This window comes from Sciurus vulgaris (assembly GCF_902686455.1).
Source record: "Sciurus vulgaris genome assembly, chromosome: 1".
NCBI classification, from domain to species: Eukaryota; Metazoa; Chordata; class Mammalia; order Rodentia; family Sciuridae; genus Sciurus; species Sciurus vulgaris.
The window spans coordinates 193,897,503-194,041,681 of NC_136461.1; the positions used below are offsets into that span (position 1 = coordinate 193,897,503).

At 38.1% G+C, this 144,179-nt stretch overlaps 1 protein-coding gene and 1 long non-coding RNA gene across 2 annotated transcripts; one reads left to right on the forward strand and one right to left on the reverse strand.

Annotated features, from left to right (window-relative positions):
- Positions 1 to 25,188: 25,188 nt before the first annotated feature.
- Positions 25,189 to 52,214, reverse strand: HAS2 (hyaluronan synthase 2). The gene is made up of 4 exons (XM_079141431.1): positions 52,076 to 52,214; positions 39,811 to 40,437; positions 28,142 to 28,243; positions 25,189 to 26,720 (listed from the first exon to the last, which is right to left on the reverse strand). The coding sequence occupies exons 2-4, from the start codon at positions 40,435 to 40,437 to the stop codon at positions 25,791 to 25,793; spliced, it is 1,659 nt and encodes a 552-aa protein (XP_078997557.1). The 5' UTR covers positions 52,076 to 52,214; the 3' UTR covers positions 25,189 to 25,790.
- Positions 49,227 to 109,862, forward strand: LOC306663573. The gene is made up of 3 exons (XR_013764470.1): positions 49,227 to 51,604; positions 51,757 to 52,642; positions 109,727 to 109,862. It is a non-coding gene; the product is annotated as an uncharacterized lncRNA (long non-coding RNA).
- Positions 109,863 to 144,179: the final 34,317 nt, after the last annotated feature.

The following is a 144,179-nucleotide window of genomic DNA, read 5'->3' on the forward strand; positions in this document are numbered from 1 at the left end:
GAGTCAAATGAGATAATGAATATAAAATTGCTCTGAAAAACCAAGTATTTTCTAATTGTTTTCTTAAAATTGGGTTGACTTCTTGGATACTAGGAAATTTCCACACTGTAAGTATATAAAGAGGTTGAAGGATACAGAAAAATCTGGACTCAATGACACGTGCCTGTAATTCACAAGTTTGAGGCCAGCCTATAACTTGGTGAGACACTGTCTCAAAATTTAAAAAAATAAAAATAAAAGAACTGGGGATGTAACTCAGTGAGAGGATACACCGGGGTTCAATCCCCAGTACTGCAATAATAATAAAAATAGTAGTACAGAAAACACTCAAGAATCATTTTTGTCAAGGAGTTTAGATCGGGGACAAACAGGAAATTATCCTTTTAAGACTACTTCCCATTGATCCAAAATTTTACCAGCTATGCATTAGTAACTAGCTGAGTCTTTGTTGAATAAATTAATATTGTCTTAGGATAGATAGATAGATAGATAGATAGATAGATAGATAGATAGATCATATATACAAAAGGAAATTCTGAGAGAGAATATATAGTACAGAAAGAGGCAGTGAATGAAGGAGGAAGAAGTAATGCAGAAAGATCAGAGAAGGCTACTTTATCTTCCCAGTAACTTTTGAATATTATAGTATAGATCTACAGTAACAAAACAGTAAGTTATTGTGTGCATTTTAGAATGGAAGAAGCAAAAGTTCTACAAAGTATGTCATTTGGACAAGACTACCAGGCCAATAATTAGTAGAATGGAAGCCTGAATCTAAATCAGAATCCAAATCCATTTTCCCTCTGTTCCTCACTGTTGCTATTAATTAGCAAGGTAAGGGAAAATTTGAGGAATTAACCTTTTTAAAAGTCTCTTTGGAAAATCAGAGTTAAAATCCTAGACTTTGCAGGGTCATTAAAAGATAGCAAGTTAAACATTTCATTCTAACATAGAAAATTGAAGACCAAAAAGAGAGGTACTTTCCCTGGGGTCAGAAAGCCCTCATGGCAGAGCCAGACCCAGGAAGACTCCTGATTTATGGTCCATTACAAAGGTTTTGACTGGAGAATTGTTTCTTAAGACAGCATGAGGTGCTAGAGTCACACACTGTACACAGCAATGCATATATCATGCTTCTCCTGTGGGTTTTTGAGACAGGATCACACCTTAAAGTGGAGTTGTGTTGCTGGGTAAGTTCTGAACAAAGGAGTGGGTTGGTCTGGGAGAGGTTGTTTTCTGAGGTTGCAAGCAGTCTCAGATTTATAAACTTGTCAGGATTCTTAGGTGAGTTGCAGAATTGATGACCTGGCTAGTTGAAAGGGACTGTGAACTGGGAGTCAGGAGACCTGACTCAGACTCCACATCCCTGGCTCTCGCTGTGACCTGAGCCCTCACTTCACATCTGTGCTACCATTCCCTCACTCATCTTCACTTCATAGAATAATATCAGGGAGTAACTGACCAATGTGCTGTCTTTGGGGCTGCATGTTAACTGGAGAATTAATCAATACGTAGCAACAACCTCCCGCTTAATACCAGCACTGCTTTTCAAAGTGTACACACACAAAATTGGAAGGGTATTTACCTAGTTTAGACAGAGACACCATGTCAATGTGAATTTGGGATGAGTTAATATTTTTATTAAGAGAGGCACACTGATGGATCTTACATGTGCTAACATGACATTCCAAACAAGCTAATAATGATGACAATGAGAATAACTACAATTCATCGAGTGTTACCAGTGCATATCTTAATAACTGCATTATCTCCTTGCTTTAACGATAATTCTATGAGCTGCCTTGTATTTTAAGAAATCACAGGCTCAAGTGGATTTGTGTCTGGAGCAACATCACACAGAGTGGACAGTAAGTTCCATCTGGACCACCAACCTCATGTTCAAAACACAACCCCATCATGATTCTCCAAACACATCTAGATTTAACAACTGATGACATTGTACCACATTTTCTTCATCTATCATTTGTTAAAAGAGAAATATCAATATCATGATATTTTAGTGCTAAATACATGGTTATATTAGTAAATATCTCTAAAAACTAAGTAAGTTTTCTTCCTAGATGACAAGATCATTATAACACTCAGTGAAATTTATTTTAATTTTACCAATATAATCTAATTTTATCTTAGTTCATATTCAGTCTTCTCTGGTTGTTTCAAAAATATGTTTCCGATCCATTTTCTTCAAATCTGGTAAATCAGGGTCAGTTGCACATATTTGCTCACTGAAATATATCTTAATCAAGACAATTGCCCCCACTGCTCCTCCTTTCTCATGACATTGCATTGTTCTACTGGAGAGCCTTGGGCAGTTGTCCTGAAGATCCTGACCTTCCAAGTGTGGTGGAAAGGTACACTGATCAGGTGGCTGTGAGGCAGAGCTTGGGACAGACTTAACTGAAAAAGGGAACGGGAAGGTAGCAGTGACCATCTGATGAGTTCAATTCCATGTAATGGGTATCTATCATGTGATTGGGCACGCTTCATACAAAACCCATGTTGGAGAACCAAAAGTTTAGTAGGACAGTCCCTACCCTCAAGGAGACAAAATAATGCTCACAAAAGTTGCACAGCATGAGAAGAAGAGTCAGGAGAGGTCTCCTGAGGGAAGTGTGCAGGGGTCTGAGCTGTGCCTTGAAGGGCAGATCGATTTTGATGATTTGAACAATGGAGACATCACCTTAACTTAGTGTGTTCATTCATTCACCAATCTCTTAAGCACTGAGAAGACAAGATAAACAAGGTGAATTAATCAGATTCATAACATGGTATCTAATCTCTAGCCCATTAGAGATTTCATTTCCCTATCTTAAACTGAGTCAGGTTCAGTGTCAGAATGGCCTATAATAATTTTCTGAGCTACTGTAACAAAGTGTGAGAACCTGAGTGACTGAAAACAGCATAAAAATTTTCCCTTAAATTCTGGAGGGTACAAACGTGAAATAAAAATGTTGGAAGGACTGTGTGCTCTCTGACAGATCGAGGGGGCCTTCCTTCCCTGTCTCTTCCTAGCTCTTCATGGTTGCTGGCTAACATTTTCTAGGTTTATAGACTACAGACAGACCTCTGACATCACAGGGCCTTCTTCTCCCTTGCTCTGAGGACATCAGTTACATTAGGTAGACTAAGGACCAATCAAGGTTGGAATGTCCACACCTGAAGGAGCATCTACAGTGGCCCTGTTTCCCAATAAGGTGCAAATTCTGAGGCATAGGTTTATGACTTCGACACTCTGATATATCTTTTGAGTAACACAAGTTACCTACCTAAAAACTGCAGTTGTAAAATTATCTATTTTAGTCTATTTTCAGAGACTAAAAATAGTCTATGAAATGTGTGCCTTGAGTTTAGCTTACTTAGACATATTGACAATCTTTCTTCAAACACAGTTTTCTCAGGCTCTGTGAACTGCATACTCTCTGGGGGGACACAGGCTGCTGTAACTTTAAGTGAGATTGATACGGACAGTATTGAGGCCCTAAATTTTTCTGATGTGCTCTTCTTTTGATTCTGACGATTTAAATGTAAAAACATGTTTTTATGATATCATGATGGACCTATCTTATATTGTACAAACATAAGTTGATGCTTTAAAAACAATCTCTTATTGTGATTTAATAACCAATGTGTGCATTGGTTCATTGAGAAAGAACTTCTGGCTGCTTATAGGTTTCTTGGCAACCTTGTAAGCTATTTTTACCTACTGAGAACTAAAGAGGAACTGAAGGATATTTAAAACAACAGAGTCCCAACTGTTGGCAATTATGAGTCTATGTCCCTGTGTTATATCTTCCTGGACAGCTGCCTCTGCTGTATCAGCTTGGAGCCTTGCCTTTACCAAGCAGATTTTTTTCAGATGCCCACTCTGCAGGGCTCATGGACACTATCAGGCAGCCCATGATCCATATTTATGAGACCATCAAGTATGTTTGTCAAAGGAGAAACTGCTACAGAGTGGGGAGCGGGGTGATTCCTATGTTGAGGAATCTATGCAATTTATTTCAATTATTTTCCATAAACAGTTACTGAGCTCCATCACAGTTGTGTGGCACCATGAGTCTGGATTCAACTCTGGCTCAGTAATCCTTTGGTTGTGTCACATCAACTGCTCCCTTAGCCTCTTGTATGCTCAGGTTCATGGTTGGTAAAAATTTAAACTAATGCACACCCACCAAATTTATTGTGGAAATCAGCTGGTATAGGGTCCAATGTTGAGGTCAAAGTTGGGAATGATGGTAGAGAAATTGTTGCTTTGACTCTTTTTCCAGGTGTGTGTGTATGTGCCTGTGTATATTGTGTTCTTTACACTGTCCCCAAGACCAGGGATCCTAGGGTCTAGATATGACTTCATTTGCAAATAGGCAGGAGTTTCACTTCATTACCATCAGCTCAATGTGACAAGATTCCCCACTGTCTTGGATTTCTGCCCTCAAGAAGGTGACACCTTTTGAGAAGGACAGAAGAATTTTTCTCGAACTTCATTATTACCATTAACATGTTTCCACAACTCTATATTTTTGACACTCTCATCAATAATAATCACAGCTAGAAATTATTAAGTGCTTACTGTAACAAAGGTACTATGCTAAAAGCATTCTAGAACTTATTTAAGCCTCACTGTGATCCTTTGAGGTAGATTCTAGACATTTCTATCCAACTAGAAGAATACATGGAAGAAGCATCATCTCATTGAGTTAAACCCCACGCTGGAGAGCCCAGTCACCAGAGCGAAGCTCGCTGGGTTAAATCCCTTCTCCACTGCACTGTACACTAGCTGTGTCCCCTGGGTCATGTTATTTAATTACTCTCTGTTCCTTTATTCTTGATAAAATAGTAGTGATGATTATGATAAGATTACCTGTTTTGTAGGAATCTTGTGACAATAAATTAATTGAAACCATATAGTGCTTTGAATGCATCTCATACAATAAGAATTCAACAAGTCTTTGCTCTTTATCTCCATCTACTACATGAGGAGGGGTTCAGGGGAGTTAACTGACTAGATTGAGGTTATTCAAGTTTTGAATAGAGCTGAGGTTTAACCATAGGCAATTCAATTCTTGCAGCTTGCATTCAAAACCTCTATGCTGAATATCTAATTAGACTGTAATCACAAAACCCATCAAGTGTTGAAGAGCTGGCACAATGCCATCTAAATCTGTGGGTCAGGGGAGTGGCACAGATGACAGGGCTCACAGAACGTCACTATGGGCTGGAGTGAAAGTGAAATACAACTGTGTTTGGAGATTTCCATGACACTCTCCAAACAGGGTGGAGACACTCTGATTTAAAACCCTCTAAATCCTGGAGATTGAATTGCAAGAAAGGTCAAGAGCAGGAATATGAGAATCTCTTCCTTGCCTTTTGAAGCCTGGGTTCAGTTGGAGTTTTAAAGGGAAGAAGAGAATTCCCCTTTGCCTTCCCTTCTCTCTTGGGTTTGGTAGACTGGACCTGAGGACCGCCTGTTCTGAGTGTGGGTTGAGGGCAGAATTTGGACACCCAGGGTGGTTTAAGTTTCTGAATTGAATGTGGAATCCAATCTCTCTGTCAGAGACGGTCAGTGGCTGGGGTGCCCTGCCTGGTTATTAACCCGGCTGTTGGATTGAAAAGAGACGACACATCCCATAACCCTACCTGGGTACTCACCTCATGACTATCCCTTGAATGCATTTATCGCAGCAGTGGCTCAGTTTTGACACTTGAGTTTTGATGATAAATAAAAGCAGTGACTCCTTATTTTATAAGAGCAAACACACACTATTTTCCTCTTTGTTATTTTTTATTACGTGCACAGGCTTGAGCCAAGCTTTACTGGGCTCCAGAAGTGTTTCTTGTTTTGCTTTTTTTCCCCTCAAACCTGGCACCCTGAGTATTGCATGACAGAGTTGATTCAGAAGCAATCTGCAAACCTTCTACTTGGGGGGCCCTGCCAGGCCTAAATGAAAACCATCATGGTGAGCCGTGGGGGAGCCTAAGGTTTGAGAACACACTTTGCAATGGGGGCAGGCTGCCAGGGACCCTCCTCTTTGTTATAAGGAGCTCAGGGTACTTAATTAGGTGTCCCAGAATGTTGTGTTCTCTGTGAAGCTTCCAGAAAGCTGGGTATATTGCATGAGGCTCCTTGACTTTTTAAATTGTGGCTTTATTTCTATTCCAAAAATTAAGTCAGTTAGTGAGGTACATTTAAGAAAACCCCTTCTCTTTAGCAGTGAACTCTGAACAAATAAAAGTTCGGTCAGCAGGGGTTGTCAGATAGGGTTATTCCCTGCCTTGGATCATGTCTCCTTCACTTTCACTGGCTCTCTTTCCACAGCTGCTAGCCTGGGGCTAGCTCATTTGTCTCTTTATTCAGACACCCAATTTAGTGTTAATTTTTGTACACTGTTTCTGGAGTTCTGGTCCCCAAAGTGTGATTCATCTTTGGGGTGTACAAACCTGCCTCAGGCCCACAAAACAGCCTGGAATCAACGAAAGTTGGATTAAGAAGACTCATATATTAATAAAGGATTTTATAAATTACCTCATTCATCTGACCTGTTAGTCCCTAGATTCTCTGTACGAGTGGAAAACAATCACAATATAATTATAATTTGCAAAATATCCTTTCCAAGCCTCTTTTCTGGCAAAAGGGTTTAGGTTTTTTCCTTAAATGTCAGTGTTAGATACAGTATGTCCAATATTTCTTTTGAAGCTGAAATTATGTTTTGATTATTGGTATTTTAGTGCTCTGTCCTCAAAAGGAGCTTTCTTAACCTTGTGGAAGAAGTTTTACAAATAAGAAAACATACAGATGAGGCAAAGGATCCTATATTTCTCTTGGTTCCCAGCTAATGATCAGTTGCATAGAAATTTTTAACTTCTAAAATATAAGGACAATTACTTGGAAAAAGTAATTTTTTCTCTTACTCTTGGAAAAAGTAATTCTCTCATGTAAGAGAGCAACACTATTAATGTGGAATATCAGGAAAGAATACTGGACTCAAACCATGAAATCTTGGTGATTAAGAATGGTAAGTAATGTGTGGTTTGAAGATCAAGGAGCACCGCTTCCTTCTTAACCTCTCTTTCAGTGCCCTTCCTTCAATCATCTCCTTCCTGTCCTCTTTCTTCCCTTGCCCTTCTATTCCTTCCTTTTCCTATTCTTCGATGTCAAGTTTAAACAGTATTAACACCTAGATATCAGTGCACTTAGCACCGTGCTTACACAGTACCCAAACACCATATTGGCAACTGATTCGTTGTCTATCATCTCCAAGTTCGCCCATTTTTTTCCATTCTCTGAAAATGGATCTGGTCCCTTTAAACATGTTTATTTTGTCAGCTGGTATGAACAGATTTTGTTGGTAGTGGGTGCTGTGGCTCAGAAGGGCAATTTTAGGAGGAAGAAGATGTGCTTTCTGGTTATGATGCACTCCTCTTGGAAAGTTCCTACACAGACTTTTCCATGTGTAGATATCTCCAGTGACTGTCTTCTGCAGTGCCCGACCCCTGCTGTACAGGCAACTTCTCAAGCATTTGACTGCTGCAGGGCACGTGGCTCTCCAGCACCAAGGTCCAGCATCATGGACTCAGAAAGTTCCTCCAGTGCCCTGCTCCCACAGTGCCTGGCAGTCAGCAGTGGCCACCACAAGCAGCTTCCCCTAGCATGACCTTTGGGTGGTCTCATAAAGAGTGAGTTTGGGGTGATTCTTCCCTATAAATAACTTTCTGGAGCACCCTAGAGAACAGATTTCTGGCAAGAACTAGAATGGTAATTGTATTAGTTTTCCAACACTGTGACAAAATACCTGAGATAATCAGCATAATAAGGTTTTTATTCAGTTTCAGAGTTTTCTTTCAGTCTATGGTTGGTTGGACCACTGTTTTTGGGCCTGTGGCATGACAGTACATCATGATAGGAGAATATGACAGTGAGCTGTTTACCTCAGGGTGACTGAGAAGCAGAGAGAGAGACAGAGAGAGAGAAAGAGGGACTGGATTACCAATATCCCCCTCAACAACATTCCCCCAATGACCTAATTATTTCCACTAGGTCTGCCTCCTAAAAATTCCTTCACTTCCCAATAGCACCCGGGGCTAGGTACCAAACTTATAACCCATGAGCCTTTGGAGGCATTCAGGAACTAACCCCATCAGTGATTTCCAACAGTTTTGCAGGATGACAACACAGTGACTTTCAGCTGTTTTGTGAGAGACGGTCTTGTTCCCATCAGGAGCAGATCTCAGCCTGTTAGGTGAAAGGGTAATGCGCTTCTGTGGGCTCTCTGTCTCAGCTTTAGGAGAGGCGACTTGGACATTTCTTCAGTTTTAATAGTCTTATTTAATCTTTAATAATTTATCCCTCATTATTCCAGTCTCTGGTGATAGTTAATATTTCTTTAAACTTTTCCTGTTCAAATTACTGAGTGTTTTCCCTCTCCTGCCTGGACCCAGGCTAATACACATATCTGTAAGGAAAAAGAGAGAGAGAGAGACAGACAGACAGACAGAACATATCACTTTTCTTCAAATTAAATTCAAGTCTTCTTCAGTGAGCAAGAAAAAAATATGTAAGAAACTACAGAGTATGCAAATAAGATGATTAATTAGAAAACCAAATATAAAGTTAAGCCAGGATGGAGAATAAGACCTTAGAATGCTTAGCTGGAGGCTCTTCTCTCCTATGACCTGTTAACACTGGAGCATTCTGGGACTCTGTCCTTAATCCTCTCTTCTGTCTGCATTCACTGCTGTGTTGGTTTCATACAGCCCCCATATATCCTTCATTCAGTCCATATGGTGATAATTCCCAAATATGTATTTTTACCTTCAACCTACATCCTAAATTCCAACTTCCCACTAACCACCTCTACCTTGATGTCTGATGGAAATATCAAAACCATCCTCTCTAATCTTCTTTCCCACGTAGAATCCACCTGTAGTTCATCTGGCAGGAAACTCCATCCTTCTAGTTACTCACAACAAAATCTGGGGATCATCATTGATTCTCTTTCTCTCCAAAGCCTCATTCAGTATGCCTGAACATACTGATTATTCTGCCTTCCAAGCTTATTCAGAATCTATCCTCCTGCCCATGGATGCAAAAGCAAGGCCACCATCACTTGTCAGCTGTCACAGCCCCTTCACTTTCATCCTGCTTCTGCACCTGCCCTTTGGCAGTGGATCTCTCCAAGTAGTAGGGTTGTTGCCAGGGTTAGGGAATCCATAGGGGGCAGGTAGGTGTGGTCACAGTGTCACCACAAAGGATTCTTATAACATAACTGTTTTGCGTCTTGACTAGAGTGGAAAACAAACAGATTATACATGGTACAAAATCCTAGAGAACTAAATATAAACCAGGTGGCACACGTCTGTAATCCTAGGGGCTCTGAGTGCTGAGGCAGAGGGATCTTGAGTTCAAAGCCAGTCTCAGCCTTAGCAAGGCGTTAAGCAGCTCAGTGAGACCCTGTCTCTAAATAAAATACAAAATAGAGCTAGGGATGTGGCTTAGTGGTTGAGTGCCCCTGAGTTCAATCCCCAGTATCAAACCAAACCAAACAAAATATAAACCAAAACATGCACACACACAAACAAAACACAAAACAAAAAAATAATTGGAGAGATTTGAATAAGGCTGTATTGAGGTCAATTTTATTTGTTATATTATACTACAGAATGCAAATTTTTACCATGAGGAGAATGGAGTATATGGATAAAGGATAAGGGATCTCTCTGTATTATGTCTTACAACTCCATGTAAATCTGCAATTATCGTGAAATGTTTAATTTAAAAATATTGAGTCCAAAAAAAGTGCTTTGTGGGTGATAGGTGGAAGTCATTCTCATCACCTTTCTCTTGACTCGGAGTCCACTCCTTTTTAGAAAAAGGATTTATTTTGCCCAGGGAAAGGAATTGCTTGATTTATCTTCTGAAGCTAGACAGATAGGAACTAATTACCACCTTTTATGTGAAATATTTCCTGGCCTATAATGAAGGATGATGCCCAGGTTTTATTTGTTGCACTTCTGAGTTATGCTTGATTACTCCTGCCTAGCTTGGAATCTTGAATTTGCATTCAGGAAATCTGAATTTAAGTCCAGGCCAGGACACCAACTTGGTTTTGTTCAAATCAAGGGTCCTCAAGATCTTTGGTACACTCTTCTTCTGAAATTCAAGGGGATACAGGAATAAAGAAAATGGCTCTGGGTGCAGTGGGACAAGCCTTAATTCCAGAGACTCAGGAGGCTGACACAAGAAGAGCACAAGTTAGAGGCCAGCCTGAGAAACTCACTGAGGTCATCTCAAAATAAAAAGGGGCTAGGGATGAATCTTTGTAGTAGAGCACTTGGCTAGCATGTGCAAGGCCCTGGGGTTCAATCCCCAGTTATGCAAAAAAAAAAAAAAAAAAAAAAAAAGAAGAAGAAGAAAAACAAGGTTAAGGAAATACCTTGGCCCTTCCTGTATCTTCAAGGTTATGACTCTGGATTCTCTTGCCTGGGTCAAATGTTCCTTATGAACACAAATAACTATGCATTTTGGCTTTGAAGAAAACAACAGGTAGCACTTTTGAATTATAAAGCAAATATTTTCAGAGAAGACTTGGGCATATCCTCTCTCCCAGAATTTCCATCAAAACATAACTAAGAACTAAGAGTTTTAGTGAACTACCTCTAGGAGGCTTTGAGATTTACTTCCAAGTTTTGACCATAAAATGCCATATTTTATTGGAAGTGAGGAAATGCTAGGCTTGTTTCTTTTAGAGACATTAAAAAATCGGGATTGTATTAGAACCTCTTGAGAAAAAGGAAGAGGGAACATGATGGGTGAGAAGCAAGTTTGGAACCTGAAGTGAACCTTGTAGTCATGAACTTTGAGGCATTAGAGGAAGTCCACAGTTCCCAAAGACAGCTTGGAAGATCCTGAAGAGAGTAGATCTACTGATGGGCAAAAGAAAATTCTGGCTGAGGAATGACAATTAAGAGAAGTTTCTTTCAGATGAGAAGTTGACTTCATTATTTATTGGAGCAATTCTTACCAAAATGTAGACATTATACAAACTATAATGCAGATTCCTGAGGCCCACACAGGTTCTATTGATTAAGAAACTTCAAACCCAATGAACATGCACTTTAATGAGTACAGTGTGGTAGATGCAATACCCACTTTCTACTTCAGGACAGAAGTGCCCATTCCTCCAGCTGCCAAGGGTTGATCGCTGTTGAATGGCAGTTGTGCTTCCCTTCAGGAATGGCCCTGAAATGAAGAGAACTGCCTTTCCCAAGGATGAGTCTTTTTCCTGTACCCAAATCAACCCCAGAACAGCCTTTATCCAATTACTGGTTGACATGGTGTGGGAAGTGGTGGATTATGAAGACATCGCCCCCTTTGTCTAAATTTAGGCCAGCTCTGGAGGGCTGTTTCATCTCTAGATCCTCTAAGCAATAGGTTGGGGCCTCAACTGCAACCGCATCTACTCTCAACTTTTTCCTCTGCCTATTAGTGGTTACCTCTTCAATTTATAAGTATTTTTCCTAAAAGCACTTCACTTGAAACCATCTGCAAGAAAAAAAAGAAAATGTCTTTCCATCTCAATGTCTGTTTTCTGGTGAATAGAACATGAGCTATGCCATAAATATTCAGAAGCATGTGAGTGAGTGCCTGTCTCTGGACTTTATGAAAAATTAACAACAACAAAAGTCCTTAGTCCTGGACTGGTTATAAAAGGCATTGGCAACCTTCCTGAATTGCCACTTATACTCTTGGGTTCTTAAAAGGGAGTAACAGAAGACCAAGTGGCAAGAACCACTACAAGGAGTGGGGTCCCTCAGCATGTGATAGTGGCATGGTAGCTGCAAGAAGCAAAGCAATCAGGGGGGATGTTAAGATGGCAACCTCAGTGGAGCAAGAACACAGCATTGGAGGTTCTCCAAGTGCGTGCCCTGCAAGGGGAGGTGCTCCAAGGTCCTCCAAGGGAGTGCCCTGCAAAGGGAGCAGCATCCACCCTTTCGTGGAAGGAAAGGATCTGGCAGAAACTGTAATTGCTGTGAGGAGTAGAGTTAGTGGAGACAGAGAGAGCCAACTGTCCAGCAGTCACACTCACACAGCATACCCAGGAGATGTGTTCCATTTATCTGTGAGTTTACATGGAGAGTCAGATCACTATGTGTGACTGACACACACACACAATTGTCTGCTCATGTTCCTCATTTTCTAGATTCCATTCTCCATGGTCACCATAGGGGCAAAAGTGACCCTGTTTCATAGGCTGCACCTACTTGGATAGGAAGGAATATTAAGCTGAGGTGAGTGCTCCTTAAAAGAAATTTTCCTCTGTATTTAAATTTCTTCTGCTTTGTTTCCTCTAACTCATAACCAAGGAAATCTGATAATATGTTGGGTTTGTGATACAGAAGGAACATAATATTCATGAAGCACTACTGTGTGCCAGACAATCAAAAGAGACTAAATTTGCTAGCTAATTGTTGCTCAAAATAATCACAAGACATCTGACACTGAAAACTGTCACATTTAGAAACCATGATAAATGGATAATGCTAAAATATCCCAGCCCAGATCAACTTTGACAGGGAGTAAATGGTCTAGATTTGTCATCCTCACTCATTAGGATGCGTTTCAAACCTTCGGTGAGGCTTCTCCCTGAGGTTTTTCAGTTATCCAACTAAGTGATTGTAAACAATTGCCCTTAAGGCTTTTGGGACCCCAAATATCTTTGTAGCTCTTTGCAAAGCAAAACCTTGACTGTCAGTCTTATCATCATTCATGTGTTGGAACAGACCTAAAGCAGATTACAATGAAGAAAATGTTTTGGTTCTACAGTTCGGCTCTGGCAGCTTGTCTTCTTATGGAAATGAAGTTGATGGAGCAAAAAGTCTATTATAAAATGTCTGTCTTGCTGTCTTAATGTCTCCTGTCTAAAACATACAACTTCCTTCTTCACCAACAAGGAAGAATATTGTGACTTCAGCACTCAAGATGAGAACACAACCAATAGAGCACTATGATCAAGAGTTGACATAATGTCTGAAAATGATAATGAGTCTTTATATGTATGTGATATATATCTCTTATAATACAAAGGGCTTGGAGCACTGGGTAATATTTTCTGAGCTCTATTTAAAATAATCTACATGTTTATCTATGAATTCATGGTAGCAGACTGTGGGGACTGTGCACAGCCCCATCCACTATGCACCTGACCATGCACATACTGTATGTAGCCCTTCCACCTTGATTTTGAACTTATTCATGTGAATTGGTGTGTCCAATTGGATGTTTGAAATATGTCAGAAGTAGGGTCGTGTGCTGTAGGATATTTTCCATTAAATTTTTGTTCCTTTCTGAATCCCCACCAAAGATACCATGTAAAGAGGTTTGGATAGCCTGCTGGGACAGAGAGAAATCATGGCAATGCTGCCTGACCAAGATATCACTACAGCTAATTAGAAAAAGTTAAAAAAAAAAAAAATACAAATAAACCACTATGGTTAGACTGAACTAGATTTGTCCCAGAAACTGTAGCTGAGAAAACAGACTCCTAGGTGAAGAAGCCATCATGAAAACTTCAGTCAATGCTGAGAGATACTGTGTGAGGCAGATATACCAGCCAACCAGCCAAGCCCAGTCCAGAATTTCAGGTTGTGAGAAATAATAAGTTGTTATAGTTTTAAACCACTAGGTTTGGGGGTAATTTGTTCCACATGAAAGACCATTAAATGAATTCTACAACCCTTGAGATAAGTAATTTAATGATAACACTTTTATGAATGTAGAGAATGAAGCAGAGAGGTTACTAAAACTTCCCAATGACAACACAGGGCATAAGCGGAACAACAAACTTTCTGATCTAGGCATTTTGCTCCAACCAGTAAGCTAAATCACTTCTCTAAGACAAAGAAGCCTCTGTTGGTAATACTAAAAAGAATAAGATATTTGTGAATGTTTACTACAAGCCCAGCAGTAGCATACTTTTGAAATACATTTAATCATTTTTTAACCTTTAACAAAAGTGTTTGTTGTTTCGAGGACCCTCCTTTTTGAGAGGGTTTTCTTGGTAAGAGGATCCATATTTCCTTCTGGAGAATTGCCTCCTCTTTGCTGTGAACAGAACTGAGGGCAAAGGCTGTTGAAGAACTCCCACAGCCCTTAGCCAAAGGTTAGGCACGTGACCTACGCTAGCCAATAGGAATCTCCCTTGTGAAAATGTGACTCAAGCCCAAATCAGTACAAAGCCAGAAACAAGACTGAACCACTTTCACGATGGGATGCGGGCCTGGGAAAGACCAAACATCAGGGTTCTTTAGTCATAGCTGCCATGTCTCTATCTTTCCCGTTGCTTGGTTGTCTGCTCTTTGCTCAAGGATATTTTCAGGCCATTCCTTGCTTTAATAAGCTAGTCTTGTTCTGTTGGTTAGGAGAAAAGGATTATCGAAAGATGAGGAAACTTCGTCTTACTGTGTCTAGGTAAATTACTTAGGGTTTTATATGTCAGAAATGGCAGATTTGGAATTGTAATTTGTGTCTTTAACCCAAATATTATGCTTTTTAACCATTCTAATCTCAGAAGCATCTGTCTTTTAGATTCTCTAAGCAGAATATTGTCAGATATCCATGTTGTTTGATGATCAAAAAGTAACATAATGGGTTCCATTATTTTAAAAACCTACAAAAGTATGTTTATTGAGACATGATTTGATTTATGTCAGTATCTTTGGAGGAAAAAAATTATTTGCCAAGATGGTTATGGGAGATTAGAAGGAGCATCAGAGTTAAGAGAATAAATCTCTTTCCAATGCTGCCTTACTGTTTTAATGGACTTTGGGGAAATCTTATTTTTCTGAGTAATTATTCTTTCCTCTATCTTCCTTTTAAAATTAGAGTTCTATAGTTATATATAGAGTTGGGCTCATCCTGACAAACTCATACATCCGTAGAAATTGATTTCAGTTCATGATTCCACATTTCCCCTCCCTCTTTTCTCTCCCATATTCCCTCCCCTCTCCCGTTCTCTTTCCTCCACTTAACTTCCTTTCACTGATCTATTAATTTATATTTGATTGGTTTTATATATTATCCTGCCCCCTGTCCTTTATTTTACTCTAGCTTCCATGTATGAGAGAAAACATTTGACTTTCATTTCCTGAGGTTGGCTTATTTCACTTATATGATTGTCTCCATTTCCATCCATTTACCAGCAAATGTCATAATTTCATTCTTTTTTTATGGCCAGGTATAACTCCATTATATATATATATAAAACTCACAATGTCTTAATCCATTCCTCTATTGATGGGGCATCTTGGTTGATTCCATAATTCAGCTACTGTGAATTGTGCTGCTATAAACTCTGAAGTGGCTGTATGTCTAAAGTATGCTGATATTATATCTTTTGGGGGAAAATATCCATGAGTGGGATACCTGGGTCATGTGGTAGTTTCATATGAGGAATCTTCAAACTGCTTTCCAGAGTGGTTGTACTAGTCCCAAAGGCAATTATTTATACTTAACTTATAGGTTTGTTTAGGTTAAATGGAAATCATACATTCAAAACTTGCCATTTGGTTGGTAATCAATGAGTATTTATTAGTTATTAACTTGAACAAGTTTTTTGTATGTTTTGCTAAATCATAAAGATCATTTCTTCACTTCACTTCTCAACAAATGTAGTCTTCCCTCAATCAATAAGCATTTTTGTATTGGTAAAATATGTTTGCAAGGACGAATTAGACATAGTCCTTACAACAGATCACAATCTGTTAGGGAGGAGAAGAGGGAAACTTGTAAATGATTAGATATATTAAATGCATGATTAGTAGAAAATAAAAATGCTATTTGGAAATAAAGGATAGAGTCACAGATTACCAGAAAGGTTTTACAGAGGCAGCTGATATCTCACTTAAGTCTCATAGGATAATGGTACAAGTTGAGTCGAGCTTTGAAAAATTAATTAACCAAAATCCCATAAGCAGAAAGTAGGTGAATTAGGAAGTAGGTGGATTAGAGTGAACTAATTATTATTTACTCCAAATCTCAACCTCCCTTCGCTACCAGTCACATGTGTCAATTCACTTTAAACAGAAGAAAATATTAATTTATTGGTGGGTTTAGAGTGCAAGTGTGTATCTGTTTCTCATTGACCATGGGAGAAGGGAAGAAAAAAGGAGGCTCTGGCCCTGAGAGTCCATATTTGTCTGACTCCAGAGGTTCGGCTGGGTTAGATCACCTCTGGAGAGAGAGGTCAACCTTTGTATAAGAACTCTGACCCAGTCATAGTCCTGTATGCAGACAGCTCCTTATCTTGTCTATGAAGGAAATGACTCAATCACGGAGAGGGAAGATGGAAATACCTATGTCATCATTGGATTTGTCCCTCACAGATAGTATCATTCCCATGGAGATGCTTTCCTCATCAGACCTCGTCCAGGCTGGGCTTCTATCCATACAGTGAGATATCAGCGCTATACGCCCAGAAATAATGTTTTAAACAATTTGGAAGGTGGCCATCTAATGGGGTCACAGAAACACGAGGAACCTCAGTCATAATCCTGGAAGGTCATCGAAGGTTCTCGGCTCTCTTCACAGTCTCTAAGCTCTACGTTTCTCCTGCCAAAAATCAGGCAGTTATTGCTGGTCACAAATCACCACCCAGTGCCTTGATTCTTGGCTATCTGGGGTGGGACTTCTCCTGGGTGGGGTCAAAAATTGGGCAAGCAATAACTGCAATAGTTAGAATCATTGTGTTTCCCTTCCTCACATTATCCTCTCCATAGGCTCAGAGAAGAAGAAAATGTTACCAGATATGGAAAAAAGTTTTTAAAAATTTAAAATTTTAGCTTTTGGACTTAAAAACACATTCATTCCATCTTGATTCCAACAGTTTCAGTAAAGGAAAGCTCTAGTTCCAACTCTATACGTAATAAGCTTTATTAAAGTATGGGAAAGTAGGTCCAATATTTACAAAATGTTGGGGGTACTTGGCACTGATATTTTATATGTGCATGTATTCAAACTTATTTACAGAGCACTTTCTAAAATCTCCAGCATTGTTCTGGGCTCTCATACACTATGGTCCCGTTCTCTGAATTTTATTCTCTGGGTACTGAGAGAGACAATAGTCAAGTAAACAGATAAATAAATATATAAATTTAATGCTAAATGTTTTGAGAGAAGAAACAAAACTATATGGTAAAAAGTGATGGAGGGCTAGAATTTCACTTTAGATAGGATGTTAGGAGGTACTCTGAGAAGGTGATATAAATGAAAAGAAGACATCAATTATGCTAGGTTCTAGGAGGAAAATGCTTTAATTACAAAAAATAAGAGCTGCTGAGGAACATAAAGAACATCAGTGTGTATTATAATATGGAAGAAAGAAATTCACAGGAAGTCATGGAAAGGGATGGAAGTGAGTACTATTGGGCCTTAGGGAACATGATATCCTGAGATAGGAAGACATTTAAAAACTTCTAAACAGTTGGGTGTTGGGTTTTCCCACTGGTTGTTCCATGAAGAAATATAGGATATCAAGAATGGAAGAAAGGTAGGATAGAAATGTCAGCCAATAGGTATGAGATGTCGGCAACTGACCTGGGAGGTAGCGAGGATGAAAAGAAGTGTGTCATAGGACTCAGGGACCTAATGTGACCTCTGCCATGGTAAAAGTCTGAATGAGTCCTTCTAATGCTCAGAACTAACAACAGCAACTCAAATATGCAGAGTTTTTTTTTTTTCTGAATTTCCAGTGGCCTTTTCCTTCTATTATTTTTTTTTTAATTTTAATAATATCCCTTTATGATGTTTATATATCAAGGGAGTTCTTATACTTTTACAAATGAAGAAACTGAGGTATCTACTAAAAACCAGAACCTAGTGAAGTCAGGACTCAAATTCATTTAATGCCAATGTCAAGCTCTTCCTAATATATTGACCCAATGTTTTAGATATTCACAATATTTTTTCAGATGCAAACTGTATTTGTTGAGTGTTCTTCCAGATATCAGAATATACCAGAAATTTAAATAGTTCAGAACAGAACAAGTTATTCTACACTCTATGAAGATCTAGAAGAGAGGATCTCAAAGACTCCAAACATAAAAAAATAAAGAAATGGAAACATTAATTACCCTGATTCGATTGGTGCACACTCTATGTATGTGTTGAAATATCACACTGTACCCTACCCCAATCAGATGCATTATTATTACATGTGAATAAAAATTGTTTTTTTAAAGAATTTGCCAACTCAGTGTCTGAATGAGAGGTTGGCTACCTATATATGGAGAAAATCTTAAAGCTAGATGCAAAACTAATGGGTGAATTAAAATAAATTTTGGAGAGGTAACGTTTCTTGGTAGTTGAGTTACTACCTAGCCCTCAGTACAGCGTTTTGCCAAGGAGAGAAATTATATGAAGAAGACCACACTAGTGAATCTGGTTGTTTACAAGAGAGGGAAGAAGAAAGAAAAGATTTATTAAATTCCTATTATTTGGCAAGATTTTGTTCCTCGGCACTTTTCTTATGTCTTAATTACACAATAACTCTGAGATCTGAATATCATCCCCTTTATTATTATTCACATGAGGAAAACATGGCTCAAAAAAGTGGTGTAATTTTCTCAAGTTTATACAGCTGATAAGTAGCAAAGCAGTACTCTGAATGCTAGTCAGTCTGCCACCAAAGCCCAAGTACACAATGAGTCAGAGCTTCAAACTTGTGTGGCCTTATCTACTTCCAAACTGGGAAACATGGCAACGATTTGGTGTGGGGCAAGAGCATTAGAATCCATTTTTGATGTGTTAAGATGTGTTTTAGCTAACAGTTTCAAGTACTGTGCTAGACTAACCCAGGTAGCTTTATATTTAAAACCTAAATATCAAAGCCCCATAATCCTAAAAGCTTATAATTTACAACTCCTTTCAAGGGGAACAAATTTAAGCAAAGCCTCAATGTGTCAGGTTTAAGAGTGGAGAGGCTGTCTAGAACTTGCACATTTGGGGTTTCCTGCATATAAAGCAAGACACTAACTCTTATCTGCGTAGAAGAAACCCAGATACTCACCCCAGAATGTGTAACTAACTTTTAAACCTTGGGCTAAAAGCTAGAGTTAACGGGGTCTCAGTTTCCTTATTTGAAGTAGGGAGCCTGGACTTCCTCTGCTCTCCTCTTAATACCTTGGCCTCAGTTCAGTGAAGAATTAAGATAGCCTACTCGGACTAATGTCCTTAAAGTTTCCTTTCTGCTGTGCTACTACCAATGGCTTCATGAAATAGATGCTCAACTGTGATTCCAAAAACTTCTTCCTCCAGGGTTTTTATTTCCTTCAAACTTTCTTTCTTTCTTTCTTTATTTTTTAATTGATGAGAGACACATGATGAGGTATCTGGAAAGGTGAAATGTTTACTTAAATGACACGCAGCGCCTCTGTTCATTCTGAGAATGAGCACATGGACTGTGATTCTGTCCTGACCTAATGGAAACATGATTCTGTTGTTTTGTAACTCAACAAGCCCCATCCAAGACAGAGAAGAAGATGCAACCTTTCCCTCAATTCCTGAAGCAACTGTGCTGCTTTTTCTACAGTGTTCTCATACATGTCAAAGCAACGTCAAAAATTCTCTAACCCACTAATTATACATCTTCCCAAAAGATGACAGGATGACACCCCTTCTTGCCCTGAACAGCAGAGCTAAAACATGTCACTGAGGTTTGTCTAAGCGACAGTGTGGGGAACTTTGATCACAGATGGGCAAACTGTGCTTTTTGGAGATGAGCCTGTTTCTGTAGTCAGAGGCTCAACCAAGTGAATGAACCTGAAATCTTCTCCCCATTACCCCATGGTCTCCACACCTGGAGCTGATTACTCTAGCAACCTGGAGGTTAAGCTCTGAGTGATGTTCCCAGATCTGAAATGAATACAAATCCAACCTATGATGTCAGGAATTATATACCTGCATGGCCTGGACTATGTTCTGCAGAATAATAATGCTAGTCGAGGTGATGAAAAAACATCGCTGCAGAAAGTGGACACTTGTCACTTCAGTGTGAAGCTTTCTGTATGAGATGGGCCTTTCTTGCAGGTTCATAAAGTTCAGCAATACATTAAATATTTCTGAGAAATTTTGCAGTGTAGAAATCAGACACATTCAGTGTTTGCTAATCATCTTTTTATTTCATGGATGATCTTTCAGCATCTTGGAGCACTGGATACAGCAAGCACTCACTGTATCCACATTTCTTCTTTTTCCAATCACAAAGAAGAAAAGAGGGTGGAAAAGAGCTTCTGTAGATCCACCAAGCAGGGTGGGAGCACAGCTTAGTGGAGAAACTCAAACAATTCATTAACAAAATGTCCAAAATGCCAAGAAAGTCTGGCAGATTGTCACTACTTAAAATCCTCTTATCAAATGCATTTATTAATTTGGTAGGCAGTGCCAAGAAACTCTTTTTATGGGAACAAAAGCATCAGCCCAAGATTCATTACTTGGGTCCATTCTTCCTTCCTTGTTCGTGATCCACTCCTTTGTTTATTCACCAAATGTTATGAACCACCCGCGTGTGCTAGTTACCATGGAGACATTAAAAAAAAAATGATGAGGACCTAGCCTTCATCCCCAATAAACCTTTAGTCCCCCCCAGTTGTTATTACACAGATCCAACCTGTTAAAGAAGGTGGAAGAAAGTGGGTGTCTCGTAGCATAGATGACGTGAAATATGGTGAGAGAGAAAGGAGAGAAATCCCTTCTATGAGGAATCTGGGAAAGGAGATGCTAGTGAATTGAAGGAAGTAGAATTCTGACCAGTAGGTACAGGGATGGAGGAATCACTGAAAATCCATTTCCAACTGAGAGAAAAATGCAAGCAAAGATGAAGGTGAAGGCACAGCGTACTCAGAAAGGAGCATGGCATCTAACTTAGTAGGACCAGGAACACAGTAGGAGGGAAGGTCTTCCAGGGAAGGTAGTGAGAACTAACCACCAGCCCTGAGGGCTTTCTTAAATGTTCAATGCGACATGTTAATTGCTGACAATGAGGTGATATGAAGCCTTGGTATACCAGGTTAGGCCTTTGACAGAAATACAGAGCATCCACTGGATAAAACAGAAATGGGGTGAAAAGAGGCAATCAGGAGGTACCTTCAATGATTTAGGCAAGAGATACAGAACTTCTTAGCAAGGATGAAAGGTGAATTTGAGGGACATGGCAAATGCAGTCAAATGGCTGTCATGACCAGCTGGCTGTGACTTCTCATGGGAAGGAAACTGAAGATAGTGCTGGATAACCAGCAGGAGCTGGGGCCATTAGTGAACGGAGAGCAAGATGCAGGAGGCACCGTGGGAAGATGTGTGACAAGCTCAGTCACGTGACGGAAGGACAAAATCAGTTTATTCTAAGCATGCTTAGATTAAATCATGATCATAAATACAATGGTTCACATGGGATATTCAAACCTGAATCAGAGAAAGTACCCAACTTTGCAATACTGTAAGCACCCCATCAAAAAATTCCGGAATGTACCAGGATCTGTCAGAATGAACATAAATACCCCTTTCTAGTTTTTCTCCCAGTTGAGTATGGTCCACTGTGGTCCACCTTCAAACTTACTTTCTATAGTTATTCTTGGTTAAATGTAACCCACACTTTAATTAAATGTTACAGTTATTTAAAGACCCCCTCTTAAAATCATGTGTCGATTACTTTATTTATGTTATTTATTCCATAGAAAAATCCTTAGTTCCCATTCATGTTGGTGCATTCTTAAGAATCAGCCCAGAAACCATGCTATCATGAAACCTGCCTTCACAGAACTAACTCTACCTGTTCATTCCTTCTTTTTATATCCTCCTACCACTACTTATACCTGTATTTTGTTTTACATCAAATCTTTGTGTAGATAACATAGTCCTTTTACTCAATGATAAACTCTATGAGTATAGAGACAAGTACACTTCATTTTTTGACCATTACTGGTACTTAATAAACTTAATTAAAGCTAACCTTCAGCCAATATCCATAAATGATACTAAAAGTAGTGAAGCTTAATAATAGGAGAATACAAATGAATGGACAGCAATCTCAAAAGTGATCCTCGCTCTGGAGCAGAAGAATATGAGCCTGGATGAGGGCTATGCTGCTCCCACTTACATGTATACAAAAGTCACCTAGGGGTCTAATTAAACACCTGTCCCAGGTGCTATTAAATCCTATGGATTTTGATTAGTAAGTACAGAGTTGGGTCATGAATTTGCACTTCTAACAAATTCCCAGACATTGCTGATGCTGCTGGGCTGTGGACAGCACAGTGAGTAGCCACTAATATGAAGGATAACCTTGATGTGAGGATGCCTGGACACAAAATTCTAGCCTTGCAATTTGCTGGTATTAGGATCAGCTTCCTTGCCTGTAAAATGGCAATAATAATGGAATCTCTTGGGACCAATATGGTGACTAAAATAGTTAACCTATAAAATCTGCCTCTGATAACACCTAACATATAGTAAAGGTCATGCTCAAAAATTAGGTGCCAGTTATTTCATGGTACAATAAGTCAATAGGTTCCTAAAGAGCAGAAGTCATTAATTTATGGTCTGCAGGATAAATCTGATTCATTGGATGTTTTGGTAATGCTGGTGAGCTAAGAATGGCTTTTTATTTTTTAAATGTTTGAAAATATCAAAAGAAGGACATTTTTCACCATATGAAAAATATATAAAATTCAAATTTTAGTGTCCTTAAGTGATGTGTCAGTGGATCAGAGTCACACTTTCTTTTACATATTGCCTATGAATGCTTTTGTGCTAAAATAGCAGAGTTGAGGAGGATTCAGATGACTGACCATAGGGCCAGCATAACCTCAAAGGTACCACCTGGCTCTTCACCTTGAAAGATCTCTAGTCCTCTCATAGCACCAAATGACCATCAGTGAATTATTGGAACTGGAACTATACATATTTATACATATACATATTGTCTATTGTGGCAATTATGCTCAGTGACTCTAGTTCATAATGTAACAGTACCAACATAATAAAAGATTCTCAGAAACTAAGTTATGAAATTTGGGAAATGAGATGAATTTGAGGGATAAGTGGCAAGATGGGTAACCATCCAAGTTCCTCAAACCAGGAAATGCTATTAGATGTCCCAACCCACTTTAAAAAAAACATTTATTATCCTTTTTCTGATTATAAAAGCAATACATGTTTATGGCATTTGGAGAACACAAAAATGTTTACAAAATAAAAATTGGTCATATTCCCAGTATTAGAGATAACCATTTTTAGACATTTTTTTACAAAATTGGCATGTTATGATACAAATAGTTACTTGTTATTAAGTATGACAATTCTCTAATTTCCTCATATATTCTGAGAACACTGTGTTCAGTGGCTAACAATGTTCCATTATTTGGATATGCCATATTTGAGTTAATTCTTGCCCTCATTATAGAATTTTAGTTTAAGGTTTTGCCATTATTTATAAATACTATAATAAACTTGCTTATTTTTCTTCATATCTGTGATTTTTCTACTATAAGTTACTATAATAAAACTTTTGTCTAAATTTGGGTTACTTTCAAGGGAGGCATAAGAGAAGATCAGAGCCAAAGGCTAACATTGATTAAAACTCTCTCTTTGTCTCTAAGTTTTCCAGATTTCTAAACTACATTAATTTTAAAGATTTCTACCAAATATGCCATTCTGTGACGCTCTCTTTGACCAACATGATCTTTTTTCTATATACCCATTCTTAAATCCACACCATTACAATCAAGAAAACAAAGTTCCCCTTCCTTCAGAAAAAAAGGCAATGATTTTATCAAAAATATTTTATTTACAAAAAATCAATTATACTATACATCCTATACTGGAAATACATTGAATAATTGCTAAAATAAATACAGGCAATTAATTCAACTTTTTTAGAATGAAAGAATTTGACATTTGAATGTTATCAAAGCTTAACTTAGAACATAAATAGTTAAAAAGGCAAACTCAAGTTTTAGTTTTATTTATTGGCAGGGTGCGTTTGTTTTCCACAAGCTCTCCGATCCGTGAGAGTCTGAGATTCAGAAGGTGAATGTACCTTTTTGTACTCGGAAGGTAGAACATGCAGTTTTTTCTTAGGATAGTTGTTCTAGGTATCTGCATAAAAGGGAAGCAGAAAGACAGGAGCACATTGCCTGACCTTCTTCACATGTCTCTGCTTCACCCCAGTGCTTTTTATTCAACGATTCACTTGTTCTGATTGTGCATCTAACACAGGTCTACCCAGCACCAGCTACACATCAAGATCAATCATGTAAAAGCCAAACTGAATAAACGAGGCCCCCACAGTAACTAAATCGGTCAAGTTCAGAGTACCAGGTTCATCAGTTTTTATATGTGCCAATTCTTGACAGACTTATTAGATCTTGCCATCATTTCTACTGTGCAGACATTTTTATGGTGACCAAGAACAGGAGAGATGAGGCCATTATGTGAATAATTCAGAAAAAAGTCTTCCTTGGAAAGTAGGATGCTTGGAGCATTAATCTGCCAATTTTGAATCTATACATTTTGTATTTCTTATAACGTATCCAATTCACCTAGGTAAACATCTACTAACATATAATGCAAAATGGCAAGTTCAAAAATAGGTGACAATGTCCAATGTACAGGTAGGATCTGGTGAATTCAGGTTACAGAAGAGGACCTTGAAGAACTGCATTGCATTTGCCCAAATTACACAGATAATTTTTCCACTTTCCATTTTACTTGGCTTAGGAAAACATGGCCAGAGTTTCCTCTTTGATATTCATGGTTTGTCCAGTGCTGAATAGTATTTTCTTTCAAGGACTAGTATTCCCTTTTTATTACCTTAAGAAAAACTTGCACTTTTCTACCCTTGGGCCTTGCTATTCAGTGAATTCTTCTGATACACACATAAGTATGTATGTTTACTACCATAGTGGGATAGGTATATTGACCTTTTCTAACATAGATGAAAACAAAAAGTTAAAATATTGAAGGTTTTAAATTCTTTCCATAGAAATAAACTATTCAATTTTAAAAGGTACAGAAAGAGAGAAATATTTTATTCTTTCTATCATGATCATCAGTTAACCAAGCTTCACATTTTGGGCAAGTCTTTTTTTTTTAAGTATGAATTTTTTCAGAACTTATTTTATTAAAAAAAAAGAAAGAACAACAGGTGTATTTTGGCAGAGAAGTAAAATATAGAATATGCAAAATTTGTTTTTAAAATCAGCATACAAAATTTTAAAACACAGTACAGTTATATCAAAATACAGCACAGCCAACGGCCTTCAACATTTCCTTTGGCATTTCATTTGGTAGAGTTAAAAGAGAAATCCTTCCTAAAAAAAATTAGCTATCAAAACAGTCCATAAGTTAGGTCGTATAAGTTGAAAGAACTTTTCCTTGAGTTTCCAAAATCCTTTTCTTCCTTGATAACCCACATAAAGCATGGCTAGTGAGGTATATAGGGCAAACACTGTCAGGCGGATGCACGGTACAGAGAAAGTGCATAAACAAAGAATCCATCCCATTTTCATAGAAATAACAGGTTAATCTCAGTTTCTTCTTATTGATGTATCGTTTTACTTTGGCAGAATCAAAATAAACCCATAAAAACGTCTTTGTTCAAGTCGCAGCAGCAGTGATATGTCTCCTTTGGTGGCATCATCTGATGCCACAATACTGTAGAGCCCCTGGAGGAACTAAGGTGTTGTGTGTGTCTGCGTGTGTGACTGCAAACATCAACAATGTGAGCTCATACATCGAGCACCATGTCATACTGTTGTCCCTTCTTCCGCCTGCCACACTTATTGATGAGAACCACATACAGCGTCAAAAGCATGACCCAATAGCATGCATACAGCAATGTTCCAACAATCAGAACTGTCTGTTTGGATTCTGAAAATGGCTTTTTAGATTCCTTATAAATGGTGAAAATCACACCACCCAGGAGGATTGTAAACCAAACCGATACTGGAATGAGTCCTATGAAATTAACAACAATGGTTTTCCTTCCAGATGTGCCCCACCCAGCTTTGTTTATTGTTGCAATTGCAAACATCTTAGCAGGAAGTAAACTGGACATGTATAACACTGAGTAGAGGGACATAAAGACCATGACGATATTTCCTCTAAGGCAGCTGGCAAAAGATGATTTTATAAGACCCACTAGCTGGACAGTTAACAAGAAGAGGAGGATGTTCCAAATTTTACCCCTGTAGAAGAGCTGGATTACTGTGGCAATAAGAAAGAAAGGAAAGAATCCAGTGATAACAGCTTCGTAGGTCATCCACAAGTGATGTTTGTGGAACCACATGGCATTGTACAGCCACTCCCGGAAGTATGACTTGCTCCAACGGGTCTGCTGGTTCAGCCATCTGAGATACTCTATAGGTGTTTCAGTAAGGCACTTGGATCGAGCTGTGTATTTTGTTGCATAACCCAGACTCAGCACCCGGTTCGTTAGATGCCTGTCATCACCGAAACTACACTGGTTGCCCATAAATTCCTGATTGTACCAGTCTTCCACAAACTCATGCAGCAAGGAGTTTCTGTACATTCCCAGAGGTCCACTAATGCACTGGACACACCCAAAATAAGACTGACAGGCCCTCTCTATGTTAAAGGCCATCCAGTATCTCACACTGCTGAGGAAGGAGATCCAGGAATCATACTTGTTTAAAATCTGCAAGAAGGAAAAAATAAATAAAATAAATAAATAAAGGTATGCTTTAGCTAAAAATGCCAAGAAAAACCTGAACCATACTGAGATTACTACAAAGCATGAGATTTGTTATTTTATCCCCCTATTTAGGTTTCCTTCCTCTTTTGGAAATGGTTAATTTTGTCTTCTGTATTGCTGGATTACTTTGACGTGTGTGTGCGCACGACTGTGCACGCGCACATATTCTTCTATGGTGACTATTTTCTTCAACTTCACTCTTCCTGTCTTCTTTTTGCTGTTTTTTATTCTTGTTCCAGCTGTTCTGATATAATGCTGAGATTTTTGAGGCCTTAGTTCTCAGTTCATAAATGCTTCCACCATGCATTCTTTCCTACCATCTAAGATGTGAAGGTTTTAAAGTCCTGCTCCTTCCTGTTCTGGTTAATTTCCAATTGATCTAGTACTGACTGTTAATTTTTATTCTCCATTCTCTACTTTGTCTTATAATTCCAGTGATATAAGAATTCTCTCTGGCCTCCTCACAAAATTTGAATCCTAAAATAATGCTTTACATAAAGTCTATTGAAATTTCTGCCTTCTTGTGGTAATATTTCTAAATTCTCTTTACCATTTCACATTTATTCATTTTTAATCTGGATTTTGCTTGCTTCTTATTTATCACCAGTCTATTTCTTTGTTCTTCCTAAAACAAATTTTTTGCCATTGCTATTAACATGCATGTACAAAATGTGTTATACAGCAACACACATTCTAAATTTCAAGGATAATTATCCATATGCTTCTCATCTTTTGCTAAAGTCTAATCTTATGTTTTCATAGGACCCTTATTTTAATCTTCACCTACTCATTTTTCAATTCCACAAGCTTCAAAATTACCTTCATTAATACTTGTTTCACTAATTGTTTCTCCATTGGTAAGAAATGGTAGTTTATGTTGGAAAACCCACCTGCTGTTTCTTTGCCTTTCTGATTAAGATACATTTTTTCTGCCTTTGTTTCGCAATTTGCATTTTAACCAACCACACATTGGCCAGCTTTTAAATAGAGAAGTATATCCCCTTCCCATACTTTCATTTCTTTAATTATGTAACTACATGAATCCCAACATCAGATTTTAGTAGAACACTGACGATTAACTTGCGAGCCCAGAAGACATGGTGGAAATCATTGCACATTTATGCTATGTTGTATATAATTCACCAGTCATTACAAACACAGGTGATACCCATTGACTAAGCAAAGAAATGATAAATTATTTCAATTTAGATAGGAAATGAGGCAGTGAAATGGGTCCGAGGCACATTCTAATGGGTCCAGTACCAAAGACAATACCTGGCATAGAATAATAAGTATGTATTCAATGGACTGATTAATGAAAGTGTTTTTTAAAGTGTCTTCTTTAAAAATGGAGCTATACTCACCTGTACATCTCCCCCGACACCTCCAACCATGGGGTCTTCTTCTAAAACTTTCACCATCTCCACAGATGAAGCAGGGTCAAGCATAGTATCTGAATCACATACCTGCAAAGGAGAAAAAGAAAATGAGTTAAAGAAAAGAACTATGAATGCACTTTAGTCAAAATGAGGCATATGCTATGGCTATGTATGCTATACCCACAGCCTTATTGTCACAAGCCTCAGGAAACCGGAGTCATGGGGATAACAAGGCTTGTTATATCACGGACAATGCAGTTTACTTTTCAGCAAGTTCAATATTTAAGTTACTGATACTGCTAGAGAGAAGAGCTAAAATGTTGTGCTGGGTAACCAGCTTGTTCTCAGCTTGCTGGGGATGTTCCTAATTGTAGCAATGAAAGCCTCTTGCCCCAGGGAAGAGACTTGCTTTCCTGGGAAACTCAAGTGGTTTGTCATCCTAGATGTCTTTCTTCAGTCGCCTCAAATAAGGTTTGTGAAACTTGTCCCTCAATTTGGAATAAAAAAAAATTGTATGTGTGTGTATGTATATATATATCTCCAACTGTACTGAAAGGAGGACATATTTAGTGGAACTCATGTCCCATCTCATTTTAATATGCTGAGTGAGAGACAGGAAACAGGTCTCTTCCAGGCGATTGTATAGTTCTGAAGCAAGACATCCACACAACATGGGCTAGCAAATACCATTGCAAAGGGAAGACACTAGTGTGACCCTACTTGTTCTTCTATTACTTAGGGTTTAAAAGCAGGTGTAAATCACCTTAGGCTCCTCTAGAATTGCCAATTGTTATTCTTAAAAACAATCTTTAAAAGGTCATGACAGGCAATGATGAAACCAAACCAACTACAAAATTAAAATTAAAATTATTGGAATTCCTCTAAATGTGTGCACCCCTACTAGTCATTTTTATCAGAGGCCAAAGTGAGGAAGGTTATACATAGCAATTTTCTTTCTGGTCTGACTTCTAAATCAACTGAGAAATCTAAAAGAATAATGAAGCAGCTGAGAGAATCCATAGCACCTCCTGTACAGCTATGAAGCTGACATGAAGAATAGGATTGCTCTGTGTGAAGAAGGGGGTGTCTCAATCCTACTCCCTAGCACTGGACTCAGTCTCTGACAGTGTCCAAGTGGGACTCACCTCCTCTGTGGACACAGTGTGTGCCCCTTCAAAGGGGTCTGACTGATACCACATCTTGTGGGCAGCCCCATCCCAGAACATAGGGTAAGAAGAGATTCTGGGCCACACATTGCTCCTTCCACACTCACCAATCAGATTAAGGCACAACTCTTCTCCGAGGAAAGGAGTAAGCCAGGTGGCAGAGTCCTGGTGGACTAACCGTGTGAACAGAGCTACCTTCACATTCTCTGAGAATCTGCCTATCTGCTATGATTTGAAACTGGTTTGTCCCCTTGAACACTCATGTCGAAATGGATTCCCAAAAGAGGTGACGGGGCCTCTAAGAGGTAGAGCCCTCCTGAACAGATGGCTTTCTCAAGACTCTGCCGATCCTCACTCAATGAGTTCTTGCTCTTTCAGGCCTGGATTAGTTATTGTGAGAGCAGGCTGGCACAAAAAAGAAAAAGAAATAATAACAATAAAGAAAGTGTCCCTTGTGTTTTGCTGTGTTCTGTCTCTCTTGCACACTCTCATGCTTGGTTTTCTGCTTCCTTATCATGTTGCGATGTGGTAGACAAGCCCTCACCAGAAGCTGCTGCAATGGCCTTGAACTTCCCAGTTTCCAAAACCATGAGTCAAATTATTTTTTAAAAATTGCCTCGTCTCAGATAATCTGTGATAACAACAGTAAATGAACTAAGATATTATCCCTGCAATATTTACTAATAGTATTTTTTTTTCTGCTGAATGCCCCAAGGCCCTAACAAATAAAAATTGATTAGAATGGACATGATAAGCCAGTCAAACAATGAATGAATTGATTGGCACAGACTATTATCTAATTTTTTATTATCCTGCATCAGATCTGGCTATACTAGTTGAACTGAATCAAGATTCATTCTATTTATAATCAACGGCTGCATGGCAATACTTTGTTCAAAGACTGACCACATGTTTAACAGTGTGTCTATAAAATTTTCGAATGATCTTGTAGTCACCTTGGTTTATGCCAGTGCATTCTATGATGTTTGTAAGATGAAATCACCTAGTGATGCATTCCTGTCATTAAGTGACATTGACTATAATTATAATCAAAAGTAATTATCTTAACAGTTCTCCAAACTCTGCCATAAAAAGTCAATATTTGAAAAAAAAAATCAAATTGTAGCAGCATAAGGTCTCCAGATTTAAGAAGATACTAGATAAATGCAGAATACATTCTTCATATTATTTTCTAAGGAATCACAAAATTTTTAAGAAGTACCACTCTTAACTTGACTAATGGCTTTTTTGTGTGTGAAAAGGATTTTTGTGTTGATGAAAAACACTGGTGAAAAGAGTTATTTAAATGCATTACTGGAATTTAAGAACATAAATTCCAGTAATAAAGTGAACATTCAGTAATAAAGTGAACTCATCACCCCTCTAGATGTAACTAATTATGGCAATTTGGGGGTTAACTCCTGGCTTTTTAAATTTTTACTTTGGTTATTTAGAAGCACTCACTTTTAAAATAAGAACCTATTTATCGTTTTTTGGCGTTTTATTTAGGTTCAGCATAGTCTCATTTATTTTGAGGGGAAAACTTAGGAATAAGACAGGCATTACTTTTTTTTAATTTTAAAAAACAGGATTTTACTAGCACTGAGTTTTAAATCCAAATATCCCAAGCCTCAGGAACTACACAAAGTGATCTGAGAGGGATGTTTTCCTCTCCTGTGTTTTGTCTATCACCAGTTAGTACATGGCTACCAGCCAGGGAGGAGGCCTCCAATGAGGGTAGAGAAAGGTGAAGGCAGAAGTCCAGCCCACCTTAGAACCCAGCCTCCCGTCCATAGCCACACCCTCCTCTATTGACTTAAGCTGGGAAAGGTAAAACCAGAAAGCTAAAATAAGTCTAAAAACAACAGGAAGGGAGCAATCCGGAATTAGTGCTCAAATAACTCCGCCTGCTTGGGAGCCCAAAAACGTCAGGGGAAGGTTCTCTTTGAAATGACCAAACTTGAACCAAACCTCTGAGGCTCTGCATATTTAAATTGGCCCCTGCCCCTCCCCATTTCCAAAAGGGAAGTGCCAGAAGTCCTCTGAGAGAGGTTGTTCCCTGGGTGAGCTTACTGCATTTGAAGGGAAAGCTCTCGAAAGTCTCCTGGGAAGGGGTTTCTTACATGAGGAGTTATGAGCTCTAAAGAATTTCCATTCCTGGATGTTGTCTGATGACTGAATGCCAACTGGAAAGTCAGTCTTTGCCAGTCTGGAAAAGCATGTATATTCAGGGACACAGTGACGTCTGCTTGGTAGGATATGAAGAACACAGTCTGGGCCCTTAATATCCGCAAGGACAGAATATCTAGTTACCTCCTCACCAATAACAAGTGTGCACTTTCATGAATGTTGGCTGTTCAGTTCTGGGCTAGAATCTGTGGGAGACACACCAGTTCATGCAGAACTAAACCTCACATAAGGAAAAACGACAGACATGATTTGCATACAGGAAACCAAGAACAAATCAAAAGTCTTTCTGGCCACACTGAGAGTATCACTGCAATTTGTTGAAAGATTTTTCACTAAGAAATTTGGAAATGAAGCAAAGTCACAATTTTGAGTAAAGGGAATAGAAAATGACAAGATGAAGTGAAATGACTGGGTTGAACCAGGCATCTCAGTTTTATCCACAGAATCAAGAGGAAAAGCACGTGACTGGTTCCTCTCAGCTATCCTGCTCTGGCCAAGAGTTAACACCTCCCTTTAGTTCCCTGTCAAAACAGGGGCTGGTCACTGGGTGAAGTCCAGGCTACCACCTATTTTGATATGGCCTAATAGTTAAGAATGACTTTATATTTTAAGCAGTCAGGAAAAAAAAAAATCAAAAGAATATTTTATGACACATGCAAATTATATGAAAATCAAATTTCACTGTCCCTAAAAGTTGTATTGGAGACCAGCCATTCTCACTCATTTACATGTTCTCTATGGCTGCCTTCACTGGACAACAGCAAAGAGGAACAGTTACAAAGCTGGTTAAAAATGAAGTGGCTTGTTTGTCCCAATTATATTTTAGCCTTATTTGTTTTACAGCAAAGTTTGCCAACTTTAGGTTCAAAATAATAATCTGTTTTCATTACCGTAAGAGCAACCATCCAGACTGGGAATATAGCTCAGGTGTAGAGTGCCTACAAATTCAGTCTCCAGCACCATGAAAATAAATAAACTAATAAACAGCAATGTTCAGATTAAATATGTTTTAAACCCCAATTTTAATTCTAGGGTATTTTTTAAATTGCCTCCATTTTCTTGAGCTATAAATTGCAGTAACTGCATAAACAATAGGATATTAATCAACTTTTTTTTGGTACTGGGGACTCTACCACTGAGCTATAACCCCAGTCCTTTTTATTTTTTATTTTGAGACAGGGTCTCACTAAGTTGCCCAGGCTGTCCTCAAACTTGAGATTCTTCTGCCTCAGACTCCCAAGTAGCTGGGATTACAGATGAGCACCAATGAGCCTCGATAATAGACATTCGTGTAGGCTTTCTTTAGTCAAGACTTTGCCTATTTTAAGAACAAATGCCCACAGAATCAAGAAGCCTAAATTCATATATTAAGTCCTGTAACTTACAATGTCTGTAAACTTGGACAAGCACTGTACCACCATCATGGTGCATTAGTGAAACCCTTCATATGAAAATACTTTGTGAATTAGAAAGGACTGTAGAGTAAGATCCCATTAGTATCAAATAATGACCCTTCAGTTTCTATATTTCTTAAGTAAACCTAAGTCTAAACAATCATGGTAATCATCACCACAACTAGATGGCTCAATGGAGAGAATCAGTAAAATGAACATGAAATTGTCCATTGCAAATTTTCTCACTAATCTTAAAAGTTCATCTGTCTCACAACAATCCAAATAAAATTCTCCTCTACAATGTTACTATTTGCTCCATCCAATGCTTTTCAAATTCTAAGACCCTGGTCTAAAATGCCAAGTGTCCATGTTTCATTTTTTTAATAGACATCTTTCCTTTCAGTTTGACTGATGGATCTCCTTCTCTACCTCTCATTCTACTTCAAAGGACATTGAAACTCAATGCAGCAAGAGGAAATCTTTATTGCTCTGACTGCCTTCAATGAGGAAACAAGTAGAAAACAAATCAACATCCCTTCTGTTGCTACTGGTTTCATCCTTTTCCTGTTTATAAGGTTTAAAACCTTCTTAAACCTGATGCTTCTTCATTTTGATCCATCATCTTATCTTGACCCTTCCTCTTAACCTTGATCCAGTGAGTCTATTTTTAGAGTGTGTACAATTTACTCTTAGTTCCTGCCACAACTTAACCAAAGTAAAAGAAAAGTCTGCTCATCCATCCCAAGCAATTTCAAGGGTAAGGACCAGAACAAATAAAAAACCTTAAAAATAGTCAATTACGAGGAAACCCAGATGATGCTACTCTCCTTGGATTCCTAATAGTAAACCAGAGCAATTATACCATAGATAGGAAAAAGAAAGCTCTAAACAAGACCTTGGAATCAAATAGATCTGGTTCCCAACCTACTTCCCATTATGTAAACTTAGACCAGCTTCTTATACTCATCCCCTCACCTTCTTAGGCCTCCATCTATCCGGTGAAAAATATGAATACCCATTTCCATCTCCTTCATTGGTCAAGATGGCCGATTAATGAGCTAATGTATGTGAACCACTTAATAATCCTAGCTCATAGTAAATCCTCAATAAATGGAAGTCACATGTACTAAAGAAGTGAAAATCTAAAATCAAGGGCACAAATTCAAGACAATTGTCCAGAGAGAAGGGATTCTTGTTATAATTATGGTAAATAAGCTATAATTTACTCAGAGGGAAACCAATGTCTCATCCAATGCCCAACCAACTTAAATCAAAAGTTGAATTCTAGAACAGACAGTGCAAACATCTTTAGATTGGGCTGTTAATTAGGGAAAAGAAAGAAAATAATTAGAGAGTGGTTTGAGCTGATTTATGATTCATTCCTGACCTGGAATGTACCATTGCGGGTATAATTACAAAAGCTCATTTTGTGGTTAAGGGCAGACCTTAGACCCACTTAACTTTATATTAAAGTCTGTGTTGAATCTTGACTTGGCATCTCTTCATTAGCAGTGAACTTGAAGAGTGTGACATTGCTTAAAACAGGAACATGATCTTTGGTTTTGGAAGAATATAAATGTAGACAGCAAACTTATTTTTGAAATCTAGACCCTGAAAATTTCACTGTCTGGTGAAAAGAAGGTAATTTTGGGGGGAACTACACATGCAGGATATAGGGGAAACCAAAACAGAAGGACAAAAAATAACCTTTACAGAAAGAAAACATTGCTCACAGTTTAAAATTTCAGATATAACAAGAAATGTCAATGAAAGGCTCATCTCTTAAAGTAACTGGCTTATGGTCTGGGATCTCAAATCCGACAACAGAAAGCTTCAACTTCATAGACATCTAAGCAGTTTGGCACTTCTTTTATGTTTTTCTTGAAAGGAAATAGAAAGATATAAGCATTCCTTTAGAGAATCAATTATTCAAGCCATTATAAAATAATTCCTACCTTTAGTCAACCTATAATCTCCTCCAATCATTAAAGTAATAAAAAGAAGATTTATTGGTTAGTTGCTCTTCATTTTTAGGAAAACATGAACATAAGTGAAAGTTATAGAAGGTGCAAAGCAAGGTAACAAGCCACCTGGAATAGTGGGGGACCAAAAGTCGTCAACTCTAAGGCTTGAGCCACGAAACACCCTTTTTCCAAATGTTTGGAATTCTCATTCAAAAGAAGCAAATCAGGAAAGTCATAATGGTAGCCTTTAAATCAGAGTTTATAGTCAAGTACCCAATTTTGGGAAAAGGACAGCTTCAAATTGATAAGAGAAAAATGATGGTAACTGATAAGTGAAAAGAAAATTTTAATAATTCTCTTTGTTTTGATTGCATTCTAGCAGAGATTCAATATGTTGCTAGAAAAAAAAATCAAGAGGTCAATGGAGATAAAATGGTACTGAGTTGAATCCCAAGCTGGGAGGGATCTTAGCGATCATGTGTTCTTGATGATTCAATTAGAGCCAGGTCCATAGTAAACAAGGAACAGATCTGGGTCTGGAATTCAGATTTCCTCATTCCTACGTCAGTATGCTGTTAATCTTTTCCTCTGACATGAAGGACAGAAAGAAAAAAATATTCTCAATTCTGGATTCTAGCTCTCAGCACATTTCACTTGTTTAGGCTTTCTGCAGAGAACAGGAACCAGGCAAATATTATACACAGTTAATTATCATTATTTATGGTAGTTATGTTCTTTAAAGTTGCCATGAAGATTGAATTATCTATTACCGAAAAATCGCTTCTAGCAGAAACAATGGGTTAGTTTCCTCTAAGCCTCTGCCTACAAAATCTTTCTCAACTGATCAATACATAAAACCCTGTTTATTTTTGCTTCTTCTTGAATATACCTGAATTAAGTAATTAATATACATTGTTGGCATTAGCAAAGAGCTTCATGCCCAATAACAATAATTCATGCCTAAAGGACACTTTTCCCATAAGCATGTCACAGCCTTCCTGTCCTTAGAAATACAAGAGAACTTCAGCACCACATATGGGGCTACTTTCAACAGCTTCCCCACCTACCACTGCACTGAAATGTAAAGACATGGCACCAAATACACAAAGAAGAGGATAATTACACTGAAAGGAGAAGGCAAAGCATCACCTGTGTGCAGCTGAAACATGCAGCATTAGGTTACACAATCTTTTTGCTACTGTGCATATGTATACAAAAAACCACTAGCATATTGCAAGTATTGATTTGGGGGTTAGAGGTAAATTTTAGTAAGCAGGTAAATTTGCAAATACAGAATCCATGATTAACGAGGGTCAACTGTACTATTATGAATGACATAGCCTTAATTCTTTCCCACTCAAAGAATTTGAGATACTTAAAATGCTACCAGGTTCATGATAAAATTCACTCTTATAATCTTCTTTTCAGAAAATGTCCACAGTTATTGTATGCCTTCCACCTGGGAAATCCCTAATGCACACCTTAGGCAATACTGACCGTTTTTTCTTTTCCTCCCTTGTCTCACAGACTGGTGGTCACTTGTAATACACGTGTCCAAAAATAAGAGATATGAATAAAGCTAGTATATAATATAGATATCAAAGTATATTTTGTCTTATGATATTTGTGAAAATGATATGAAAAGTGAATATAATCCCAAACTGTTTTAAAAATAAGGGAAAAATAGAAGGGTCTGTGCTGGAAAGCATTAAACCCCCCCCCACTTTTGTATTGGTTGCAGGTCAAGTCAACTTATTCATTTTGCTTCTTTTATATTTTTAAAACATACTACTCTAAACATGTGCTACTTTAGTAAACAAAGAGCCAAGAGAAACTCTAGTTTGAAGAGGTAAACAAGACTTTTCCCCTACCTTAAGCCATGTCCAGTTAGGTCAGAATCTGTCCTTTACTATAAAACAAAGTTTACCTAGGAAGCACATTGATTCTGAATTTTAAAGATATTCCTCCTTCTCCTTTTGGGTTTTATATTCCCTTCCTTCACATTTCTCACTTTGTTACTTTTCTTCTTCTGTTTCTATCTTCTCTCTCTCTCTCTCTCTCTCTCTCTCTCTCTCTATCTCTATCTCTGTTTCTCTCTCTCTCTCTATCTCTCTCTCTATCTCTAACTCTATCTCTATCTCTATCTCTATCTCTAACTATCTCTATCTCAGGGCCTACCAGTCACCTGGAAAGCTTGCTGTCACACAGTCCTCCTCCTGGACTAGGGCTTCCTGAAGTGTTCTGTGTGAGCATTTGTGATTGGAATGACTACCGAGCTGGGACATGAGTCAGTGGCGTGGACTACAGAAGAAAGCTGAGATGATAGAGGGTCAGTGGTCATTGATAAAGGCTTGTCCTAGGAGGGAAGGTAGAAAGAATAACCTGGAGTCAGGAGGTGGGATGGGCTATGCTTGAAGCAGTACAGGCAGAACAGAGTAAGGGTGGTCTTGAAAGCATTCAGAACTGCTGCTTTTGTTTGGTCCTCAGTAGGAGGCAAGATCATCTGTTAGTAGTTAGACAGGGAGGAGTTTGGATAGGGAGCTGGGAGCATGGGGAAGGTATGAAATAATAGGTCACAAAAGCAATAAGCAAGACACTCAAACTCAAGTGGAAAGAGTGCTGAGGAGGGCTGAGGACCCAGCTGCAACTGGAACCCAGTCTTTTTGGCCATCTCTCTGCATAGCCCAGCAGTATTGTCCAGCAAGCATGTGAGCAGGTCATCAATCTCTTCCCCAGCCCCCCATCTGCTCTTGTAAATAACTGCCCAACTTCACTCCCTTCTTTCTCTAACCAGCCTACATGCCAAGTTTGATCACCAGGAACACCTGGTAGCCAACATCCTCAACCCCTCTCCCATTTGTATTTTGGTGGCTTCTACTTTGCAGTTCCTAAAGCCTGGACGGTCAGAAAAGATCAGTGTTCAGTGCAAAGTTTAAACCTTCAGAAATTGCCATGTTTATAGGTCAAGCATGGTCTAAAAGCAGAAGATTTGATGAAGAATAGCAGGATGGAATTATTAGTTTCAGAATACTAAAAGATTTTAGGTCGTGTTGGAGTGCTTGGAACTAGCTGAGATCCCAGGAGGCATTAGGGCCTAGTTCAGAGCAGCTGCTGGCGTCAGTCTATCTGTAGGGCTTCAGCCTGGAGCAAGGACAGTTCTCAAAAGTGATCAGGAAGCCTCGAACAGGAAGCCTAGTCTAACCTTTCATATTTTGAATTATTTTTTTTTTCCTGGACAAGCACAGTGTAAAGTTGTCAAGGATACAAACAAAATTCAAAACAACAGTGATGGAAGAAGGGGATTTGGGAAGGGAAGGTAAAAGAAAGAGAAAAAAGCACACACAAAGATTTCTTGATTAGAACTACCAAATGTACCAGTTGTTTTAACTATAATCAAAGGCAAAATATGAAAACAGATGTTCTCTCATTTTAGGCACAGGCATCCCCTGGCATGCCTGCCTTTAAGAATATCCTACCGTCCTCTCTTCTAGGTCCAGACTGCATATATAGATCCTGAAGGTCCTGCAATAAATGAAGCCCCCTTAAATGTAAAAGTTCTACCATTGAGAAAATAGGAGAAACTTGAGAAAGAAACTCAGCCAACTCCCCTGAAGAGAGCTTACTAGGTAGATAGGTATTAACAAAGAAACGCCTCAAAATTCTTCAGATATAAACTAAAATTAATCCTAAGGTGACAAATGACAGACATCATAATTTATTTTAGTATGGCAATATAATAAATAACTATATTAATAGTAAAAGCTTTAGTCGTATTAACAATAATATCATTAACAACTCTTGCTAAGATTTGGAACACATTTTTTATCTCAAACTGCTTCTAAGATGGCTTTATTCTTTCCAATAAATTGACACTCAGGAAGGTGGTCTTGCTCAGGGTCCATCAGTTCATAATATCTGTGATTACAGTCTCAGCGAATTGATTCAAAAGCCAGTGCTTATTCCCATCTCGTTACTCTGAGATCCAATGGGCATGACTTCCGGCAATAAAGACCCTTTAACAAATAGAATGGGTGTTTGGAATACTAGGACTTTCCTTTTAAAAGAAAAGTGCTCCAGCAGTTTTCTTACACCAGTGGTATTGCTTCCCTCTTGATAGCTCATGTCCAAAATTCAATTAAAGAATTTACAAAAAATTAAAATCAGAAAATTCACAGGGCTTCTCCTAATGTTCTAAAGAAGAAAGCCTCAATGAGAACTGGGACAAGAGAAGCCCCACAGTGAGCTGTCAGCCAATTACTGAGAGACACAGGCTGCCTAATTTTCATGCAAGCAAACATCATCACAGATGCTTTCAAAGGTCAAGCTGGAGTGAGTGAGGTAATGCTGTTTGGGGAGTGAAATAAACATTACTTCGAATTTGCTCTAAGATTTTTTTTTTTTTTTTTTGCTTGTTTTCATTTTCCTTTTCTTTCAAGCTCAATTTTGAATTCCTTGCTCTTTTTAATTAAAATCATCCTCTCCACCCCCATTTTGCCCAGTCTGTATCCAAAACGTTTTAGAGCCTTCCTTCAGCCTGCAGATTTTCTCAAGACCCTTCACTTAGGCCAACACTGTTTTCTAACAGAGTTGGAGATTTTTAAGAGTGTGGAAAATGATGCTGGATTTGACTTGGCAGAACCTAGGAGGCAGAGAAGGAAAGGTGGGGGAAGGGGAGGAAGGGACTTCTGTCCAAATAATCCTGATGTCTAACCAATAACATGACACCAAGTCAAGCATTTTCATGGATAGTCTTAACAGTTTTACACGATTTTTTTTTTTTTCTCTGTCTTTCAAAATGTGCTTTCAACAGTCATGCTGTTTTCAAATGAACTGAAAGAAGCACTGTGTTCAGGACAAGGATGGGCTATAGCATGACTGGAGAGACACAAAAGCTGCTTTATTTCAATGTATGTTTGCCCTGGCAGGAATCTGGGACCTACCTGTACATAATCCACACTTCGTCCTAGCGCTCTGAAGGCTGTGTACATGACTTCTCTTTTTCCACCCCATTTTTGCATGATGCAAACACTTTTGTTGGACAGGACCAACTGGGTTACATGCTGAGAGCTTTCTTTATGTGACTCATCTGTCTCACCAGGTCCCTTTTCGTGGTAGTTGTTCTTCCAGATGTAGGTAGCTGATTTGTCCCTGCCCATGACTTCACTGAAGATGTCCATCATGTAAAGGTCATCGTCCGAGTTCCCATCGATGACCATGACAACTTTAATCCCAGGGTAGGTAAGCCTCTTCACAGATTGCAAACATTTCCTTAAGTAATCTGGATCTTCTTGATATGCAGCGATGCAAAGAGCAACAGTTTTGTTCAATTTGATGGGGGTTTCTAGGGATTTTTTCATTTTTCGGTGCTCCAAAAAGGCAAATAGACTTTGGATGATGAGGTGTGATGCTAAAAAGGCACCGTACAGTCCAAAAGAGAAATAGTAATTATCCGTTTGGATAAATTGATAGCCAACGATATAAGCAGCTGTGATTCCAAGAAGGAGAGAGACTCCAAAAAGTGTGGTTCCAATTATTCTCAGGATGCATAGAAACCTCTCACAATGCATCTGCAATATAATCAAATGACACTCTCAGTTAACCACTCCTGTCCCGTGCTTGTTGTACACATTGTGTCACGGGAGGACACACACACAGCATGCAGGAGTTCTCCCATGGTTTCTGCCTTCACTTGCTAAGTGACTTTCAGCACCCACTCTGCTCATCTGCAAGATGAAGCTAAGGACTTCCTACTGGCACAACTCGGAGGGTCATTTCAAGAATCCCTTTGGTAATGGTGCTATTGAAATGTTGCAATGTATTAAACAAATACCTGGATGCATTGTTTTTAATGTGTTAGCCTCTCTCAGGCTTTACTCTATGTGGCCATAGCAAAGTATGGGACCAAACCTTTCTAAAGCCCAGAGTAATCTTTCTTCCTGCGCCAGGTCATCCCTTTCCTCCTTAACACTGATGAGATCAACACCCATGAAAGAATTTGCTCAATTTCTTATGTCTAATTTCATCTCATTTTCAATGCAAATCCTTCAATGTATGTCCTTTCCAAATATCTAGCTGAGATTAAAGATAGAGAGACCTAGAATACAGTACTAGCTTATCAACTATCTGTGAGACCTTGGGTAAGTCACCTTACCTCTCTGGACTTCAATGTATTTGTTTTCAATCTGTTAATGAGGGAATTTATACTTGATTATTTACAAAACTCCCTTTGAGACAAAAACTTTATTGCCCCTAGGTATTCGGCACAAATATTTTTCAAAGCCCTTGTAATTTTAAATCATACACCATAGTTTGGTTATCTATCTCTTTCATCCACCATCACTGATATTAAATGTTAGATTCTGGGGATCAGGAAACTTACTGGACTCAGCAAGCACATAATAAGTGTTTGCAGAGACAATGAATACATTAAAGAAGAAATAACATCATGCTTAATTCCAACAGGTGAGTGTCCGTACTATTAAAAGCTGAAGCGTGTTAGACCTGAAACATATTTTAGTTCTTAATGATAGCTAGTTTTGTACTTACCCCTACAGTTTATTGTCTGTTAAATAAGGTTTTGAACAACTCAAAGACAGGAGAGTCATTTTTCCGTTTGTTTCACAAAGAACTTCTGATGCTGGGCATTGGAAAGATACTTGGTAAAGCTTATTATGTCTTTTCCCCCTTGAAGTTTTATTTTTCTCCTCTTCTAAGAATGGACTATCATAAGGGGCATTATTGGTATAAATGCAATGTTCCCATCTTTGGACCTTTACATCAGCTTTGAGGATTTGTCTTTTTTATATATAACTAGTACTTAATCTTTTTTCTTTAATTTAACTAATTTTTTAAAAGCTAAAACTTATTTTAAATGAAAACTTAGGCTAAGATTTATCTCTATAAAACCTCTTGCTTAATGGATGAAATTAGAGAATATCATGCTAAGTGAGATAAGCCAATCTCAAAAAACCAAAGGACGAATGATTTCTCTGATAAGCGGATGATGACACATAATGGGGGGTGGGAGGGGCTAGTGTTAGGGTTAGGGTTAGGGTTAGGGTTAGGAAGGGGGGCAAGAATGGAGGAAGGAAGGACTGTATAGAGGGAAAAGAGGGGTGGGAGGGGTGGGGGGAAGGGAAAAAATAACAATGAATCAAACAACATTACCCTATGTAAATTTATGATTACATAAATGGTATGCCTTTACTCCACGTACAGAGAAACAACATGTATCCCATTTGTTTACAATAAAAATAAATAAATAAATATAAATAAAAGACCAAATAAAATTTAAAAAAAAAAAACCTCTTGCTTGATATGCATATTTATAGTTTCCTACTCCAAACTGAAACTTAAAATGGAGCATCCACATAGAATGTAATATGGTCCTGGTTTTTGACAGTGGATGGCCTCCATAGTTCTCAGCTCTAGAAGGGCACCATTCACACCTTCCCATTCTGTCCATGCATTAAGGTGGTCCTGAGGAGGCATGGATTCTACTGCTGCTAGACATAAGCATAGCTGCTTTTGTGTTACCTCTCCTCCCTGAGCACAGGGTGTATGGTACACCTATGACATTCCAACCTCCTGAAATCTGACACATGCATCATTTAAGAGAGAGGGTGACCTCCTCCAATCTCCCCTTTCTGCATGCTTGATACCCACATCAACATCTCGAGCAGTATAGAGTCCCAAGATGGAGCTTGGTCCTTGAATGGACATATAGAAGGAAGTCTCCCAAGAATCAGGATATCAGATTTGACCTGGAGCCCTGTGCAGTGCAGCACTCCTGTAAACCCAGTTACTTGAGAGGCTAGGGCTGGAGCACCTCAAGTGTGAGACCCGTCTCATCCATTTAGACCTTGTCTGAATTATTGTCTCAAAATAAAATAAAAATGGGCTGAAACTGTAGCTTAGAGGTATGTGTGGGGTCCTGGATTCAATCCCCAGTACCATCAAGAGGGTCAGGGGTTGGGGAGATGGGAGGAAGAGAGAGGGAAAAGAGAGAGAGAGAGAGGGAGAGAGAGAGAGAGAGAGAGAGAGAGAGAGAGAGAGAGAGAGAGAGAGAGAGAGAGAGAGAGGAGAGAGAGGAGAGAGGAGAGAGGAGAGAGGGAGGAGAGAGGGAGACTTTCCTTGTACTCATATTAACAAGAATGATTTCTGGATTTTTATTTATTTCTCTATTTGCTATTGTGTATTTGGTGGTTCAGTTCACCTTAACTAGTATAATCTAGGTAATACAAAAAGCAGCCTAGAAACCAGGTTTCTAGCACATGGACATCTGTTTGCTGTTGTTGTTAAATCTAGATGATAACATTTGTCAAAGATTCAGTTGTGCTGAGAAGCAAAATAAAATCGTTTGTGAACGTGTTTTTAAAAGCAGAAACACAATAGTTTAAAGTTATAGGCTAAAAAACATACAAAATAAGCACAAATGCATGCTCCACTTTTAGCAGCTGTGTGGGACACCATACCGTGTAACATGGGAGACTGACAGAAGCAACCTCAACACAAATGGAAAGTTGCGACTGCTGCAGAAGCATAAGATGCTGAGTTTCTGGTGAAAGGCAAGCAAGTACAGCATCCCGTTAATTAAAACAGCTGACAGGGTGCTGAGCAATCCCAAAGGGCACGTTAACCAATGCCTGAAGGTGCTGGGAGCACCAGACTTGGAACTTGTCATTTCCAAGACATGAGTCATTCTCACAAGAGTGAAAAATTTCAAGGGGACTAAAGCTCTTTGCCAGGGAGAAGCTTAAGTGTGTATTTAGCTTGTGTTTAAAATCACCATCACCAGTAAAAGAGCTGCCTGCCATTCTTTTCCATTATTCACATTTTCCTTGCTTTTATCAGCACACGTGGATACAGAGACTGGTCACATAGCATCTGTGGACCGCAGCTAAAATGGGAACACCCTCTTACATCATGGGAGCCCCAGGATGTCCTTTTGAAGCCTGGGAAAAGTTACTAATGAACTGCAACGATGTCGCTTATATTCCTGCTCCATATCTCAGCATGGCCTAGTATGACACACGGCATTTCAATGTACACTAAAGGGCAAAAGGCCCATCTTAGAGTCAGCTTCACTGAGTGAATGCATTGATCTCAGAGAGTGACACACAGGATGTGTTTTTTTTTCTTTTATTATTCCCCTGGGCAACTTCATAGCTAGGGGCACCATATGTGTAAGACTTTGTGAGACAATTCCTGATTCATGTGCTGTGGTTCATAAGCATACTTTCCTATTAAAACAGGAGCATGGCTATATGGCTTTTTTGTCAGATTGGAAAAACAAAGTTCCCTGCTACATCATAAGAGCTTGATTACTGTGAGACAGAAAGATTATTTAGAAATCTACATGCCACAAATACTTAAAATTAAAAAAAGTAATTTTTGCCCATCATCAGATTTTAGCCAATCAAAAAATGTTTTTGACCTTTAAATTGCTTTGAATTTGATACCAGTTATTTAATAACCTCCATTGTTCACAGCACAGAAATCAAGGTAAGGAATGGCTTAATACAATGTAATGTATGCTCCACAAAGTAAATGGAGACACACACACACACACACACACACCACACACGTCTGTTTTCACTAATGTGGCCCAAGGACATAAAACACTGCTTGGTTTATACTATTTACTACTAGCAGTCAATAAATATCTGAATAAATATCTGAATATCTAAATGAATGAATGAAGTTCCATCATTTTCTTGTTATAATGGCTAATAACAATTATTCATCTTTAATTAGATTTCAGTCAGTGAAGCATTTTTTTTGTGCTTTGTTTTGTTTAATAGCATGATCTTATTTAATCTCAGTGACTTTAGGCGACAAATATGTTCTTAATTTCATGTTACAATATATTCATATGCCAAGGAAACCAAGATGCTGAGTATTTATATTAGCTCTCCTAAGTGAAAAAACAGCCTTAGAGGCACATAGAGGTCTAATGCCTGGTTATTCTCAACAAATATTTGCTGAATAGATTTGAATTCTCATGACAGGCAGCATCTTTTTGTTCTGACTAGTAAAATGATGTTATATAAGGGAGATCGGGGAAGAACTTTGAAAATTGTGTCCCTGCTGTTATGAGAGTAGGGGATGGGCACTCAGATACAGATCCAAGGCCAGCCAATGCTCAGAGAGGATTTCTGGCCTCAGATACTTTCCCATGTGAGTGCAGCCTAAAGGGACTTGCAGATTGTTTCAAAAGAAGCTGCCAATTCCATCTATGCAGCAGAAATTCTGCTTCTAATACCAGCAGCCAAAATTCTGTTTCACCATAAGAAAGGTATTACTGCTCCCATTGCATCCACCTGTGGAGAAGATATAAAGCCTTACTGTTAGCTCATATACCCCAAATGGGACTCTCTGGGTCATTGGGCCTCAGAGCCTTTTCCTCCACCCTGAACTTTTTACATTACCCAGAGAGCAAACTGTTGGCTGAAGGGAGAACAACAGCTGCTCTCGCTGCCTAGTGCAGTGGTGAAAACCAAGTTCCATAGTTTTCATAAAGTGGTTCTTCCATTTTTTTAATCTGGTTGAAATGCATTCAAATTTGTTGAGTCAGCATCTGGGAAAGGCTGCAGAGATTAAGTCAGCTGACACCTCTGGTGAGAGGTGGTAGCTTACCACTCCTTTCTAAAGGAATTCCCTCAGCCTGCAAACTCCCCAGCACACCTTCACCCCTTGCCCTGCTGGGTTCTCTAACTTGTCTCCATGCCCTCTCCAGAACACAGGGACTTAAGGTCTCTCTGATGATTAGGTCCCTATACTGAAAGCAGGGTTTGGCATATAGGAGGTACTCAATAAATACATTTCAAATGAATGAATAAATTCTTCTGGACTTAGGCAGTCAATATAGAGAGAGAGGCACAGGTCACATCCCTGTCTTCAGTGCATGAGCAGTGAATACATGCTGAGAGTCAAACAGGCCCTTAAGGTACCCCCCTCCAATGGTATTTCTTACTTTTTCTCCTCCCACCCCCCTTTTTTTTAAACAGTTCAATACTTTCTTGCCTAATGTATATGGTAATGGCTGTAGGCAATACTAAACCAGCTCTAAGAGACCTTTGGATAATAAAGGCAGAAAATACACAAGAGCATTTACAGCAATTTTGAGTTGCAATTTGAGTATCCTTATGAATTCAAAGTTTGTTTTTGGGACACAAGGAATAACGAGAACTTCTTTTAACAACCTGAAATCTATTAAGCTAGTAGTATGTATTGTTCACTAACCTATACAACGTTTTGCATTTTGGTCTAATGACTGAAACACAAGTGTGCATGTGTGTTTTCTCTTCAATTGGAAAATTTTAGTGACTTCAACCAGACTAACAAAAGTTTTGAAATCATATATACTAGTGTTCAAATCCCACCTCTGATGTTCCAGAGAATTTGGCCTCCAGAACCAAACTGAGTTGGGACAGATTCCTAGCTCTTCCTTTGAATGGTTGGCTGACCCTGAACAAGTTCCATAGTAGTTGACATCTTCAGTTTCCTCGTCTATAAAATGGAGCTAATCATATTGACTTAAAAAACTTAATGAGATCGGAAGATGGAACTCATCCTAAATACCTAAAAAGAAATCTCAGTTATGTTAGTGTCCTACCAGTGACAATTACCTAATCACTCTGTCCCTCCCTCCCTTTAACCTGTTGTTTTTTAGATAATGAGTAATAACTGTGGCATGGCGAAAAAAATATAGAAGAATTAGGAATTAGAAGAGATAGATTCAGCCCAAGCCCTGCCTTATATTGGCAATCTGACTTCAAGCCAAACCTCAAGGGTTCTGTGAAGAAGTCATAAGTTCTTCGACAATTTAATTATCATTGAACTTCAAATTTTTAGAGATAGGAATGAGACCCATTAATTTTAACATTGTTACTACCCATCACTGAGTGTCTATAAGCAGGATGAAGGGAGTTTGTCTTTGGTGCTTCATTTCCATGCTCTTCTTTATTGTTAGCTGATGAGAACAGGCAGCAAATTCTTCCTCCTATCCACTCTTTAAGCTTTATTTCCTTGTCTGTAACATGAGAATAATTCCTTCTTGCAGGATTAATATAACTAGGAAGGACAGCATAAACAAGGCCCAGCACTTAAAATATGGTATGAATTCAATCATTGGTTATCGTGAGCATTATTGATGCTGCAAACCAACATTTCAATCCAAAGGAAGAGTTGCTGAAGTTAAAGGGCATTTGTACTTCCTTTCTTCCCCATTTTATTTTCAAATCCACTGATGACTAAGTCAGTGTCATTGTAACGTATAGCCAATATATAAGCACACAAAGACACAATGATGAACGTCATTAAAGAATGTGTCTGTCTTGTCCATAATGAAAGCATTGCTCAAGACTATCTCTCATCCACAGAACTGGTTCCAGAGCAAAGGCTTTCTCTACATATAAACTCATGTTGTGTGCAAAGAGCAGGAAAAAGGCCTTATGGTATATGTAGAACAACTAGAATTGGGAATATTCATCTACACAGGTGACACCAGCAAAGACAATGGAAACCTCCTTCTTTGAAATAAGTCTTCATCTCATGGTGGCTATCTGCCTGTGAATGATGGATTAGGAAGGTAAAGGGAGTCAAAGGTTTAAAGTGTTTCTCAAATAATGCTACACATCCCAATTACCTTATGACTTGCAAAAGTCCCAGACATGTGGCTCCAACAACATTCTGAGTTAATTGAAAGGAATTGTGACCAGGGCATCACAAGTTTTGTAAATCTTGGGAGATTTTAATGTGAAAAAAAGTTTGGTTTGGCAATCAGTGGGTTAAAGTCAAAGACATCACGCCTCATTTGCACTGATGCACATCCCTTATGTGGATTCCCTCTAGAAATCTGAAGTCCCTCCTCAAAATCTTCACATTAGAACACATTACCCTTTGGGATAAAGTGCACCAAGACCCCTTCTTTTCTCCCCTTCCGACTTCCTCTCCCTGTCTTTGAGGTCTGCCTCCAGTTTCACAGCAGCTATACTAACAAAGACCCTGGCATCAAGGTGGCAGGATTAGGATACAAGTCTTTTAAACACCCTATCACCCTAGTGGTGGGTGCATCCAGTACCTTAGGTTTCAAATTTCTCTTTCTTTGCACCATCAATTTTAATCAGTTATTCCTAGGATACCAATTCTCCGAACTGCTCAATTAGTTCCTGAACTTTACCATCCTAAACTTAGTCACAGTGAAGGGGAAATTTCCCAAAGACTTGATATGGAATCTTTAATACTATATTGCACATGTAAGTAAGCACTCTACCACTGAATATCTTCATTGCCTATACTGGGTCTTGAACACTATGTTTATAGGTCAAAATCAAAGACAGTTAAAGGCAACACAAATGCCAAGTCTCTGTATGAAATTTTTCCTGGTCCTTTCAAACAGATGTGGTTTCTCCTCAGGTTGAGATCCCATAAAATTTGGCTAATCCAGCTGCAGCATAGTCCAGTTCAAGGGCATTATAGTGAACTCTTGGATTAAATTCCATTTACACCCCTTACTAACACTGTGACTTCGAGTGAGTCACATAACGGTTCTGAGGCAAGGTTTCTTTATGAACTTTTCTTTCCAAGTTAGGATAAGATATAATATGCAGAAAGTGTCTACTTTGGGGCCTGGAGCATAGATATGTAATAAACAATGGCTATTGTTTCTTATGAGCCAGATCATATTTTGCTTTACATAATGGTTATTTGACTCTTTTTATGTTTATTTTTAATTTTTAATTACCTGAAATACAGATGTATTCAATTCAGAGATATCCATTCAAAAATACTTATTTATTTTAAATAATGAAACTTAACAATGTGACCTGATATGACTCATATCAGTAACATTTTCCTAGATTGTAAGCAAGGCAGTATATACCTAAGAATTCCACATAGATAACATTCAAATTATTATTCAGTGGGAACTGGGGATGTAGGTCAGTGGTAGGGTACTTACATTGCATGTGCAAGACCCTGGGTTAAATCCCTAGCACCATAATCTGTGTGTGTTCTTAATAATTTAAGGCTATATGCAGTAGGATGATACTTATTCTATGCAGATTGCTGCTGGATGGGAAAGGACAAAATGAAATTGCAGTAGTAGAGAGAAGTGTGGAGCTGTCCCCAGGCTGCCACACCAGCTCATCTTGCCAGCCTTGTAGAATACGGCCTGGGCAGCATGGATAAAAAGAAGAACCCAGGAAAAGACATTGGGGTGTATGGGCTTCATGAAAGAGCCAGGAAGCTAATAATGCAATGACTTTTTATTTGATCTTAAGTTAAATGCAAAACTGTGGGACATAAATTTGTCAAAGCAGATCTCCACCTTGATCCTTACTTAGACAGAGCTTTCCCTGCATTGCCAATGATAGGAAAAGAAATGAATCAGTAAAATCTATGTTTTAAAATTTAAGAAAAAAAAATTAAAAGAAATCTTAGTTGGCAAAGACACCATGCAGAGAAAGGTACTTAAGAAATCCCATGTTCTCAGGCTATATCCTAAAGACCTAACAAAAATGATCAGTTCCAAGCTAATTTACTTTCTATTAATAGCTTTTTATTGGTTTGTTGCACAATTCCTATTTTCCAGGAAGGTAAAATATCTTCTTTGCTTTGAAGAGAGTCATATTTTATTTGATGCAAGTCACCAATTGGTTAAATCATTGAATTTTTATAATACTTCAAAACTGTCTTTGTAAAGTAAGTTTCAATTCTAGGTACAATACAAGCAATCCAGGCAGTGTACATCTGCCAGTACACCTACAATAAATTTCCATATTCATTTGGCTCAGGTAATATATAAGAAAAAGAAAATGGAAAGGATTATATTGTAGTTTTAATCCAGAAACAGTTATGTAGAATTTGGAATTTCTTTTTCAAAATGCAAAGGCATATACAATATAGTATACATACCAAAATAGGTATTTTAAAGCATTAAACTTTCACTGAAAGTTAAAAAAGAATACCCAAGCTACTAGGGAAAGCTTTGGTGAAAGATGATGGGTATTCAAAAAACAGTATCTCAGCTGTATGTGTTATTTTATTAAGTCTTTAAAAAGAATGTAGGAAAACTAATTTTATGAGTGAATCGACTTGCATATATTGAAGAAAAAGGAGAACAAGTTTAAAATTCAAGAGTTCTTTTCAACCCCATTCTGTAAAATCTAAAATATCTACAAATATGTCGATGGGCATAAATAGCTGTTCTTGCTCATCTTAAAGAAATACATATTTTAATTAAAAACGTCCATCATACATATGAAGATGCATTGGCCATCAAAAACTTTATTCTTAAAATGATCTTTATAAAAAAAAATTCACAATCCAGTTTAACACTTCCGAAGGCATATTATCATAGGCTTTCACTCACAGCAGTGAGAGATCTGAGGATGTCTTGAAATCTACAATGGAGAGTAAAATCATTCTCCCTCTTACCAGCCTCCTCACATCTTCAGCAAAATCCATCTACCAGCTTGCTTCGCTTTACTCTAGGCTGATCTGAAAGTCCATATATACTCAGGCTGTGAGTTGGGGAAGCCCTTCGTGACCAATCAGGGCTTCCCCATCTATTGCGTCACACCTCCCCCTGGGTATGACGTCAAAGGCAATCCCGGCCCAGCCTCTTGGGTGGAAGGGGTGTAGCACTTTTATGCAGATGATGGAGAGACCATTTTGGCAGCAACTGTTCTAATGGGTGGGGAACCTGGCAGGGAGGTGCCGAAGGGCTTTCACTGATCCCCTCTGGGAGCGCGGCGGGCTGTACCAGCTCGCTCCCCCAGAAGCGCGCGGTGCCTCCGAGTCCGAGAACACCGCGCTGGCGTTTGGGGATGGAGGGAGAGGCTCTGGATGAAACTGGCACCTCAGGCCTTGTAATGAGAACCGGTTCTTGTAAGCCCTCCTCCCCAGGCACCGCCTCTCTGCTCCCAGCCTCTCTTGCCAGCTTTAATGATCCTTTCAGCGCCGTTTCCCCTCGACTGCGTTTCCTCGGGCAGAGGAAACAGCCTCTCTCGCCTCTCGATTCTCACCCTTACACAGAACCTCCTTTCAGACCCGCCCTCCTGTTCACTGGGACCCATTTCGGAGCTCTGGCTCACTCTGGGCGGGAACTAGCGTGACGAATTCCGCCTAAGGTGTTGATTATCCATCCCAACTCAGCCTCTGGCTTCACTCCCACATTCACCCAGGATCCCGCGGCCCCCCAGCCCCCACCCTGCTCTGGGTGCTCGGGACGGCGCCCCCAAGTCCTCCACCCTGCGGTGCCCCCAGCTGCAGCTGGGGAAAGAAGAGCCAGCGTGCTCGGTGCCACGTCGGAATTGGCTCCAGGGACGCTGCAGCTGCCTGAGCGCAGCGCGCGGTCCCCACGCACGCCCTGCCCTGGGCGGCGAGCGGGCTGGCGCTGCGCAAGGAGGAGGGATGCGCGCCCTCCTTCAGCTCCCAGCTGCGAGTGCCACAGCCTGCGTCAGGGACCCCTGGCCCGAGTGAGGCTTCCGGAGCTGAGCTGAGCAGGGACAGATCCAGCCTGACACTTTAATGGGGTTTAGGAAGTGCAAAGGAGGGGAGGCTCGGGAAAGGGGGAGTGGCCGAGCGAGGCCGGTAGCTGCAAGGAGGTGGCGAAGGACCCTCCTTCTCTGGGGTCTCAGCTAGTTGGAGCTGGAAACCCGGATCGCTTAACCCTTTCATTCCAAGCAAAAAGCGAGCGTCTTACTTAACAGTAAAACCCGCAGGGCAGTAACAGGGTTTCCTTCCAACGTAGTGTGCGGGGCGGAGAGCGGGTGGCAGAGAAGAAGAGGGAAGGGGTGGGGAGAGAGGGGGAAAGGGGACGACTGTGCGGGATGCATTTTCCTTACCTAGTGGAAATTCTTTTTTTCCTAATACAGGAGCCCCTCTGCCGCTCCAGAAGATGCAGAATGGAAAAGTACATCTTAGGACAAACAGCCTTGCCCAGGAGAAGTTACCTGTGTACCCCCAAAAGCAGCGGATTTACGGCGAGCCGCAGGGATGGGAAAAGACGGATATGCTAAGCTTGATAGTGATCGGAAATATTCTCTGATTTTTAGTCCGTTGGAAATTTTAGACCTCAAACTTTTCTATAGAAACTGATTTTTTTTTTTTTTTAACATTCATGTGGATAATTTCTTCCCTTTCCCTGGCCTATCTGAGGACCTTCCTAGTTCACCCAAACGCCTCTGTGTAACGTACCTTGTTCAGCTCTCAGTCATAAAGTCGTCCTCAGCCAGTCTGTGTGGTCCCGGAGGGTCGCTGGAAGGCAGTTTCCAAAATTGAGGTAATAAGAGATCAGATGAATTTGAGTCGACCGGCCAAAAAAAATAAGAAATTTAAAAACAACATTTAAAAATGATGGGGGAGTCTTAAATATTTGGTACTCCCCCACTTTGAAGGGAAATTCACTAATATTCTTTTTTATTATTTCCGTTGTACTTCAGTCTTCTAACTCTTTTAAAAAATTATCTGTGCTTTAAAAATAAATTAACTTTTTTTGTGTGTTCCAGTCCCCCTCCCGCCGATAACGGAAAGTCTCTTTTTTGTATTTAAAAAATAATAATAATAATTGCCGGTGAAGACTCAGCAGAACCCAGGAAGCGCAGAATCAATCGGGAGAAAAGTCTTTGGCTAGGGCTGGTTCAAGTCCCTGGTTCAATGGACTGCTCGAAGCCAGGACTGGGTAATTCTTTCCAGACGCTTTGACTTCTCCTTCCTCGCTGTTGTTGCCTTTCTGCCTCCTCCAACGTAAGGGGGTCTTAACAAGTGAGCTGGTGGGTGTTTTAATAGGGCGGAGGAGGGAGTGGGGGGTTAGGGGAGTGGAGGAGGAAGGTGTGGACTGGGGAACCCGGAGGGGAGGGAACTGGGAGCGCGGGCGGGCGGGAGGGAGGCGGGGAGGAGGAGAGGGAGAGAGAGAAATTGGCCATTCAAAGCCCTCTCTGAGCTAGAGGCCGGTTCTAAACTCCAATGAATTCAATTAAGTTGATTGTTAACGTGTGCAGAGAAATGCAGTGCACACATGCTGGCCACCACCTGATGCCCTCCTCTCCTCCAGCGGCGGAGCTGGTAGACCCTCTTTGTAGATCCTCCCGGGGACTTGTCTGAGTTACAAGCCTTCCCTCTCCGCGATAAACTCCCTGTTGCGTTTAGGTAATTTGTTTTAAAGCCAAATGGTGCCCCTCAGCTAAGTAGCTGCCTTGGGCAGAGACAGTTGGGGATATGTGTGTGTGTACGCGCGCGCGCGCGCGCACCTGGAGCCTCCCGGAGCCTCCGGGACCCCAGAAAGAAGGCAAGTGGTCTAGAACTTGTTAACCCTTTCTTCCTGCCAACTCAAAAGTTTTTGAACTGACATCAAATGTCAAAGCCTCCCCTGTGCCGAAGTTTTCGCCATGGGTGGGCGAAAAAGAAGTAGAAAAGTATTGTATTTTCCCCCTCAATGCGGTCCCTTAACGTAAAAATAAGCAAACGTAAAAATAAGCAAACTGAGAGCATTAAAAATAAAAAATTTAATGAAATTCCGAGTCTGGAGAAATCGATATAGCGCTCTTAAAATATTTATATATGTATACATATAGCCATCTATAAGGAAAGGCTTACATGGCCTTTCCTGCGAGTTTTCTGTGAAAACGATTAGTCAAAATACTTATTCTTTTGCTACTAAGTGGACTTTTTTTTTTTTTTTCAATGTCCCCAAAGTTAAGTAGAGTTTGTTTTCTCTGATACTTTTCCTCCTTTCTCCTTGGTTCTTTGCTAAAAAGTCTTATCATGACTTAAAATGGACAGTAGGTGGCACTGTTTAGGAAAAAATGAGAGATTACAAATTAACTGACTTGGTCTTCGGAGAGTCTGATGAAATTGTTACAGGGTAAAACTTTTTTTTCTTCGCTTTTTTTTTTTTTTTTTTTTTTTTAACTAGGGCACTCTGAGGTGTGAATTTCATTCGAACTCGTCAAAGTCTTGATAATTTATTGGCCCATGATAGGGATCAAATCTGATAAACGTGGGCAATAATGAACAAATCAGACAGAAACAGAAGTCCGATAAATTGGGGGTGATGCTTTCAACACTTCGCGCAGGGTGTGGTGATGGGGGATGTGAAAAAGCGTTAAAAATTTCGTTTTCACTGCAATACCAGGTAGCCAACCAGCCAAGCCCCCAGGCCGACCTGCAAAGTCCTTCGCATTTCCAACCCCGCCCCCTCCCCCACAGGCACCTCTGCGAAGCTTTACCTTTGCGCGCTGACTTCACACCGCTCTGGGGAGACCCACTTACTCAATTACCCCAACAAACCTTCTTGGTTTCAGCCTTAGTCTGAACTCTGCCTGGGGTGGTTCAACTGTAGAGAGACTGGCTTAGATTTCAGAGCAATTTCATCTCACTTAATCAGACTTGAGCTTCCTGATTTTTTGGCCTCTTTGGTCGCTTTCAAATGCTAAATAATCATAGAAAATGTATTCTCTAACTTCTCTACTTCGACATGTAATGAGGATTAAACTGATGTAGGGGTGGGGTGGAGATTGTGGTGTGCCCACCGCCTGCCTGTGAGACCCCCAGGGGACATTTAACCTCCCAGCTCTCAATTTGGGCGGATGTTATATGCAATGCAGGACTGCCAACTATTGCTTAGTAGCATTTAACTGTTCCTATGCTCATAATTCAAGCAGTGAGAACATTTAGTAAAACTGAATTTCTTAATAAAGAAAAATACATTTATTGTTTCTCCTCTTGAAGTTATAATTTGTGAGCCATAATGGAAAAGGAACGTGTCCTCTGTGGATGGATATGAAAGTTGATTATCCATCCACACATTACTCTCATCCCTCCCCACCAAGGGAATGGGGAAAAGGCCAGCACAATTTAAAGCCAGAGGTTTAAGTTTCTTGTAGGCAAAAGGGATCCAAAATAAGAGAGATCTTACATGCAAATCCCATCTTTAATGTTTGTGGGATCCTGGAAGCATATTTCATCTCCTTGGACCTTCATTTTCTAGTTGATAAGTAGAGAAAGATACCTGCTTTGCATAGTTGTTATAATGATAGAATGTGTTCAATTATGTTAAGAGATTAGTGAAGTATTTTCAGCACTGTAGAAGTATTCAAAATGCAATAGTGTTCATCTTCTGGCATTGTATTCCTTAAATTATTGTCGTTAAGTGTGCTAGCTTTTTGTCACTGTGACAAAATGCTTGAGATAAACATCTTATGAGGATGGAAGATTTGGCTCACAGGTCCAGAAGTTGGACCTCATTAGTTTTGAGCCTGGCAAGGGACCCATGGTGAGAGCTGGTGGAGGAGGCAACTGTGAAGCAAAAAGAGAGACAGAAGAAGAGTCCAGGGTCCCAATATCCCTTTCAAGGGCACAAACCCCCTTGACCTAACTTCCTTCCACAAGACCTCACCTTCTAAAAGTTCCACCACCCCAAAAAAGCATCCCAGGCTGGAGAAGTCTTTAACACAGGGTCTTTGGGGGATGCTCATTCTAAGCAGAGCAGAAAGCAGAGCAGGAAGCATCGCTGACTGCTGTGTTCTGTGCTCTCATATGACCTTCAACTTTCTACTGTCCTCTCACTGACTCTCAGATCGAGTTATTCTATGTGCCCGTGGATACACATCCCAAATCTTCCCGTTTAATCCAATTTCTTTTCTGAGTTCCCAGTCAGAATTTCACCTACCAGTCAGCAGGACCTGGTTCTTAGGCACAAAATTAAGAGATCTGCGCTCCGACTGCACACACTATGGCACCCAGGAATTGAATAACATGGGACAATTTGCATTTCAACTTTCCTTCTTAAATAGGAGCTGCTTGGATCAGAAAACAACATTCTTTCTTCCACCCATTTCAGGTTTTGACATCCTAAGATCTAATTTTTCCAACCCAGGCCTTTTATGTGTTTAGCTTTGCAAGACAACAGAACAAATGACTTCAGACAAAGGACTTTTACCTAAGTTGATGGGAGTTAGCGTTATGTTGTTTCTGATCTCCCTTTCAAAATACAAATCAATGTTCATATGTCTGATATAAGTGAAGTACCCACATCCAGGGGCTTAGTTCTTCATAATTCTCCATGTAAATGATTCTTACACTTTTAGTAAAGAACTGCTTTATACTCTTAAAAGTTATTGAGAATCTCAAAACTGTGCTTTTACATGTTATGTTTATCAGTATTTACCATATTAGAAATTAAGCTGACTGAAAAGTTTTAAGATGCATATTAATTAAAGTAATAATAAACCCAAAGGCGTGTCAACTTTAATAATATCTTTTTTTGTGAAAATAACCCTTTCAAAATAAAAAAAAAATTAGAAAGGTAGCATTGTTTTCTAATTTTGCAAAACTCTTTACTGTTTTGGCTTTATAGGAGATAGCTGTTTTCTTATATTTTCTTCTCATCAAATTACTGTTTTGATTCAAGTATATGAAAAATTCTGACCTCATACAGATATGTAATTCAAAATGGGGGAATATTTTAATAGCCTGTTTAGATGTTCTTCTTTGATACTGCATCAAAACTTGGTACATTGTCATGTTGAATCTAAAACAATGTAAATATGTTGTTCTATCTTACACTTCAAATGCATGATTTGCTCATCCCTGTGCCAAGTGCCTATAATCTTAGTATTATCACTAGCAACAGATACTATCTGTTACCTTTCATTGTACTGACTGTTTCACTTCATTCAATAAAAAACAAAAAAGTCTTCAGAATACCTCAGTCTGGATAATAATAATTTGTCTGCTAGTTATTCTTTCAAGTGGTGTTCCATGATAAAAGTGGCCAGCTTAGCTCACAACTCAATCACGGGAGAGTTCTTCCTGCAGACAACTGTGGTAACTTAACACACCAAAGTATTCTCTGTACACTTTACACTTTTTCACAAAGAATATTGAAAATCCATAAACTCCAGAGTTCAAATTTAATGAAATTAAAAACTTGTACAACTTCTTCTAGGACCTTACACGGAACTTGCTTTTGATTTCCCTGGGAGTACCTGTGTTGGCCACTAAGCCAGGCAGGCACTTTTAGGGGCAAAATCCTTTAAAAGATTTAACACGACTTCAAAGTTGTTTTCTTTTCTTTATGTTAAAACTTTTTGAAGAAACTTATAAAGAACCAGCCCAGGTCTCTACATCATTCTGATTCATTCTTTTAGGCCACCCAGAGTAAACGTCTCTGTACTAAACGGAGCATGCCCAGAGCATTGGTATGGTCTGGTCTCTCTTTCCTTTTGGAATGTGTGTTCTGTGCCCTAGAACTAAGCATGCCCAGAACAGCGGTCACCTTCTTTCCTTTTCAAACCGTGAACTTAAACTGAAATGCTTAGAAATGCACCCTTAAATGAGCATGCACAGAAACATGCCCACGCTTGCCTGTGCTTTCCTATATGGACATGTATGTTCACTGAATGAAATCCCTATCCCCATGTTTGCTTTGTCTCCGGTGAGCATTACTTTGCAGATAACTTCTCTGCACTCCTTACTTCCTGTGGGCAATAAATATTCCTCCATTCTGGTAGTGCTTCTTGGCTCTGTGATCATCAAGAGAATCCACTGTGTTCTGTTACCCTTGGGGCACAGTTTGATGCCACTGATTCCTTTCACACTAAGGAATAGCAGCTTTATCCATCATTGTCTTCGTGCCATGTCAACAAAGGAAATGATAAAAATATATTATTATAAAAATAGTTTATCCCTTGAAAGGGTCTTCAGTTTCCCCAAGAATCTTCAAACTACACTTTGGAAAATACAGGCTGATATAAGGTACGCTCAATGCAGTGATGCATAATTCTGACTTTTAAAAATTTTAAGATTATAGACACATTGCTGAACATAGAGAAGAGTTCCAGCACTAAGAACAGGAATTCATTAACAGCTTTGATACATGAAGCATGACTATAAGAAACATAGTAATGCTTGGTATGACGTGGAAGATTCCGAGAACATAACATATATAGGACAACTTTTATAGGTCTTGGATATACATGTGAGATTTAACACATTCTCTGTGATTAATACTGTGCAACAGTGGAATTAAAACACATCATATTCAAAATCCATTATATTCCAAATGGTAGAATTATTTATCATTAACTCTTTTTAATCATACTTTCTGAATATTTCACTGTATCAGAGTAGTAATTTTATCAATCTGTGATCATTTTAAATTAGACTTTGAATATTGTTTGAGCTACTTTTTAAGGCTTACCAAAATGAAAGGGAAGAGTACAAAAACCCCCAAATCATCAGAAATCTTTTGTAATCATCTCTCAATAGCCCTTTCTACATATAAAGAAACCAGCTTCAAAATATCATACAGCTTATTCAAAACCCTAAATGGTAGGTATCCAAAGGTATATGAGATCAATGATTGGGATTTAATCAACGACAAAATCCCTACATGGCTATCTGAATCATTTACTTTAAAAGAGAAAGAAAATCTTGTATTTTAGTACTTTGACCTCTGAAAAACTGAATAATTATGTAGGAACTATACTTTTCCATTTTTAAACTATTTAAATTTTAAGTACTATCTCCAGATTCATATGTGTCTCAGATTTGAGGGTGTGGAAGGTCCATAGCCTAAAAGATATCTTTACTTTCACTTTTCAGACACAAATTTTATAAAAGAAAAAAAAATGCCAGTTATTTCTGTCACAGAGGGTTTCTACTTTCTAAGACAAAGTAACAAAAACAGGGAGTGTGACTCCAGCAGGCCTGTGTAATACAATTGGCCTTTGATTTTTTTTAATGGTCTTAATGGCAATGATTAAGGAAAAGATTCTGAAATGTCTGTTTGTCCACAAGCAATTACTGGCAGTCTTGATTTTGGAAACAGGTTAAGAATCTACAGTGTAGAAATAATTGTCCTTGCTATAGCTAATGGTTGAGCACTGTGCAAATTCACTGAGAGGGTGGATCTTGAATGTTCTCATCGCAGATGTGAAATATTTAATGTGAGGGAGGGTTTGGTTGGCTTGATTTATTCATTCCACACTGTATTAAAAATCATAAGACCTCTTTGTACCCTATGAATATTTACAGCTATGATTTGTCAATATATGATGGAAACAATCAATTAAAAAATACTTTTCTACCTTCTGTAGAAATTATGTGGCATTTCATCTTAATATGAGAGCTTAAGTTTTCAGCTTTATAAAACCTTAAAAAGACATTTAATGTCTGGAAAACTGATTTCTTATGAGAGGGTGTAAGTGTGAAACTTTTCTAGGTAAAATGACTTTTTTTTGATAATTTGGAGTGGAGAGTGACTATGTTCCCAGAATAATTAATATGCATTCAAATATTACCATGCAATTTTTGGGGAGGGATAGGATAGCGGGTACCAGAGATTGAATCCAGGGGTGCTTAACTACTGAGCCATATCCCCAGCCCTTTTTATTTCTTATTTTGAGACAGTGTCTCACTAAGTTGCTAAGGGCCTCGAAAAACTGGAGAGGCTGGCTTTGAACTAGTGGTTCTCCTGCCTCAGCTTCCAGAGCCACTGGGATTACAGGCATGTGCCACTGTGGCAGGTTTACCGTGTAATTCCAAGGCGTCACAGACTTCTTCTCTGCAAAGCTGTTCATGGACAGAGTAAAACTTCCCTATCCAAGAAAAATAGCACACAGTCTTTGAAAAGACTATGAAATCCTAAATCTTCCTAATTATTTAAAAACCACAGCATATACTTAAAAGTTTAAAGAGAAGATAGAAAGGGGGTTAAAAAAAAAAAAAAAAAAAACCTTTATTTTCTTTTAATTATTTTGTTTGAATTTTCTTTTAATTCTTTATTTTCTTATGATGCATCAATGTACGAAAAAAGGAATCGCAAGGGAATTTTTGTCACTTTGGAGAAGCTGGGAATATATATGACTATATATATATACATATATATGCATATATATATTTTTTATTGTCTTTTTTATTTTTTCTGAATCCATTACATTTCCTTTGCCCCAGGTATTGACACATGATTTTATATTTTTAGAACAACAACAACAACAAAAATCCAAATTCTACTCCATGTTTTCAGGTTAAGAAAGGTGACTTAAAACTTTCCTAGTGAAAATCCGGAGGGTGGAAAGCCTGGATCAATTCAATAAAGTGAGACTTCCTACCTTTATTTAAGAGTGGTGTTTGCCCAAGATCCAATTAGTAGAATTACCATTCCAGGGGCACCTGAGACTAGTATGGGGCTATCAGTCCTACAAATACCATTAAGAAGTGTGACTCAAAGCATTTCCTGACTACCCTGAAAGACATGACCAGATAGCTTGAGGATGAAAGCAAGCAATTGTGAAGCTTATCAAAGAAACTACATTTTCTTGGATTATACAGATGTCCTCTCCCAAACAATTTTCTTTCTAGTATTTTAAAATTTCAAAGTTGAACTCAGATCCGTGTGGGTCTGGGAACTTAGCAACTACATACTATGCTGAAGCAAAACAAAACAAAACAAAAACAAAAACAAACAAACAAAAATACAGGAGGTATTTGATTTAGTTCCAGACTCATCTTGCAAACAGCACCTGTTGTTTGTTCTCACCGAATTTGTCAGACTTCTAATTAAGCAATTTAGGAAGTAGCTTCATTGTTTGTTTTGAAAAACCAGGTGGCTTCAAGAATCAGAGGTGAAAAGAAATGTAAAACTGTGTTTTTCTAAGTGGTGGGAGGGTGACCTCCATTGCCATCATCGGACTGCTTTAAAAAATACAGATTCCAAGTTCAGTCTCAGATCCATTTCTTCAGAATTTAGAGTAGTGGGCCCTGGTAATATGGTGTTTGAAAGCCTCCCAGATGATTTTTATGCACTCCAAAGCCTGGGAAATTAGGTTTTTGCAATGTTATCGATGAAAAAATAGATTTCCTCACATTTTATACATAATTCTTAAAATTATAGTTTTTCTCCTTAATACTACTTAAATAACAAAAAGAATAACCATGCTGATTTTTTTTGCAAAATGTGATTGTGAAATCCAAAGAACCTCTGTTACCTTGTGTCTGTCTTGACATCACGAAGTTTATGTAATCAATAGATTTCCTGTTGGCACATTAATTCAGTGATTTCTATCACAGATAAACAAACATCAAGTAGAAAAGTGGGGATTCTAGACTTCTTTTGGGCACCCACAGATTTATTATCTGTATAGACTTGGAATAATTGCTTCATCTAAGCCTTATTTTCTCTCTATGTAAAATGGGTATGATAGTAAAAGCTTACCTTAAAAATTCATTGTGGGGGACAAAATCATCCTTGTAAAGCTCTGATAAGCACAGAGTAAATGTTAGCCATAATTATTGATATTGGTGATAACACTGATGTATGAAGTGCCAAGTGCACTCATCCCTAAGAACTTGCTCCTCAGTTGCAAAGATGTTGCATTTCCCCTGTTTGGGAGACTTCCTCCTACTGCATATTTTTAGATGATGCTTAGAATTCAAAAACGAAAATGCTATTTAAGATATTTTTTGTGCACAGTGCTAGGGATCAAACTCAGGGTCTTGCTAGGCGAGCACTCTACCAACTGAGCTACACCCAGAGCCTATGGTTAGGTCTTCCCAAAGATTTAAAAGCTGTAGATTTGATTTTCAATTCCTAAAGAAAAACTCCTCTAAAATATTGAGTGTCAGCAGTAAGTATGTAGCGTAGAAGGAATTCTCTGTATTCACCACATCTACCTAAATTTGAGAAAGTGCCATTGTGTTAGCTTGTTCATCACTGTGACCAAATACCTGACAAGAACAACCTAGAGGAGGAAAGGTTCATTTTGGCTCACCGTTTCAGAGGATTCAGTCCATGGTTGTCTGGCTCCAAGGCAGGAACATCAAGAAGGAAGGGCCTGGTGACGAAAAGAAGCTCAGTTCATGACAGGGGAGAAAGAAAGAAAGAGGAAGAGACCAGGCCCAGATATAGTCCCCAAGGCCACAACCCCAGTGACCTACTTCTTCCAGCCATGCCTCACCTGCCTATAGCTCTCACCACCTACTCTTAAATCCATTCAAATTATTAATCCACCGTGAGCTCAGACCCGCATGATCCAATCTTTTCACCTCTGAACATTGTTGCATGGCCTACCACAGGAGTTTTGGGGGCAATATCTCATAGCCAAACCATAACGCTCCATGTTTTAATAAAGTTTAAAAGCAAAATCTGAAATTTTTCCTTGAAAGAGTTGCTATTGTTTGAAAATCCCCTCCAAAAGTCATGCTGAAATTTAATTGTCATTATAACAATATTAAGAGATGGGACAACCTTCGAGAGATAATCAGGTCATGAGGGCTCTGCCTTTACGAATGGATCAAAGGCATCATTTCATGTAGGTTATTAGGGGAGGGCGTTCCTGATACAAAGGTTGAGGCTTCCTATTCTGTTTCTGTATATTTACTTACCTTTTCACCATGAAATCAGAACAGAACAGTTCTATGCCATGCTCACAGACTTTCCAAACTCCAGAACCATAAGCCTTCTGTTTCTTACCTGTTCCTACTGCAAAGCCAAGGCAAGTAATTTGTTCTGCATTCAAGATTCTTCATGTGCAGAATGGGAGCTATGATATCCTCTTTATCTTCTCATAGCATTGTTAAGGAAATCAAATAACACCAGCAATATTCACTGCAAATGTCTCTTACTCTGCTATTTCAAGGTCAGTTGTCTCCATTTATATTAATCTTACATTGTTTTAAGTCAACCATCTTAATTGTCATTTTCTGCTTGTTCTCTTTGATTTTATTTCTATGTTTTCTTTTTCTTAGTTCATTTTCTACTGTTTTAACAGAATACCGCAGGCCGAGTAATTTGCAATGAAAAGAGATTTATTTTTACAATTCTAGAGGCTCATAAATGCAAGCTTGAAGGCCCCTAGTGATGAGGGCCCTCTTGCTGCATGATAACATTGCAAGAGAGTGTGCATAGACTGCTAAAGGAAGCCAAACTCCCACTATTAAAAGTAGTGCACTGGAGACATCTGGACCTTCCTGTGATGACAGCATTCTTCTACTCATGGGACTGGAGCTGTCGTGACATCAACATTTCCTAGGAGGTCCCAACTCTTAATACTATGGCAATAAAATTTTGCATGAAATTTGGAGGGGTACTCTAACCGTAGCATCAGCTTTCCTGTGGGCTGCTTAAACATTTCATTCCATTTTGTTTCATTTATGCTTTTTTCAGTCTATCGTATATACATATATATATATATAAAATCCTGTATAATGTATACCGAAATTTTAGATACATATTCCCATATATAACATGTAATCATGTGTATATAAATGTGTATACATAAATCTATCTTATATAATGAATACACTACATATTATATATTAATTTTTTTTTTTTTTTTTTTTTTTTTTTTTGTACCAGGGATTGACCCCAGGGGTGCCAAACCACTGAAACACATCCCCAACCTTTTTAAATATTTTATTAGAGACAGGGTATCACTGATTTCCTCATGACCTCAATAAGTTGCTGAGGCTGGGTTTGAGCTCACCATCTTCCTGCCTCAGCCTCCCAGGTCACTGGGATTACAGGCCTGCATTACTGTGCCTGGCTTATATACTGAATTTTTAACACAGACCACTGGTGTTGAGACTCTGACAGCTTGAGGAAAATGGGATGCCTCCAGCATGGCCTTTGTGCTCAGGATTGCTTTGGCTCTTCCGGGTCTTTTAGTCTTCCATATGAATTTTAAAACTGTTTTTTTGCTAGTCCTGTGAAGATTGTCATGGATATTTTGATGGGAATTATATTGAATCTGAAGATCATTTTGGTAATATGGCCATTTGAATGATATTAATTCTGCCTATCCATGAATGTGGGAGAGCTTCCCAACTCCTGGTGTCTTCTTCGATTTCTTTTTTCAGTTTTCTATAATTTTTATTGTAGAGGTTTTTCATCTCCTTGGTGAGATTTATTCCTAGGTTTGTTTGTTTGTTTGTTTGTTTGTTTATATATTTTGAGGCTATTGTGAATGGAATTGTTTTTCCTGATTTCATTTCAACAGATTCATCAGTGGAAATAAACATAGGAATGCTATTGATTTTCGTATATTGATTTTGTAAGCTGCTACTTGGTGAACTTGTTTATTAGTTCATCAGGGATTTAGGTCTGTAATTTTCTTTCCTTGATGTGTGCATCTTCATCTGCTTTTTGCATCAGGGTAATATAGGCTTTATAGAATGAATTTGGAAATGTTCCATGACTATTTCATGTAATAATTTGAGAAGCATTGGAATTAGTTCTTCATTAAATGTCTGATAAAATTCAACTGAGAATGCTTCTTGTTCTGGGCTTTTCTTTGTTGAAAGGCTCTTCATTACTACTTCAACTTCATTACTTATTTTTTAGTTCAATTAGTTTTTCTGTATCCTCTTGTTTCACTTTTGGAAAGTCATATATTTTGGAAATATCTATTTAGATTTCATATATCCTCTTGGTTCAATGATGGTAGGTATAGAAATTTATCTACATTTTTCTAGATTTTTCAATTTATAGGAATATAAGTTTTCAAGAGTCCTTTACGATCTGCCACATCTCTGTCACATCTGTGGAGATCTTTCCTTTTTCATCTCTAATTTTATTTATTTATTTATTTATTTATTTATTTATTTATTTATTTATAGCATCTATAATTTTATTTAATAAATTATTAATTTGGGACTTCCTGTTCTTGTTTTTGGTTAGTTTGACTAAAGGTTTGTCAGTCTGCTATCTTTTCAAAAAAACCAACTTTTTATTACATCGATCCTTTGTAATTTTTTATTCTCTATTTTGTTAATTTGGGCACTGATCTTAATTATTTCCTTCCTTTTACTGATTTTGAAATTGGCTTAATCATGTTTCTGTAGGATCTTGAAATGCACTATTAGGGTATTTATTTGGTATTTGTATTTTTGTGTGTGTGTGTGTGGTGCTGGGAATTGAACCCAGGGCCTTATACTTGCAAGTCAAGCACTCTACCAACTGAGCTGTATCCCCAGCCCTATAATATTTTTATGTAGGCACTCATAGGTATAAATTTTCTTCTTACGACCAACTTCATTGTGTGCCAGAGGTTCTGATATATAGTGTCTTCTATTCTAGTTTAATCGTAAGAATTTTTAAATTTCTCCCCTGAATTATTTAATCACCCTACCCATCATTTAAAATTATATGGTCCAATTTCCATGTGTTTTTATGGTTTCTATAATATTCCTTGCTGTTTGTGGGAAGCCATCCTTATTTAGCAGAATCAGACGAGGTTGAGCCACATGACACAGAGGCCTGGCTTCTAGGAACTGCCGGGAAGTCTGTGGCGCTGCATGGGAGTGGGTCCCTGTCTCCTTCTGGAATTTTCCCCCTAAGAGGATGGCTCCCCTAACTCCACCCTATCCTGCTCATCACAGAAGAAGCTCCTCCTGGTCCTTGCCCCCTTTACCTGTTATTATAAATAAAGGAGAGTTGGGCAACTTGGTTGTTATAAAGAGGCCAGAGTAGGTATGGCCGGACTGTCACACAGCGTCTCATAAACAGAGTATTGGCTCTCATGTGTTTATTGGGTAGATAAGTTTTTTGGTAATAGATAGAGAAAAACAGTCAGCATCTTCCTCTGGCAGTCAACCCTTTCCCCCTGCACGCAGGATGTGGCAGAGAGGACCCTGAAAGCTGTTGACTTCTAATTTCATTCCATTGCATCTGACAAGATGCAAAGGAGTATATTGATATGTTTTATATTTGCTAAGACTTGTTTTGTGACCTAAAATATGGTATATTTTGGAAAAAGTTCCATGAGCCCCTGAGAAAAGTGAATTCAGCTGCTATTACATGAGACATTTTGTATTTTTTTAGAACAATTTGATTTGTAATTTATTTTTTAGATCTGAAAAATCTGTATTTATGTCTGGTTGACCTGTCAGTGAGAGAGTTGTGTTTAAATCAATCAATATTATATTTAGGTCTATCTGAATTTTTAAGTTGAGTAGTGTTAAGTAATTACACTGCATTACATGTATTTATGAGGCATACACATTTATTATCATTATATCTTCGTGTTGGATTTTTCCCTTTACTAGTATGAAATGACCATCTGTGTCTCTCATGATTAATTTTGGCTTAAAGTCTGCTTTGTCAGGTACTATTTGTTTGGGGGCTCCATTTGCATGTAATATCATTCATTCTTTCACTTTCTGTCTGCTACTGTCTTTGCCTGGAAAATGAATCATTTGCAAAGAACATGTAGGTGAGTCTTTTAAATCTATTCTGCCAGTCTACATGTCTTAATTGAAGAGTTGAAACAATTTATATTCAGTGTTATTGTAGAAAGATTTTTATCATTTCCTGTCATTTTGATTTATTTGTAATGTTTATTTTGGTTCTAATATTCATTTCCTTAGTTACTCATCTAATAAGATTTGTCCATTTGTGAGCTTTGGAATTTATTTTTAATTTCTTCCTAGTGTAGTATTTCCTTATGTATTTTCTTATGTAATGCCAGCTTACTAATCAGGAAATTTTTTAGTTTTTGTGAATCTTGGTAGGTTTTCATTTCCTCTTCAATTATGAAGGATAGCTTTGCTGGATATAGCAATTTTGTTTGACAGTTTTGTCTTTCAGGGAATTTAGTTTTTGTTGAGAAATCACAAATAATTATGATTGACTAACCTCTAAGGGTGACCTGGCGTTTTACTCTTGAGTCTTTTAAAATTCTTACCTTGTTCTGTATTATTTAGTAACATCATGGAGAGTTTTTTTTTTTTTTTTTTTTTCATTTTGTCTATTGGGAATTTTTTGAATGCCTTTTTTATCTGAACATCCATGACACATTATAACTAAAATACCAAACATACAGAATAAGATTTAAATTTTTTTCTCTTATTATTTCCCTGAAAAGATTATCTATGCCATTAGTTTATGTCACAAATAACTCTTCAATTTCAATAATTCTTCAGTTTGGTCCCTTAATGTCCCAGAGTTCTTGCTCATTCTGGTCATGATTATTTATTTTCCTTTCTTCAGTTAAACCTGAAAATTCAAGGTCAGCCACTTTGTCTTCCAGCTGCAATACTTTGTCTTCTACATGGCATACTGTATTGGAGAGATGTTCGACAAAATTTTTTTGTTTTATTTATTGTGCCTTTCATTTCCAAGATTTTTGTTTTGCTAATTTTCAATATCTCTACTGTTGGGGGCTGTGCCATGTTGGCGGCCCCGGGATGGCACCTGATCACATCGGCAGCGAGGAGGTTAATTGACATAAGCACACTCAGGTGATTTTCTCGTCCACGAACACAATGTATGCACATGTGTTCTCGAGCACTAATTGCCTGCTCGGAGCATCTCGCCTAATCTTTGCATAAGAGGCGTGGCCCTGCACTCCGCGTCCTGGAGGTGATATAAGAGTAGGTGGAGCGAGACAGAGACACAGCAGCCATTAGAAGCAGCCAGAGGGAAAAACACGCCACAGCAGCCATTAGCAGAAAAGCAGTAGCAGAAGACACGCAGTGCGGCAGTAGCCAGAGAAGAAGACACGCCACAGCAGCCATTAGCAGCCAGAGGGAAAAACACACGGCAGTAGCTAGTAGGGACATACACAACAGCAGCCATTAGCAGAAAAGCCAGAAGAAAGAACACAGCAGCAAGTAGGGGCAGTGGCGGAAGGCAGATCGCGGAATGGAGAACTGAGACACATCACTAGGGCACAGGGTGGCCTCTAAGCTCTAAGCAAAGCCTGTCTTTCTCTCAAAGTTTCTCTCTTAAGCAAAGTCTCCTTCTCTCTGATAAGCGGGGTCTCTCTCTCTCTCCTCTCAAAGCAATGAACAAGCAAGAAACAAAGTCTCTCTCTCTCTCCTCTCAAAGCAAGTAAACCTCATTTCCTCTATCCTCTATAAACAAGCAAGAAAGCAGCACACTAAAGAGAAAGATAGAAGTGCCTCAGTTTCCACTCCACCACTCATAAGACCCGTGCAAGTTGTTGCTGCAGGCGGTGACAAATATCCATGGATTTTGGAACCGCAAAGAGCCAGCAACGTCTCCCACTTATATTTTATTATTCATATCCTAAACTGACTTCCTTAATTCTTTCAATTCTTTTCCTATGTTCTCTTAGAATTCATTGTTTTGTTTAATAGTCATTCTTTTGAATTATCTATCCATTATTTCATCTACTTCAATATCTTTGGAATCTGTGAATTATTAATCTTAAAGAAGGTATTGTATTTCCCTTTTTCATATTACTTGTATTCCTATGTTGAGATTTGTGCATCTGTTGAAATGTATTTCTCTTTACTTTTTATGTGAAAACATTTTAGGGCACAGCCTTCTCTTTGTAAAGTGTTCTGGGATACCAGGTTGTAGTGGATTGCTGAATACATTTCTAAGTGGGTTTTTGTGGTATAATTTCCCTGCTTGTTATTTTATGATGTTTAGTATAGTTTGATATGATGTGCATTATATTCAAACTTGAAGATTCCATTTTCTCTGTAGATCTTACAAGACTGTAACCTTTCTAGTAGATCAGACAGTATGTTGTGCACAGCAGGATATATGGGTACACACTCTGTGATTACTTGTCTAAACTTGACAACTCTGTATGTTCTAAAATGGTATGGGAGCAATCTAGAATGAAGCCCTTATTGGTGCAGTGTCTGCAATGTTTGTATTATTTCTTTCTTTTTTTTTTTGTCAGAGCAAATGTTGATGAATGGTATCTGAAGTCCTCCTACAGCCATTTCTACTTAGGATTAGTTATCAGTTTGCATTTTTTTTCTCCTATTCATTGTGTTAAAGTATTGCTAAGGTTTTAATGGGTTTAGGTTGTGGGTGGAACAAGGATATCTGTCTCTCAGAGGGGTTTGGGGTGGAGCAGCAGAATATCTACCCTGTGAACTCATACTGTCACACTAAATTCACAACACCTCACAGAAAAGAGGGAAATAGAGAACAGCAACAGCAGTGAAAACAATATACAGCATTAAAAAATAATAGTACCAAAACAACAAGAATGATGGCATCCTCAGTTAACAATATCAGTAACAATAAACTACTCTGAAACAGATATATCATTAAAGGAAGTACCAGGTGTCAACTATGACATTCACTGTACTAAAAACTGCAACAGCGTAAATGGTGAGGACAGAAATTGTACAAATGAAATACTTATGGAAGATGGTAAAAATATATATTTAAGGAAAAGAAAATGAGATAAGAAGGCAAAAAATGTTTAGAATATTCAAAAGGTGACGGGGAGAAAGCAGAAGAAAAATATCAAGTGAAGTTCTTAAAGAAGGAGGAGAAAAAATAAAAAAAAAAAAGAGCAAGAACAAAAGGATTTGGTTATTAGTGGGAGAAGAAAAGAGAAAAAGTAACAAGAGAAACCAAATACAAACAATAAACAGACAAAAATTGCATTTGTCCTCCATAAAAGGAAAAAATTAAAATTAAAGAACAAAATTAAAAAAGCAAAATAATGAAAGGATATTAAGCAGAAAAAAATGATAATAAACTAATACATGTATTCATATATTAACACAAAAAAATCTTAATGAAATATGAAAAAATTGTACCTGCTGAGTTAGTCAATATTATGGACAAGGATGGACGTTTACTGCCTTGCCAGACCACATTTCTTTCCATTTCTTCTTGTACTGTGCACCCCTTGGACAGAGCAGCTGGAATGTACAGCCACTTTCTCCTTCACCATCTTTGTTCTCCACTTTGTGTTCCTGATAGACTTGTGAATAATCAGTCAACTATGTATGTATGGATTCATTTGTGGGCTATGGGCTGTGTATTCTGTTCTGTTGATCTGTATGTCTGCCTTTATGTCAGCATCATAGTGTAACCTTGTAATGTATTTTGAAATCAGAAAATGTGATAACTTCAATGTTGTACTTCTCTCTTTTGAGGTTGATGTGGCCATTTGTGATCCTTTGCGGTTTCTTATGAATTTTAAGATTGCTTTGCCAGATTGTGAATATTACTCAGTGCCACAGCATATTCTTAGCATTTATTGGATACCAAATATAATAAATAAATAAATAACTTTCTTCTTTTTCTGAAAATAGTGTCATTAATTTTTTGAGAATGATTCTTGAGGATTGAACTGGGTATAGTAATGCAGGCCTGGAATCCAGCTACTCAGGAGCTGGTATAGGAGGATCACAAGTTCAAGGCCAGCCTCAGCAACTTACTAAGAACATATTTCAAAATATAATGAGAGGACTAGAGATGTAGACCAGGGATAGTGTGTTCATGTGTGAGCCTTGTGTTAAATTCCTAGCATTAAAAAAAAAAAAAAAAAAAAAAGCAATTCAGTGTTGATGATCAAGCCCAGGGTCTCACATGCTAGGTAAGTGCTCTACCACTGAGATACATTTGCAGTCTGTCTTTAGGGTTTTATATATACATAAAATCATGTTGTTTGAAAACAGGCAACTATACTTCTTTCTTTCTGATCCTGATCTGAATGTGTTCCTCCTGCTTTCTATTTATAGTTAGATATCCAGTACTTTGCTGAATAGAAGTGATAAGCATAGTCACCTTGGTTTGTTCCTAAACTAGAGGAAAAACTTTCAGTTTTCACCCTTGAGTGAGATATCAACTGGGCTATCCACATGTGTCTTTTATTATGTTGAGATGACTCTTTCTGTTCCTATTTGTTGAGACATTTTGCTGCGAATGAATGTTAACATTTTCTCAAATATATTTTTGGACCAATTGGGATGATCATGTGACATTTTACCCTTTATTCTGCTAACATGATATATCACATGAATTGGTCTTTGTATGTTGAACCACCCGTAAATTCCGGGGATAAATCTTGGTCATGGTGTATGATCCTTTTAATTTGTTGTTGTCATTGGTTTTCTCTATTTGGCTGAGGATTTTTGCATCTATGTTGATGAGGGATATTGGCTGGTCGTTTCCTTTTCTTGTGATATCTTTCAGTGGTTTTGATATCAGAGATAATGCCTGATATAATGAGATTGGAAATGTTCCCTTTTCTTCAATTTATTGGAAGACTTTGAGATGGGTTGGCCTTAATTCTTTAAGTTTTTCTACAATTTATCAGTGGAACCATCTGGTTCTAAGTTTTTCCTTCTTGGGAGGTTTTGATTACCAATTCAAACTACAAACTACTTATAGTTCTGTTGGTATTTTCTATTTCCTCATGGTTTAGCCTTGTAGCTTTATGGTTCTAGGAATTCATCCTTTTTTATTTAAGGTTATTCAGTTTATTGTCATATAGTTATTCATCAGAGCCTCCTAGAGTCATTTTTGTTTCTGTGGCAGCAGTTACAATATCTCCTCTTTTATTTTTAATTTTATTTATTTGAATAATCCTTTTTCTTAGTTTAGCTGAGGTTTGTAGTCTTGTTTGTCTTTTCAAGCATCCAACTCTAAGTGTTATTGATTTTTATTTATTTTTTCCTATTTTGTTTATTCCTGCTCTAATTCTTGCTAATTATTTTCTTCTCCTAATTTTGGCATTAGTTTCTTCTTCTTTTCTAATTACTTGAGGCATAAATTAGGCTATGTATTTGAGATCTTTCCTTTTGTTTTTTAATGTATGTATTTATTTCTATAAACTTTCCTTTAAGTACTGCTATTGCCACCTCCCTAAGGTTTGGTCTGTTGCATTTCCTTTGCACTGGTCTTGAGTTATTTTCTGATTTCTTTTTCTTGAGTTATTTTTGATTTCTGTTTTGATCCAGTGGTGGTTCAAAAGTATGTTACTTACTTGACACCCATTTGTGAAATTTCTGCTTTTATTTTTGCTATTGATTTCTGGTTTCATTTGATTGTGATCATAAAAAATACTCGGTGTGATTTCAGTCTTCTTAAATTTGTTACAACTTAGTTTGTGACCTAACATTTTATGTATGTTGGAGAAAAATTCATGGGAACTTGAGAAGAATGTGCCTACTGCTGAAGTTGGGGGAAATTTTGTGTATATGTGTATTAGGTCCATTTTTTCCTTTGGTATTATTTAAGTACTCTATTTCTTTATTGATAATCTTTTCTAGAAGTTCTGTTCATTATTGAAAGTAGGTCATTTGAAACTCTTATTGCTGATGCATAAATCTTCTATTTCTTTGCTTAGACTTCCTATTTTTTCAGTTTGTGAGTGTTTATAATTGGTCATTTTTAAGCTCTTTGAGACCTTCGTGGTTCATGGTATGATGAATAATTCTAAATTGAAATTTTGGAGCTTGATGTAAAATATTATGAGAATCTGAATAAAATTTAACTTGTTACAGTCACTTTTATCTGACATTAACTCTGGGAAGGGAAAATGGTGTATCACTCTTTCTTTGCCAGGTTACAGTAGAAATCCTGGTTTTCTTCTTTATCACCATTAATACCTGGAGGGGGAAGGCCCCTTTATTATTATTTTGTTGAGGTGGGATTTGGGCTTCCCACAAGGCCTCCACTGATGTGTCTCTGGCTGTGAGTGCCAGTAAGTGTGCCCCTATTTTTAGGGTGTTCACTGGACAGCGGTAAAGGCCTTGTTTTTTCACTGGGCTCATTGGCCTCATCCAAGAAATGGGTAGGAAAAGTGCTGGATGTGAAGCTCCAGGATCCCCAAATCCTCTCCATGGGTACTTTAGGGGAGTGAGTTTTCCTTACAGTAGACAGGCAGTACTGGTTTCCTGATGAGGCTTTGACAGCACCCCGGCAGGGGGCTGTGGGACTTGGGGCACCTTGCTACAACCCGATGTGGTGGGAAATCCGGCTCCCCACTGGACCTTTGCTGGCATGGATGGGGTGCTGCCATAGTTTGTTCTGCAGTGTTTGGCTGGAGTAGAGTAGTTCTCGTCCGAAAGTTTTCAGTCTGACGAGGCTGTCCCTTTCCTGATCCTCTAGCTGAAGAGAGGCGTTTCCAGGGCTTTCTTGTTGTCTGAGCTGGTTGGCATTTCAGTTTCCTCACCTCCATATCTGAGACTTCTGAGGCAAAAGGAAATTCTAGGAAACTCACTGTGTCAGTCCTTTGATCCCAAGGTCACTATTCAATCTGCCTTCTCTACATTTCAAAGCCTACTTAGGTATAATTTCCAAAGCTTTTGCTTAGTGGAAGAAATAGGAAAAATTATATGTAGTCTATCTTCCCAGAAGTAGAAGTTGACTCTATGTTTGAGAGTTATTGTGATTCCTTGCTTTCATAAATTCCTCATGAATCTGCAAAATTTAATGTGTGGGGGGAATTAGCAAATCTATAAAATCTAATTTTGTTTGAAATACTAACAATGAGAAACTTTTTAAAAATTGAAATCTTCTGCACTGGGATTGCATTTCAAGTATCTCTTGGTTCTCACTGCACTCCAAAGAAGCAAATCTGGAAATGATAGAACTTGTACTATTGAAAAGGCTTATAAAAGACTAATGGCAATAATGGTTAGTTCTATGTCTCATGTCTGTCCCTATCAGTGCCACAGATGTACATTGATAGACTGACAAATTAAAGCATATGTCAATATAAAATGTGATATTGGTTATTATTTTTATACTACTCTGATTTAACATTTTAAATCTTGATTGAGAAGAAGAGAGAGAAGTACCCTTTGTATATGCTGCTAGAATTAGATTTCCCACTTTGAAAGATATTTCTTTCAGTTAGCTAAACCAGAAAAGTTCAGTAGTCACTGAGAAAATTTTAATGTATTCACAACTGGACCTAGATCATTTTTGACTAAACTCTGAAGGGCTTTGACAGGTCACAGAAAAATCAACCTGAAGAGCAATTTTAGCTTAATATCAATGTGTTTTCAACTTACATTTAAAGCATGCAATTTTAAGATCTAGTCCTTATTTTACATCCACACATACACAAACTACTCACATATGAATATGTTTTATAAAACAAAGCTAACTATATCCTTGCACCTGCACCTTCTGGGTGGCAATAACTTGACATTGAAAACCCGTGTGATGGAGATGTTAATTTTCCATTCTCTTTGGACAGCAGAACAGATGCTGTCTTAAACTTCAAAGGGATCTGACTACTTTCTGAGTTTCAATAACGAACAACAACTTTTCTTAGCCTACTTAAAAAAAAAAAAAAAAAAAAAAAAAACCTAGCAAAACATACAAAGGAAAAAGGACCAATAAGGAATCCATCAGTCTTTTCCTTCTGAAATGTTTTTAGGAATAGAGAGGAAGTTAAACTCAAAACATTTGATCTTTCCCAGGAAACTGAACTGGACTGTATTTATTGATTTTCAAACCGATTGTTCATCCTGTGGCCTTACATCATGGCACAGGACCCACCTGCATCATGAGAAGATAAGCTCAGGAAGATAGTTTGTTTAAGTGCTGCACAGAGGACTGGGATGTGGCTCAATGGTAGAGTGCTTGCCTAGAATGCATGAGGCCTTGGATTTAATCCCTAGCACAGCAAAACAAAACAAGACAAGACAAAACATCTGTATTAAAAATGCAAGCCCAACTAGTGATAAGCTTATCCACTTTTTGTGCATGTCTTTATTAGCTTATCTATTCTGTTGAAGTTAACTTACAACATCCAGTTATAAAAGGGTAGTTCAAAAGGTGGGGGGAGGATGAAGACACAATAGTTTTGAGTATTCTAAAGAGTAGGTTAATTCTAGAGAGAAGAAAGTTGATCGCTTAATGTTCTAGTCCCCAAATTAAAAGCATTTCAACTCTGTTAGAAAATAGTTTCCCTTTCTGCAACATTGACTGATATGTTGCAAGGAATTTTTTTTTTTTTTTTTAATACTGAGATGACTTATTTGTTTTTACTATACCCACAATTGAAAATATCTTCAGGCAAAGCAGATACAGTATGAGTTCTAAGTCTGCCTAACATAATTTGGAGTATCAACTTCATCATTTATATAGGTCATTATTATAACATCATTTATATAAACCAAACGGTTTCTACTTCTGTTACATGGGGTTACAATAATGACCTATATAAATCCTTAATCAAAACTAGCAGAATCAGATGTTTTATGTAATAGAGAAGAATAACATTTTTATGTACAAAGTTTTATTGAGGAAACTGTTTCATATACTTTATTTATTAAACTTTTATTTAGTCACTGTTTATGCAACATGGGTAATGCAGAAAGAATACAAGCTGTCTCTGCTCCCTAGAGGCTTACTATTCTGTATAATAGTTGCAGATGAATAGGAAGAATTGTTTCATTCCAGAGACATAAAATTATTTGGGAGCTCATAGGGAGAAAAGTAATTCTGTTGGAGTTGGTTAAATTAGGAAAAAATTAAAAATTATAAAGGACTTATTTTTCAATTTTACTAATTTTTCACAAATTTCTTTTACTACTTTTTAGTCTATTTGTGTCATTTCCTCTCTTTGCTGAAAATTATAGCAGTACTCCCTTATAGATATCATAAACTCAAACCCAATAAGAGTGGCACTCAAAAATCTTTATCACCTAAGCCTTGCTTCAAGCTAAACACCAAACATCATTCAGTGGAGTTATTAAATTGGAGATGTTACAGGCCTATGTTTTCGAAATTTTATTTTGAGACAGGGTCTCACTAAATTGCTTAGTCTCACTAAATTTCTGAGACTGACTTTGAACTTGCAATCCTCCTGTCTCAGCTACCCAAGTCTCTGGGATTATAGGTGTGTGTCCCCAGGCCTGGCAAAGTTTATTATTCTTAAGAGTTATGTATGTCTTCTTTTCTCTAAGATTTTTGAAAATAAATTTATTAAGGTATAATTTGATTATCATAACATTCACCTGTTTTCAGAACACAGTTCACTGATTTTTAGTAAATTTAGAGTTGTATAGTATCATCACAATTCAGTTGTGAAACATTTCCAATATCCTAAGAGATTTTTTTTTAAAGTTTTGAATGATAGGAAGGCTGTACACTGCATTATCTAGCAATTTATTAATGTATTTTAACATTCTCAGGGGATTTGGGATAGTACTCCATTATAAAACCTATTAATAATCCTATATTAAATCAGATAAATGTTCATACTCAGTGGAATAAAAAGTATAAATAACCTCATGTCATGTCAAGTCTAGTTTTGCCTCTAAAAAAGCTCAAGATATCCAATAAACTATGAGACACTTTCAGTATTTGATTCTGAAATTGCAGATAGGTATTGACCTGTAATAATAACTTATAGAGAGAACTCGAGAAGAAGGTGCTTAGCACAGTACTGAACACATTAGCAGACTCAGTCTCTCTGAGTATGTATATGTGGAAAATTAAGTAAAGCACGATATTAGAGAGTTTATAGTACAGTTTTAAAAACACTGGTTTTGTGATCAGGAGACTTGATTTCAGGACCCTCTGTCCTGTTAACTGGCATGAGATACTGCAGTAAGATGAGAGCCGACATTTAATACTTCTTATGAGATGAGAACTTCTAATAACACTTTGCACATTGTTAATTTAATCTTTATTTCAACCACATGACATAAACAGGCTATATCATTCCTATTGTATAGATCGTGACACAGATGCATAAAAAGTTTAAACAACTTGCCCAAAATCCCAGGCAAACAAGCATTGGAGAGAAGATTCAAAGCCAGGGGTTCTGATTGAAAAGCACACTCTGAAACAACAGGATCTATTTTCTAATTGCATTAACATTGCTTAAACTCGCAGCACTAGATTCTTAATTTATTAAATAAAGGAAGAAAAACATACTGGGTATTTAATTTAGTTGATATTATAAACTCATAGCATTTTGGAACTGAAAAGGATCTTAATGTTTATACAGCCCAATTAACATTTCAGAAAAAGGAAAGAAGTTAAAGAAAGCAAAGTCTAGACCATAAGCAACTTACTCAGGATTGCACAAACAATGAAAGACTCAAAGTCCAGGTCTGATGACTCCTCAGGAGTCCATCCTGGCTGAATCCCATCCTAGCTGAAGGTTCACATTGCCTAGTAAAGATTGGTCACACACAATTACCCAAATTTCACATTTAGAGAATAAATATTAAATACATTAATATATAATTGTTTAATTGTTTTTTATAGTAGATAGAAGTGCCAAATAGATGTACCCTAGAAGGAGGCATACAGTAGAGGAGATATGGAGTGGATAATGAAAGAGTATATAGCAAAGGAGAGCACAATGGGAACCTCAAGAACAGAGAAATTAGTTGTTCTAGGAGTATGTGGAGCAAGAAGCAAAAAAGGAAACAGAGGAGGTAACTTTTGAACTGGTTCTTTTTTTAATTGTTTGTTCTGTTTATTTATACAGGAAAGCAGAATGCCTTTCAATTTATTGTATACAAATGGAGTATGACTTTTCATTTCTTTGGTTGTATACAATGTAGAGTCACACCATTTGTGCAATCATACATGTACAAAGGGTAATGATGTCTGTCTCATTCCACCATCTCCCATGTGTTCTTGGATAGGCAGAATTAATATTGTCAAAATGGCCATACTACCAAAAGTGCTATATAGATTTGATGCAATTCCAATTCAAGTCCCAACCTCATAGAAATAGAGAAAGCAATAATGAAATTCATTTGGAAGAATAAGAGACCCAGAATAGCCAAAGCAATCCTTAGCAGGAAGAATGAGTGATGCAGGAGGTATCACAATACCATATATTAAACTATACTACAGAGCAATAGTAACAAAAATAGTATGGTACTGGCACCAAAATAGGCAGGTACATCCATGGTACAGAATAGAAGACACAGAGACAAACACACATAAATGCAGTTATCTTATACTAGACAAAGGTGCCTAAAACATAAAATGGAGAAAAGATAGACTCTTCAACAAAAGGTGCTTGCCAAACTGTAAATCCATATGTAGCAAAATAAAATTAAACTCCTTTCTCATCCTGCACAAAACTTGACCTAAAATGGATCAAGGACCTAGGAATTAGACCTGAGACCCTTCAGCAAATAGAAGAAAAAGTAGGCCTGAATCTTCATCATGTCACCTTAGGACCAGACTTTCTTAAGACTCCCAAAGTACAAGAAATAAAAACAAGAATCATTAAATGGAATGGATTCCTAAAAAACTTTTTCTCAGCAAAGGAAACAATCAATAACATGATGAGAGAGCCTACAGAGTGGGATAAAATCTTTATCACACACACTTCAGATAGAACACTAATCTCCAGAGTTTATAAAGAACTCAAAAAATTTAACACCAAAAAACAAATAACCCAATCAATAAATGGGTTAAGGAACTGAACAGACACTTCACAGAAGAAGATATACAAGCAATCAACAAATATATGAAAAAATGCTGAACATCTCTAGTAATTAGAGAAATTCAAATCAAAACTACCCTGAGATCCAAGATGGTGGAATACATGGTGACTGCATCTCCAGTCACTCCAGAACCCAGGATTCAAGAAGGGGAGGCATTGAGAGACTTGGACTAAAATAGAACCACAGGGTGAGTCTCCCCTACCTGGTGAAGCTCAGCAGGGTGGCAGGCTCTGATTCAGGAGGCTTATTAGAGTAGGGCAGGGCAGATAGTATCCTCCAGGCAGCCCTGAGCACTCTGGCGGTGGGCTCCTCCCACAGGGCCAGATTCTCCAGCTTTGCAGAGCAGGAACCACAGTGAGAGCCTTTCTGCACTGAACCAGCATGTGGCCAGCTCTGGCCTGCCCGCAGGTTGCTTCAGAGACCAGGACAGAACAGCCAGGGACTTCCCCAAGCAGCCCGGCTCCCTCCAGCGGGAAGCGCCTTTCTAGGCTAGCTTCTCAGAGCAGACCGCCCAGTGAGAGCCTTTCTACACAGAGCCAGCCACAAGTCCCCAAGCCAGCGGAGAACTCCGACCCACAAGTAACCTCTGGGACCAGGGCAGGGCAGCCAGAGACCTCTCCAGGTCTCACTCCCTGGAACCAGTAGTGGGCTAGGGGCAGCGTTCTTTGGCAGAACTGCAATATCAAGTTACTCCAAGACTTCAGGCTACTGAAGGCTGGGAGGTGATACACTGGAAATCCACAGGGACACTATAAGCCAATAGAGGAAATCTGAAATATCACAGAGTCCCACTGACATCTGACCAATATGAGAAAACAAGGGAAGAAAATGTCCCAAACAAACCTAGATACTATATCAATAAAACCCAATGACAGCACAGCAAAAGAAATGTCAGAAAGGGAGTTCAGAATGTACATAATTAAAACAATCAGGGAAGCAAACGAGGAGATGAAAGAGCAAATGCAGGCATTGAAAGAGGAGATGAAAGAGCAAATGCAGGCATTAAATGATCACACCAATCAACAGTTAAAAGAGCAAATACGGGAAGCAAAAGATTATTTCAATAAAGAGTTAGAGATACTGAAAAAAAAAAAAAAACAGAAATCCTTGAAATGAAGGGAACAATAAACCAAGTTAAAAACTCCATAGAAAGCATAATGAATAGGATAGAACACCTGGAAGACAGAACCTCAGATATTGAAGACAAAATATTTAATCTTGAAAACAAAGTTGACCAAACAGAAAAGACGGTAAGAAATCATGAACAGAATCTACAAGAATTATGGGATATCATGAAAAGGCCAAATTTAAGAATTATTGGGATTGAGGAAGGCTTAGAGAAACAAACCAACGGAATGAACAATCTATTCAATGAAATAATATCAGAAAATTTCCCAAATCTGAAGAATGAAATGGAAAACCAACTACAAGAGGCCTGTAGGACTCCAAATATACAAAATTAAAACAGATCGACACCAAGGCACATTATTATGAAAATACCTAACATACAAAACAAAGACAGAATTCTAAAGGCCGTGAAAGAAAAGAATCAAATTACATTCAGGGGGACACCAATAAGAATATCAGCAGATTTTTCAATTCAGACCCTAAAAGCTAGAAGGGATTGGAACAACATTTACCAAGCCTTGAAAGAAAACGGATGCCAACCAAGAATCTTATACCCAGCAAAACTTACTTTCAGATTTGACGATGAAATAAGATCCTTCCATGATAAACAAAAGCTAAAGGAATTTACAAAAAGAAAGTCGGCATTACAGAACATTCTCAGCAAAATATTTCATGAGGAAGAGATGAAAAACAACAATGCAAAAAAGCAACAGGAGGAACTAGCCTAAAGGAAAGCCAAATAAAGAAGAAACCAAATCAAGTCAAAAAACAAAAATGAGTCAAATGACCGGGAATACAAATCATATCACAATAATAACCCTGAATGTTAATGGCCTGAACTCATCAATCAAAAGACATAGACTGGCAGATTGGATTAAAAAGAAAAATCTAACAATATACTGCCTGCAAGAGACTCATCTCATAGAAAGAGATACCCATAGACTAAAGGTGAAAGGATGGGAAAAGACATACCATGCACATGGACACAGCAAAAAAGCTGTAGTATCCATCCTCATTTCAGATAATGTGGACTTCAAGCCAAATCTAGTCAGAAGGGTTAAAGAAGGACATTACATACTGCTTAAGGGAAGCATAAATCAGCAAGACATAACAATCATAAATATCTATGTCCCGAACATTGGCTCATCCATGTACGTCAAACAAATCCTTCTCAATTCCAGAAATCAAATAGACCACAACACAATAATACTAGGTGATTTTAACACACCTCTCTCAACGCTGGATAGATCTTCCAAACAAAAATTGAATAAAGAAACCATAGATCTCAATAACACAATCAACAATTTAGACTTAACCGACTTATATAGAATATACCATCCAACAAAGAACGAATAAACTTTCTTCTCAGCAGCACATGGATCCTTCTCTAAAGTAGACCATGTTTTATGCCACAAAGCTACTGTTAGCAAATACAAGAAGATAGTGATACTACCTTGTACTCTATCAGATCATAATGGATTGAAATTAGAAATAAATGACAGAATAAAAAACAGAAACTTCTCCAATACTTGGAGATTAAATAATGCACTATTATATGATGAATGGATAACAGAAGACATCAGGAGGGAAATTAAAAAATTCTTAGAAGTAAATGAGAACAAAGACACATCATATCAAAATCTCTGGGACACTATGAAAGCAGTACTTAGAGGAAGATTTATTTCATGGGGCGCATTCAACAAAAGAAGTAGAAATCAACAAATAAGCGACTTAACACTATAGCTCAAAGCCCTAGAAAAAGAACAGCAGACCAACACAAAAAGTAGTAGAAGACAGGAAATAGTTAAAATCAGAGCCGAAATCAATGAAATTGAAACAAAAGAAACAATCGGAAAAATTAACAAAATAAATAGTTGGTTCTTGGAAAAAATAAACAAAATTGATAAACCCTTAGCCACACTAACAAAGAGAAAGAGGGAGAAAACTCAAATTACTAAAATTCAGAATGAACAAGGAAATATCACAACAGACACGAGTGAAATACAAAACATAATTAGAAGCTATTTTGAAAATCTATACTCCAACAAAACAGAAAACCTCGAAGACATCAACAAGTTTCTAGAGACATATGAATTACCTAAACTGAACGAGGAGGACATACACAACTTAAGTAAATCAATTTCAAGCAATGAAATAGAAGAGGTCATCAAAAGCCTACCAACAAAGAAAAGTCCGGGACCAGATGGGTTCTCAGCCGAGTTCTACAAAACCTTTAAAGAAGAGCTCATTCCAATATTCCACAAAGTATTTCATGAAATAGAAGAGGAGGGCACCCTCCCAAACTCATTCTATGAAGCCAATATCACCCTGAAACCTAAAACAGACAGAGACACATGGAGGAAAGAAAATTTCAGACCAATATCCTTAATGAACATTGACACAAAAATTCTCAACAAAATTTTAGCAAATTGCATACAAAAATATATTAAAAAGATAGTGCACCACGATCAGGTGGGTTTTATCCCAGGGATGCAAGGATGATTCAACATCCGGAAATCAATAAATGTCACTCACCATATCAACAGACTAAAAGGTAAGAATCACATGATTATTTCAATAGATGCGGAAAAAGCATCCAATAAAATGCAGCATCCCTTCATGCTCAAAACACTAGAAAAAATTGGGGTAGTGGGAACATTCCTTAACATTGTGAAGGCCATCTATGCGAAGCCCATGGCCAATATCATTCTAAATGGTGAAAAACTAAAAGCATTCCCCCTAAAAACTAGAACAAGGCAGGGATGCCCTCATTCACCACTTCTATTCAACATTGTTCTTGAGACTCTAGCTAGAGCAATTAGAGAAACCAAAGAAATTAAAGGGATATGAATTGGAAAAGAAGAACTCAAACTATCCCTGTTTGCTGATGACATGATTATATATTTAGAAGAACCTGGAAATTCCACCAGAAAACTCTTAGAACTCATAAGTGAATTCAGTAAAGTAGCAGGTTACAAGATCAATGCTCATAAATCCAATGCATTTTTATACGTAAGTGATGAATCTTCAGAAAGAGAAATTAGGAAAACTACCCCATTCACAATAGCATCGAAAAAAATAAAATACTTGGGAATCAATCTCACAAAAGAGGTGAAAGACCTCTACAATGAGAACTACAGAACACTAAAGAAAGAAATTAAAGAAAACCTTAGAAGATGGAAAGATCTCCCATGTTCATGGATGGGAAGAATTAATATTGTCAAAATGGGCATACTACCAAAAGTGCTATACAGATTCAATGCAATTCCAATTAAAATCCCAATGATGTACCTTACAGAAATAGAGCAAGCAATTATGAAATTCATCTGGAAGAATGAGAAACCCAGAATAGCTAAAGCAATCCTTAGCATGAAGAATGAAACAGGGGGTATCACAATACCAGATCTTCAACTCTCTTACAAAGCAATAGTAACAAAAACAGCATGGTATTGGTACCAAAATAGACAGGTAGATCAATGGTACAGAATAGAGGACACGGACACAAACCCAAATAAATACAATTTTCTCATACTAGACAAAGGTGCCAAAAATATGCAATGGAGAAAAGATATCCTCTTTAACAAATGGTGCTGGGAAAACTGGAAAACCATATGCAACAGAATGAAATTAAACCCCTATCTCTCACCCTGCACAAAACTCAACTCAAAATGGATCAAGGACTGTGGAATCAGACCAGAGACCCTGCATCTTATAGAAGAAAAAGTAGGTCCAAATCTTCACCTTGTTGGCTTAGGATCAGACTTCCTTAACAGGACTCCCATAGCCTAAGAAATAAAAGCAAGAATCAACAACTGGGGATAGATTCAAACTAAAAAGCTTTCTCTCAGCAAAGGAAACTATCAGTAATGTGAAGAGAGAGCCTACAGAGTGGGAGAATATCTTTGCCACTCATACTTCAGATAGAGCGCTAATTTCCAGAATCTATAAAGAACTCAAAAAACTCTACACCAAGAATACAAATAATCCAATCAACAAATGGGCTAAGGAAATGAACAGACACTTCACAGAAGAAGATGTACAAGCAATCAACAGATATATGAAAAAATGTTCAACATCTCTAGTAATAAGAGAAATGCAAATCAAAACTACCCTAAGATTTCATCTCACTCCAATTAGAATTGCGATTATCAAGAACACAAGCAACAATAGGTGTTGGCGAGGATGTGGGGGAAAAGGTACACTCATACATTGCTGGTGGGGTTGCAAATGAGTGCAGCCACTCTGGAAAGCAGTATGGAGATTCCTCAGAAAGCTTGGAATGGAACCACCATTTGACCCAGCTATCCCACTCCTCGGCCTATACCCAAAGGACTTAAAATCAGCATACTACAGAGATACAGCCACATCAATGTTCATAGCTGCTCAATTCACCATAGGCAGATTGTGGAACCAACCTAGATGCCCTTCAGTTGATGTATGGATAAAGAAACTGTGGCATGTATATACAATGGAATGTTACTCTGCCATGAAGAATGATAAAATTATGGCATTTGCAGGCAAATGGATGAAATTGGAGAATCATACTAAGTGAGATAAGCCAATCTCAAAAAACAAATGATGAATGATCTCACTGATAAGCAGATGAGGACATATAATGGGGGGTAGGAGGGGTTAGCGTTGGGGTTAGGGTTAGGGTTAGGGTTAGGGATAAGGAGGGTGGTAAGTATGGAGGAAGGAAGGACTGTATAGAGGGAAAAGAGGGGTGGGAGGGGTGGGAGGAAGGGAAAAAAATAATAGAATGAATCAAACAACATTGCCTTATGTAAATTTATGATTTTTAATTTAAAAAAAATGGGAAAAAAAAATCTCCCAACTACCAGCATTGGAAGATGGAGGAGGGGATTCCTCTTTTGCATTTGCTTCCTGATAATGTTCAAGTTATTCAACATCCTACTTCCAGGAGTATTTCAGACAATCTTTTTGTAATGCTTCCTAAATAAGTAAACATGGGCATTCAGTTAAAAAAAAAAAAAACAAAACAAAAAAAAAAAACTACCCTGAAATTTCATCTCACTCCAATTAGAATGGCAATTATTAAGAATACAAGCAACAATAAGTGTTAACGAGGATGTGGAGAAAAAGGTACATTCATACATTGCTGGTGGGATTGTGAATTAGTGCAGCTACTCTGGAAAGCAGTATGGAAATTCCTTAGAAAACTTGGAAAGGACCCACCTTTTGACTCAGCTATTCCACTCTTTGCCTATACCTAAAGGACTTAAAATCAACATATTACAGCGATGCAGCCACATTGATGTTTATAGTAGCTCAATTCACATTAGCTAGATTGTGGAACCAACCTAAATGCCCTTCAGTAGATGAATGGATAAAGAAACTGTGGTTTATATACACAATGGGATGTTACTTATCCATAAAGAAGAATAAAATTATGGCATTTGCCGGTAAATGGGTGGAGTTGGGGAAAATCATGCTAAGTGAGATAAGCCAATCCCCAAAAAAACAAATGTTTTCTCTGATATGTGGATGCTGACACATAAGGAGGGGTGTTGTGGGGTAAGGGAAGAATGGAGAAACTTTGGATTTTGCAGAGGGAGTGGGAAATATGGTAACTGGTTCTTGAAGGATAAACAAGTTACATTAAAGACAAAGAGGACGGCCAACTGAGTCAGCAAAAGTTGCTTGTTGAAGTCACTGGTCCAGGGCAACAGACTCAAAGAAAGACCTCTATTCTGCTCATTGCAGGCCCTGGGAACTCCAACCTGGAAGGTGTGTGTGTGTGTGTGTGTGTGTGTGTGTAATGAGGATAAGACTGCAAACTCCCTTTGCAATTAGAATATTTATCTTTTTAAGTGCTAATATTAATAGAATGTTTTGGTTAGATGGAATTTCAGAAACATGAACATCTTTATTTGCTTTCAGTGCCCAACTTTTGGTTAGTTGTACTATACTTTTAATCCTTTTAGCTTCCTTGGTTTCTTCTAGAGGAAGTCAGAATAAGGGACAGGATCCCTATTCTTAACTTAATATCCTCCCAGTCTGGTACAGAGCCTGAAATAGAGCAGAAACTTAATTTGCATAATTTTTCAACATTAGAGAGAAATGTTCATTGGGCATTTGTAGCCATCAGTGTACTCTAGTATTTCCTGTGCATTTTTTCTTTTAATTCTCACATGAACCCTATGAGAGAGATACCAAGATTAACCCAGAGAATCAAAAACTTCCAGAGACTGAGAGAATTTCCCATTGTGTGACATGGAGCTAACTGCTTGATTTCTAGGCCCCCAACAAGGCATAGACTTACATTGTCCACCTGTCTTCACAAGCTGTAGCATTTTTAAAATGTGATGAATTCGTGTACAATTATTTGTACAATGTTACTCATAATTTTCTCAATATAAAATGTATTTTATGTGAATTGATAAATAATTTCAAAACATTATGCTATGCTTTTCAGGTGCAAATACTTTTCAGAAATGTAGTGGAAGGGCCATTTTTCATAAAATTATTTTTATCATTAAGTATTTGAAGTATTATTTTACAAAAATAATATTATTAAAAGCTCTTTAGAAACTTTTAAGTGCACCTAAACTCAAGCATATGGGCACAATTGCAAGCTTCTTTTCCTTCTGCTTGGTTGCAAAACTAAGCCTATGGGTCAGGCTAGACTTGCCTAACAGACACTTCCAGAATGAGAAGCATCCACGGTTAGGAGAGTTCATACCATTCCAGCCAGCTTGCTGATTACACCAGTTCCCGTGTTCAGTTCATCAGGAGAGCTGCTGAAAGGGACAGAAATTTCACAAAACTCTGAGAATAGGTGGAGAGGATTCATAGTACTCATTTGCATGTCTCTACAATACTGCTTTTAAATCCCTTTTAATCACATTTAAGGCAGCCCCACCTGACTCAATCCTGTGTTGTTGAAATTGCATATTTCAAGAAACTAAGCTAACAATTCCAGTCAGAGGCAATTAGAGTAAATTGCTGATATTTTTAAAAAAATTTTTTTTGGGGTGGGTACTGAGATTAAACTGAGGGGCACTCTAGTACCAAGCTACATCCCCAGTTATTTTATTTTATTTTATTTATTTTATTTTATTTTTTAAATTTATTTTGAGACAGGGTCTTACTAAATTACTGAGGCTGACCTTGAACTTGCAATCCTCCTGCTGCAGCTGCCTGAGTCGCCAGGATTACAGGCACACACAACTGTGCCCAGATGAACTGCTAAATTAACACATGAACAAAGAAGCAGCAAAAGCAAATGATTTTGCAAACTCCTATCAATTACAACTCACTCAATCCAATGTGATCCCACAGACTGGAGCCTGGGCCTGCTGGCTCCCTGTACAGTGAGATACACAACGGAAAGGACTCTACACAGGAAGTTCCTAATCTAACAGAGATAAGCCATTAAAGCCAATCAAGTGATCCTATGCTCTATGCAGTGCTGTGAGGGAGGTGTGAACAGGTTGCTAGAGAGCAGTAGAAGATGAAGAGACATGGAACCTCTTAAACTTAGAAGCAGGGAGGCAGAGGCAGGTGGCTGGAGAGTCCAAGGAGACAGCATGATGATCTCTGGATTCAGTTTGTATCTTCAAAGGGGGCAGGATTTCTAAAGACATGGGGAAGACAATGAGGTGCACACACCAGAGGCATTGCAGTTGTAGCATGAAGGACAATCTGTTAGGGGATGAGGGAGTGTTGTTTGTCTGGAATGTCCTTTTGTAGAAGGGTTAGTGGGCCAGGACTTGCCAGTGGATTCTCTGATTCTTGGTCTATTGGGTAAATGATATCAAATTACCTGTGTCCGTTTCTCTCAACTATTTTACATTTACTTGATGTTTTAATAGTTATAACTGTAAATAAATAGTTAAAATTTACTATTTCTTATATGCTAAGCATTTTACATTTTATACCACCAAAAACCTAATGTTCAATGAATTTAATTTTGATTTCAAATTGACTTTTATTGGTGATTCAGGGATTGGGTAGAGTCTCATCTTCAGACTTAGGCAGGACACTGATGGGCATGGTAGAAGAGACAGCTTTCATAAGGTTACTTGAGCAGGATCAAGGGAAAAACGTAATACAAATAGTAGGTCGATTGACATCAGGACACTTCAGTGGCTCTTCTTACAAGTTCAGAAGCAGATAGAACTCTTCTTATTCATGCTGGCTAGAAATAACCTGTTAGGGAATTTGGCTATCCTCTCTCTCCTGATTTCTCAGGTTGGACAATCAACTCTGTTTCATTTGGATGCTGTGGAAACAGCTGAGTAACTCCATTTTGATTTAGTCTGTTCTGTGGGAGCCCAGTGCAAGAACTCAGTCCAAAACAATGACCTCCCATAAATCTCATTCAGCAATCCCCAATATACATTGAAGATTCACTTCTCTTGTTATCTTCATATTTCAGAGAGGCAAACCAAACTGAACAGGGTTAATTAATTTGCCTGGAGTCCAAAGGTAGCAAGAAGACTTGATGCCAAAGCCACGTACTTAACCCTTGTACGTGAGGAGTACGTGCTGTACTGTATACCAGGCTCTTTACTCAGAACGTCAGTTACATAGGTGACTAAGAATGACAGTGCCCATCCTTTCTGGAAATTCTTGCTCATAAAGATTTCAGCGGTTTAGTTTAGATGGAACAACAAAGAATAATAAAGTGAGTAAGAAAAAATCCAGTTATTAAAAACCCCCTTGCTCTTTACTACAAATATGTTTAATTAAGTGGTTAAAAGGAGAGGAAGGAGAACTGTCTGGAAAGAGACCAGAAGAAAGAGTTAAAGATGTCTGTGTGTCAAGGAAAGGGTGAGCTCACCTGGCTGGTATGATTGTAGCACTTATGATGGAATATCCTCGTACATTGCAAGCTGCCTGTTTTAACAGGTCTTAGTTCATGTCATTGTCACCACAAACTTGCAAAGTAGGTATAAAGATCCTATGTTTCAGATAAGGAAAACAGAAGACTTAACTGGTGATTTGTGACCATATTATATGAAGCTGCAAAGTCTGACATGCCTGTGCCTCTTCCCTCCCTTTAACTGGTAACTTCTCAGTTCAAACATTTTGTTGCAAATTAGAAATGAGTATTAGAAACCATGGCAACCCCAGAAACATTCAGAACACAACAAATGTATGTGGATTGCAAGTGCATCCAAGAACATGGTGTAATTCAGGATGAGGAGGTGAGGGGGGAGTCAAGAGATTGAATTAAGACTTGAATGTGAGCTCCCACGTGGACAAGTTGGGATGATTTATTAACACAAAGAAGTTTCTCTGTAAAAGTTGTACAAAACTATTTTATTAAGTTGCCCTCTCATTTTAAAGTTGACAATTTGTCTTTCTGATGTTTAATAACAACATTGATAATAATTACTACTTACTGATCATGAACAATGTCAAACAGCAAATTGATCCTTGCCATAGGTCATCTGAAATCCTTTGGTCAACTCTGCAAGGTGACAGTTCTCTTGTTTTAGAGATGACAAAGCTGTGACTCAGAGAGTTTAAGTGACTTGTCCAATTACTGAAGATTGCTAAAGGCAGGTTTAAACTCATACTCTTTCCATTAAGCCATTTTGCATTACTAGACTCTGCATTCTTTTTACCATGAGAAATTAGTGGATCACACTGAATTGATGTAATTCCATTCAAAATCAAATAAATTATGTTTTGATTAACATATAGCCTTATTTTTACTACTGGTTGCAATAAACTACTAGATTTACTGAGATGCTGACATAGATGTCAGATCCCTAGCTATGATTCCATTTGTGAACAAATCACAAATGCCTTGTGATGTACTGTATTGGGACTAGGGTTTAAAACTGTCTTTATGTCTCTGTGCCTTGGTTTGATCATCTGTAACACAAGAGTGTTGGATTAGAAATCTAAAGTCCAGCCAGGTATTGTGGCACATGCATGTAATCCCAGTGGGCCAGGAGGCTGAAGCAGGAAGATAACAGGTTAGAAGCCAGCCTCAGCAATTTAGGGAGACTTTAAGCAACCTAGTGAATCCCTGTCTCAAAACAAAAAATAAAAAGAGCTGGGAATGTGACTCAGTGGTTAAGCATCATTGGGTTCAATCACTGGTCACGAAAGAAAGAAGAAAAGAATAGAAATGAAAAGAAAAGAAGAGAAAAGAAAAGAAAAGAAAAGAAAAAGAAAGAAAAAGAAATCTAATTTCCATGCTGTGCATGGATGGGACATGCCTATAATCCCAGCTACTTGGTAGGCTAAGGCAGGACAATTGCAAGTTCAAGGCCAACTGGGCAACTTAGTGAGACCCTGTTTCAAATAAAAAGGGGAACTGGATATATAGCTGTGTGCAAGGTTCTGGGTTCAATTCTCAGTACCACAAAACAAAAAGGAAAAGAAAGAAAAAAAGAAATACAAGGTTCATCACAGCACCGATGCTCTGGCTTTTAGCTGCCATCTTTTATTTCCCACAGGACTAACTACCTCAGTCCACTAGGTGTTACGGATTGAAGTTCTAATGCTGGTGATTTCTGGAGTTCTGCCTCCCAGAAAGGAGCATCTCCTGTTTCTAAGGGCAGCTCCTCTCCTCCCTCCAGGTACTGCGCTCAAAGTGTCTCAGACCTAGGAGATGAACGAAAAGTTTCTAATAGGTTTAGGTGGCCTAACCATGTGACCTTATCATTTTGTCCTGTTTTAAACAGTGAGTTGGAGTTTTGGGCTTTTGTAGCTTCCTCACAGATCATCACACATGAAAACCGGAAAGAACAGAGAATGTTATCTCTCATTCCCAAGAGATAAGGAAAACCCTAAGATGCTCATTCTTTCAGAGCACTTGAGAGCACAATTGAGGGATCCCAGGAAATCTGATTTTCAATACGACTCTCCATGTTTACCCAGCAGAACGTGAAGGCATACAGACTGCTTTCTCTCCTCCACACTCAGCTGATAAGGCAGAAATGCTGAGTGGAGGCAGCTAGTGACACACTTCTGTCAAGTTGTCTCAGAATTGGAAAATGGAAAGAGGCATTTCAGATGGTCGGAATATAAACTCGTTCAAATTGGACTAGGTCTCCAACTCCACCTAGGCTCAGTATCCAGATCTAACAGCAACGTTTCCATCAGCTTTGCCATAATTAATATGTGCATGAATAGTCTCTTTTCCTTCCCTTCCCTTCCCTTGGGTACCGTGGATTAAAACCAGGAATACTCTGTTCCTGAGCTAAATGTTCAGCTCTTTTTATTTTGTATTTTGAGAATGGGTCTCATTACATTGAGGCTGACCTTGAACTTGTCATCCTCCTGCCTCAGTCTTCCAAGTTGGTGGAATTACAGGCATGTGCTATAGTGACAGGATTGTCATTTTTTAGTAATTCAAATGAAACCAAACAGGAAGTGAAGTCACTATTAGAACTTGGGTTTTGTTTCTGGGTAAACCAGTAGTCATCTCACAGAGGCATTCTTTCAGTGCATAATCTCAAACCAGCTATAACAAATGGAATGAAATAAGAGAAGGTGTGTTAACAGCTGCTCTTAAATTTCCTCTGATTGTGGGGATTTGTCTCAGTTTGGGTTTTAGATTCTTTTCAGTTAAAGTTACCACATTCAACTTTAGATATAAATCCGGAAATAGTCAATGTGATTCATCTGGGAAGCAGTTATTGTAATGACCTATGTTCAAATATTGGTTTCATAGTCATACCTATTCCAAAAACTGTGTTCTCTGAAAGGATGTCAAGTCATGGTCCCCACAGCCTGAGTCACTGCTGCTTACCCACATAATGCCTATGATCTTGAAGTTGACCTGTCTCTAAAGCTCTTGGCTGTTGGGACTGCCTAGATGGGGTTAAGAGGAAGCCCTGCTCAATGAGATGAGTAACAAGTAGATCAGCAATTAGTAAGAAGAAATTTTAAGGGTTATAGGTTACAGATGTTTCAGAGAACTATTTATGTAGGCTTCCTCAGTGATAAAAAGCCCAAGACATTTTTTCTTGAAGTTCAAAGACATGGAAACTTTAACAAAGATGACATGTCATTTCCTTTTCCTGTTCAAAAATTTCATCACCTTCATCTCAATCCACAATAAATATATTGACAGTCTGCTGTTAAAAAGCTCTCCTTTGACAGGCTACAAATATGAAGGGGACAGAGTCTACTCTCTCACCTGCCATGGCAGAAACAGACATGTACGGGTATGTTTCTAAATCTGGGTGAGAAGAGTGCATAAATTATTTCCTCTTGGAATCCTTCTCTGGTTTCCCAAATGTGAGTTTCTGACCCCTCAACTGAATGCCCATAACATACTATATTTGTGTCCAGCAATGCCATCTGCCAACCAATATCCAATCTCCACTTAGTAACAGAATCCCAATCTGATTTGGGGTAACATTGCACACAGTACAATAGCATATTTCCCATTGTCCTTTGCAACTAGATATGACCATGCGACTAATTTCTGGCCAATAAAAGTAACTGTGTGGGAGCTGCTGAAAGGAATCCGTCTCAGTTGCCATTCTCTTTGTTTCTCCTTCAAACAGCCTAGCAAGTACATGTGCTGGTGAGGTATGTATCCAAGACCTGCTTTGACCCATAAGATGTCCCACGTGCTGAGAATATGAGAGCAGAGAAACAGGAGCCTCAATACCTGATAACTTGGTGGAAATGACATCTCAGACCTGAACTATTCTATGACTGGGAGGTTTCTACATGAGAAATAAATGTATATGTTTTAAAAGCTAGGCCAACATTTATCAACATCTGCCTTTATCTTCTCTTAAATGCAGCCAAACCAAATCACAACTGGTGCATCTGACATAAAACTTAATATACTCTATTGCAATTTCTTACTTTGTTTTCTCATTCTTCATATATACAGGCTTTAATCTCCCTAAAGGAGAGTCATCTTGGTAATGTTTTGTGCATTAAGTTTTAGTGCGCAGGAGTTCAGTCTGGAAGTACAGTGAGTGAATAGGGGCAGGAAAATAAGCTTTGAGACTGGGAAGATCTTGTCATGGCCAAAATATCATCTGATTGGAGGCTCACAGGGAAGATTGGACAGGAAATGTGCAGGCAGGGTCCTGTGGACATCACAGGAGATGGAAACCACACAGTGGCTCAGGCAGCTGAGAGCTTCACATGGGTAAAGTAAGATGTTTTGGGGGGTGGGAAGGATCTGAACTCTGCTTAGGAAGGTTTGCAAATTATTAACTAATGTGCTCTTAATTTCATTTGCTTCTGTGTTCTTATGTATTTTAGAGAAGTTTGCATTTTTGCCCTATACTGTCCAGGGCTATTTCTGGGAAGTATTGGCAATTGACTGGAAATCAGGAGGATATTTCTTTCTCTCTCCTCTTTCTTCTGGCTTTCTGCTTTGGGGCTGCAACTCCTATGGCAGTGATGGTGACAATGCATCAGTCAACATCGGTGAAAATTTGGCAGCACCCCCACGGCAGGACTCTAGCAGCATGGAGGGAAGACTCTGAGTCTCCTTCTCGGTAGCCAGGAGCCCTTTGTCCCAGGGAGGTACACTTGTTCCTGCAGCCAGGGGTAGTAGCACTTTCACTAAATTTCGAATGCATGAGTCATCTGACTCCTTTGAGTCTCCATGTCAGCCAATCACTGTGTCAACTGTTTATCTGCAAGAACTTTACTGATATGGAAGATAACTTAATCATGGCATGTAAGACAAAATGAAACAAGAGATTACATCTAGGGAGGTCAATTAAGAGTATTATCTCAAGGATAAAATCCGAGCTCCCTAGCTGAGCACACAAGACATTCATATCTGGCTTCTGCCTGTCCCTCGGCTTTCCTTCATGCATATTCTCCTGGCTTGCTTCGTATCTAAATTCTGCTTTGTCAGAATTTGCCACTTTCACTTTTACTTGTTCATGGAATCTTCTTTTTGTTGCTTTTAATTCAATCTGAAACATATTTGATGTGAGAGGATATACAAAGTGCATGTATAAATTGCATAATGCCAATCAAATAATTATGAATATTAATGTATCTTAATATTATTAATATTCATATTCAGTGAATATTTATGTAACAAGAAAATAGAACATTGCCAATACCTCAGACTCCTCTGTCTGCCTCTTTCCCAATGAAACCAATTATTCTAGAGATGATATTTATGTCAATAAATATCATCTTTTCTTATTTTCTTGCTTTTCTGGATAGTCTGTTATCTTTAAATACATCCCCACTGCTTTTGAGTCTTACCTAGTCTGGACACAGTACTGCACAAATGTTTGAACATCAAATAAATTATATAAAAAAGTTTTGCTTTGCTTCTTTTTCAGAAGATAGTTTGATATTCTTCCTTATTGATACATGTAGTTGTTATTTTATTTTTTTACTAATGTAACTTTTTCTACTTTTTGTCCAGTGTGCTGTTGGTAGTCATTTGGACTGGCCACTCCCCATTTTGCCTATTTTGCTGCTATAAATATCATTGCACTTGTCTCATGTTGCAAGCAATGTTAATTTTTCAGATATTAATATATGTCCAGAATCAGAATTTCTGGTTATGTCATGCACAAATGTTCAATTTTACTTGTTACAATTAAATGTCTTCAAAAGTTTTTGCCAATTAATATTTCCATCAGAACAATATGATATCTATAGATATTTAACATTCTCACCAGGGTTGATATTACAAGACCTGAATTTTAGCTAATATGATTGTTGTGAATTAATATCTCTGAATATTCCCATCTTTCAGATTCTGGTTGAGAATCTGTTTTTATGTTTATTGACCTATTGCTAAAGAAACAACTGTGGGGAGTGAAATTTAGTAATTTTTTGAGTAGGAAAAATGTTCTAGAACTAGGGAACCTCCCAGATTCAGATCAATTCAAAATGTCCAAACCCCCTACATGTGTTAGTTATATTTATGGCTAGAGAAAAGGGAGTGACATATAGAAACAGCCTGATGGGTTACAGTTGGCATTTGCCTCCATGGACTTGTTATGGCAAGTCATTTGCCTTATGTGGATATGATCTTATTCACTGACTGAGACTCAGTTGTTTGATTATAAGAATATGCACTTGGGTTACTTTACAATTTATTTACACATCAGGTTTGGGTACAATTCACTATGTATAGAAGCTGCTCTGGGTCAAGATTTAACACCCAAGTATGGAAATAGTTTTAGGCTAAACTTACTTGTGTTTAACACCAATTTATCTTTGTATCGATAAAAACTGTTCAAATGCTTTCCATTCTCTTATTAATTTATTGTAGGTCTCTATGCATTCTTATGCTAAGTTTACTTGGTTATTTGTGCTGCAAATATCTTCTACTTTCTGACTTTTAAATTTTCGGTATGGGGTTAGTATGTTCAAAACTCTTAATTTTAATGTAGAAAATATTATAGTTCTATTACTTTTGAATAAATGCTTTGGACAGCTGTGTAAGATGTAAAATGGTAAAGATAGTCTTCCATTTTAACAGTTTTAGAAGATTGCCTTCCACGTTTGGTATTAAGTTCTTCTGAAATTTATTTCTCAATGATTTGAAATGGGCATTCCATGTCATTTTCTGCCACATGTATTGTGGTTGTTCCCACACAATTACTGAAGAGCCTGTCCTTGCCAAAGGTTTATTACTTCTTTTCTGTCACATATTTAATATCCATACATATATTAGTTTGTTTCTGAAATATCTATTCTACTCTTGTTTTCTATTTATGATTCTCTGTGCCAATACACACAGCCTTAAACATTAATTTTATGAGTCTTTATATGTATATTAGTGTGTGTAAATATATGTGTATGTGGGAATATATACATATATATATATACACACATATATATACATACAGAGAGAGAGAGAGAGAGAGAGAGAGACAGGAATAGGAGGGGAAAGAAAGAGATTTATTTGAAGAAATCATGGAGGCTAACAAGTTCAAAATCTTTAGGACAGGCTGGCAGGCTAGAGATAGAGATCCAGGGAAGAGTTGATCCTTCAGCTCCAATCTAAAGGCCATCTGGAGAAGAGTTCCCTTGTCTTTGGGTTCCTCAGTCTTTTTCTCTAAGGGCCTTCAACAGACTGGATGAGGCTCGCGTGCTATGGCGGGTAACCTGCTTTACTCAAAGTCAATAGATGTAAATTTTAATTATAATTTTAAAAATACCTTTGTGGAAACATCCACACTAATGATTGATGGATCACCTGGGCACTGTTGCCTAGCCATTTAACAAAAAATTACCCATCATAATAACGTGGTAAGAACATTCTCTCCACTGTGTTCATCAAGAATCTTGACTACTCTTTTTTTTTTTAGTAGTAGTATTATTTTTTATTTAGCTTTTAATTTTTTAACATTTTGATTCGTTGTACACAAATGGGGTACATCATTTTGTTTCTATGGTTGTGCACAATGTAGATTCATACCATTCATGCAATCATACATGTACATAGGGTAATGATGTCTGTCTCATTCCACCATTTTTCATACCCTCCTCCCTCTCATTCCTTCTACATATCCTAAAGTTCCCCCTTTATTCTCTCATTCCCCGCCCCCACCCCCATTATATATCATCCTCCAGTTATCAGGGAATACATTCAGCCCTTGGTTTTTTGGGCTTGGCTTATTTCACTTAGCATGATATTCTCCAATTCCATCCATTTATTTGCAAATACCATAATATTATTCTTCTTTATGACTGAATAGTATTCCAGTGTGTATACATACCAGAGTTTCTTAATCCATTCATCTGTTGAAGGGCTCTAGGTTGGTTCCACAATCTAGCTATTGTGAACTGTGAGCTGCTATAAACATTGATGTGGCTGTGTTACTGTAGTTTGCTGATTTTAGGTAAAGGATGTTTTTAATTGTCAGGGGAGGTTGTAATTGATAATGATCTCACTGATAAGCGGATGAGGACATATAAGGGGGGGTAGGAGGGGTTAGCATTAGGGTTAGGGTTAGGTTTAGGGTTAGGGATAAGGAGGGTGGTAAGAATGGAGGAAGGAAGGACTGTATAGAGGGAAAAGAGGGGTGGGAGGGGTGGGGGGGAAGGGAAAAAATAACAGAATGAATCAAACAACATTGCCCTATGTAAATTTATGATTTTTAATTAAAATAAATAAATAAATTTAAAAAAAAAAAAGAAAGAAAAGGACTGTGAGCATAAACTGAGTAATTAGTATTCAGCCAAGAAGAAGGCTGAGTGTTGTGACTATAATGATGCCAAGGCTGCAGGTCAGAACAGGAGAGCCTGGCCCACACAAGAATGGGAACTGGACCTGAATTCGTGAAATAAGCCACAAGGGATGATAACCTAAGCCAAAGATTGGCCTCCAAGTAAACTGCAACAAAGGAAGCTTATCAAAAACCCAATCTGTCTCTGTAAATATCAAGAATCTTGATTACTCTTAACCTTTCAAATTTTCTTTTCTTTTTTTCATTTTGTATTTGTTCTTTTTATTTATACATGAAAGTATTTTGACATATACAACTTCTCCTAAATAATTTTCATAAGCAATTTTGATCAGTTTGCCAACTAGAGAAAGTACTTGCACATGATGTTGATAGCTATTATCCTGAATCTATAGCTCAATTTGGATTTTTTAACAATTGGTTTGGGGATGTATGAGTCCATCAGGAGTCATGTGTGACTTCAAGGTATTTAGCCTTGAAGAATGGGTGAGAAGATAAAAGTGAGAAGATTAGAGTTTGGGTCTGAAAATACTGAGTTTCAGTTGGACATAAAAATTTAGGAATTGTCAGCAGATAATGGAGTTCAAATCATTGGGATATTATAGGATTTAATCAAGAAAGAAAAAAAAAAAACCCACAAGATTAAGTCTACAACATTCAATGTTTAGAGATCTGCAGGATAAGGGAGAAAACAAGAACAATAACAACAACAAAATGAAAAACTGGCAGGTTGCCCACATCTGTAGTCCCAGAGACTCCAGAGCTTGAGCCAGGAGGATCACAAGTTCTAGGCCAGCCTCAACAACTTAACAAGACCCTGTCTCAAAATTTAAAGTAAAAAGGGCTGTGAATGGGGCTCAGTGGTAGAGCACCCTTGGGTTCAATCTCTAGTGCTGAAGGTAGGTAGGAAGGAAGGAAGGAGAGAAGAAGGGAGGAGGGAAGGAAGGGAAGAGATGAAGGAAAGGAAGAGAGGATATGTCACTAATGAGGAAACCCAAGAGTGTGGTGTCCTAGAAAGTTATGCTAAGAAAATATTTCAAAGGGGAGAGAGTGATCACTGTAATAAAGACTGCCAATGGTTCAAATACCATCACACTGAACATTGGACTTAGTGCTTTGAAGGTCACTGGATATTTTGGTGGCATAGTGAGAGTTGTATCATCTGAGTAGGACGGAGTCAAGAGAGTAGAATAACGAGCAGTATAACTGTATTTTCAAGGAATTTTGTATTGCAAAAACATAATGAAGTGCTGGGGAAGACAGCAGTGTCCTGGGAGAATGATTTTTGCATGTTTCCAAACAGAGATAAAAGCTGATATTACAGGAGAGAAACACGGCAAAGCGTGTTTCTGAATAGTCTTCTAGTGCTTAGTGTTTGCCTTTTGTATTTGATTCTCTTTAAAAAAAAAGGAATTTATATAACAATAATTTTACCTGTACTTTATTCCATGAGATTCCACTGCAAACTCCTCGATCCCAGTCCCTGACTTGGCTTGGTGGTTGGTGATAGGAGTTAGTAGCTGATTGATTAACATTATAAAGTATTAATGAGTATGGGATACTTTGAAAAGCTGATGCTTGGAGAGGTCTTGCCCTACTCTTGAACACCCAAGGAATGGCTTTCTAATCATGGGATTTTAAAAACGTATAGCAGGTGCTTAGGAGAATGGGACAGGGATTCTTCCAGACTTAAACCGCACATTCTGCCTGAAGTAGCATCCTTCGTATCATTATGCGAACTGCGGGGCATATCCCCCATGATGAAGTCCTTGCTATCTATGACCATAAACAAGCAAACATGCAATGCATCAGCACTTCAGTGAGGGATTTGCCAAGCCTATTTGCACATTAAGAAAGCAATGTTCATGCCCCTATTTCCTGTGATGATTCCCTTCTTAAACAAAGCGCCCCCCCTCCCAATCTCACCCTGATACTTTCTTAAAGACAGAGCTTTCGTCTTACATCTGGAGAGACAGGCACTGGGGAGTCAGGAGCTACTTTTGGCTTAACCCTGTCTAACAGGAGTGGTTATAACAACAACAAAAATCTTTCTTCCGTTCTCCTCTACAATCCTCTCTTATGGGATGCCCATAAATTTGAACATGGACTAATACAAGCTACAAATAAACTAAGCAGGACAACCATCTAGTCACTTCCCTTTGAGACTCTTTTCTGTCTCATCCATAAAGTCCACTTGTAGGAAGAGTCATCTTTAAACAGCCCTCCTTGCAACTTGTTAGGGAAGGAAGCACACAAGAGCACAGAGCACACAAGAGCACAGAGGCACAGAGAGCAAGTTTATGGATGGAAGGGAAGATATATGGTTTTTTGAAAATCTACACATTTCATTTCTGTTCTAAACATGGAATAACTTCCTGGAGCAATTATTAGGTGTCAAGTAATGAGCCCTTTACTGTGAAGCTGCCCCAGACATTGTCCTTACCAAGTCTTATTAAATAAGCCTTTCTTGAGCACCTACTTTTATGAGTTGGTGGATAAGTGAATAAATATTTGCCTCAGTGGAAGTTTTAATAGCTGGTCCTATGAACAACTGTAGTAACTATGCAATTCAACTTTCTTCTAATCCATGGGGCTTACGCTGTTTTGTTGGCACACTCTTCAAAAGAATTTTGGAAAATCTTATTACTCCCTCACATATTTCTAAATTCACATCTAAACATTTTCATCCGGAGTTTGCATAGTTGGGAAACATGTAATTTCTAATGCCTTATAAAATCGACAAGAAAATTGTTACATCACTTTGAAAAGTATCTAATGGAATCTAAGTTCCAGAATGATTTCATATGTTAAATTACAAAAATTAACAGCTTTATTGAGATGTAATTTCTGTTCTCATTTGAGGTGTCTAGGTCTACGGGGTTTGGTGTGTCCACAACTGTGTAGCATCCATTACAAACTAATTCAGAACCTATTTATCACCCCTAAAAGAAACCCTGTCCCCATTAGCAGTATCTCCCTCCCTCTCTCCACCATAAGCTTTCTTCTCTCAACTCTAGGAAACCACTAGCTCAGCCTCTCTGCATAGATTTGCCTGCTGGACATTTCATATAAATTGAATCACATAATACAGGTTCTTCTTAACTGATTTCTTTCACTTAGGAAAATGTCTTCAAAGTTCATCTGTGTTATAACACATGTATCAATTCTTCATTCCTTTTTATTTCTATATTGTCTTTCTGTGTGTGTGTGTGTGTGTGTGTGTGTGTGTGTGTGTGTCTTTTGATTATTCATTCATCAGTTGATAGGCATTTGGGTTGTTTCTACTTTTTGACTATGATGAAGAATGCTACTGTGAAGATTAGATTATATTATACAACAGAATAAGTGATAAAACAGTACAAGAACCAATTTCAGCATATTAAGCACACTCTTTTTTTAAATAAAGAATCTATTCCAAACCTTTAAAAATAGACACTAAATTCAAGAAGCACTCTGACCATTTTGACTCTTTTTAATTTATAGCAAGCATATTTTGAACATAAATGTAAGGTATATTTTATTTTGTGTATTTTAGCATATTAAAGCTCATTGACAAATGAAGTACATAAAAACAGAGGACATCAATTGTAAAAATGATGATTTTCTGAGTGAAAAAAGAACTGAGATATTTGGGTAATGTAGGAAACAATATATAATTTCCTATTTGGTATATGTCAAATTATGTTAAAGATGATTTTGCCAGAATTTAGCAAATTGTTTTTCATACACCTTTTTTTTGGCTCTAAGTGATAGAAAGTGCCAGGAATTTTCTTTAGATGTGATATCAGAAACCAATATACTCTTAATGTGCAGCAATTAAATCAGAATCAAGCCATATTTATAATACCTGCACACGTAATCTTTTCTAAAAATTGAACTGGAACTAAACAGCAGCATATCAGCTTTACAATGAAGTTACGCCTTTTGACCAGAATCTCTCTGACTACCTGTCAATGTTATAAAATAAGTTAAATAAGAAAAGTGGATCAGGGGTTCTTTTGGCAGCTTGGCTAATTTTGATTAAGAAAATTTCTTGGGAAATAAGTGACTTCGTGTCTCATTGAAAAAATGGAAAAGGGGTATAATCTTTTGGAGACAGTAAGCACGGCAAGCATCTATTCTCATTCTTTCATTCATGAAAACATGTGCTAATTAAGGAAACATGCCAATTAAAGCCTTCTAAGTGTAATGCTCTATGCTAAGTCCAGGGAGGCATGCAGGAGATGTGTAGAAGTGATGTCCAGAGCTTGTTCCAGGTAATCTAGCTTTAAAACGGTGGAGTCAGAATTTGAATCTATGAGACAGAAGACGTTTAGCAAATTCCTTCCTTCCTTTCTCCCTTCCTCCCTCCCTCCCTTCTTTCTTTCTTTCTTCTCTCTCTCTCTCTCTCTTTATTTATTTCTATATATAGTTTATTTAGGTCATGAGTTTGGAGCCTGAAAGTCCAAACAGCATGGTACTGGCTCTGTCAAGGGTCCCCCTTAATCTTGTGACTTCATGGCAGATGACAATGGTGGGGGTGTGGGTGGGGAAGAGATCATATTGCCAAATAGGAAGCCAGGAGGAAGTTCAGGGGTCAGGCTTTGACCAGATCTTTGATATCACTAGATTGAGAGACTCGCATTGTGTCACCAGGGTTTTTCTCCCCCTGCCTGTCTCCACTTGTGCAGACAAACTACTTTTGAAGGCAGCCTCTCCCTTCCCTCCAACCACAGGGGAAACTCTCCTCAGCTTTATGCTCATTAGCATGGCTTGAGCCTTTTCATCCCTAAAGCAATCTGATGCCTGTGAGCCGGACAGTGGTGGGGACCCAGGGAATAAGGGAAGAGATTGAGTCTTAAAAATCAAGAGTCGGAGGTGAACAGGTTCCATATGGAAGCGGGTACGCATAACACGGGCACTCTTCTGAGTTCTTGCAGAAGATTCTCAGAGTAACCCGATACAACGAATTTGTTATTTTTACTTTCCATAAATGATGACTGTGTCAGAGTCAGCAAGAAACTTGACTGACATCTTGGTTCCACCAACCCTGTGGCTTTTCCTTTTCCTGCTGAAGGAGAAACACTGATCATTGATCCGAGATGTGGACCCCCAGGAGACACTGAATCACCCTTCCTTCCGGTTCCATTGCTCTCCTCCTTTTCCTTCTCTCAGACCTTGGCCACTGTGGTTCTTACCCAACTTTCTCTTTACCCCAAGTGAGTCTTTGGTTTTCTGGATGTTATTTTGACTTTTCTTGTATAATCTTATGCTCTATAATAAGTGCTACATTTTATTATTTTCAGAGTTTAAAATATTATAAACTTGGATACTCCTGGATTATTGCCCAGGGTGATTGAAAGGATAATAGTCACCGACCACTTACGACATACCCAGTACCATTCTAAGCCTTTACATATCATGTCATTAAATGCACTAAAGAAACTAGATATGTGATACCATTAGCCCCACTTTACAGAGGAGGAATTGAGGCAAAGAGAAGTTATGTATCTCATCTTAGATCACAATTTTAGCAAGTGAAGGAACCAGGGTTTCAAGGCAGGCAGCCTGAAGTCACAGACCATGTTGTATAATGGTGCTTCTCAGTGAGTCCTGAAAGGCCACAAAGGAGGACCAGACTCCTGAGAGCTCAGTGAACAGCAGTCCAGAAAGGTGCTTCCAAAAGGAGGGGACAGAAATCTATCCACAAGTGGTAGGGTGGTCTCTAGAGAAAAAAGAGGACAGATTCTTCTGGACATGATATCAAAATCATCTGAAGGAGGGAATAACTAATAGGGAACAAAGTTTCCCGTGTTGGGAATAAGGGGAATAAACCATGGCATAAATATAGGAAGTCAGATGGGGAGTCAGCAGGTCTCCCTCAAGGGCAGGATGGCATCTTGTTACCATAGTTACCTACATGATGTATCCAACATCTTATATCAGCAAGCTGAGACTTTGCAATATTTAATGTCTGATAAGTTTAAGGTCAGTAGGAACAAAATATTCATTCCAGCATTGGAGTTTGCAGACCTAAATGTCACTTGGTATAAAATGGGCATTTACTTCTTTGCTCTACTTACAATAATGTGCCATCTTCCTTTAAACTGTGTACTTCCCTTACTGAAACTGTCATGAAAATAGTTCACACTAAAATTAGAAGCTAACTGCATCAAGGGAAGAAGACCCTAGGCCTTTCAGGATAAAGGACAGTAGGACTCTCGAATTACCAAACTATCACCAATAATCAGAAGATATAAAGCTACGAAACACGTATGGTGTCCTTCAAAATTCCAAGGAAGATTCTCTTCCACTAAAAGTTGCACCATAAGCAGGATGCAAAATTTCACTTCCTAAAAAAAAGAAAATTTACATCACTAGTAATTATAGAGGAAGTCAGCAGAAAGAATCATTGATTCTCAGTTTTTGGAATGATGGAAAACAATTTATATATATTTTAATCCTTCCCTTCACATTTAATAATGGAGTATGCACACATCAGCATGTGCATAAATGTGCATGTGAACACACACAGAATACTTAAACTTGATTAGATTACCATGAAATATTTTGCATATATTGCAGAAACACAGCCCTTCCTAAACCCAGTTTATTTAGGAGGTATATTCATAGATTTTTGAAGAATTACCTTAAATAAGAACACTGGTGTCATCAGTATCAATTGAGATGCTGTAGAACATTTCCAAGGTATACATTAACTTGCATTAAGATTTGAGGAGACAAACGGCACCTGTGAGTCTCAGCCTCAAGAACTAAATCACCAGAGCAAGGTGGCCATTTGGCTTGAATACAGCTCTGTATAAAGTACTTTTCTTTTTGAGCAAAAAGGAATCTACTAGCATGGGAACTCCTTTTCCCCTTTTAGTTTATTTCTAAAGTCATTCATTAATTTCCCCTCTGGTAGAAGTAATTTCCAAGTTTGACTTTTCTTTTTTACTCTTTTAGAAAAGAAGGGGAAGGGGTAGCTTTTCAGGCAGTTTCCTTAGTCATTCTAGGCAGCCAGCCAATGAAATATAGACTAAACAGCACACAGAATATTAATTTTACTTCAGCATACGTGCACATAGCTACTGATGCATGAAGTTCTCATTCCAGAGCTGATACTAAGAATGTTGTGCAATTGTCTGGATTCTAACGTCACCAACAATTTTCTGAGGGAGTTGGAAGGAGATAAGAGAACAGACCTTGGGGAACAATTTAAAAATGACCAAACAGTGGTGGCAGAGCCAAACTCATACCTACATTAGCACACAGCAGAGAATTCCTCCCTGAGTAGCTTTAATGCTGGATTTGAGAAGAGAAATGTCAAGTATAAACCTAAAAAATAAATTCATATTTCAAGATACATTTGAGGCTTCCTTGCAATGGAAGAGGGTGTGTAAAAAGAGAATTAGAAAAATTATCAGGATCTCAGGGTGCAGGGCAGTGGTGGATTTTGTTCTTAGTGTGAGTTCTGTCCCCAAAAGTAAAAAAGCAAACTTTTCATTGACGTATATACTGAAAATTTCACAAATCGAAAGAGCTCAAAACACACTTACAATGTGAACATATGCAGGAAAACACCTCTGCGTTCAAGAAACACAACACTGCCTCTATCCCAGAAAGCTCACTCATACCCCAATTTCATCACTCCCTGCCCTCAGGTTACTTGGGTTTTGACCTTAAATGTCATTAGGTTGGATTAGCTTTGTTCATGAACATTGCATAAATGGACAATGCAGCATATATTCTCTTCTGGTTCCCTTTTTCTTGATTCTATATTTTATTTGTCCCTTGACTCTGGTTGTAGTTCATCCATTCTCATGGCAGTATAGTATTCTCAGGGTGCGAATCGACCCCAAATTATCTATTCTATAAGAATGCTGGGATAGGAAATACTGTACGGTTTATATCTCATCAAGCATGATTCAGGACTTTTCTATCTAGATTCATGAGAAAGATTGGTCTGTGATGTTTGTTTATTGTTATTTATTTATTTTTGGTACCAGGTATTCAATCCAGAGGCACTTAACCACTAAGTCGCATCCCCAGACCTCTTTTTAGAATTTTATTTTGAGACAGGGTCTCACTAAATTCTTAGGACCTCACCAAATTGCTGAGGCTGACTTTGGACTTTCCATCCTCCTGCCTCTGCCTCCTGCTAGCTTGGATTACAGGCATGTGCCATTGGGCCCAGATTATTTTTATATTTTGATATAAAGATTATTCTAGCTTTATAAAATTGTCAGGAAGCATTCCATTTCCATTCTCTAGGAAAGTGTGTGTAAAACTGATATTATTTCTACCTTAAATTTTGGGAAGAATTAACTAGCAAAGATATTTTGTTTTTCATTTCTTTTATAAAGATTTCAATGGCAGAATGGAAAATTTCAATATACATGGCAATCTCAAAAAGTTGTGTTTTTCAAGGGATTTGTAAATTTAATACAAATTATCAAGTTCATTAATATGAAATTGTTAGTAGCAGTCCTGCATTACAAACAGTGGCTTTTTTCTTTTCTGATGTTGCTATTTTGTGTTATCTTTTTTCTAACTCATTTGTATTAAGGATTTATAAATTTTATAAATCTTTTCAGTGAAAAACTTTGCTGATTTTCTCTTTTTTAAGTTTGTTTTTATTGAATTCCCATTCTTATTTTTGCACTTCTTTAATTTATCTAGGATCTTTATCTAGGATCTTTTTCTTTTACAATTTCTCAGGAAAGAAGTTTACTGATCATTAAATTTCAGTGTTTACTCTTCTACTACATAGTTATTATATTCTACAGTACAGGATATGTATTTCCCTGTATATTGTTTATAAGCATATCATGTCTGTTTTATGTTTTTTCTTCTTTATGATTTAATTTTATGATATTTTAAAATTTACATGGTTAATTCTTTTTTTGACAGATTATTTAGACATGTATTATTTCCAGGTAATTTGAGATGTTTTATTAGTTTATTGTAATTTATTTCTAACTGAATTTTTGGGGTTAAATAATATACTCTGAATTATTTTAGTTTGTTGATGTTTGTTGAGCCTCTTTTTTTTTTTTTTTTTTTTTGGAGGGAGAATCAGGGATTGAACTCGGGCACTCGCTGCCAGCCCTATTTTGTATTTTTACTTAAAGACAGGGTCTCTCTCAGTTGCTTAGCACTTTGCTTTTGCTGAGACTGGCTTTGAACTCATGATCCTCCTGCCTCAACCTCCTGAGCCACTGGGATTACAGGCTTTTGCCACCACATCCAGCAAGTTGAGGCTTTCTTTAAGATCCAACATAAGGTCGATCTCATCAAAGTTCCATGTGCCTTCAAAATTTTTATGCATTTTATCTTGTTGGCAGTAATGTCACCTAAATATGTCAGTTATGTCAAGTCTGCTTATCATGTTCCTCAGTATGTCTATAGATATCTACATGTGCTGATATAGTTGTATGTATGTGTATATACATATATATATATATATTTATGTACATAAATGTCATGAATTGTTTTCAACAGGTAATTTTGCAATTTTGGAGACATTTTTAGTTATCATAACTGGAAGGTAAGAGACTTGCCCCAAAGACATAAGAGAGTTCTCCAACAAATACATCTTGCTGTACCAACCATTCATAGTGGTGCCTTAAATTCTATTTCTGTGATTAGATTGTGTCTATTTTTCCCCCTTTGGCTCCATACTTTGAGGTATTTCTACCCATCATATACACTGATATCTTTCTATCAGATTAGCCCCTTGATCCTTATTAAATTTCTTTAATTATGACTCCTATTTTGGGGGGTACAGAGGATTGAAATCCAGGGGTGCTTCACTGGTGAGTCATATCCCCCATCCTTTTTATTTTTTTATTTTGAGATTGAATTTTGCTAAATTGATTAGGGCCTTGCTAAGTTGCTAAGGCCGGCCTCAAACTTGTAATCCTTCTGCCTCAGTCTCTGCAGTTGCTGGCATAACATGTATATGCTACCACATCCAACATTACATTTCTTTCTTTGTCTAGTAATGCTTCTAGCCTTTAAGTCTACTTTGTGTGATATTAGTATAGCAAATCAGTGTTCTTTTGATTAGTTTTTAGTATTTCTATTTCTATAATTTTATCTGCAAATGTATTTTATACTTGAAATTAAAATGTTTCTTGTAAGAAGCCTAGAGTAGGAAAACTTCATGTTTTTGTAATCTTATTCCCTTTATTATATGTATATTTAATACATTTACATTTAATGTAATAACTAATAAATATGGATTTTAAATTTATCTTATTATTTTATCTGCATTAATCATTTTTATTCATTTTTCTGTTCTTCCCTTTAAATAAACAAATGTTGTGTTTTCTTTTATTTACCTGATATTTTTATTTCAACTTAGAAAAGTTATAGATTTACAGAAAAAAAAATCTCAAAGATGGTACAGGGCATTCTCACTTACTCTAAATCCATTTCTCCCTGTTATTAACATCTTATATCATCGTGGTATATGTGTTATAATTCATGATTACTTTTAATTAAGGTTCAAATTAATTTAGATTTCTTTTACTCTGCTTAGTGTACTTTTCTCTGTCCCAGGATCCTATTCAGAATCCTTCATTATATTTAGTAATCATGACTATTTATGCTACTTTTGGCTTATGCTACTCAGACAGGACTTACTTTTCCTGACTGGCAGATTTGAGGAATATAGTCTCTCAGCTTGGACTAGGCTGATATTTGCTTCATGATTAAACAAAAGTTTTCTGTTTTAGAGAGAAAGAGTACTTTCATATAATATCAAGAGTACGTAATCAATACTACTCATTATTTGGTAGTATTAATCACGTCAAGCCTGACTATGGGGTTGAGATAGTGTCAGTCTTCTCTACTCTGAAGGTAGTTTTCTCCCTTCTACATTGTGTTCCCTGGAAGGAAGACATTGTGTCCTGCCCACGTTTAAGGAGTATGGAGCTATACTCTTATCTTTTGGGGTGCAAAGTACCTACATAACTTATTTGGAATTATTCTACATGAGAGATTTAGTCTCCCTTACTCAAAGTCAATCACTTACTTATATCAGTATAGACTCATGGAAATTGATTTTAATATTTGGAGTTATAATCCAACATTATTCACTTTGTTGCTCAAATTGTCCTGTTTTGCATAATTGTATTATTCTTTTAGAGATTATTTAGGAAATATAACATGGATTCTTACTTTGACAATTAGAAAATTGGTCTATTTTAGAAGTAAAATTTTTGACATAGATGTAATAGAAAGGAAAATATAAAAAATGATAAAAGTTGTTATAATTGATGAGTATCATGACAAATTTTTAATTTGTGACTACACAATGAATCCTTAATTTATTACAATCTAATGCAAAATTTTAATTATACCATTTTCTCAATATTCCTAGAATTTTGGACTTTCTAAACTCTAAATTTTTTTTCCATTTGCAATATTTTGTCATCCATTTTATTTCTGTATACAATTTAAACTCAAGAAGATATTAGAATTATTGTTTTATAGAGTCAACATTCAATATATATATTATAAATAATAACTTTCCCATTGCTTTTCATTCATTTCTGAATTTCCTTGTTTCTATTAAGGCTAATTTTACTTCCACCTAATAAACTCTTTTTTACTTTTAATTTATTGAACGTCTGTTGGTTTAAAATTCTTGCCATATTTTCTTAATCAAATATGTTTTAATCTTATTTGAATTTTGGAATTTTTTTACATGTGCAATTCTAAGTTTGTGCTTATTAGTTTTCAGTGTTATAAAGTGCCAATCCATTTTCAAATGGGTTCTATTACTTCTGTTGTATAATCAGTATTTTCATGATTATTTTGAAAGAAACTGTTCTATTTTCTCTGGCTTTTCTCTTTGTCTTAATTGTCAGAAGTATAACTATGATATGACTGTTTTATATACCCTTCTGTGGTAAAGTGAACTTTCTGAATTAGTGAATTGGTTTGTTTCATAAATTTTAGAAAATGGTAAACAACTAGCTCTTCAAATATTGCTTCTACCTTATTTATTTATTTTTTTGAGACAGGGTCTCATTATGTTGCTCAGGGTGTTTTGCACCCGTGGGCTCAAGTGATCTTCTCCTCTCAGCCTCCCAAGTAGATGGGAGAGCAGGTGTGTACCACAGGCCCAACTTACTTTATTCTTATCTCTTTTCTTACTTGTAACCTTGTATACCTGTCTTATATCATTACATGTGTCTGATATATTTCTTCCACATTGCTCTCTTCCATTCTTTTCTTTTTTTTTTCTTTGCTCTTAGTTGTATATATTTTCTATTCACTTGTTTCTGAGCTTAATAATCCTGTCTCTTATGTGTCCACTTGCCAATAAGCCTTAATTTCAAGAGTGTTAATTTGCTATTTGTAAATAATAATTGTCTGTGTCTATTAATTATTTTGCTGGAATTTTTCTACCTTTTAATCTAATAATCAACTACTCTGTTATCTTAAACTTAGATAATTACTTTGGAAAATTTTTGTACTAACACTAATGTCTGGATCATTCATGGATGATGTGGATTATCTTATATATGTGTTTGCTCTTTTTGCATATCGATCATATAATTATGTCTTTTATTTTCTTAGGTATCTGACTAGATACTAAAAATCATAGCATCTTTAGATTTTTTTTAACTAAGCCACATAGATAATGTGTATTTACGTGATGAGGTAGGATTTAACTATCAATGGAGCTGGCTCAAGGCTAGTTGTAGTTTGGTGATGAGCAGTCCATTTCTGGTGAAAGCAGGGCCCTTCGGTGCCCACAACCTGAAATATCTTTTACTCAACCCTGTGAAGTCATAGAGGTTCATTCTCTGTCTTCAAGAGCTATTTGGCTTAGCTTTCCGGGCTTCTGATCCTAAAATTTCAAGTCATAGTGTTATGGTTTGGATATGAATTGACCCCCAAAGCTTCTGTGTTAATGCAAGAGTGTTCAGAGGTGAGAAGCTCAGATTGTGAGAACCTTAATCTAATCAATCCATCCTGCTTCGAATGGACTCACTGGGCAGTAACTGTAGGCAGGTCGGGGGGTGACCTGGAAGGGTGCATCTTCCCTGTGGTCCCTTCTCACTCTCTCAATTGCAGCTTCCTAGCCACCATGAAGTGAGCAGCTTTTCTCTGCCGTGCCCTTGGTTCATGATGTTTGGGCCCAGGGCAATGGACTTGACTGACCCTGGACTGAACTTCTGAAACCTTGAGTCAAAAATAAATCTTTTCTCCTCTAAGTTGTTCTTGTTGGGTATTTTGGTCACAGTGATAGAAATCTAATGCACGTGATACATGTCTTAAGAGAGTTATAGTCTGTTTGAGGTTCTTTAATTCTTTAATTTTGGAACTTTAGTCTGTGCAACGCAGTCCCTCAAGAGTTCGCTCCCTGGGACATTTCTACCCTGTAGTACATCACATTACTTCTGAATAGTTCTTTTCCTTCTAGATGTCTCTGCAGATCTCTGATATCTTCAAAGACATGAATTTGTCAGGTGTCTTTGGTGTCTTGTGAGCAGAAGTTGGTCTTCTCTGAAGGAATCATCTTCTTCAGAAGTTGAAGCTGAAAGGAGAATTAACAGAGACTAAACAAACACATCCAGTGAATGTACAATCTATACCTAACTCCTTTCAAAATGAGGACTCAACTTACATCACAGCAAACTAGTAGATAAACTTCAAACTTTTTAACATTATAACTTTATAACCTTATAACTCTTTAACTTTAAAAAATGTTTCTTTGCTATCATTTTTTTCTTATTTATCAGTGCAAACTCAAGTCACAGCAAGCTTTTATGTCTAGACTTAAAACTTTATAATACTATCACTTTGTAAAATTGTAACTTTTTCCAGTTTAGACATTATAAGTACCAAGACTTTCAGTAGAAAAACCCTTAAAGTCTTGACCCTTAGATGTATCATATCCACAGATTTGCTGTGGTTGTGTCTAATAAAACATTTTCTTGTCAATCTAAGTCGTGCAGATGTTACAATGTATTGGTAGCGGCCATGTGAGTTGACTCTTTTGTAAATCTTCCTTGGTTGCAGGGACACTAGGTAACTGAGCTATACCAATTACTGAACAAAGATGAATGGACCATCTGGTGATCCACAGAGAACCATGTTGCTTACCACACGTGGAGGTATTGCAAGCTGGTGAGTACAAAAAAATTGAAACGAGCTAGTATCATTTCAAAAATTAAATACATTCAATATGGATATATGTGTGTTAGTGCCATTGTTCTGATTTGGTATAAAATTTTTACTGTATTTTTGTTTGGAGTCAGCATGAATTAAATAGGCCAGTTATAGAAAGACCTGTGACCTAGCTTTCTCATTTGTGAAGAGGTGTTTTGGTTTGTTTGTTTGTTTTTGATTTTTTTTAGATTAAGTTAATTTGCACTTAAGGAGGAAGCAAAGTCAAGAACACAGACTTCATAGGCAGAATATCTGGCTAAAATCCCTGCGTGACCACCAGTAGCTGTGTGACCCCAGACAAGTTACTTGGTTGCTCTGTATTCAGTATTCCTCAAACAAGGATAATAATAGTACACATTTTATAGGGTTGTTGTATGATTAAATAAGTTGACATTTATAGAGTGTTTAAAATAGTTGGTACATAGTAAGAGCTATATAAGTGTTTAGTAAATAAATTTAAAAATGGAAGAAATAATTTGATTTCAATAAATGTTTGTTTCTTGAATTATTGAATGCTTAAAAATAACACTTTACAAATTTTTTCCTTTCACTGAAATTTAGTGTATGATTTAGGTCTGATAAGATTTGTTGATAAAGAACAGTTTTTTAAATAAATGTTTTCTGCATTAAAATTTAAAAGTTCTTAAAAATTTAAAATTTCTTCCAGGAGCATGATTACATATAAATGTCTAGTTAGGTAAGAGTGCAAATGTGTGTGTACATAAAGAAGTGGATATCCAAGGGCCATCTGATTCTGTCCTTTGTTGCTGTATCAGCTCTGTGACAACATCACTTTCTGGTAGTGGGTCAGTGGATATATTCTGATCTGGGTCTCTTATTTTTTCTGTTCATTGACAGTTTAGAATAAAGGTGAAAAAGCAACAGTGCTTTGATCTAGTTCTGATCCATCTTGCTTTCAAAAACAGAATACTTGTTTATGTTGGAGTATTTGGCAACTGAGAAGTAGGTTTTTTTGAAGGCCTGTTTTTAAGGCCAAATTTGCTCAGGGTGGGGTCCAGCTCTTGGCTTAGAAGCAGCATTCACCACTGGCCCCTTAGCTGGAGAATACAAACGGCCAATTATGCTCCAACCAGTTGCTGCGAAGCTGAACTGTTTAACAGAACACAGACAGGGGAGCCCGGTCAGAGCAGGTTCTCAGCAAACAGACTTTAACTTGCTGCAGAGTCTAGGTGTCTGAGGGTCTCCATTCTAGGGAAAACATTTTATCAGAATTTGATCTTCCTGAACTTTTTAATTGGAACCACAGTGGTGACTATTTAATTTGGCAATGGCTAGGATGATCTTGCGAAATGAGGATGAACCATCTTGGAAAGAACAGAAAAATGTAATGGGCATTTTTATTGACTATTTAAGTGCCCCAATACTGGTAGGTAATGACAGGACTCCAGAACTTCCTTAAAGAAGACATTTGTTTAAGGTTTGCATTGTCCTCAATTTTGGAGTGACAAGATTTGAAAGTTGATGGTCACCTTTTATTTCTTTCAGAGTTTTTCATAATAGCTGAGGAGGTAGGGAGAGATCTGTGGGAAGAACCTATAAGAGGAATATGAAATGTACTTAATTTCCTTATCTTAAGACACCACTCCATATTTTAAATATTTTGAAATCACTGTGTGCAATAAAATCACATTACATTAAATGGTGTGTGTGTGTGTGTATGTGTGTGTGTGTGTGTGTGTGTGTGTGTGGTTTTCTGCAAAAAGCTGTTACCTTTACCCTCCTTTCTCCAATTTCCCTCTCCCGTAAATTGCCACCAGAGACACTCCAAATCAAAGGGCAGGTGATCACAAATGGCCCGCACCTGCTGAGTGTGAAGGTTTCAACCACAGGGCTGAGTTTTCCTCTGCTCCATTTATGTTCCTTTCCTCTCCCTCAGTTCCGTTCTCTGTGGAACATGAGCTTAGAATCCTCATTTCCTTCCTAAAGGGCACACAGAGCGGTAGTGGGGAGGTTCTAACTCGTCGGGAGATCTTCTGGTTGCTTTTCCACTTCTTTTGGTAGAAATGCTCACTCTAGATCTAGTCCAGTTATTTTCTTCCAATTATTTCTTCATAGATCACCAAATCTTTCAAAAGTTCTAGAATTCCAAAGTTGTAATAAGCATCCATAATTTTTCTTGACCTATCATAGCAAACATAATTTTGGACGGAAAAATTAGAACTTTGGCTGTTTAATATTGCACAAGAATCTTAAGCACCCGATGGGTACAACATTACTGCTTAATTCTGTCGGGAAGGCAAACTGCTCCTCTGTTTGAATATTTGATAAATATCTTGACTATGTTACTCCTTCTGTAGTTTGGGAAGAGAAATAATTCTGTGAGTTTATAAAGATTCAGCCATTTTACTTGCTATTCCTAAAACCTAGTCATAGGTGATGGTCAGTAAAAGACCAAACAAGAACTGACAGAAATAAAACTCACAAGCCTGGTCATGCTGGGGTTTCCTAACTCCATGGGGCTTAGGACATGGAACTTGAGGCCTGTGGTGAGGACTGTGACTCTAATTACTTTTTGAATTCTCTTCCTGGGGCTTAGACTTTGGAAAACAGCAAGACAAGAGCTTTGATGATTTAGTATTTAGAAAGGGCAGCATCAGGGATGGCCTTTCAAATCAGCAAGTAAAGGAAATGAGGGAGGTTAATATCAAATAAGACTATAATAATAGAAACCACGTAAATTTTAAAAGCCCTATATGGGTGACTCTTAGCGGCACTTAGTGGCCGGAGCTGTCCCCTAACCAGTGATGTTGTGTTCATGAGTGGTGAATCTCCAGAGACTGAAGAGCTGAATTGAGTGACTGGTATACCTGATGTTGATATGCTTTCCTGTTCATGTGCTGTTCTTGTTACTGTTGCTTTATTTGCAGGGTGACTTGGACAATGACGGTTGAATCACCAGGCTCCAATTTAAATCCTGGCCACTAAATAACTATTTCTTGTAAATAGGAACAATGACATTTACTGCATAGTGTTGCTGTGAAATTTCAAGACATCTAGAAATGATGCCTAATACTAAAGGAAGTGAGTTTTCCTTCCCTCTTTCTCCAGTTCACCCCTTCTTCAAGACTTCCTTTCCTTTTAATCAAAGTTTTTCCTAAAGAACAAAAGGACACTATCCTTCAATCATTTATCACATTTTTTCAAATGTAGAAGATTCGTTCTGTAGCTAATCATAAAAAATATTTTTGTAGCACATGAATTGCTTTGCATGGATAAGTGATAAACTTCAAGAACACCATCAACTGGTAGCATTATTAACTGCAAGCAGGTTTCAAAAAATCCATCAATACTATGCCCCTCTTTCAGAGCTGTGGGTGATTATCGTGAAGAAGATGTTAACATAGTATTTTCTTACTCCTGGAATCAGTGGAGGAAATCCAAGTTTGAGATTCCAGTTCCACCACCAGGCTCTGGACTGATGGTTTTCTTTAGCTGTGAGTTACGTCAACACTGCCTCCTGGTGGTAGAAGAGATTTTTGTAAAGGCAGGAAAAAATGCAGGGGGATTGGTTTAACTGAAAGCAATAACAAAGATTCTCAATGAAAGCTAAATTCAGAGACTCAAAATGGGACCAGTAGCAAATGAGGCTCATACTTGTCTATTAGCACTACACTGGTTTGGATTTTGAGAACCCTTTTATAAAAGATGAGCAATGGGTGTTCCTTTGGCAGATGACAGACTGAGTGAGGAAAAGTCAAGGATTGGTTGAACCAGGAAGATGGGGATTATTTCACTTTAAGTGTTTTTGGGAGGAACACTATTTTCCTTGTTGTCATTATAGTAAACTGGTGAACACCCAGGACATTCACTCAGTGACTAGTAAAATATCAGAGTTGGAAAAGATAATTGTGTTTTTTAAGTCTGAGTCCCTTATGGCATGAAATGACTACTCCCAAATCACACAGGAAATTAGTGGCAGATCTTAGGACCTGGAATAGTCATTATTCAGAAAGTCTTTATTAAATGTCAGGTACTGGGTGAGATAATAGGGTACAGGGAGGAATAATTTAGAACAATACCTACCCTAATGGAGTCATTGACCCACCGACAACCGTACCCACTGTCTTCTGTTGTAGAAAAGCATCTACAAAAGGAATGATATTCAAAATGATATCTGATTATTTGGAGATACGTAAGGTTGAGCAGTGAAATTTCTGGGAATTTGCATTCCCTGGAGTAGGAAGGATTCTGCCCCTGTTTAATTTATAATTGTCAAGAACATTGATATCAAGCCCTTGTACTAGAAAAAAAATAAAGATTTTAACACTGAAGTAATAATGGATAGATCCCGTTTTCACATTACTGATCTATATTTGTAGAAATGTGGGTGTGTCAGGAACCTCTAGTCTCCAGCGAGGAAAGTCAGCACTTATGAATTTTAGCCAACATGAGAAGAGTTTACCTGTCACTGCTTAAGATCATTACCCCATGCAGCACTGTAATCGTCTAAGTATGAAATTCATGTGTTAGTTGGTAACACATTTCATCATAATGATTGATGTGGATAAATAATAGTAAATGGACTGTATCTTTTTCTAATCATGTAATGCACTTCAATGTAAAGGTTCTAATTATCTCAAAAATCACTTCTGGTAGTTCTACTTGCATGATGACATCAGCAGGAAAGAAACACTTTGTTTTTGTTTAACTGTCTTCTCTTCCACCACTTCGCCAAAGTGAAGCAATATGTCCCAAAGGAACTTCTCCCACAACTTCTTATCTAATTTCCCTGGATAGTTAAGAGGCATGTTACTACCAAGCATTCATTTGATTGACAATTTAAGGATTTATGTTTTTTATAAGTGTATTATAAGGATTTAAGATGCATATGCCTTTATTTTTCATTATATGTAATATTCTTGCCAAGTATTTAGAAAAGTCTTTGCTTTCACATGTTAAAGATGTATCCTGTTGGCCTAAATTTAAATGACATCAGTGATACCTGTCATTTTTTCTTTTTTCCTTTTCTTTGGCACAAATCACTCTTTTATTCCCTTCCCTCCTAATTCCAAAGTAAAAATCATTCAAAGTCTAGACATATAATCCTCACAGGGATATTTTTTTAGGAAGCAAATAAGATAATCCAGATACAGCATTTAACATGATATTAGGCACTAATACATTCCATAAAATGTGACACTTCCTTTTATCATTTGACAAGATAATTGGCAAATGAGCTGATAACTGACAATCAGTAGAAGTCCAAGTAGACAAATGACTATACAGGGACATCATGGGTTCAGTTGCTGCAAGGTTGGGCCTTCTGGGAAACTGAGGCAGTGTAAAGTCCCCCTTCGAACCCCAATTCTTACGATCAAGTCAGAAAGATTTCAGACCTGTCATTCAGAGTAACAGGCAATTAAAAGGGGTGGGAAAATGGAAAAGGGGTTCTCAAGAGAGAGAATGGGTCCTCTCAGAGAGGAGAGGGACAATGTGCCTCTCCTAAACTCCAGTTTTATTGGGGACCCCAGAGAGGTTTCCAGAGAGTCCCGCCCAGGTCCACTGCTTGACTTTTGACTGACAGCAGATGATATCGGACTTTTAAGTCCCCATTGCCATAGCAACTCCAGGTCACTTTAGCCCACACTGACTTGTTCTAATTAGATTCTTAATCGTAAATTCTTACAGATTTATGCTTAGGAGGAATTGTTCTTATCTCCCTGAGTTCCAGGATCTGATCTGTGAAAAGAATCGCAAAGTCTCCTTCTTCAGGTTAACTTGGGTTCCTCTCTTATCAACACTAATTTAGGCCTGCATTTCCCCTGCAGATAACAAGTAGTTTGCTGAGGAATGTGACATATCCTGTTCACTTAAGCCAGCCAGGGCTGCAGGTAAATAGCTTTTTAAAAGCATGTAGGGGTCAGCACAGTGGGCCCATTTTATGGAATTATTCCCTCAAATTCATGTTCCCACCACTCACAACTGTCTGTCCCCTATCACAATCACAGTGAGAACTGTATCCAAGATATAAAATTGTGTTCATGATACAGTGAATAAGATATATAGAAACCACATAGTTATGGTGAAATCGTGGCATGATACAGGAGTCTCAGTCACTGGAGACTTTGAGGACAAAGTAGGGCTTTCAAGACATGATTGATAATAAGGGGAATCAGTTCTGGGAATTGGAATCTCAAATCAAAGCCACACAGATGGAAGTGACCCTTGCACTGACCCCTCCCTCCCTGCCTCCATAAGGCGTAGGAACCAACTCACCTCTGGGGTCTTTAGGAGGACTCAATACATCCCTGCTTTGTCCCTGCTCCACTAAGCCAGGACAGAGGGAACAGGCGAAGGACAATCCGTTGGTTCAGTTCTTCAAAGGAAAAGTTAGGCTCTCTTGGGAATAACACTTATTATCAAACCCTGCAAAATGGGAGTCCCTGCATCTAAGAAAACTAACTGATGAACATCTCACAAAGAAACTGATTCTTAAAATGTACTCTAGGGAAAAATCAAAATAGGATTTGGGATTCATATTTTGTATTTCACTCCCCCCTCAACCTGGACCAAGTACTTAACTTCTCTGAGACTTAGTTTGCTCTGTAGAAACACTGCATATTAAAAATACAGAACTAGCATAGCAAATGAGAAAAGGCATGTAAAATCGGGTTGTAGACCTTGTAGAGCGCTTGGAATTGTTTTCCCATTCTCCCTCCTCTTCGTCCTTGTCCTTCTCCTCCTTCCCCCAGTTCTTTTTATTTTTTTATTTTGAGACAGGGTCTCCCTAAATTCCTTAGTCTAGCTTTGAACTTATGATCCTCTTTCCTTCAGTATCCCCCGTGGCTGGGATTACAGGTGTGCCTACCACACCCCTCTTACTGTATCTCTTTTGATCCCTTCCCCTCTTTGTCTGACCCGGGACACAGATTCTTCTAAACACAGAGGACAGCAGATTAGACCAACACTTTCTCCCCTGTGAATCTCAGCAAGAGTAGTATGAGGATTCCCACTGGCTCAGAAGAAGAAACTACTCTCTCAAGAGTGAACTCCAATTATCTCTGGCCTCTGCTGCCTGGCTCACTGCTCATAGAGGCACGGGATATTCTCCTGGCCAGTGCTGTAGGGCAGCTGCACAGGCAAGTAAGTGTGCAGTGACTGACTGAGTGGCAGAAACCTCAGGGCCAGAGAACTCTCAGCCCATCAACTCCTGACTGCTCAGTGTTTACTGAGCAGAATGAGAGAACACCTGCATTATTACTGAAGTCCTAGACGACATGCCCTATTCTGGGGTCCAAACAGACCAGACTCCGCCACCAACTGTGTGGAAAGATCAATCTGAGAGATGAGTGGTGGGGAAAGAGAAAAACCATTTATTTTGGTGTGGTCAAACTTGGAAGAAGAAAGGTCTAGGTGTTAGTTTTGTTAACCATGAGCAAGTGGGTGAGGGAAGACCATGAAGAGGACAGGTAGCACAGGGAAAGGCAAGACATATGCATTGAGAAAAATCCATGACTCACAAAACTAAGACCACAGGGAGCTTTATCAGACAGGTAAGCATCTGGAAAACAGGAGTCACAGTGTCCAGCCTTCCCCAGCTCACAGATAATTACCATCCATTGGCAGAACTGTTATTGAAATCACAGGGTACTTTATCAAAACAGACAAGCTTCGGGAAATAATCGGGTCTTGTGTGTCAGAAACGTCCCAGCCATAATCCCTTAAGTGAACTATTGGTTCCAGACCATGTTGCCACTCTTTTGTGAACAGGTCACCATGGACTTCCCTTTGCCACCTAAGCCATGTCACAACCACCCCTTGTGACTGGTGTCATCTGGACATTCATATAGGAAATTTGCTAAAGGCTATCCCAAGGCATCATTTGCTGCTTAAGAGAGTACAAAAATATAGAACAAAGACAAAGAAACTCCAACCCCTGTAAGCTCCTGGCTCTGTAAGGGCAATGTCCTTCCCTTGTTAGGTGATTTAGGCCACTCAGCACCTGAACCGTATGCGTATCTTCCTTATTCTTACTTTTCTAAATCAACTCCTGCCTACTTCTACCTTGTGAAATGGCAAGAGCCAGTGACTGAGAATGCTTTGTTGCCCCCTGGGCTCATGGGTGGGGTCCCTCTGTGATGGAAGGACCCCAGATCGGCTTCCAGAGTAGTTCCATGCTCTATGATGACCCAGGGGAAGAACTCGGGAAGGGGCGAGAGGCATGCACGGTCAAGCAGGTTTGGTCAAAGTAGGGGGTCCTACTGGCCCCAGGGAAATCATTATTGTTTTTGGAGGTAGATTTTGTTCCTGTCATGAGAGGATTGCTCCCACGTGGTGGATGTGGCAAGAAATGATTGTCTTTAGGGATCAGGGTTCCAGAAACTTGAGACAAGCTAAGGAGAAAAAAAATGACTCAGAGAACTGGTCAGAGGAGCAAAATGGAGTTAGTTGGGACAATGATAGGGTCCTCCTTTAAATCTAGGATTTAAAAAAAGCCCTTCTTATATCACAAACTACTTCTGAGAGAGATGGAGGCACTTACTGAAGCTGTTCTTTTCATAAGAAGTTCTTTCTAGTCTGTGGATCCCATTAATTTATCCAGTGTAGGACCAAAAGGAAATTTCTTCATCTGCCCTCTCATAGTTCTCTGGAATAAACCAACAAAAATGGAGAAAAGACAGGCAGTTTTACATTGCAAAGGGGAATGTTCACAGAAGTGTGATCTTTATTGTTATTATTAGAAACATATAACCTATTATTATTATTTCTTACAATATTATTTGAGAACCTTATTATTTAGAAACACAAATACCCATTTTTCTGTAGGGGACAATGTATACCGCAAGCAAGGCTTAGCTTGTTCTGGAGGTGAAGTCTCTCGGTAACTCCAGCCATCTGTTTGGGTCATATGTCCTGGTACAAGATCCCTCTATGCAGAGATGGAATATCAGACATGCTTCTATCTGCATTTGCTATTTATTTACTAATGCGGGTAGATGCCAATTTCTCTGAATAAAGAGATTTTTTTTAGAACCATTCCTATGATTACAGAGTTTGACTTTCTATAACCGATTTGAAATATGATAGACAAATTCACTTGGAGTGTGATATCAGACTCACTTGTGCTTCCCTCTTCTAACTTTATGGTTTATTTATAGATGTATTGTTGTTATCTTTCCATTGAAAATACCCACTGGCTTCCTCTCAGTAGATGGGCTGCACGGAGCTCCTCCTTTACCCTGTACCTGTAGAAATGGGAAGAGGGCAGGGAGTGTCCCCAGGGAACTATGCAGTGATTTCTTTTAGAAAGGGAAACATGTTTGTATGATGTTCGTATATAAAATCTGCCTACCACTGTGGAAACAAGGGACATAGCAGAGGTATTTGGGATTATTCTCTGATGAGCAGAGAAACTGTGACATCACAGGGGAGGGATCTGCCACAATTTCATTGAAGTCAGAGCCTGTTGGCTAATTTCACTCTTAGGTGGAGTTACAGTTAAAACTTGCATCTGTCTCACTGTCTTGCTATTGATGTTTTGGCAAAAGACAGAGCATAAGGTTTAACTCCCAAAATGAATTTATGGAGGGAATGTTATTTGTTATTGTTGTTGCTTTAATAGTTGCTTTGGGCTTCACATTTGCCCCCCACTTGAATAGTGCTTTTTATGATACAAATCTGAAGACGTTTTACACAACCTGTAGTTAGTTCCTTCTTTTATAGATGATTATTACAGAAATCATGCACTTTCCCTACCCAGAGGAATCCCTCTGTTGGTGCAGGAACATTCTAGATGGTGCCCATCTTCATCATCTTTCCCCTCTGCATTTCTGTCCTCGAGCCTGTTTCTGGCTGAAGTTTTTCAACATCTAAGCCAAGGCAGAAATGGACTTTATTTTTATCTTGTTCTCTACTTTCATCCACCAGGGCTAGCACAGCAATAGGGAAATTCTTTTCTCCAGTCATGTCCTTATTTTACATTAGGGAAAATGTTCTCCTTCTCCTTCACTCATGTTGCATAGTGCTGAAGATCCCTAATCAATGGACAATTTCTGTATTCACCTGGTCCAAATTCTTTATTTTTTAGGTGAGGAAAAAAAAGCTGTAGGAAATGAAATCACTTGAATAATATCTTACTTAGTGGGAACTAATTCAAAAATCTAGTCAACTGTATTTTCCACATGATTATTTCCCCAATTTTAGTAATAATATTGTAAATAATCATCTATTTACAAGGAATCTATCATCTATTTTTATTATTTTTCAATTATGTTTTGACCTCTTGGTGAATGCCAAGATGCCAGAAAAAAATAAGTGGAATATTGATCCTTCAAGCATGTTATACTTAGTAATAATTTATAAATCTGTTGAAGAAAACCTTTGCTATTTTTTGTGAAGATTAAAGAATTTGATTTATTATACACAAGAGGAATAAAAAAATTTTTTTTCTCTGTAATGTGAGGTCCAATTTGCAATTTTAGCCTTGCCCCCAAAATTATCCTGAAGTAAAATTTCTCTTGAAATCTCTTATACATGTACTTCACACTAGAGGTTCTGAAATGCAGTGAGACTCCTTCAGCTCCATTCCAAGGAATATTTCGCAATATTCAGAAAATTTTTCAGTTGTAAGAATCTGGAATGAAGGTGATGCTGTCATCTAGTGGGTGGGGGGCAGGTATGTTACTAGACAGCAATGCACAAGATACCTTGCCACATCTAAGAAGTGTCCAATCTGAAATGTCAGTAGTGTTGACATTGAGAAGACCAGAGGTAGAAGGGAGTCTTTCCCCATACCTGAGAGCTGTGCCTGATACTTGAAACCCCAACATTGACACAAAATATAGTCTGTTTTCTATGACTCCTCCCAACCCTTACTTCCACAAGACACCTACACAAAAGCAGATTTTGCTGAACATGTTTCTGTTACTTCCTAATACAATGCATACCCACACACGTGTGCACGCACACAGAGTAATCTTCACACTATTATGGGGGCTAAATGCAAGATCGTCAGTGGGCAAACTGGAGACCTGGTCTGAGACCGAAGGCAGAAGAGTCATGTCCCAGCTCCAAGACAGCTAGCTGGAGAGGGAAGACTTCTTACTCCGCCTCTTCTATTCAGGCCTTCAGGAAACTGAGGCACCCCAACTGCTTTATTTAGACCACTGTACAAATGTTAATCTCACCCAGAGACATCCTCATAGTCATACCCAAATGTAAGTGACACCACATACCGGGGTACCCTGAAGTGCAGTAACTGGACATAAAATGACCCGTCACAGGTTCCATAGCTGAAGAATCACTGGTGTGTTCAGCTTCACAACAATCTTACACTTTTGCTTTCAAGAAGAAGGAATCTAGGACATGATACTATTTTTTTTTTTTCTTTCTGACAGCTATGCTTCTGTGGGGGGAAGAAAGCAGTATCAGGACTTGTCCTCCTAATATAGAATTATGCTAAAATGTTGAGGAGACCAAGGTGGCAAAGTAAATTTTCCTCCAAAGGAAAGTTTTATTTTGATTATCTTCCAGTTGCAATCATAAGTGAGTTTTATGACTCACCTCCCTTAATTTGGGGGTACATCTGACATAGTTGTCCCTATGTTATCGAGACCAGGACCATTTTATCATTTATCAGCTTATCGATGAATATTTAGTGTCATGTGTTTTTTCTGAAAATGGCCAATAGCCCTTCATGTCCACAGCAAATTGGACAACTCATATTTTATTCTATTTCTCTGGAATTATGATAAAACTAATTATATCATCCAATTCCAGTTGCAAATATTCAATTAATACTCCATTTCCATATCTGTATCTGCCTCCTAGCAACAGAAACTAAGCATAAACGAACAATCAAAAGACTGTTAGTAGCTGTGCATGGCAGCTACTGTAATCCCAGCTGCTCTGGAGACTAAGGCAAGAGAAGTGCAATTTTTAGGCCAGCTGCTCACTTTAGCAAAACTCTGTCTCAAAGTTAAATAAAAAGGATGGGGATGTAGCTCAGTGATAGAGTGTTTGCTTAGCATGAGAAAGGCCCTGGACTCAATTTCCAGTACCTACCCCCCCCCAAAAAAAAAAAGACTGGTAGTTTTTCCATTTGGCCCCACATAAAATATATCAGCAGCTGGAATTAGCTCATCAAATCCACACCTACCTTGAGAAAGTATGCTGCTTTTTCTATTAACACTGATATGACTTTAGTCCAGGCTGTCAACACATTTTATGATGACCTCTTCTGAGTCACCATGCCTATTTCCTATCACCTCTGATTGGATGATCAGGGTGGTGCCCTTCTCTAGTGCTCTTTGTACTAGTGTCTCCTGAACAAAAGTTTATGTGACAGCTTCACACACAGATTCCTTATGCCAACGTGGATACAGGCTCTAACATTAGACCTAGGGATGAGCCTGTGGTGGGTGAGCCTGACAGTCTTGGTTGATGGGGAGGCAAATTTGAAAGAAAAGAGGTTCCATGCATCTACGTCATTCTGTCAGGATTGTAATGTTGAGGAGGTTTCCAGGTGGTGGAATAGAGGAGGATGTTTTCCCCACTGTTCTGTGCTGTGCAACCAAGAAACCAGACAGGCAGCTTCTCAGCAAGGAATTCCACCTACAGGATTACCTCTGTCACTCCAGCAATCCAGAAGGTGGAACATCATGTTCCAGATGACCCCACCTAAAACTGCTGAGAAGAGAAGCTGAGAATACGTTGAACTCCAACTGAAATAATTCTTTAACTTTTCATTGAGATTTTCTTTTCGTTTCTTTTTTTTTTTTTTTTTTTTTTTTCCTTTTCTCTAACTGTTATTGTACTGCTTCATTGGTATTTATACATACTTATATTTGGGTTTTTCTCATTTCTAGCATTTTTGAAGCTTGTTATTTTTCACAGATCAGTTTTCTTGAACATTAGGATGTTTTATTACTATATTTTAGTCTTATATTCATTTATTTTTATTTTTAATTAAAAAATTTTTACCTAATATATATTTTCATCTCTCACCTGTTTCCCTTGATTCTCTTTCTCTCTTTTCTTCTGCTAACAGTCAATCTCTGTTGTTCTCTCTTTTACTCTTTCCTTAATTTTTACTTCTATATTCTCTCCTTCTCCCTTATAATCATAGCATTCTGTATCACTTTGTTCCTTCCCTGTCCACCATTTGAAATTGTAAACCCTTTTGCAAACTTGCTGTTTTTATTATGGACAATAACTGATCATATCATTTCTGTTTATTATGATAATTAACATTCTAGATGTCACAGTAGGAACTATTTGGTTCCTATTGTATATTGCTTGCATTAGTTGTTATTATTTGTCTCCCCATAAACAGTGAGGTACTGGAAACTTTCAGTGATTCTGTAAGTCCACAGGGTAGAAACTCTACTACCTCAGATCCATATTGTTAGATAGGTAGACACACAAACAGCATGAAAAAGAAAGGGAAAAAATCAACCCAAGTATACCAAGATACTCCAGTAACAGAATCCATCAACACCACAGTGGAAGAAATGTCAGAGAAGGAGTTTAGAATGTATATAGTTAGACTGATCAGCAAGGTAAAGGCTAATATAAGGAGAGAAATCAGATAATAAATACAAGAAGTGAAAGATCACTTCAAAATAAAAAAAAAAAAAAAAAACCAAGCAGAAATCCTTGAAATGGAGGAATCAATAAATGAAATTGAAAATTCAATTGGAAGCATCACCAGTAGGCTGGATCACCTAGAAGACAGAATTTCAGTAAATGAAGAGAAAACATATAATCTTGAAAATAAAGTTCACCATGGAGAAAAGATGTTAAGATACCATGATCAGAACTTCAAGAAATATAGGATAATATGAAAAGACCAAATTAAAGATTTATTGGGATAGATGAAGGCTTATAGATATAAACCAAAGGAATGCACAATGAAATTTATCAGAAAATTTCCCAAACCTAAAGAATGAAATGTAAAATCAAATTCAGGAGGCTTCCAGGACCCCAAATATACAAAATTACAACAGACTCATGCCCAGACACATAATTATGAAAATGCCTAATATACAGAATAAGGATAAACTTTTAAAGACTATTAGAGAAGAACAAAAAGTAACACTTAGAGGGAAACCAATCCAGATCTCAGGTGATCTCTCTCCTCAGACTTTCAAAACCAGGAGGTCTTAGAATAATAAAATGGATGCCAGTCAAGAATACTATACCCAGAAAAATTAAGCTTCAGAATTGATGATGTAAAAAAACCTTCCATGATAAACAAAAGTTAAAAGAATTCACAAATAGAAAGCTTGCATTACAAAACATACTCAATAAGATATTTCATCAAAAAGAAATGAAAAATAAAAGTGCAAACCAGCAAATGGAAGTACTACACCAAAAGAACAGTAAATCAATGGAGAAACTAATTCAGATTTTAAAAAAATAGAAATAAATCAAAGTGACAGGGAGCATTGAATGTAAATGACCTAACCTCATCAATCGAAAGACATAGACTGGCTGATTGGACTAAAAAGTATGACCCAGAACTATGCTCTCTCCAAGAGACTCACCTCATAACCAAAGACATCCACAAATGGAAGGTAAAAGAATGGGAAAAAAAACCACATATTATTCACCTGGATCTCATAAAGAAACAGGGGTTTTTAATCCTGACATCAGATAAAGTGGACTTCAAGCCAAACTTAATCAGAAGGAACAAATAAGGACATTTCATACTGCTGGGGGAATTATACATTAACAAGGCATAACAATCATAAGTACTTGTGCCCCAATCAATGTAGCATCTATGTACATCAAACAAACCCTTCTCAATTTTAAGATTCAAATAGACCACAGTGCAATAATCCTGGGAGATTTTAACACACTTCTCTCACCACTGGATAGATCTTCCAAAAACTAAATTAAGAAGATACAGAACTCAAAAATACAGCTAGGCATGGTGGTGCATGCCTGTAATCCCAGTGTCTTAGGAGACAGAGGCAGGAGGATTGGAGTTCAAAGCCAGCCTCTGAATTTTAAGATTTTAAGAGGAAAATCTTTGAAAAACTAGCTCTGAGAACTTGGGAAGAAAGCAGTCCATGAGATAAACAGGTAAGGGATCAAATTCTGAAGACTTAAATATAAACTTCATTGGGACTATGTCTTCTCTGAGTTACTGACCATTGTAATCTCACAGCCAAACCTTTCCTAGAACATGAGAGACACTCCAGTCAGGCACATGAAAAAATGTGCGTTACATAAATAAATGACCTAGAATCTCCAAGTTTGGCTTGCTTATTTTGAGGTGCTGTGCCTTTGAATGTAAAATATTTCACAACCTTGCAAGCATAACACCAGAGACCCCCAGAATGGGTTTGGTATTGAGAGTAGAATCCTTCTCTAAAGACCTTGGCAGTCAGTTCATAAATCTGGTTTGCAGATGACCCTCTTTGTTGGTGCATCTCTGTCTAGCCATTTTTCAATCTCTTCTTCACAGGTACTCATTAGCATGAGGTTCTGTGTCATGCTGTGTGTGGGGGTAGAAACATGCTTGAATTCCATGTTTTGGACTATACATGGCCTTGGAGTTCTTAGAAGTCCAATCAAAGCCTCAACAGGAAGATGTTGACCTTATTCCTGCCAACAAGACACCTGTGTTTTTGTGTTGTAATATAAACAATAAAAATTACTGAGGACTGCATTTGTGCTCTGAGTTAGTGGAGCAGTTCTTTCTCATTGAATAAATAAGTGAATAAATGAGATCAAGTTTGTAATAAGACATAAATGCCAAGCCACTGACAGGGAGCAACACTGCTTAGCTGGTGCTGTGTATCTGTACCCTGAACCATCCATTTGCTCAAACAGAAATGGAACATTTCAGGTTAAGACAACGACAAACAATGGGGAAATAGAAAAAGACTGTAATAGCCTCAGGTCACCTGGACTCTGTACTCACAGAGCTAGCCTCAGGTCACCTGGACTCTGTACTCACGGAGCTCTGCCATGTGGTGGTCATGCAGTACTGGGCAGGTCATCTCACTTTCTGCTATTCTCCTCTGGAAGCTGATGAGCGTAGACTAATCTCTCCCTTTCAAGACTTGAAATTTCCCCGCCTACAATGTTATGTCAAAAGAGCTTCTTCCATCTTGGCTCTTAGAGAAACTTTTTATAGGCTATGTTCTGGCAAGAGAGAAACTGAAAAAATAAGAGTATCAGTAATAAAATTAAAGTATTTTATGAGCTTTAATAATTAGTGTTGCTGAGGGTTCTTCAAAAAACAAAATCTAAGAATGAATGCAATATTTCCATTATAAATTGAATATTCCTTGGAGTTTGCAACTTGACTAAAACTTTTTACTTAGAAATGAATCTGTGCAAGAAATGCACCAGCAGCTTTTACAAAAAAAAAAAAAAAAAAATTTAAAATGCTACTCTGTGGTATGGTTTGGCTTTAGATTACCTCCCAAAGATTCAGATGTTAAAGGTTTGGTTCCCAATGCTGCAATATTCGGAGGTGGGTTAATCTGTTGAAAGATTCATATCTGAATAGGCTATTGGTGGAAACTTTAGGAGGTGGGACCTAAGTGAAGGGAGTGGGTCCTGGGTGGCGTGCCCTTGGGTATTATATCTTGTCCCTGGCCCTTCTTCTCTCTCTCTCTCTCCCCTTCTCAATTGCCATGAGCTCAAAAGCTTTCTTCCATCATATATTTTCTCCATGATGTTCTACCTCATCTCAGGCCCAAAGTAATGAAGCCAGCTGATTAGATATAGAGACCTTTGAATCCACCAGCCAAAATAAATCTTTCTTCCCTAATGCTGTTTTTCTCAAGTATTTTGTCATGGGGATGAAAAGTTGAGTAATATTCTAGGCCTTGAGGTAAGAAACCACAGGGAAAAATGTATACAGAAAAACATTGACTTTGACACCAGATGCATACCCTCAAGAAGTCATTCAGAAAACTTTTTTGAAAGCTAATATTTGAGGCCAAAGGAAAAAAATTGAGGAACAGGTATAAGGAAGTAAGTGTACATATGATTTTAAAATTAAGGAGAAAAATACTAATACTTGTTAGCTTAGAATTCAGATTCCTGGAGAGGGACTGTCCTTTTGAGATTGAACCCCAGCTCTTCAAATTCATAGTTTTGTAACTAACAAAGGGAAGAAATGAGCATTCTTTGAATTAAAAGTTAAAACCTGCACTATGCACAGGAGGGAAAATAGCATATGTACTCTTATTATCTACTTAAGTTCCAGTTCCAATAAAGGCTGATGTGACGTTTATAGCCAAAATAAAAACACAATCCAAACTCACAATCAGACGTTGGCCCAGTGGACAGAGAAGAATGGGGGAGACCCACACCGTAGCAAGAATAAGATCCCAGGGTGCTTCAAAATTGGATTCCAGCCTGAGAGAGCCCTAGCCTCACTCAAGGCAGTTCTTTGGAGACTCAGATCCATGATGAGAAATCAAGGCAGTCAGGGTGGTCTCATTTTGATGAGGGCACAACATTTTTTTATAGAGTTTGAATGTTTATGATATGAATTTCAAAATCTCATATAGTCAATACTTCTTCTTTTATTTTATTTTTAATTTTTGTGCACTGCTGGGATCAAACTCACGCCCTTGCTGGGGATCAAACTCACGTCAATCTACTGCTGAGTTACAACCCAGCCCACAATATATCATCTTAAAAAGAACACTCTCCACTTGCAGTTAAGGAATTAGGACAGATAAGATGACTTAAAAATACTTCCAATAAAAATCATATCAACAATGGATAAAATGCAACATTCTTTTAAATGCACCATTGAGTTCGCGTAGTGTAAAGTAAGACTCCTCCTCCTGCAAAGGTTAAGAAAAAGCAAGATTAATAGGTTGTTGGGTTAGCAACTACTAATATTTCTCTCTAAGGGTTAGGAAGATAAGGTTAACTAACTTTGGATATCCATCTGGAATGGCAGAGAAAACCTTGAACCTATGCCTGCCTCACTGGAGATTAGGATTGGCAACTTTTACTTGGATTCAGAATCCACAAAGGTCTATACCCAGGTAAAAGAGTGAAATGGTGGAAGAATCTATTCTCCATCACAGTTAAGTTTATTAAACCCTGAGGACAATGTGCACAATATAAAATTTCAAAACATGTTGAGAAACAACCAATCCTGAGAGATTCAGCAGGCAAAGGATTAACTCCCTGCTCCCCCATTCCCACCTTCCACTGACAAAATTACTGGATAGAAACACAAAATAATTGTAGTACACTTATATAATTATAAGCATAAAGAGGGAAATAGGAAAAAAAACTCAAAAAAATCCACAAAAACCAAGCATATACAGAAAAAGTCAAGTGAAATTTCTAGAACAAAAATGTATTAAGCACTCCTACTCCCATTTTTCATTCTCTCTTACTTTTTAATAAGAATCCTGGAGAATGAGCCAAACTGTAAAAAGGCAAAGACAAAAATAAACAAAAACATATAAGCAAAAACATTCCTAGCCTCGCACATAAGTGTAGCCATGTGACTAAGCTTTGAACTTAAGTAGAGTCTGTTGATTAGTGACTTTCCAGGCACCATGCTGTGACAAATACAATGATAAGATCCCTCCAACTTCATAAAACTGCTATATTGCCTTAGAATACACACTTCTGGATGTCTTTTATTTTAAAGAAACAAATATATTATTAGGTCACTATTATTTTTGTGTGTGTGTGTTCTCTACTTTAGGAAACTTGACTTAATTATAACTATTGTAGATAAACAGAACAGACACTGTTAAAGAGAGAACTACTAAAGTAGTAGGTAGAAATAAGGACATTTTCCAGGGATTATCAAAGAGATGGAAAACATGAAAATGATGTTTAGAACTGTGGAGGACAGACTAAGAGTGTGTGAGTGTGTGTGTGTGTACGTGTGTGCACGCACATGTGTGTGTTACTGAAGAAGAACATGTTGAAGTAGATCTCAGGTAGCAGGGGAATAATGAATATGTAGAGGAGAAAAAGAAAGTTTGAAGAGATAATTGCTGAGTGTTTTTGCAAAGTCCTTAGTTTCGCAGTCTAGCTCAAGTTCATATATATAAATAAATTCACAATTAGACATTTCTTGTTAAAACTGACACAAATATCTTCAAAGCAATCAGATAAAAGGACAAAGTACCTTCAAGCAGACAAAAATAGGTCTGAGAAGCGAGTTCTTAGTAAGAATAAGAATAAAAGCCTGAAGATAATGCAGCAGTAAAAACTAATTTCAAAATGGTGGCATAAATCAGGCAATCTAAGTTCTCTTACCAGCTAAAGACCACTGAAATTTGAGAGGAAAAGAGATACATTTTCACCTGCAGAAAACTAAATAACTTTTACTTGTACCAAGCCCTGAAAGAACTGTTAATGGAGGTACTTCAGAGTAAAACCAGAGAAAACTGAAATGATAAGAATAGCAAACAAATAAAGTCATAGACATATGCATAAATACAAATCTCAAATGACTATATAAAGTAATAAAATATTAGTAATTAGTTGTGGGTTTAAAAAATTCAAGTTATAACTAATTGGATGACAATAATAGTGATATGAGAGATACTAATCAGAAGTAAGGAATGTAAATGCACTGATTAATATTAGACTTAGCTGAATAAAATGGAAGGGAAAGCTCTAAGGTATTATAAATAAAAGGGTAAACATATAAGAATTAATATGTAAATGGGGCCTGAAATATGTGCAGAATTAAAATATTTTATACTACAGGATGGAAGAAAATCTTTACCACATACATCAGATATAGTACTTATCTCCAGGATATATAAAGAACTCAAAAAACTTAACACCAAAAGTTAAAATAAAATAAAATAAAATAACCCAATCAACAATGGGCTAAGGAACTGAACAGACACTTCACAGAAGATACTCAATCAACCAATACGGAAAACCGCTGCCTCTTTGCCTGGCTGCTCCAAGCGGCTCCACAGCCACTTCTCTTATGGCCCAACCAGCAGGTTGAAAGACATGTACACTGCAGGGGTTCATGAAGCAGCTTCCGCTTTATTCAAATAACACCCTCAATATATAAGCAGTCTCATGTATAAGCAATTGTAACCAGATATGTCCATCCAATCCTGTTAAAGGTCAAGCGATCACTCGCTCAAGCATATATGTAAAGTATATCTGTCCACGCGCTAGACGGCTGAACTGATTATCATGCAACCAATTGTAAACGCTTCCTGCCATTCTCCAGGCATAATCAGGACACCGTTTGCTCTCTGCCAGTCGCCATCTTTAGATGCACGTGGCGTAACCCTGGGCCCGGGGTTTCGCCTGCCACAAACCAATATATGAAAAAATGTTCAACATCTGTAGTGATTAGAGAAATGCAAATCAAAACTACTCTTAAGATTTCATCTCACTCCAGTCAGAATGGCAATTATCAAGAATACAGGCAACAATAAATATTGGCAAGGATGTGGAGGAAAAGGAACACTCATACATTGCTGGTGGGATTGCAAATTGGTGCAACCACTCTGGAAAGTAGTCTGGAGATTCCTTAGAAAACTTGGAATGGAACCAACATTTGACTCAGGTATCCCACTCCTTAATTTATACCAAAAGACTTAAAATCAGCATACTACAGTAATGCAACCACATCAGTGTTTCTAGTAGCTCAATTCACAATTACTGAACTTTGGAATTCACAATTACTGAACTTTGAATCAACTTAGTTGCCCTTTGATAGATGAATGGATAAAGAAACTGTTGTATATATACACAATGGAATATTACTCAGCCTTAAAGAAGAATGAAATTACGGCATTTGTAGATAAATGGATGGAGTTGGAAAATATCTTGCTAATCAAAATAAGTCAATACCAAAACAACCAAAGGTCAAATGTTCTCTCTGATATGTTCATGCTGATCCATAGTGGGGTTGGGGGGTGGGGGGCGCAAGGAAAGAATGGAGGAACTTTAGATTGCGTAGAAGGGAGTGTCTGGGAGGTGATGGGTATTGGGATGGGAAAGATGGTGGAATTAGACAGACATTATTACCCTATGTACATGTAAGATTACACAGATGGTGTAACTCTGCATCCTATATAACCAGAGAACTGAAAAGTTTTGCTCCAGTTGTGTACAGTGGGTCAAAATGCATTCTACTGTCATGTATAACAATTGGGGAAAAAGTTACAAAAGTAACCAAAAATGAAGTGAGAATCAAGTTGTCAAGAGTTAAACTATTTGGGGGGCTCTTTAATTGAAGGATAAAAATACTAATCTGAGGTAGACTTTAATAATGACCTTTTCTATGGTAACACTAAGAGAGTGATTAATGAATAAAGAGCTATTGAGCTAATGGAGAGGAAAATGGATAAACATTCAACCTTAGGAAAATATAGAACTTCTCCACCAAAAGCAACTGGGAACAGAAGTCTCAACAAGAAAAGAATAGTTAGGCTAATAATGCCTCAAGCACTTTTATTTTTTATGTTCTTGTGGTGCTGGGATCAAACCCAGGGCCTTGCGCAGTCCAGTCAGCCTTCCACAGCTGGCTCACACCCAGCCCCTCCCCTGCAAGCTCTTTTAAAGGCTTTTAAAAAAGGAAACAACAAAAAGGAACAGAGAATTCATGAGGTAAACATAAAACAAATAGGGAGAACATCTCACAGACTGCAGTAGACAGCAAATGAACTAAAATTTTATTTTATGACATAACAAAACTGAATTAAAATGCCATTTACTCCTGTTTACAAGAAACACACCTTAAATATCAGAACCCAGAAAGGTTGAAAGTTAAAAAAATAAAAATAAAAATAAAACAAAGCAAGTATCACACGACAATTAATCAAATTAAAGTTGGTTTAGCTATACTAATGTCCGCAAAGTCGATTTTAAAACTAGAATTACTACCGGAGATGCACAGAGAGATTTCATAATGTTAAAGGGTTCATTTGACTAGGAAGATAAAATAATTCCAAAGTGGTGTTCACCTAATGTTATAGCCTCAAAGCACATGAAAAAAAAAACAGATAGAGATTAAAAAAATAACAAGACAAATATGTTATCATGGTTGGCCATTTTAACCTTTCATTATCTTACAGAAAATTCTAACACTAAGGATTTAGATCTGAAGGTATTCACAAATGAGAGCAATTGGCTTACACACAATAATCAGTAGTGACAGCTCTTACCTTTGGCCTGTTCTGTTGGTCAGAAGTAGGGCTGAAAGTCACAAGTTTCATGTGACCCAAGGGGAGCCAATGAGAGCAGGTCATGACTCACTGTGGGTCACCTTGAGGGTGCTTCCCACAGACACTACTGCATACTAAAGATTGCATATTGTACATCAGGCCTGCCAGAGAAAGGACAGCTGAGATAGGGGGAAGTTGCCCTCAAGGAGCTCCTAGGCTACCAGAAGCCAAAGGCTCAAACATTCAACAAACAGAGTGTGTGTGCAGTGACAAGAAGAGCAAGTGAGACAGGCGGAGGAGGGGCACCTACCTATCCAGTGGTGCAGGAAAGGCAGTTAGGAAGACTACACGCATGAAATCAAGCCTGAGCTGTTTCTGCAAGGAACATTTCTAATTATGCAGAGTAGAGAAGATTTCCCAAATAAAAGGTCCCACTTGAGTGAACTCCCACATGGACATGTGGTGTTGCTGAAGGGCAAGAATAAAGTGTTCTTTTAAAGTCAGACTTAAGAGCAAGGGTTCATTGCCTTGCATGGATAATCCCCATGCTTCTCTTGTGGTTTTATCTCTCCATCTCGAGTCTAGACCACGAGGCTGCGCAGGGCAGCTGATGGCTTATGCATTTCGCCTCTTTATCCGCCTCCCTTCCAATTTCTCCAGCGCAATCACTGTGTCTGTCAAATGTTTGTGGACTGAATCAACAAGTCAGCAAACATCACTCTTTCTTGGGAGTGAATGTCAGTGGCCTCTTTCCAGTCGGGATCCACCTGCCACCCCACCCAGACCCTAAGTGTGCCGCTGTGTGGCCTCGCACAGCTGCTGCGCCCACCCCGCCTCAGCTGCGGCTGTGTCACCGGGCGGATGAAGGGATCCCGTGTACCGGGAGCACATGGCCTTGTTTGTGACTAGGGTTCCCCAGGAGAAAACAGACTGACCAGCCAGCACTGCTTTTCGTGTTTCGTGTTGTGCTTTGTAGGAGGGCGGAGTGCATGGCCAAGGAAAGGTCCAAGCGGGGAGCCGTGTTGCAGTGATGATGACGCCCACATGCTGCTGTGCGCCCTACTTTGTTCCCCAGGCGACAGGGGAGGGGACCCGGGCTGTTCCTTTCAGTGCAGCCAGGTCACTGAGCAATTGGGGGAACACCCCCTCTCTCTGCCAAATGGGCAGTGGTTAGGCTGTGCCTGGCTGGAAGAGTCTGCTTAGTCACTTGGGGCTGAAGTAGGAGGAGGGGTGCAAAACTCCAGTCCTGAAACAAAACAAACAGATCTCCCGTCTGCAGACCTCGCACCACAAACCTGCACTTCGGAGCATCAGTGTCTGCATCCTCACCCTCGGCTGCAGCCCCCTATGGGAGTGCCTATGGGCAATGGCCATGTAACCCTGCGATCCCCATCAGGAAGGCAGCCAGACTTAGGGGATCTAGAGCAAATTTTAAAAAGTTGTAAAGGAAGGCCAGCTGTCTTGTCTGGGCATTTCTAAGTTTCCATTTTTGTATATTATACATTTTGAATTCCACCTCCCTTCCTTCCCCCCTAAAAAATATTCAAAGACCTTAGTCCCAGGATATGTCTGTTGTTTTAAAAATTATTTTTTTTTAAGAAAGTTTAACTATGTAATTTAAATAAAAGCCAGAGCATACATTCAAGACAAAAATAAAATAAGACTTAAAAAAAAAAATAAAACTTTCTTTGCAGGTAAGAAGAATGTTTCTTTGCAGGTAATAACAAAATATGTTACTTGGGGACCGAACTTCAGGTTGGGGGAAACGTTTGGAAGGAGTGTAGCAGTGGTATCAGGAGATGGCAGCACCTCTCTGGCCCTCTGGCCCACAGTGCCCTCATTGAGCTAGCAGGGCCGGGGCCAGGGGATCTATAAACTTCTTTCTTACCTTTCTTAAAGTCTAAGCTGTTGAGATGGTCAAGACTGCAGAAGGAATTTGCAGTGCTGTATCTTTAAAAGCCTCTGGCAGGTTTTGAGCCTGCTGAGTAGGAGTAAATATGGCCAGGTTCCACTCTGGTCTCCAAAGGGAAATCTCTAAGTTAATGGGTGGGAGCTCTGAATGAGTTCAGGAAAGCAGAAGGGACACAGGGAGTAGGTGTCTGACGTCTGGGAAAGGTCGGTAAACTTCAAGAGTGAGACTCAGACATCTGGGATCTGTTTCACAGTTTGTCTCATGAATTCTGGGGATTTTCTCCTCAGGAGGTTTGACTTAAGATGCTGAGGGAGGGTCAGTTAACACTGAAGGTCCGATTGCAGGTGATGTGCTGAGGCCATTGACTGATTGCACTGAGTTTTACTCCTAGAGAGGAGAGCTGCCTCCAAAGGACAAAGGGACATTGGCACTGGTACAGCATGGAGTGGGGGAGGGGGGTCAAAGAGGTGTACGCAGGTGCTGGGAAGAACTGGCTGTTGGGCCACCAATACTCAGCCCCCGGGGGACTGGTAGAATGGGCTTCGCATGCAGTTCTATCCTTAGAACCAGTTTAGCAAATGTGGGTTCAGAGGTGCTTTGTGCTACAAAATTATATACAGTGATTCTGAGACTTATTGGATATGATTCTTGACCTCCCAGCTTTTTAAGTTGCATTCAAGAAATGAACCCCGTGCACAAGGAAATCTACCACATCAGAAGGTATGGTTACTGTTTGCTGAGACCACAAGCTCCAACTCACACAGATTTGAGTTCCAGTTTTGGTAAATCACATCTCTCTGTTAGACCACTGAGTTGTTGAATCTGCTTGTACAGGACGTTCACTGCCCAAGGTCCAAAAATGAGTGGGATTTTAAATCCAGTCCCTACTCTGGCACGGAGCTGCTTCCACTTGAAAGAAGATGTTTATTTCTCTTACTAGCACGGAGACATCTTTGGGTTGCATCTATGTGAAAGGACCTTACCTTAAACTGTTGGGGCTAAAACTACAAAGACTATATGGCTTGTAAACAACAGAAATTTGTTTTTCAGCTATGAAAGCAGGGCACCATGTGATTCATTGTCTGATGGAGACTGGTTTCTTGGTGCATAGATGGCACCTTCTCACTATTCCCCCATTTGGATGGGAGGGTGGCCAGCTCTCTGTTTCATAAAGTCACTTATTCCATTCATGAGCACTCTTGACCTCTTGACCTCCCTAAGACCCTACATCCTGAAACCATCACTTTGGTGATCAAGTTTTAAAATATGAATTTGCGGGGGGGGGGTGACACAAATATTTAGACCACAGTATTCTCTCTCCAGCATCTCAAATTCATTTTCTTCTCACATACAAAACATACTTATTTTATCCTAATATCCCATAAAGCTTTAACTTATTCTAGCAAAAATTAGTACATTAGATATGGGTAAGACACCTGCTACAGTTTGGATATGGTTTGAATATGATTCCAGAAATTTCATGTGTTGGAAGATTGGGTTTGCAGAGTGGTAATGTTGTGATGGTGGGATTTTTCAGAGGCAGAGTCTAATGGAAAGTGGTCAGGTCATGAAGGTGTGGTCCCCAGAAGGGATTATTGGAGTTCTCACAGGGCCCAGATTAGTTCCCATGAGAGCAGGTTATTATATAAAAGCATAAACCTAGCCCCTGAAACTGAGAAAAAGAGAGTTTATTTTTGTTGAAATTTGGCTATGCAATAATAGAGGGTGAGGAGTCCCACGATATGCCATTTAACAAGTTGGAGACTCAGAAAAACCAGTGGTGCAATTCCATTTGAGTCTGAAGGATTGAGGACCAAGGGAGATGATGGTGTAGCTCCCATTCTGAGACTGAAGGCCTGAGAATTGGGGTGAACCAGGAGCTCCATTGCCCAAGGTCTGAGTACTTTTTGTTCTGAATCCTCAGCGGATTAGATGATACCCAGCCTTGATGGTGAGGATGGATCTTCTTTACTCTTCTATTGATTTAAATGCTATTCTCTTCTGGAAAGAACCTCACAGACACATCCAGGAACAGTGTCTTACCAGCTACCTGGGCATCACTTAACTCTGTCAAGTTGACACAAAAAATCAGCCATCACTCTTTTCTGGTTTGCACAAAGGCATCATATGAGTCAGCAGTGGCCCCACAACCTCAGACCCTTGCTTACCTTTTGTGGTCCTCAGTTTTCTTATCTGGGAAGTGGGGAGAACAAAACACACTTTGGAGAACTGTGCAGTGATGTGCATAAACAAAGAGTCCAATAGATGTTTAGTTTGGATGGTAAATGCTCAGTAAATAGCGGCTTGATTATCCTTGTGATGCTGATCTTGAAAATGTTCTCTGAAGATGAGTTTTATGAAAACTATGGAGGAACAGATCAGGAATCAATTAATGTTAGCAGGGGCTGTCTTCCCCACTCCTCTAGTGTTCAATAAGGTCATGATAAGGAGAGGAAACAGCGATATGGCAATTGAGGAGAGGAGCAGATTCTTTAAGTCAAGGATTAGGACACTTCATGGTGGAGGTAAAGCTGAAGTTGGGCATTCTGTGCAAGGGTGCTTGGAAAGCAAGAGGCATGAACTAAAGCAATGGAAGATAGAACTCGAAATTTTCCCTTTTTTCTCACATTGTCTTAATTACATATCTGGAAAAATCTTGAAGTGGAGAAATAATTTGGACAACTGAGGAATTTATCTTGCATGGGCCGTGGTGGGATGTTCTTCAGCACCAGAACCTTATCCAGGGACCACAGTGGGTTACCAGATGTTTGGTGCCTGCTCTCCTGCGAGCATGCCTGACATCTCAGAGGGGTAGTTTAGGAGTCACAGCTTTGTTGAGCAGAGAACAAAACTTCTACAATTATTCTAGAAACATTCCAGTTAGTCCTAAAGGCCAAGGGCAACAATGGCTAGATCTGTAATTAACAATTGATATCTCATCAGGTCCATTCTGCCAACAAGCCTGCTTGCTGCCAACTGCCTGGGAAAGAGAGAGGGACATTTTGTCTTTGTTTAACCTGCAAAGGCCCACATCTTCTAAACTTAGAGCCAAAGAATACAGTTTTCTTTTCATCTAAATTAAAGAGATCAAAAGTCTTGCAACTTTCCAAATCATCAAATACAAACATGCAAACTCATATTTTTCACTTCCACTTTTCATTTTTGTGGATTGGACCTTGAGTCTAGTTCTGTCTCTACCTGTAACTAATTGTGTAGCCTTGGGCAAGGCACATAAACCCTCTGAATCTCTTTTTCTTCATTGTTTAAGGAGATGACTTCAACTATTTCTAAAATAGACCTTTTTCCTGGTTATTCTTTACAGCACCATTATGTTTACCTCTTTTCTAGGATTACCCAAAATTGTAAATATTTAATATATTTGTTATTATTATTTAAAACTCTGCCTTACCATTCTGGCAAAGACTTATGCCTATCTTGTATACTATTCTGTCTTTGGCATACAAGATAAGGACTTACTACAGCAGTGCAATGATATTTATTGAATCAATCAGTCACATTAATTAATTAAATACATGAGATTTTTAAAGAATAAGCTATTACATGGTTTAAGGCATTATTGAAATCCTTGTTTGAGACTGGGGAGGTGACTCGGTATTAAAGCACTTGCCTAGCATGTGTCAAAGTTCTGGGATCAACCAAAGGCCAAATGTTTTCCCTGATAAGTGGAGAATGATATATAATGGGGGTGGCAGAGTGGGGAGTGAGAGAAGAAAGGGGGAACTTTAGATTATGTAGAAGGAAATGAGAGGGAGGGGGATATGAAAAATGGTGGAATGAGACAGACATCATTACCCTATGTGTATGTATGATTACACAAATGGTGTGAATCTACATTGTGCACAACCATAGAACCAAAATGATGTACCCCATTTGTGTACAATGAATCAAAATGCAGTCTGGAAAAAATTAAAAGAAAAAAAAAAGGTCCTGGGATCAATCTCCAGCACTGGAAAACAAACCAAAAAAAAAAAAAGGAAATCTTTATTTGCCATGTAGTATTTACTTCCACTCATGCTTTTCTTTCCCCCCGACTATTTTGCTTTGTGGTTAAAAGCAAAATCAGGAGAAGTGTTTTAAATAGTCCCCATCACAGTCACTAGACGCTGAGATTCTACCACCTTTTTTTAATCCAAGGATATTGCATTTGCTTCAAGAGATGCCACTCTTGCCTTTAGGTCTCTTTCTTTGCTGGCGCCACAATCATTCCGTGAGACATTAGCTTATTTGTTTAATACCTTGAATTGCCAGTACAAATAACATAGGATAGAATAAACTCATCCAGATATCACCAGACATTAACAGTTTTCATTAGGACAAGGAGCACTGCTATCCCGTAAGGCCAGGAGCAGGAATGTGAGGCAAAAGAACCTCTCAGACATGTACATACATAGACATTTCCTTAACAATAGAGAAAAGCACTGAAGGCATGGGGCTATGTAATGCCATTTCCAGAAAATAAGGACCTCTTTAATGAGAGCAGTCCCCTGAGATATAGCAAGACTCTCACCAAATCCATTTCATTGCTGTACACAGAGCTATGGGAGATACCTCCATTATAGAAGTGCTTCTGCTTCCTGATAAAGAGAAAACTCTTTGGAACCTAAAATCCATAATCTTTCCATTTTTTAAGATTAGCACTAACAACAACAAAAACAACATATCTAAGAATCCCATCTCACTTAATATCAGTCAAATCTGTTCATAGCCCATCACATGCTTTTAGTAACAATAAGGACAAGAAACTACGAATGATAGTTTGTATTTATTACTGTCTTTGTTTCAGACATTCTGGAAGGTGTTTCAGGCATAATCTCAACACTCTTTCCTTAGATTGTTCCTGAATATACAATCAGATAATGGCTGGTGAACTGCTGTTATGTAAACAGCCAGCTGTTCACCCCACTCCATTATCTCCTTTGCTTCAGGAATGGAGCTGTAGTTGGGATCCTCTTCACTTGCTTAAGAAAAACATTTTGGTTCTGAATGTTTCCTGTCTGCTTCCTGATGAGGGAAATGATGCTGGTTGTAGCAGGTGTAGAGGCTTTGTCCTGAAGACGATATCGCAGCTGTCATCTTGGTCCCCAAATGACCATAAGGAGGGGAATCTTGGACTGTGGTGTGATTGGGAAATCAAGTTTTTTGCTGAATCACTCTTCTTGAGCAACTCTGTTTTAAAGCCAATTATCATACCCTGACTGATAAAAACATGAAGGAAAGTTCCCCGAACATAGAATCGTCTCAAAAATAACTAGTGAGCACTGAGAAACCTTGTGTTGCCCATGTCAGGAATTGACTAAAGAATCATCCAGGGAGGCTCGGTGGAGGAGATGAATATTCTCTCAGTTATTTCAGGTACTGACTTGAGATCTCTCTTATTTTGAGTAATTACCCTCTTTCTCTGTTCTACAAACTTTATGATTAGGGAAGGTGAAAATAGCAAATACTCGTAAAAATAGAGGGATTAGGATAAAACACATGAGAAGGGAAGTTATTCTAACACGTACCCCTCCCTACAGATGAAGGACTCCATAAATCTTAATTCTAAGGGAACATGAGCATTAGCTTGCTTTTCTCAATTCTTGGAGCAGGTACGGGCTTCTTGGAAAGCTCAGAATTTCAGGAGAAGGTGGGAGATCTGACGATTGTGTGTGTGTAGTAGGGACAAGACATGGAAAAAAGAGGTATGTGGTCCATCTTTGAAATATGGTTCCTCTGTCTATCCTTTAATGAGACATTTTCTCATATCCCATTAGTTTTCTCATTATTCCACCCCAAAATGGTCTAAGCTAAAACTACCTAGACTCAGAAAAAGGGGAAAATAATCAATTGGGTTGGGTCATGGCCTGGGAGACAGGGCTCCCTCATCTGTTTTCCCTTTTCCCTATAATGACACCACCTTGTTTGGTTCCAACAATCCCGACATGTACAGGAAACCCTGCATCTCATTTCTGTTGAAATATGTTTTCAATTTAGGATCTGAGTTTCCAGATTGACTTGTGAACATCTAAAGGACTCAATGTCACTGTGACATGAAATTCCCCAAAGGCCAGTTGGCCATCAGCAAAGAAATAGACAGTGATTAGCTGCATGTCAGTGGTCAAAGGTGCTGAAGGGACTGAGGAAACCAACGTGGGAAAAGAGAGAGGGGAAGATGGAGGGGGATGAGGGGGATGAGGGAGATGAGGGGGAGGGGAAACGGCACCAGAGGACTTTATCAGCAAAAGGGTTCAGGAGAAAATGAAATATGAGCAGGGACTGGATAGAAAAAGATGGAAATTTTTGCAGATGATTTAAAAGGTCACATTGAATTAATTTAAAAAATATGAAAGCTGTTAAGAAATGTATTTTCAACCAAGGGCTAGCTAGGAACCACAAGAAAAGGGAAAAGTAATCTATGTTTGAAGAAATTAGATTCACAAAAGGTCCAATGGCTAATCTTGATGTAATTGCTTTATACATCGTGATAATAATAGCAATTTAAAGAAACTAGTTATTCTAAGAACAACTACTACCATTGGTGAATGCTTCCTTTGCCAACATTTTAAGTAAACCATCTTACTTAATCGTTGTTGGGAGTATTGACATGTTTGTTTTATAAGAGAAACAGTAACAATCAATAGGTTAAAAAAATTGATTGAGATGTTTTTAACTGCATATGAGAGGGAAGAAAAGAGTCACAGAAGTGTAACCCAGGGCAAGTGGAGGCAGGAGGAGGGAGCCATCCCATTATATGTACTCCGCGAATGATGAAGATGGTTTGTTTAGTGTATGAATCTGTATGAAGCATTTCAGTTCTCGCTTTCCTCAAAGCCCCAGAAGCACTTCATTTCTCCCCCTTGAACCCTCTCCGACCCTCCTTCCAGCTGCCCTCAAAGCAGTTCTTTCCCTTATCTCTAAGGAGCCCCTCTGGTGGATTATGTCCAATTCACTGTATTTTAGGGATGATATCACTACAAATCCCACCCCTTATAGAACTGAGACTCTTGAGAGGCGCTCCCTAGAATGTATTTCTGTGTGGTTTCTGGGAGAGTGGTTTGGAGGGAAAGAGCCCCTTTTCAATATTTAGCTTGAGAGGTTTGTGAGGATACAGGGAATATTATTTGCCAAACATACCTTGCTTGTTTGCCTGGTTTCTTCCTCCCTCCCTCTCTTTCTTTCTTTCCTTCTCTCTTTCTTTCTTTCATTCCACTATTTTGAGTATTCTGTACCATGGAATTTTCTTGTCATATAAATAGATATATTTGACATTAAAATATCCTATCAAAGGAGTCACTCTCTCAGAAATTAGAAAGCTAAAAATTTTTTCAGAGTTTCTTTCCCCATTCCCTCTTAAGTCCCTTTTCTTGGGTTCTCTTAACACTCAATGCTTTTCCATTTCATTGTGATTATTTGTGAGTGGGTTTGTGTTTAAGTAGGAAATTAGGTCAGGGGGCAGTAAACTCAAATCCAAGACCAACCAAGTAGAACTGGGATTATATGCTAAGTACTTTTACTTAGTGGCTTGTGGCTTTAGTTTTAATTTTCTTGGTTGTAAAATGAGGAGCATAAATCTTAGTTTTCATAGTTTTTATGAAGCTCTTAGGAGATACATTGTGAATAGGGTTGGTTTTTCACAAATAATAACTATTCAATAAATAATAGTTTCATGTACAAAGTTCTTTTAAAGGTTGAAGAAATACAGCTATCATAATGGAGTAGTACTCTGTGGGGAGCATATTGGTGGAATTTCTCAGTCAGAACCAATTCTTACTTTCCTTGGGCTTTGTAATTTTTCCTTCTGGTGAGTGCTAGAATTTACCTGTGATGTTAAGTTGTTTTTAATGTTCATGGCCCTTCATGTAGTTGATGAATGTTTTTGGAAATTTGGGGTGATCGTTTTAATTCCTTTTGAATATTCTACGTTCTGTTTTACCCAGTGAGTTATCAGTGCTGTTCTTTTTGTCATTCGACATCCTTAGATGTGTTCATCTGTGCTCCTCACCCCTGCACCCCTGTTGGCCACCAATCTTGTGCCCAGGTCCATGGCTGACTAGGTTTGAAAAGACTTGGAAAGTGTGCATTCTTCTGAAGTGTTCACAAGTCCTCCTCTTCCTTTTAGGAGTGGCTTTTAAATTAAAAGTCACCAATACCTGTCCTAGACAGCACGGGATACCCAATACCTGTGTGTGAGATGCAGTCTCTAGAGCAGTGCTTTTTGGATTTTTTTTTTTTTTTTTTTTAAGTAAGGAAGATCACTTCTTCAATTATATTAACAAATACTGATTTTGCAGATTAAGGGGTTTTAGGGAGACATCTACACACCTGCTTTGGCCTTGTCCACCTTCTGTGCTCTCCTTGTTTCTTTCTCTCTCTCCTCCTTCCAGTCATACTCCCTGTCACTTGAAATCTCTCTCTACTCAGGCAGTCTCTCCAATCACCCCTGCCCCTACAGCTAATTCTATTTTCTGCATCTTCTATTGATTTACAAAATCTGACTACAAAATAGTCCATACAGTGGAATAATGGGTTCATTTTATCCATCTTGCTTCCTTAGATTTCTGAATTCAGTATGTACACGTGTGTCAAGTTTTTAGTTACGAATTTAAAACATGCTTTCAGTTAGAAAATCTGAAGGGAAAACACAAGAGAGCAGTTGTGATAGTTTGAAACAAATTTTCTAACCTGGATGTTATCTTGCTATGTGTTTGATATGGAGAAATCTGAACAGCTTTTCCCAATGTCCTTTCTTCATTTGGAAATGGGGCGTTCAATGTTACAGAAAATCCTTTGTGCTTAGTCACATATGTAAATGTCAGATTACTAAGAGGTTTTAGTGCATTTTAAAATTTTTTATTGTTGTTGTCATTTCAAAATATACTTGTAGTCCCTGGCTTTTCAGCTCTCACAGAAGACTGGTTGGGAAGCCAGGTTTGGCTAAATGGGGCTGATGTGAGGTAATATTAAACTATAACAGGCTCCCATTGTTCCTTCCATCTTTACCTCAACAATCCTCCTCAATAGAGGAACTGCCTGCCTTTTAGTTAATCCAACCTACTCTGTCCTTCAGCTTTGGTGTTGTCTCTAGATGACCAAGTTTCATCAAGGCTGCTGGATTATGAGCCCCCTTCTGAGCAAGTTCTTCAGAGGTCAGAGGCTAATGGTATCAAACACCAGGCTGTCTGGTTTATTGTAAGAGTGTTTGGGTAAGATCAAGATCTCAGATAAGAGGGGAGCAGGCCTGGGGAAAGGAAATGGCCTCTGATAGAACACAGTGATTCCTGGTGAGCAGAGAGGAAGATCCGATGCTGCACATTTCACAGGTCGGAGTTTACTTTTCTCTAGAACGGTTAGATGGTAAGAGTACCTTCCTTTAATCCTGAAAGAACCGTATTTTGACTGATGGGTATAAATAAGAAAGATTCACTTTTAGAGCTACACTGTTAAGATTAGCAGCTCATCAGATGACCAGAGAGTAACTGCAGAGCAAAACAAATGAGTTTCCAGTTCCCTGAGTTTCAGTGCAGACTTCCTGGGACTGGAGGTCAAAGCTCACCACTCAACGTGACACCTCATATTTTACTTAAGTGCTTTTCTTCTGAGGAGTTGAAAGCACCTGGCAGACAGGAGCTATTTTGTGCACTGAAAGAAGACAGATATTATCTAGTGAAGAGCTACAT

Coding starts and splice junctions, on each gene's coding strand:
- HAS2 (XM_079141431.1), bottom strand. CDS start 40,437: ATGCATTGTGAGAGGTTTCTATGCATCCTGAGAATAATTGGAACCACA. Junction 28,244..39,810: donor GAAGTGTGGATTATGTACAG/GTAGGTCCCAGA, acceptor TCTCCTTTGCAG/GTATGTGATTCAGATACTAT. Junction 26,721..28,141: donor GTGTCGGGGGAGATGTACAG/GTGAGTATAGCT, acceptor TCCTTCTTGCAG/ATTTTAAACAAGTATGATTC.